The sequence below is a fragment of the Mirounga angustirostris genome, unplaced genomic scaffold, assembly GCF_029215605.1.
Source record: "Mirounga angustirostris isolate CCGP_5_RB_7025 unplaced genomic scaffold, mMirAng1.0.hap1 SCAF_3, whole genome shotgun sequence".
NCBI classification, from domain to species: domain Eukaryota; kingdom Metazoa; phylum Chordata; class Mammalia; order Carnivora; family Phocidae; genus Mirounga; species Mirounga angustirostris.
This window is the reverse complement of record NW_026991711.1, coordinates 8,996,780-9,121,958: the sequence shown is the minus strand read 5'-3', so window position 1 is coordinate 9,121,958 and position 125,179 is coordinate 8,996,780. Positions and strand designations below refer to the sequence as shown.

Below are 125,179 nucleotides of genomic sequence, written 5' to 3'. Positions count from 1 at the left end.
TGGGTATTCAACTGAGCTCATGTCAACTTACTTTAGCAATAATGAAAATTCATTGGTTTGACATGTATGCTGCTTTAGTTTTTTTAATTTAAAATTTTTAAATAATCCTTTATTAATTTCACAAAAAGAAAATAATTCTATAAACAATCCCTTGGATTATTACTACCCTGTAATTCAAAAAATGCAGAACAAATTTGAATTAGACATAACCCACCAGGAATACTGTATTTTATGCTTGTGATTAGGAAAATATGTAGTTTTGCCAGATTTAGTAAAAACAAAACAAAAAATGAAACTAAATGCCCCAGTTTAAATTTCAGGTAAATACCAAATGATGTTTTAGTATGTCTCATCGTCACTAGGTAGGACATGATAGCTTGTCTCTTATGGGCCTGCCTGATTTTTTTTTTTTAATAGGATGTCTTATTTTATTCTTTTAGCTAGAGGGGTCTGTTAGCAATGTTCCTTAGCAATCTACTGTTATGCTGAAAACCAAAGTTAGATTTTGGAATGGTCTCCTGGTGAATTCCTTTTCGCCCTGTCTCTGGTGATTCCAAGGAACAGTTACTGGGAGGCTTCCTGATGTCAGAATCAGCATGGAGTAGAGCCAGCTTTAAGTACTGCTCACTTTCCCTCAAAGTCTAGAGAGTAGGTGTATAAGTTTACAGTCCAAACACAAGACAGTCTAGATTATTAATGAAAAGTGTTAACACTACCTTGGATTTAGAGTATTTTCTCTTTAAAGATTAATTCTCTGTCTTCACTTATTCAAGGTGGGTTGAGGAAAGAAGTATATTCTTTTCAATGGAGTTAACTCTTCAGGTCTCTTCTGTCATATTAAGTATAACTGAGTGAAAGAAAGATTTATTGAGCTCTTATCTTCCTGGGGTATTGGAAATAATGAGCTCAGTGACACATCCTAAGCCTCAGAGTTTATAGTCTTTCAGTCTACCAGACTATAGCCTACAGGTATTTACAATCTTTACTTAGGTTTAACTATGATCTTGGGGTTTGTCTTTGCAAAGGATAGCCCTCCAGAATGCAGGGCAGGCATTCACTAGTTCTTGAAGAAACTTCAGCAATTCCTCCGGATTTTTCTTTCTTTCTTTTTTTTTTTTAAAGATTTTATTTATTTATTTGAGAGAGAGAATGAGAGAGAGAGAGCATGAGGGGGGGAGGGTCAGAGAGAGAAGCAGACTCCCCGCCGAGCCGGGAGCCCGATGTGGGACTCGATCCCGGGACTCCAGGATCATGACCTGAGCCGAAGGCAGTCGCCCAACCAACTGAGCCACCCAGGCGTCCCCCTCCGGATTTTTCTAGGATAAAGTATACCCTCCTCTCTGAGGCCCCATCCACATACACAATCAGGGTGATTTTATTCTGCTGGGTTTTTCTATAGAATTTAATGCAGCTGGCAAAATACTCAATTTATCTTGCCTGGTAGCAGGCATTCTCGAATACATTTAATGTTAACTACTGTATTCAATGTTTTAACGCTTCATAGCTCCTTAGATCTTTCAGAGCTTTATGGCACTGAATGCCTGATTTTGTACCACAGACCAGCTTTGTAAGAACTGAAAAGGACCTTCTGTGTACCACTCCTGCTGAAGGGGAAGAACGTAGAGGTAAAAAGTATCCCCCGTTAGGGCTTTGCCTGTTTGTTACCTATGTACTTGCCTATTAAAAAGGTACAATCACCTAGTTCTCAGTGTAGACACCTCTGTTCTTTACACAAGAAACCTCTTCCCATGTCAATCTCAAGTAAGCTGCATAAAAGTAAGTGCTAAGCTGGATTTATTTTTTAAAAATTATGAAGACAATAAAAAAATAATGAACACAAGAGAAACCCCATCACTAACAGTAATACAGACACTATAAGAGAACACTCCAAAACATTCTAAGTTTTCTTTTAAAGATTTTATTTATTTATTTATTTAAGAGAGAGAGAGAGAGAGAGAGAGAGAGAGAGAAGCAGGGGGAGCGGCAGGCAGAGGGAGAAGCAGGCTTTCCACTGAGCAGAGAGCCAGACGTGGGGCTCAATTCCAGGACCCCGGGATCATGACCTGAGCCGAAGGCAGACGTTTAACCGACTGAGCCACCCAGGCGCCCCCCAAAATTCTAAGTTTTTAAAAAATCTATTATGTCTATGAATGTTACATTCTTTACACTTTTTGGACATTGTGAACTAGGCTTTTTTTAATGTATCAGGAAAAAGTCCCAATAATAGGCGTATAAAATAGCAATATAAAACCAGAGATTGCTCATAATGGTTAAAAATTCTCCCTCTAAATATCTTAGTTCAATACAACAAATACTGAATAATGAACTGAACAACTAATTAAAAAGTGCTCTATGGATACAAAGATCAGTAAAAACCATTCCCTGACATGGGAGGATTTAATATATGATATGGCACAAATATGCCAATAATGTACTAAGAAGGCAGAGTGTGACTCACAACAAAGAGAGGAAAATACTATATGGGTTCCAAGGAGGGATACTTGGTTGCGGTAATTCAAAAAAAGCTGTAAAGAGGGAAAAATAATTTAAGGGTCTTAAAGGATGAGGTGGATTTGGTAACAAAGACCAACAAGAAAGTTTCAGGAAGAGGAGGCAGACTTTGTTCCAAAACTTCGTACAGTCCAGGTTAACCGGCGTACTGTGCTGTACACGTTCAGAGTATGGGGAGATGCGCTAAAAAGTTGATCCAGCCTATTGTGGACAGCCTTGACCTGAAGACTTAATATTAGCCACTTTTGGAGATCCGTCAGCGGTTTTTGAGTTGAGGGTGTCGAATTGGTTTGTGGAAGCAAGGAGACCACAAAATAGGAAAATCAGTTAGGTTACTGCAATTATGCAGATGAGAATTGATAAAGGCCTACATCAGAGTGATGGCAGTGTAAACAGAAGAGGGGATAAGATCAGACTTTGAGACTGAAAACCCAGGGCTTGGCAACGAAAGGAAGCAAATGGATTTGGAAGGCGGTAGAAAAGCTAATGGTGAGGGAGAAAGGATTTCAAGATGGTCCCACGGCTAAGGTTTGTCTAGGACAAGGTTCTCAACCTGGACGCTACTGACATTTTGCATCAGATACTTGTTATAACAGGCAGGCGGTCCCGTGCATTACAGACTGTTGGCGGCATCCCTGTCCTCTACCACCTATCAGATGCCAGTAGCACTGCCGCCCCCTGTGCCAACCAAGTTTCCAGAGGCTGTCAAATGTCCCTCAGGGGGCAAAATCACTAGCTGAGAACTACTGGTCTAGGTAGTGGTTGTGCCATTAATCAGGGGCGCCTACCAGAGATGCCAGGACAGCTCTTTGACCATAATCTCAAGCTCGAAGGGGATGCTCATTTTTCCTGCAATGGCAAATTTGTGAAAAGCTGGAACCTTTTCACCAATGTTCATTTCGGCCTTACACAGATCCCTGATCTCTCTCTGGGAGTTATGTGTTCCCCACCCCTGACTAGGTACACAGTTCTCAAAAGACAAGCCTTTTCATCAATCAGGAAGTTTCTTACAGGCCACTCAGGGAAAAAAATCAATTTTAAATGACCTACATTATCTCTATATTTGTTATAGTATCTTTGGTCATCTATATCATGCCTATACTTTAATTTGCAAACTTGAATATTATAACTATATAACCTGGCTAGTAACCTTTTAAATTTATTTCTTCATTGTACTTTTATATTATAGTCTGCTCTAAAATAAGTTTTCCTTTTCATTTTCCCATTAGTTTTACTTCTGATTTACAGTATTAATATTTCCCAATGGATTTATATTTGTTTATACACTATGATTGTATTTGTCAGCTCTGGATGTTTTTTACATGTTTATATTTTGACATCAGTAGTGTTTTAAAGTTATGAATGTTAACCAATGATTAAACATATACAATTTTTAAAAATTTAGGCCTTGAGAAATTTAGTCAAAAAGTAATTATTATACACTGATATAGAAAATTTGATTTCATAGTTTCATTCCATAATATAAAACAATTTGGACATTGTTATCTAGGCTTCTGTTCTTTATGCACTATTTAGAAAAATTAACAAATAATTAAAATCCATTGACTCCATCAGAGAAAGAAGAATGAGGGACCTCAAAAATCTATAAGCTGCTCAGGCCACCCTGAGGTTGTCTGAAGGGCCTAATATTAGAGTAGTAAAGAAGCCAGGAAAAAGAGTTAATATCTTACTATAGAAAACGACTCTTTACTACAAACTTATATATCAGCCCCATCACATTTTGTGCCCTTTGTAGGAAATACAGACACTATGTTTTTAATATATAACTCAATACTACTCAAGTCCAGTCCAGGTATTAACTGAACTTTCCAAGCCAAAAGTAAGTACCCTAACTCTGCCTAGATACAGCACAGATGTTAGTCCCACGGTTTAGTTCTTACTTCTTTCTCCCCTTAATCAGAGAGAAGTCTAGACATCAAGTTCCTCCATTATATTTAAGCTCTTAAGTATTTACTCATCTTCACAAACCTAATCAGGCTTTGCCTATAACAAGCCTTCAGGAAACATTTCTTGAATGAAAGCTACTTCATCCCAAAAACAATGTTCAGAGTCCCCATATTTGAAAATGTATCTTCCTATCCCGCAAGATTAAAAGATTCGGGGAATGAATGCATACATTCTATAAAACTGACTAAATTTACCACAGTAAACTGTTGTTTTCCTTTCTTAAAGACACTGCTCTGCAAAATTAAGAGTACTTTCTCAGTTGCATAGCAAATAAGACAAAAGTTCCATTGTAACAAAATTCAAATGTTTAATTTTTTTTCAAAACTTAACTATATTAATGAAAATAAATTATATTTAGACCACCTTCAATATTTGTACATCATCTTTATACAACTATAACAGTGCTTTCAAAAGATATTTTATAAAGGACCTTAATTTCCACAATTAAAACGTGTTTTAAAAACGGGGGAAACATTAAAGAACATTAAATTCATCTGAAATATCTCATAATGCTGAGAGGTATGCTGTTCTTTATCAAATGGACTGTAATCTGTATTCAAAATAACATAGCTTTTAGCTAAATACAATTATTTCTTGTCCATTTCAGTGATTTCCTGGATCCAAAACAAAATCTGTGTATTTATTTCTTTGAAAACATCATTTGTTGACCGTCCTTTCACTGCCATGGAATGATTTGCCTTCTCAATCCAGTGGATTTTATTGGGAGCTTGCATTTTCTGTGCCACTTTCTCCAACAAGTTCTAAAGGAAAAAAAGAAGAGGATGCTAGACTAATGCTCTTTTAGGGTTTAATAAAGATCCTCTCTCTCCCCTGCACCACCTCTACTGGCATCCATTCACTAAATATTCATTAAATACCTACTCTACAGACAACTTTCAAGGCAATGGAATACGCAAAGAAATGTCCACAGAAGTGGCAGTCCACATCTCTCAAATACAGCAATACCACAGAACAGATCAAGCATTCATTACTGACAATATATAGTAACATGTACAAGTTACTCTTTCTCGAGTCAATTTTTTAACAAACTGAAGAATCTGCTTAAATGTTGAAATGATAAATCAAATGTACAGTCTAGTATAAATCCCAAAATCACAGAATTCAGATATTAATCTTTTATTCCCAAATAAGAGTCAATCCATTTAGCAACTCTTTCCAGGGAGATGAATTCTATCAGTATGCTTCTATTTTTCAGTTCTCCAAAGCAACAGGTAACTAAGTCACAAAATTAGCATGAGTCCAATCAGGACCTTTTAAAGAGACTGAAAGTTGTAGATAACATCTTGTTCCCAAGACACTGTCTTTCATTCACTCTCTCATTTACGCAAACATCAAGTTATAATTCACCTTTTCACACATTTCATCTGCTGAGCCTGACACAAACAATACAGGATCTTTTATACGATAGAGATCTTCATCTCTAAGTTTATGTTGCTGCTTTGGATGGTGCAGTGGGTAAGAAATACAAATGAGACCTCGAACAAAATCATCAGCATCATCTGGCTCAATATGGCACATTACAGAAGCAGCTGCTCTTGAGCCCATTGAACGACCTAAAATCAATTAAAATTAATTTCAGTTTGAAATATAAACATTCATATATAGAAGTGATAATATGGCAAATTAGATTTCATTTACTGTTCATCCATCATAACTCTATCACTTAACTCCAAAAGGTGGCAATTATCAAGTTATAATACCCATAATGGACATCTATAGCTTCATGAAATGCTAAACATTGATCCCAAGTCAAAAAAAAAGTGGAATTTTTTTTTTCCCCTGAAGAATACTTGAGGTAAGGACAATCCTTATGAAGAATCATTTGAGAGACAGTGACTCAGGGATATAAATAAAAGAAAAGCTCTTTGGGTTACAATACATACTTATGAGATTTAAATTTGCTTTAAATATATAAAGTACTTTGATGTTATACAACAAAGTGACTTACCAAAACAAAAAAAAATTTTTTTTTTAAGATTTTATTTATTTATTTGACAAAGAGAGAGACAGCAAGAGAGGGAACACAAGCAGGGGGAGTGGGAGAGGGAGAAGCAGGCTTCCCGACAAGCAGGGAACCGGATGCGGGGCTCCATCCCAGGACCCTGGCACCATGACCTGAGCCAGAAGCAGATGCCTAACGACTGAGCCGCCCCAAAACAAAAAAAAAAATTTTTTTTTAAAGATTTTATTTATTTATTTGAAACAGAGAGAATGAGAGAGAGAGAGAGCACATGAGAGGGGGGAGGGTCAGAGGGAGAAGCAGACTCCCCGCCGAGCAGGGAGCTCGACGCGGGACTCGATCCCAGGACTCCAGGATCATGACCTGAGCCGAAGGCAGTCGCCTAACCAACTGAGCCACCCAGGCGCCCATAAAACAAAAAATTCTTAAATTAGCTTCCTATCATCAATTAATTTTAATTCCTGATCACCTGTTCCTATATTAATATGAATAGATTTAAAAGCAAGTATTGCAACTTACCACCAAGGAAAACACCTGCCAGTTTGTATTCTCCTGAGGTCTTCAGGTAATTCTAGAAAAACCAACCAAAAAATTATCAGTTCTTCTCCTATGAAATATTCCACTGGAAAACCAACAAGTATTTCTCATCATTAGTGAAATGTATAAAACTCTTTGCAAAGACAACCATAAAATCTCAAGGGATTCTTCTTGAAAGAGGTAACTAAACTAGTTCTTTGCTCTTCTGGTCATGCTGTCACTATCAAATCATAGCTGGGTAAATACAGGCAAATAAATGAGGAAAAAAAACTACTTGGCCTGTCTAAAAGAATTAAAGTACTAAAATGTTTTTAAAGAATTACATTAAAAAAAAACAGCCAGTAAAAGCTTCCAACCAATACAGAATAGTACTAAAATCTAATTTAAAGCCCTGAAAAACTTAGCAAGTTTGAAATAATCTGGATTTTAAAAATTTCAATTTGTGTTATCCAGGGATTTTACAGTTTCAAAACTGTGCTATATTTGTACATTCATAGTATAGTAGGCAAATATCCAGAACTATATTCTGAAGTTATATAATTCCATTAAGAAAATTACATCATAGTTTCCTTGGTAGTACCATGAAAGAACATTTATGATGTGAGCACTCATCTCCATGGAAACTGAGAGCAAAGAGAAATCTGACTACTATACAGCCCTCATGTACTGTTGAGTTTCTAAGAATATTCATTAGAAGTTTTTTAAGATAAACCAAATGACTGCTAATAGAATTTGTCTTAAATGTATTAAGAATTTTAAAACAAAATTCTGTTATAAGTAAATATAAAGAAATTTTCTTACCAAAACTGATTTATATGCCTTAATTCTATGTACAATATTAAGGCCTTTACAGGTAAATCTCAGGCAAAAAAAACCATGAGATGCAAGATGGGATGCCAGTGACATCAAATGAGGAAGGTTCATATCTCCTGACGCTCCATGTGTAAGAATTATTCCATATGTTAAGCTCTTGTTAGGTACCAAACAAACAGCATCTAGTAATTTATTTCCAAAAGGTATTTTTAATTTAACCTGGAATTCAAGAGAATAAAGGGATCAAAAATTACTTCCTTGCCTATTCAGACAACTAAATAACTATGTTTGTTCTGTGAAGCCCATGATTCACATGGCCTCCAAATAAAAAGCATTATTAACAACAGCTAATATTTAAGTACTTATTGTGTGTCAGGTACTATTATAAGTGCCTTATATGTATTAACTTATTTAACCTTCCTAATAATTCTATGAAGCAAGTACTTTTTATAGATGAGAAAACAGGCACAGCAGGTTAAGTAATGTGCCCAAGGTTATACAGCCACTAGCTATATAGGCTAGCGGCTAGGATTCAAACTCAGGCAGTTTGCTCCAAAAGTCCTTCCTTTAACCACTAATGCTATACTGTCTCTCACAGTACAAGTTAAAAATAAGAAAATTACTCTGGAGCCACATGACTTAAAAAAAAAAAAGGAACCCTGAAGATGCAGAACGTATGAAAATATGTATTACCTCTGTATGACTCATTTTCACTGTTGAATAACAAACTTAAAGTGCATTACATCTGAGAAGCAAAGGACATCTCCCTGAAAAGAAGATTCTGTTGTGAAAGGTCGGTTGGCAGACATGGATATGACATAAGAACTATTAATGAACACATTCAAGAGCTGAAATAAACAAATTTAGAACTACTTCTCTAAGAACTAGTGCCTTTACAGGTGCATTATTTCATTAATTATTTTCAAACTTCCTAAAACCATGGGCACTCAGAATTGGGTTACAGGGCCAGGTGTGGGGATGGCAGATGTTACATAAGAAAAGCCAATGTGATACCTTGACAAGGAAACCTTAAGAAAATTCACACCAAAGTAGAATGTTGCATCTTGGCATATATGCATATCTTTTTTTCTAAGCATCTTTATTCTCAGCCAACTATCTTCAATTTAATGTCAGAGTATTTTTCTATTAACCCATTTCTTTCATCATTATCTTTCCCAACTCCTCCTCCTACCCTGCAACAGAAGTATATATCCACACCCTTTGTTAGGTGCCTTTGCAGAGCCTCCCAGTAGGAAGAGTGTACATACATCTCTACCCTATTGACCTGGGGCTTGACTATATGACATTGCTTTAGCTAATGGAATATATGTAAAAGTTGCAATGTGTCACTTCTGAGCAGGAACAGGGCAAATTTCAAGAAGCCCCCCTTGAACTCCCACCCTCAGCCATCAGAAGAGCACGTTTCCAGGTATTTTTGCTTTTTCAGCCTGGGTCCCAGAACAAAGATACATGTTGCAGACATGAACCCAAAACCAAAGTTGGAGTCCAGCCTAATCCAGCCAAGATCTAAGCCACTGAAGAACCAAGAACATGAAATATAAGCCACTGAGATTCTGGGATTGTTATGCAGCATTCCTTCCTATTGTAAGAGATCTTTTATTGTTCAGGGTATTACCAACATCAGGATCTCCACTATTCATCTATTATTTCCTGATAACATTTATTTATTCATTCACTGGATAACAATAAGAGGGTTCAAAGTTCAAAGGTACCAAAAATACACAGTGAAAAGCCTCCCTTATTCCACTTTTGCCTTGTTATCCAGATCCCTTCTCCAAAGTCAGCTAATATTACCTGCTTCTTACATATCTTTCCAGATATTTTATACATATATACACACATACCTCTCCTTTTAAAAAAATAAACCCATGATATTTTTCTGAATCCCCCACCATTTAAAATCCACTTTGTGCTTACTCTTTTCTTTATACAATGAGCTTCTTTCATTTTATGGCTGCAGAATATTCCAAGGAAGGGTCGTACATAATTTATTTCACCAACCATTATCTATTAATGAACACTGAGATTGTTTCCAATCTTTTGCTAAAATATGGTGATGAATGCCATGTACTTCCATTATTTTCTCGTGTAGACAAACCAATATAATAAATTTGTGGGGGAGGAACTGCTGTATCAAACGGTATATTCATTTGAAATTATATTTTTTAAGGAATACATCTGATTTTTGAATAGGTAATATATGCATATGGTACAGAATTTTAAAAGAACAAAAATGTAAATAGTTAAGTCTCCTCACCTCCTTCTCCCCCAGCCACCGAGTTCCTTTCCTTTCCCAGAAGCAACCCCTGTGACCAACTTACCGTCTGTCTTTCCACAAATGTGTATGTGTGTGTAGAAAAATTCTTATTTGAGCCTGAGGGGAGTCAGTCTAGCTGAGCCTGAGTAGTCCTGAAGGTCACTCTTGAAGGCTCGCGATGTGGGGACACTGCAAAGTGCAGAGTGTCCCTGCTTTCATAAATGCAGCCCCATAATTAAGTGTGCCTGGGGTCCCCTGGTTCAAAGATCCTGTTTTATGTTCTCAAGGGAACAGCCTCCTGCCTTCTAATAGGAGAAAGGCAGTCACCCAAAAATGTGAAATAGGGAAGGCGATGTAGATACCTAATTGCTTCTCGAACAGATTTCACCTAAGTTTAAGCCTTATTCAAGCCCTCCACCCACGCCCCCAACGCCATTTCCTTCACGGGCAGTTCTCAAGGTGTCTGGTGCTGCCAGTTTCTGTGGTTTGCAGAGACTTGTGCCACACTATTCCTTGCTGCAGGTGCAGAATTAAGCTAAGCTCTGCGAACAACATTTGCCTTCCAGACCCCAGTATTTTACTGCTGTTGTTTCCTTTCCCATTCTCTCCATCATTTGGGTTTACGTCTTTTAAAAAACTTCTTCACTGTAATTCTGGTGAGATTTCAGGAGGGAGTAATGTCAGATACACGTATTCAACCCCCTATCTTAGCCTAGACCACTCCTCCTCAACAACTTCGTGTGTGTGTGTTTTTCCAGAAAAACTACTCCCTTCCAGATCTCCTGCTCACGGTCTACCTTCACGACCGGTGCACATGTTCCGGACTACCGCCACTAACAGTATGGCCCCACCGTAAGCTGGTCTCGGCCGTCTAGGCTACAGCCCCCGGTTCTGAGTTCGCACAGGGCAGGGCAAGTCTGGCTCTGCAAACGGGGAGCTACGGAGACACCGCGGCGAGGAGTCGGTAGTCTCCGCACTTCTTAGCCGTGTCCCCACATCGCGAGCCTTCGAGAGTGACCTGCAGGACTACTCGGGCTCCGCGCGCAATAAGCGATCGCATCTCACGCCGAAGGACCGAAACGCCCCAACCACCGTAACGTCCAGCCAGAAACAGCGTGGGCTTTATCTGTCGTATCTACAGCACTACGCGGCAAGTCGCGGGCAGACAAAAACGTCAAGAGTTCAAGTCTTCCGGGGCTGATCATCCGGCCGGGTCCACAACAGACACCGAAGGGTCCCAGCGCAGACATTCGGAGCGAGCTCCCCCAGGGGTTTGGGATTCGAAGGCACCTGAGGCTCCAATCCCTCACTCAACTGGCGCGCGTGCGCGGGGCTGCGCGGTGGCCGTCCCCAGGGCCCGGCGCGACCCCGCACGGCTCCCCGCGGCTCGCCTCTCCCCGCCCGCCCCGTTCCCTCACTCCGGCCTCGCCATCCGCCGGGCGGGCGAAACCCCGGCGGCCGGGCCCGCGAGCAGCGAGCTCACACCGACCGCCTCACGGAGGCGACCAACAGCCCCCGAGGGGCGACGGCCGCGAGCTCGAAATGTCTCACTCGGATGGGGCCACCAGGCGCGCCAGCACCCTCCTCTGGAGGCCGCCCCCGCCGCCGCACTTACCGGGGAAGGGAAGGTGGCCAAGAGCACCCAACCGTCCTCACTCCCCTTCACGGAACAAACTACCGCGCTCGAAGTGACCGCCTCGCCGCACCCGCCAGCCCGTTCCGCCTCGGCGCACGCGCGCTCAGGCCCCGCCCCCCGGGCGCGCGGGCCGGCGCGCGCGGCACGCTGGGAGCGGGAGTTTTCCAGCCCTTCCCTTGGGGGCGGGGCAGCAGGTACTCACCAGCCCCCGGGTGGCTCAGGAGCCGCTTCCAGTCGCTGCCTCCCCCCCGCCCCCGGCTCACTCCGCGCTGGACCCTTCCCTGTCCCAGCAGCTCCGTTCCAACAGTTGCGCAGGTCCACGAACGTGAGGTCAACTCTCATTATTCTTTTTTTCACACCCACAGTCTGTCCATCCTGTTGACTCTGTTTGCAAATACAAACAAAAGCCAGCTGCCTCTCCTGCTGCTACCGGACTGGTTGCAGTGCCCCCATTCAACTCTGCCTGGATTATTGAAATAATCTACTAAACGCTCTCTTGTCCCCATCTCTGCCTCCACCTCTTTGCTACCTGATCATCACAGCAACCAGCTGGACCTGGTTGAAATGTAAACACCTCCTGTCAAAGCCTTCCAGAGGCTTCCCATCGCTCTCATAAGGAAAGCCAAAGCCCTTACAATGACCACCAAGGTTTTATATTATTTTTTTGGTTTTGTTTGTTTCAAGTTTTCATTTAAATTCCAGTAATATTAGTTTCAGGAGTAGAATTTAGTGATTCAACACTTGTGCATAACATCCAGTGCTCATCTCAAGTGCCCCCATGAATATCCTTCACTCATTTAACCCACCCCCCCTTGCCCACCTCCCCTCCAGCAACCCTCAGTTTGTTCTCTATAGTTAAGAATCTGTTTTATTATTTGCCTCTCTCCTTTTTTGTCCCTATGTTTATCTGTTTTATTTCTTAAATTCCACATATGAGTGAAATCATATGGCATTTGTCTTTCTCTGACTGACTTATTTTCCTTAGCATAGTACACTCTAGTTCCATCCATGTCGTTGCAAATGACAAGATTTCATTCTTTTTATGGCTGAGTAATATTCCATTGTATATATACACCACATCTTCTTTATCCATTCATCAGTGGATGGATATTCGGGATCTTTCCATAATTTGGCTATTGTTGATAATGCTGCTATAAACATCAGGGTGCGTGTGTCCCTTCGAATCAGTATTTTTGTATCCTTTGGGTAAATACCTAGTAGTGCAATTGCTGGATCTAGGGTAGTGCTATTTTTAACTTTTTGAAGAACTTCCAGACTGTTTGCCACATTGGCGGCACCAGTTTGCATTCCCACCAATATTTTAAGAGGGTTCTCCTTTCCCCGCATCCTCACCAACATCTGTTGTTTCCTGAGTTGTTAATTTTAGCCATTCTGACAGGTGTGAGGTGAATCTCATTGTAGTTTTGGTATGTATTTCCCTGATGAGTGATGTTGAGCGTCTGTTTATGTGTTTGTTAGCCATCTGGATGCCTTCTTTGGAAAAATGTCTATTCATGTCTTCTGACCATTTCTTAACTGGATTATTTGGGTTTTGGGTGTTGACTTTAATAAGTTCTTTATAGATTTTGGATACTAACCCTTTATCAGATATGTCATTTGCAAATATCTTCTCCCATTCTAAAGGTTACCTTTTAGTTTTGCTGATTGTTTCCTTCACTGTGCAGAAACTTTTTATCTTGATGACATCCCAATAGTTCATTTTTGCTTTTGTTTCCCTTGCCTCCAGAGACCTAATAAGAAATTGCTATAGCCGATGTCAAAGAGGTTGCTATCTGTGTTCTCCTCCAGGATTTTGATGGTTTCATGTCTCACATTTAGGTCTTTCATCCATTTTGAATTTATTTTTGTGTAACTTGTGAGAAAGTGGTCCAGTTTCATTCTTCTGCATGTTGCTGTCCACTTTCCCCAACACCATTTGTTTAAGGGGCTGTCTTTTTTTCCATTGGATATTCTTTCTTGCTTTGTTGAAGATTAGTTGACCCAGAAATGGGTCCATTTCTGGGTTTTCTGTTCTGTTCCACTGATCTTTCTCTTTTTGTGCCAGTACAATACTGTCTTGATCACTGCAGCTTTGTAGGTATACCTTGAAGTCCATGATTGTAATGACCACAGCTTTGCTTTTCTTTTTCAAGATTCTTTGGCTATTTGGGGTCTTGGTGGTTCCATAAAAATTTTAGGATTCTAGCTCTGTGAAAAATGCTAGTGGTTTTTTGATAGGCATCACATTGAATGTGTAGATTGCTTTGGGTAGTATAGACATTTTAATAATATTTGTTCTTCTAACCCATGAGCGTGGACTGTCTTTTCATTTCTTTGTGTCATCTTCAATTTCTTTCATAAGCGCTCTATGATTTTCAAAGTACAGATCTTTTAGCTCTTTGGTTAGGTTTATTCCTAGGTATCTTATGGGTTTTGGTGCAGTTGTAAATGGGATCAATTCCTTGATTTCTCTTTCTGCTGTTTCATTATTGGTGTGTAGAAATGCAACAGATTTTTGCATGTTGATTTTGTATCCTGCAACTTTACTGAATTTGTGTATTGGTTCTAGCAATTTTTTGGTGGAGCCTTTCAGGTCATCTACATAGAGTATCATGTCATCTGCAAATAGTGAAAGTTTGACTTCTTCCTTGCTGATTTGGGTGCCTTTTATTTCTTTTTGTTGCCTGACAGCTAAGGCTAGGACTTCTAGTACCATGTTAAATAACAGTGGTGAGATGGACATCCCTGTCTTGTTCCTGACCGTGGAGGAAAAGTTCTCAGCTTTTCCCCATCTAGGATAATATTAGCTGTGGGTCTTTCATAGATGGCCTTTATGATATTGAGATATGTTCCCTCTATCCCTGCTTTGTTGAGTGTTTTTATCAAGAATGGATGCTGTACTTTGTCAAGTGTTTTTTTCTGCATCTACTGAGATCATATGGTTCATATCCTTTCTTTTATTAATGTGATGTACAAGTTGATAGATTTGCAAATATTGAACCACCTTTGCAGCCCAGGAATAAATCCCACTTGATTGTGGTGAATAATTCTTTTTATGTACTATTAGATTCAATTTGCTAGTATTTTGTTGATAATTTTTGCATCCATGTTCAACAGGGATATTGGCCTATAATTCTCTTTTTTTAATGGAATCTTTGTCTGGTTTTGGAATCAAGGTAATGCTGGCCTCATAGAATGAGTTTGGAATTTTTCCTTCCATTTCTATTTTTCTGGAACAGATTGAGAAGAATAGGTATTAACTCTTCTTTAAATATTTGGTAGAGGGGCGCCTGGGTGGCTCAGTTGGTTAAGCGTCTGCCTTCGGCTCAGGTCATGATCCCAGGGTCCTGGGATTGAGCCCTCCATCAGGCTCCCTGCTCAGCGGGGAGTCTGCTTCTCCCTCTGCCTCTGCCCCTCCCCCTGCTTGTGCTCTCTCTGGCTTTCTCTCTACCTCTCTCTCAAAAAAAATAAAATCTTAAAAAATAAATAAATAAATAAAAATAAATATTTGGTAGAATTCTTCTGAGAAGCCATCTGGCCCTGGACTTTTATTTGTTGGGTGATTTTTTATTACTGACTCAATTACTTTGCTGGTTATCAGTCTGTTCAAGTTTTCTATTTCTTCCTGTTTCAATTTTGGTAGTTTATGTGTTTCTAGGAATTTATCCACTTCTTCCAGATTGCCCAATTTGTTGGCATATAATTTTTCATAATACTCTCTTTTAATTGTTTATCTTTCTATGGTGTTGGTTGTGATCTCTCCTTTCTCATTCATTATTTTATTTTTTGGTCCTTTCTCTTTTTGATAAGTCTGGCTAGTTTTATTAATTCTTTCAAAGAACCAGCTCCTGGTTTCATTGGCCTGTTCTACTGGGTTTTTTATTTCTAGATCATTGATTTCTGTTCTAATCTTTATTATTTCTCTTCTTCTCCTGGCTTTAGGCTTCACTTGTTGTTCTTTTCCTAGCTCCTTTAGGTGTAAGGTTAGGTTGCGTATTTGAGATTTTTCTTGCTTCTTGAGGTAGGCCTGTGTTGCTATATACTTCCCTCTTATGATTGCTTTTGCTGCATCCCAAAGGTTTTGGACCACTGTGTTTTCATTTTCATTTTATTCCATACATTTTTTTAAATTTCTTCTTTAATTTCCTGGTTGATCCATTCATTCTTTACTAGGATATTCTTTAACCTCCATGTACTTATGGTCTTTCTAATTTTTTTCTTGTGGTTGACTTCAAGTTTCATAGCATTGTAGTCAGAAAGTATGCATGGTATGATCTCATTTTGGTGTGACAAGTTTTTTTACTTGCTGAGGCCTGATTTGTTACCTAGTATGTGGTCTATTCTAGAGAATATCCCACATACACTCAAAAAGAATGTGTATTCTGGTGCTTTAGGATGAAATGTTCTGAATATATCTGTTAAGTCCATCTGGTCCAGTGTGTCATTCCAAGCCATTGTTTCCTTCTTGATTTTCTGCTTAGATGATCTGCCCATTGATGTAAGTGGGGTATTAAAGTACCCTACTATTATATTATTATCAATGAGTTCCTTTATGTTTATTATTAATTGTTTTATATATTTGGGTGCTCCTATGTTGGGGGCATAATTATTTACAATTGTTAGATATTCTCATTGGATAGACCCTTTTATTATGATTTGGTAATCTTCATCTCTTGTTACAGTTTTTGGTTTAAAATGTAGTTTGTCTGGGGGTGCCTGGGTGGCTCAATTGGTTAAGCGTCTGCCTTCTGCTCAGGTCATGATCCCAGGGTCCTGGGATTGAACCCCGCATCTGGCTCCTTGCTCAGCGGGGAACCTGCTTCTCCCTTTCCCTCTGCCTCCCCCTTCCTCCCCCTCTGCTCTCTCTCTGTCTCTCTGTCTGTCTGTCTGTCTCTCTGTCAAATAAATAAATAAAATCTTTTTAAAAATAAAATAAATAAAATCTAGTTTGTTTGGTATAAGTGTTGCTACTCCAGCTTTCTTTTGATGTCCATTTGCATGAAAGATGGTTCTCCATCCCCTCACTTTCAATCTGCAGGTGTCTTTAGGTCTAAAATGAGTCTCTTGTAGGCAGCATATAGACGGGTCTTGTTTTTTTTTATCCATTCTGACACCCTATGTCTTTTAATTGAAGCATTTAGTCCATTATGGATAGATATGAGTTTAATGCCATATTATTACTTGTTTTGTTGTTTCTGGTGATTTTCTGTTTCTTTCTAGTCTTTGTCATTTTTGGTCTTTCCCACTCAGTATTTCCCTTTAAAATTTCTTACTGGGCTGGTTAGGTCACAAACTCCTTTAGTTTTGTTTGTCTGGGAAACTCTTTCTCTCTCCTTCTGTTCTGAATGCTAGCCTTACTAGTCAAGAGTATTCTTGGCTGTATATTTTTCCTGTTCAGCATGTTGAATATATCATGCCACTGTCTTCTTACCTGTCAAGTTTCTGTGGAAAGATCTGCTGCTAACCTTATTTGTCTTCCCTTGTAAGTTAGGGACTTCTTTTGTCTTGGTTCTTGTAGGAGTTTTTCTTTATATTTTGTAAATTTGACTATGATATGTCTTGGTGTAGTCTCGCTTTTGATGATTTTGAAGGGAGTTCTCTGTGCCTCCTGGATCTAGATGTCTATTTCCTTACAGTTTTCAGCTATAATTTCCTCAAGTAAACCTTCTGTCCCCTTTTCCCTCCCTTCTTCTGGGACTCCTATGATATAAATGTTATTATGCTTTAAGGAGTCACTGACGACCCTAAGTCTACATTTGTGAATATTTTTCTTTCCCTCTTCTTTTCAGCTTCATTATTTTCCAGAATTTTAGCTTCTATATCACTTTTCATTCCTCTACTACAATCCTCGTGGTCATTACATTCAGCTGGGTTCAAATCTTGGTTATTGCATTTTTCATTTTGGTGTGACTAGTTTTTAGGTCTTTTATCTCTGCAGTAAGGGACTCCCTGTGTCTTCTATACTTTTCTCAAGCCCAGCCAGTATCCTTATGATTGTTGCTTTAAATTCTGGATCAGGCATATTACGTATATCTGTTTCAATTGGATCCCTGGCAGTAACCTTTTCTTTTTCTTTCTTTTGGAGTGAATTCCTCCATCTTGGCATTTTGTCTAGGTCTCTGTCTTCTTCTGTGTGTTAGGAAAGCCTGTTATATTTCCTGCTACTGAGAGTAATGGCTTTATAAAGAAGACGTCATATACTGTCTAGGGCCTGGTGCTTTAGGAAGTGTCTCTGGTGTGTGCTGTGTGCATTCTGCTGAGCGTTTTGGCTACTGGTTCCCTTATGTCAGTCTTCTGCAGCATTTCTCCTTGCCTGTAGTGGGGAGTGTTAGGACCTTGGCCAGACTATGACAAGTTTTAACTAGGTGGGCCCTGGTCTGTTTGTTGAAAGAGACCTGATGCTATTTCTACTAGAGCTGAAGCTTTGCAGAACTCTGGTCAATAGACATGGTGCGTGTGGGCCCTGTCTATGTCCGGGCCACTTGCCCACCTGGCTGTGCAGTGAACCTGTGTTCTATCCCTGGCAGACCAGCTGAGTTTTAAAACTCCAAGCTTTAGGGACCAGTGCAGCGTGGACCCACGCTGATCCTCTGGGGGAAGTTCTTCCATGCTGGGGCCAGTACCGGTTTGTCCCAGAAGGGCAGTTGCACCAAAGCGCAAGGAAAAGAGCCAGTGTCCGGTTAGCAGCCCTCAGCAGGCGTCTCTGTGCTTATGCTGAGGGGCAGGGGTGGGTAATGGCACCCTCCAGCTCTTTTGTCTCAGAGAGGCAATGCCACCTCTCCCAGATGCACTCCAAGAAGGGGGAACCATCTCTCCCAGTGCATCCCAGTGGATCCTCAGATTGCTGCCGTCTGCTCCCGGGCTACCTGCCCTCCTTCTCCAGGAGCACTGCTTCACCCTCAGGGCTTCACACCAGCCTGCCATGGACCTCTAAAACTCCAGGCTTTGAGCACTGCCGGTTGTAAAAACTCACAAAAACCAGCCCCTCTCGTTTTCCCAGTCAGTGGCTTTGGAGGAGTGTTTTCCTTGTGCGGTCCCCCATGTGTTCCTCTGTCCCTCTAGGCTCTCTCCATGACAGGGCTCCCTCCCCTCTACAGCACCTGTGATCCGTTTCTCCCCCAATTCATGTCTCCGCACCTCCTACGTTCCATAATGTAGCCTCTTCTCTCCCTCTAGTTATGCAGTTCATCCTGTCAGTCCTCAGATCGATTTCTCGGGTATTCAGAATGATTTGGTATTTATTTAGCTGTGTTCCAGGGAGGAGGCAAGCCTAAGGTCCTCCTACTGCTCTGCCATCTTAGCTCCTCGGTTTTATATTGTTAAACAATAAAAACTCAACTGACTAATTTAACAGATTGAAGGGAAGAAAAAATTCTCTGTCTTTCGAGATCGTCCAGGTGGACTAAGAATTAAATTTACATGAGACAGATTAACAGGAGAAAAAAACCCCAAAGTTTTATTACATGTGCACAGAAGCCCAATTATGAAATTGAGATCTAAAGAAATGATCAAGACAGGCACTTTTTATACTTTTTAATTGACAGAACAAAGAAAACTCTGGGGACTTCAATCAGTAAGGAATTCTAAACAGAATTTGGGTCGGTGAAGCAAATTAGTAAAAAGTAACAAAGGTTGCTTATACAGCTTCCTCAGCTCTAAAATTTCCATCTCTGGTGATAAGGATGACTCTTTACCTACTGGTACAGGGAGAGTACTTTTCGCAGGGGAGATTCATTTCCTGCTTCCAGGGGGACAGAACATGGTCTGAGTGTCCTTGCATGGGCTGTCTCATAAGTAACTTTTATTTAAAATAATCAATTTCCAAAGTGGCACATTTTAAGGCAGCCTGCCCTTGGCCCCTACAAGATCAAATTGGCTTTACTGAATGATTCATGAATTGGGCAGCTTCCTATCTAGCAAATAAAAGGGAGCTCCATCAAGCTGTGGAAGAAGAAAGGTTTCTTTTTTTTTTTTTTTAAGATTTTATTTATTTATCCGACAGAGAGAGACACAGTGAGAGAGGGAACACAAGCAGGGGGAGTGGGAGAGGGAGAAGCAGGCTTCCTGCCGCCGAGCAGGGAGCCCGATGCGGGGCTCGATCCCAGGACCCTGCGATCATGACCTGAGCTGAAGGCAGACGCTCAACGACTGAGCCACCCAGGCGCCCCAAGAAGAAAGGTTTCTAAAGGCGGGGGGGGGGGGGGGGGGGGCGGGGGGGAATGTTGGGGGAAAGGAAATTGTTAGCAAGTTTTAGGCAAGGTCCTCCTCCTAAGGGGAACAGAAGGGGTCTATCAGTAAATTTCCTAGTGCTGTAGTGCCGACCAGGACATTCCATGTTGCCTGGTTAAAGGTTACATTGGCGGTGGGGGTGGGGATCGAAACTGCAGTTAAGTTAGTATTAAGTCTTGGTTTGCTGACATGGGGTCTTACTCTAAGGGACTCCATTTGGGGCCTGTGGTTTCCTTTTTAACAATGTGATCAGTCCTGTCACCTCTTACCTTTCTATTTCCTACTGGTCATCTTCCCTGGCTCCTTCAGCTCTAGGCACCCAGGCCTCTTTGCTATCCTCACGGTCGAACCCACCAGACATGCCCCCAGTACAGGATCTTTGCCTGGCTGTTCTTCCTCTAGTGGTTAACCCTGCATCTCCTTGCCTTACGTGGCATTTTCTCAGTGTGGCCTTACCTAATCACCTCACCCGCTCTTCCTATCCTTCTGTCCTGGTCCCCTAATATCCTGTGAATGCGTCTGTCGCCTCACTGAACTGCAAACTCCATGAAGGCAGGGTGTTTTGTTGTGGTAGTTTTACCTTGAATCTCCTGTGTGTGGAATCATGCCTGGCAAATCAATATTTCTTGAATGAATAAATCTACCCCAAGCCCAGTGTAGGTGGTAACTGTCCTCTTCCTTGTCACTCATTTGTGTGTGTGTGTGTGCACATGTATGTGTAGTTCTATGTAGTTTTATCACGTGCTGTATTCTGCTAACTAGCACTATGATCAAGATATAGGGCTGATCCGTCACCACAAGTATCCCCCACGCTACCCTTTATAGCCACATCCTCTCTCCATATCCAAGATATTCTTTTTAAGAAAAATGTAAGACTATGGAAAGGTGGGGGGGGCAGGGGCACAAGAGTGCCTGGCTCCCAGGGTCCCAAACAGACCAGGTTCAACTGCTCCCACTGACAAAATCCAAAGGCAGAGAGAAGAGTGGTGGGGATACAAGAAAGTTCATTTCAGTGAAGCCAACACCCAGAAGACAGTGGACTAGTGTCTCAAAGACCATCTCCAAAGTGCCAAAAATACTTCCAGGTTTACACAAGGAAAACGCAGGGCAAAGATTAGTGGGTACATGCAGGTGGGCATTGAAAGTCAGATCGATCATTGTCTGGGAGTCAATCACATGGCGTCCTGTTGGCTCAGGGAAGTTCTTATTGCCTGGGGAGGGTAGTTTGGGTTCCATTTAGGGGATGCTTTGCCCCCCACAGTCTTTTTCCTAAGTTAAAAGAAAGCTGAAAAGAAGAACTTAATTAGGTTTGCATTCCAAATGGAGGTAGTGAAAGTCCTCTTTCAGGAACAGATTCATGATGTATTGTGGTTTTCTTATTTGGTTTTTGTTGTTGTTTTTCTTTTTTTGTGAGTCAACGGCAAGACTATTTTACTATGAACCTTTGATGGGCAGGGTAAATCTGGGGACATGCCAGACTTCTCCCTTCTTACGCGGCAAGAAGCATTACAACTGCAAGCATATCTTGCCATGATCCTTGAGGTATTGTTGAGTGAAAAAATTGCAGAAAAGAGATAAAGTTGCAGAAAATGTTTTTTTGGAGAGGGAAAAATTCATATACATTTATATGAGCATATGAAGCTTTCAATTCAATTTCTCATACCCTACCTCAAATGTTCAAACTGAAGTCTGGTTCTCTAAACCAGACTTTGGAAAGGACACTGACCCATGAGACTTGCCAAGGTTACCATCCATCCGCAGGTCACACATTCCGTGCTCAACAATCAAAGTCACCCCTCTTGAATTCCTTATTGGAATCTCAACTCTCCTCATTTACACTTAAACACAAGATTTATAAGACAGGCAGAGGTGTATTATGAATGCCATCCTGTCAGCACCTACTTTTCCCTTGTTTTTACAACTAGACACGGTGCTCAGAAGAGGAATTCCTGCTATGCTAGTGTTTCATCTGAGGCCCAGGGAACACACACAGGCCATCAGTCGCGGTGTCATTGTGATAGATTGAAATGGCACCTTCTCAGGCTGAGGGGGGAAAAGATTTGTGCAATGAGAAACAGATGTTCTGGAAACTTCTAGAGTTTTTGGTAAAAACTCCTAAGGCTTTATTGATCGGAGCCACAAAGTGAAGGAAGTAATAATTCTTCAGCCATTTCAGCTGCTAAAGTTTATACTACTAGCATAATGTAGAGACAGCCTCTTTGCTGATTAAAAATATTATGTTTTATGTTTTGTCACTAATCTTCCTGGAGCTGATCTTCGGATATAGTGTGTGCTAGGGATCGAATTACTTTTCTTCCATATAAGCGTACCTGTGATATTGTGATTTATAATAAGAAATATATAGATTTGGTCTTTGTCCCCATTTCTGGCACTCAGCTCCTAAAACCCTTGGAATTTTCTAAGAGAGTGATCAGTGTGTCTTTTGTTATGGCAATGAGGTGACTTTTGTAAAGTAGCTAGGGATGGGGGCTGGTTGCCAAGAGAACCAATCAGGTGATTAGTGGGTTGGAACTTTTAGCTCCAGTCCCCAATCTCCCTAGGAGGGAAGAGGGGTTTGAGGTTGAGTCAATCACTAATGGCCAATGATTTGATCAATCATGTCTCTGTAATAAAACCTCCATAAAACCCCAAAAGGATGAGGGTTAGAGAATTTTCAGGCTGGTGAGCCAGAACCGTGAGCCACTGGGCCCAAGAACATAAACTCCTTTGTTAAGGACCTCATCCTATGTATTTCTTTATCTGGCTGTTGATTCATATCCTTGATATCCTTTGTAACAAGCCAGGGTTCTAGTGAGTAACCTGGTTTCCTGATGTCTGTGAACCATTATAGCAAATCAATTGAAACCAAAGAAGGGTTCATGGTAATCTATGATTTATAGCAGTTGGTCAGAAGTACAGATAACAACCTGGATTTGAGATTGCAGTCTGAAGTGGAGGGCAGTCTTGTGGGACTGAGCTCTTAACTTGTGCAACCTGATCCCTCTCTAGGTAGACAGTGTCAGAATGGAGTTGAATTGCAGGATACCCAGCTGGTGTGTAAGAATTGCTTGGTAGTGTGGGGAATCCCCCACACATTGGAATTAGGACCAGAATCATTAAACCCAGGTGTCCCAGCTCCTCGCACTGCAATGTGCAACCGTTCTCCAACCTTCCTGCAGTTTTGATTGTAGATTGAGTTTCCACATACACACGGGTCTATGTCTGTTTATGCAGCACTTTTCTGTTATTCTATATTTTGTATCCCTGCACCAATATCACATGGTCTTAAATACTATAGCATTATAAAAAGTCTTGCTGCATCGTGGGGAAAGTTCTCACAATTCATCCTTCCTCAAGAGTGTTTAATTTTTCCTGTACTTCACAAGCCTGTACATTTTTAAAGAAAAAGTTCACAAAGTTCCACATAAAAAGGGGCAAGGCATATTTTGGTTGGGATTACATTGACTCTATATACCACGTGGGGGAGAAAGAACATCTTTTATATTGATTTTGCCAATCCATGAACATGTAATATTTTTTAATTTAATCAGTTTTTTTTTTTAAGTTCTCATGATTTTCTCTGTAAAGGTCTTGTCCATTTTTGTTAGAGTTAGTTCCTCAAATATGTACTTCGTAGTTTTCAAAGCTATTGTAAGTGCTATCTTAAACATTTTTATTTCGTTTTCTGTTATTAACTGGTATGTTGAAATGCAATTGAACTTTATATGTTGGTTTTGTATTTAGCAAATGCAAAATTCTCTTGTTAATTCCAACAATTTATCTGTAGATTCATTTGGGTTTTCTGTGTACTGAAGCTGGTTATCTGCTTTTAATGACATTTTTATTTATTATTTCTTCAATCCTACTTTCTACTTCTTTTTCTAGATTTACTGTGCTAGCTCAGATCTCCAGCAATACTTTGAACAGTAGTGTGTGATGGTGGGAATCCTCATGTTCCTAATTTCAAAAGGAATGTTTTTAGAAGATGTAGTGGGTAGAATAGTGGCCTGAAAAAGATATGTCCAAGTCCTAACATGCCTACCTATGAAATGTACTTACTTAGAAATAAAGTCTTTGCACATATAATTATAGCTTTCAACATGAGATCATCCTGGTTTTAGGGTGGGCCCTAAATGTGATGACTAGTGTCTTTATAAGAGACAGAGAAGGAGAAGATACAGAGACACACAGAGGGGAAGACCACTGTGAAGACCTAGGCAGAAACTGGAGTGATGTGTCTACCAGCCAATAAGCACCAAGAATTGCTAGAAGCCACCAGAAACTAGAAGAGAGGCATGAAGGGAGAGAGCTTCTGGAAGGAACCATCACTGCCAACCCCTTGATTTCAGACTTCAGGCCCCCAGAACTCTGAGAGAATACATTTCTGCTGTTTTAAGTCACCAATTTTGTAATAATTTGCCAAGGCAGCCCTAGGAAACTTACACCAAAGATAACGTAGGAAACTGCTCCATGACTCGGGGGATAAGGAAGGATTTCTTAAACAAGTTACAAAAAGCACTAGCCATAAAAGAAAAGATTGATGTATTCCTCCATGTTACAATCATCATCTTTGGGGGCAGGAGGAGTGGCAGTGGCCAGGCAGCCAGGCTTCGAGAAGGCTCTGTGCGCTGGCCCTGCCACCTGGATGCCCAAGAGGATGGTCAGCTCCGCCCCGGGCTGGGGGAGGTTGTTAGCCAAACCTGCTCCCTTAAAAATGGAAATGAAGCCAAAAAATGCAGCAGGAAAGGATAAATCTTCAGACAAAAAAGTGCAAACAAAGGGGAAAAGGAGAACAAAGGGAAACCAGGCTGAAGTGGCTAACCAAGAAATAAAACTTGCAGGAACTGGGGAAACTAAAAACAAGCAGAGTCCAGCCTCTGATGAAACGGGAGAGAAAGAAGCCAAGTCTGATTGACATCACATACCTTGCCTTATCAGCAGTCCCTGTCTCCCTCCTTGTACAATCCAGAGGAATATTTTTATCAACTGTTTTGTAAACACAAGTTTTTTAGTAGCTCTAGGAACAATTTTTTTTTAAGATTTTATTTATATGACAGAGAGAGACACAGTGAGAGAGGGAACACAAGCAGGGGGAGCAAGAGAGGGAGAAGCAGGCTTCCCGCTGAGCAGGGAGCCCGATGTGGGGCTCAATGTGGGGCTCGATCCCAGGACCCTGAGATCATGACCTGAGCTGAAGGCAGACGCTTAACGACTGAGCCACCCAGGCGCCCCTAGAAACAATTTTAAGAAGGAAGGATTCCCACCTCATCCCATTTTTTAAGTGTAAATGCTTTTTTTTTTAAAGAGGTGAAATCATTTGCTGGGGAGACCAGCAAATTGTTTATTTTTTGCTACAACCAGAAAATAGTGGGGTAGTGAATAGGGGATGCTTTGACTGTCGTGGGTGTCAGCTCAACACTTCATAGCTGGGGTAGTTTTTATATTTTATAATACAAAGCATATTAAATGGCAATTGGGAGTCAGTTGTGCATTTAATATGTCTTGGACTTTTTTTTTAAGATTTTATTTATTTATTTGAGAGAGAGGTAGAGATAGCGAGAGAGAGCACGAGGAAGAGGGAGAGGCAGGCTCCCCGCCGAGCAAGGAGCCCGACTCAGGGCTCGATCCAGGACCTGGGATCATGACCTGAGCCGAAGGCAGACACTTAACCGACTGAGCCACCCTGGCACGCCTGTCCTGGACATTTTAAATGACCTCTATATCCCTGTCATTTTTGGTAGGATTGTTTCCTAAAGAAAACCACTCCTTGATCTTGGCTCTTCCTGTCAGAATTTTGTGAATTCTGTAACATCTTGGTCTTGATCGTTGTTTTCATAGTAACTTTGTTAATGTGCCATGCAAGATTGAAAGGTCCGAGTATGTAGTGTACATGACATTAAATTGTGAATTAATGGGACTTAACAGTGTAATAGCGTATCAACATTTGAAGATATTGGTGCTTGATATACTGTTAAGGAAAATTCGCCTCCAAACTTTAAACTGGAAAGTCACTGGAGTCAGTTTTAGAAAAGAATCACAACTACATGATTTTTTAGATTTTTGGTATGTGCATTAAGAATTGGGTACAAACTGGGGCACCTGGGTGGCTCAGATGGTTGGGCATCTGCCTTTGCTTCAGGTCATCTCCAGGTCCTGGGATGGAGCCCCACGTCGGGCTCCCTGCTCCACTTCTCCTTCTCCCTCTGCCTCTCCCCCTGTTTGTGCTCTCTCTCTTTCTCTCAAATGAATAAATAAAATCCAAAAAAAAAAAAAGCATTGTGTACAAATTAAAATGTCTGTACTGATCCTCAGAATAACCAATAAAAACTCAATTATGAAAGAAAAAAATCATCATCTTTTGAACATTAAAAGATACTGCAATAAGAATCTAAGACGTGCCATAAAATAGGAGGCACATGGCAGATTCATTCAACAAAGTACTAGCTCTAAAATATACTTCTATGAATCTACCAGGAAGTCAAACAACTTAGTAGAGAAATGAACTAAACTAAATAAATAAACAAATAAAAATTGTATAGGAAATGTAACACAAATGGCTTAGGATCATATGAAAAGATGGTCAGCCTCATTGGTAATTAGACACATGACAATTAGAACATAATGAGTTACCATTTTACCCCAGATTAGCAAAACAAAATTAAAAAATCTGATAATATCAAGTGTTGGCAAGGAATTAAAACAACCAGAAATCCTCAACTCTGCTGGAGAATGTAAGCCGGCACAATCAATATCTAGTAAAATTGCAGACGTACATACTCTATAACCCAGTAATTTTATTCCTAAGCAAATGGAGTCAGGAAACATGAATAGGAATGCTCATAGTAGCTTTCATTGGAATTGCCAAAAAATGGGAACACCCCAAATGCCCATCTACAATAGAAGGGATAAAAGAGTGATCCTATTCATATGATGAAATTCTGTGTACATGTATAAATGAATGTAATGCCACTTTTTTTTTTTTTTAAGATTTTATTTATTTATTTGAGACAGAGGGAATGAGAGACAGAGAGCATGAGAGGGAGGAGGGTCAGAGGGAGAAGCAGACTCCCTGCTGAGCAGGGAGCCCGATGTGGTACTCGATCCCGGGACCCTGGGATCATGACCTGAGCCGAAGGCAGTCGCTTAACCAACTGAGCCACCCAGGCGCCCGAATGTAATGCCACTCTACGCATCAACAGGCAAGTAACAACAAAAGTATCTCCAGTATGATTCCATTTATATCAATTTAAAAAGAGGCAAGATTCAACTACATTTCTTAGGGAAGTATATGTAGGTGATAGCAAGGAAAAGATCACAACCATCACAGTAGTGGTTGCATGGGAGCAGGTGAGCAGGAGATAATAGGGTGGGAGACAGAGGTTACTTCTAAGGAACCAGCAGCGTTCCATTTCTGACCCTGAGTGGTAAGATCAAAGCAAAATCAGAGCTAGACAGTAAAGTGGTAAAAAAAAAAAAATGTTACTCAGGACCATTGCAATAGGGGAAAGGAGAGCTCAGTATAAAACCAGCTCAATTCCAAATACAGCATGGGCAAGTGGGAATTTACAGCCAAGGAGCAGGGTGGAGGTCATTGGATAGAAAATTACTAAGGAATCATCGTCAGGATTATGGGGGGGAATCTGACCCAACAGGGTTCTTGCTGAGAATACACCAGCATGATCAATCACCTGGGGGATGGGGGAGGACCAGGAACCCAATTAGGTAACAAGAGTGATGGGATATGGAGGATGGGGATTCTTTCTAAACCGACTTAGCAGAGTGCTTGCCCAAATGAAATTTTACTACAAAGTGCAGATGGCCCTTGAAGGTTCAGGAGCTTGAGTGAAGCTTGGTCAAGCAGAATCTGCCAGTAATTATATGGTGTTTTCTTATATTTTTAAGATGCAGATATGTTTTATATTTTTCTTGTATAGGATACGTCCCACAATTTATTCCTTTATTTACTTATTTATTTTTAAAGATTTTATTTATTTGACAGAGAGAGCCACAGCGAGAAAGGAAACACAAGCAGGGGGAGTGGGAGAGGGAGAAGCAGGCTTCCCGTGGAGCAGGGAGCCCAGTGCGGGGCTTGATCCCAGGACTCTGGGATCATGACCCGAGCCTAAGGCAGACACTTAACGACTGAGCCACCCAGGCGCCCCACATCCCACAATTTAAAAAATTTGCAATAGATTATTTAACCAGTGGTTAGATGGAAGGGAAAACTATTGAGTAAAGGAATTTGTAGGACATTATATTATGGTTTCAGTGTTAGGCTTTCTAGCTCCTTTTTAATTCTCTTAATCCATTTCAAAGTGATTTTCAATATCCACCCATTTGATATTGAGTCTTTCTAGTTGCAGGCACCCTATTGGGTTACATGGGAGATCATGGTCTCTGCAGTCAAGTTGCTTCAAATCTGGCGATGATGAGATCACTACCACACCATGGGGTAATGACAGCCATACAAGTATGCAGATGGGGAGATTCGGAAGAGGGATTCCTGAGATGTGCACTGGAGGGTATCCAAGCCAGGAGAAGACAGTCCTGGCATTCTAGACCAAGAGAACAAATAACCAAGGAAGGTAAGAAGCAAGGCCCCTACAGAACGGTAAGTTGGGGCTGATGTTGTTGGACCTCAGGGTACATGTTAGGAGGTGGTGAGAAACTGGATTACAGATGCAGGCAGAGGCCAGTTATGAAAGGTGTTGTAAGGTATAGGAGTTAGAATTATGTTTGGCCATGAGGCTGAATATCCAAAATCACAGTGGCATAAAGACCGCAGTTCACAGCTTTGTCATTTAAGCCTTGTGTCTGGGTGGGGAGTGGCTGCCACGACGCTCCACACCAAGGCCAGGGCCCAGACCCGCTCTTCGCGCCACTCCATGGCCCAAACACAGCTAATAATCAGCACAACACAGGCCTTTAAAATAAAATTGGTTTTATTATAAAATTTTAAAACCGTGCTTTAAAGGATCATCATGGGAATACTGCATCGTAAGAAACGTATGTTCATAATCCGGACAGTCACACAGTGGATTTTATACTGTCCATGGAATTAATATTTAAAAAACATTCTTCTTTTCAGTTAAGAGTCTTCAGAGCACCATTATTTGAAGGGAAGGTATTTTGCATATCAGAGTTCATCTTTGGTCTGCAATTAAGAAGCAAAATATTTAGTGCCATCAAGAAGTCTCAGATGAGTCAAGAAAACTTCCGTTAGTCTATTAATTATTTTCCCCTAAAGATGGGAGGAGGAAAAAAGGCAAGTTGGTGCTGGAGGCTTGTAGGGCCTAGGACTATGCTTGGAATCACCCCTGGAGAAAGTTACATTGGGGTTTATGGGATTACTGATGGCCAACACAAACATCTAAGCGTCTGCATTCCCGTAAAGAGTCTGGGCTGTGAATCATGTCAGTGAAGGGCTAGAGCAGACAATGAGAAGGAAATCAACAAAGCCCTTCAGTGCACCAGTCAGGGGAAGATACTGATTTGGCACTCCTCAAAATCACTTAGACAAAGAGGAAAAATAAAAAAAAGGGTGGGGGGGGGACTGGAGAAAAGAGCTGCCCAGTTTCATCTGGAGCCAACAAGTGTTATGTTACCAAATCACAAATCTCATGAGGGTACATTTCAAGTCTGGCGATTTTTCTCAAAGATTTAAGCATCTAAGCGTCTAACATCTAAGCGTCTGCATTCCCGTAAAGAGTCTGGGCTGTGAATCATGTCTTATGACCCCAAGATCGAGTCGCAGGCTCTACGGACTAAGCCAGCCAGGTGCCCCCGATTCTGGCAATTTTTCTTTGCTCAATGCCTTTAATTCATTTTATGAACTTCCAGCACTGACAGGGGTTAATACTGATCAATTACCACTTCTTGGGGGTTAGTTACTTAGTGGCAAGTGGGTACTCCCAAAGAACAAAATAAAAACAAAATAACCAAAACTCTGATTTGTAGCACCTGCTGTTGTCATGGTGATTCTCCCACCAGGTGGATTCCAAGCTACCCGAAATTAATGAATGTGCAAAATTCCTGAATATGTCACAATCAGCGAGCTCCTATCAACTGGTTCCATCACACCACTGGGGATAGTGATCACTTTATTCCTTTTAAATCTCCTTGTGAGACAGGCATGATAATTGCCAAATCTGCCTTCTCATCTTTGGTCACAATACCGCAGTTTTCAGTTTGTCCATTTAGAGACATGAGGATATTGCTTAGAATAATATCAAGCCTGTATATTATATATGTATATGTATATATATGTAATATATATGTATATGTAGATATATACATGTGATATATACTACAATTTTTATACAATATATGTTCATTCAAACAAAAAACAAGTACAATCAAAACAACCTTCCCCTGCCACACCATGTCTTTATACACAACCAGACACACAATCTGATGATGGAGACTAGTTTTTGGTCTTAGCTTTTCTATAATCTAGCTAGATGATTCTAAGCTAAATTCTTCTTCAAGCTCAGTTTTTTAACCGTAAAATGAAGGCATTACTGGGTGACCCCTAAGGTCATTTTTAGCCTTACAAGTCTATGTGAATCTGCCTTTTATAAATGAAATCAGTTTGCGCTGGTGTCAACAGAGATTGCTTCTTAAATGAATAATCTGATAACATGAATAATCATGGTTATATATTTTTTTCATCTCTAAATTGAGGTACTGAACTTTGCCGAACCTATCTCACATGATCCATGTGAAAATACTTTTCAAACTGTAAACATCTATTCAAATGCCACGTGATTTGAATTCTCACGTTAAAAAAAGGCTTTCGGGGGGGGCGGGGAGGGTGGGTTCCTGTGTCTTCTCTCTTATCTGCATGTCAGCGACCTTTCTTCAGCCTGGTTGTCCATGGCATCCGCCTGTCTGGTGGACTGAACTGCATGGAGGCCCCTGGAGGAGCTCAAATTCTTGCTGTCTGACTCAATGACTAAAGGAACGAATGAGGACTTGGAACAACACTAGTTCTTACTCTGACATTGGCCAGTTCTGGTTACCTTTTTCCTATGGCACGTGCAAGGAAAGAGGTCATCCTCAGCCTGTGGTTCTACCCTCTTCATGCCCTCTCGGATTTGGGGCTCACTCACTTGCAGACTGGCATATTCCTGTGTAAGCAACAATTCAAAAGCTTTCCTTAGGTAACTTAAAGTACATTCACCAAATTAGATACAGTACACTGTAATTTGCTAGAATATGGTCCTTTTAACTCATATGTGACAAGTTGTGATAAGCAAAATTCTTCATACTCCCCTTAAACACCCAACACCAGAGCTTCTGAGAGGGGGCTGTCCTTTGGACACTGGCTGCCTATTGCTAATGGACCTCTTCTTATTTTCTCCTTTATATATACGACTTGTAGGGTTTGGGTTTTACTACTGTCTGCCTTGAAGTGAAAATAACTGTGCACACGATCTCCCCTAGACTGGGAATTTGAGAATAGAGAGTATTCCCACCATGGCCTGCACAGCCTCAGACACCACCTTCGTCTATAATGTGCTTGCTCTGGGCTAGGTGGTGATGCTCTAGTAAATGCAATCTGAATGAATGAACACAACCCCATGGATCCTTAGGAATTTGGACAGTGAATCCCCTGATCTTCAGTTTACACACTTCACCCTCTCCATCCCTTCACCATCCCCCAGGAAGGTGAAAAAGGGGGAGGGGCCAGTGCAGACCAGAAAACAGACTGACTTTGTTCTATAGCACAGTCTAAGATTTGGGGCTCAATACGTGCAATTCTGAGATTAAGACAAAAATCTTAATTTAGATCTAGTAGTATTATTAGCAAATTACTTGTTTACTAGCCTTTTAAATCATCAGACATACATTGATTATAATCCCTAAATGCTTAGGTCCATGAAAACACTTTCCAAGAGACATCATAGCTCATATGGGATCAGCATTATAGGTCTGAAGACACTGTGCGCTGTTTATCGACAAAGAACTGGTAAGGCAGCAGCAAGATTGTACAAAGATAAGATACAGATCCACGTACAGTAACTTTGCAGGATCAGAGGCCAATTTCCTAACCACACACACAGAGTGTGAACATAAATACTTTTCCCATTATGTTGTAGCATTCTCCTCTAGCTAATCTTTGGTTTTGTACTATTTTCATTACTATTTGATGTTGGTCCCTGTTTTTTGCCCACATAAGTATGTGTGTGTGTGTATATATATATATATATATATATTATATTAATATACTTTATTATATTATAATATGTTATAATTATATTAATATACTTTGTATTATATTATATTAATATACTTTTATATTATATTAATATACTTATATTATATTAATATACTTTAAGAAATTATTAAGTGAAATATTATTTGCTGTTAACATATCCAATTACAAATTGTATGTCTGTTCTCTTAGAAAATACTGACCTGGAAAAGTTTAAAATAGTAACAGAATATGTCATCACCCATGAGATTATTTCTTGCAAATTCCTGTCCTGCTTTTGCTATCTTCTTTGCCTATAGGAACAATGACAACAGAAGCCTTTAATGAGACATATTTTTTTCCATGCAGACAGACACAAACTGATCTTCAGAGTCCACATATAATGGGACAATGGCAGGAGGAATTTCTTTGAGGGTAGTCTTATGTGGTAAAGGGCATGTTTAAGAGGGTATGCTCAGATTAAAGGGAGGTTTTTTAAAGATTTTATTTGTTTATTTGATGGAGAGAGATATAGCAAGAGAGGGAACACAGCAGGGGGAGTGGGAGAGGGAGAAGCAGGCTTCCCGCAGAGCAGGGAGCCCGATGCGGGGCTCGATCCCAGGACCCCGGGATCATGACCTGAGCTTAACGACTGAGCCACCCAGGAGCCCAAAGGGAGGTTTTTTTAGACTTGAAGTTTGAGGAATCATACTGGACCTTTCAGAATTAAGCCTCTCTTGCAGAGAGAGGGCACACATTTAATGGAGTGACAATGACATTGTAAAGTAAATTCAAGACAAAGCTTAACGCACTGCCGTAACAGTTCTCAGCAGTTCGTCTTCAGTTTACTTGGTGCAGTCCGCCTTTTAATCTAGAGCAGTGAGTTTTCCTTCCTGCCAGTCTGGCCGTCTTAATTTTCACATTGCTAGCAGAGGTGACGCAGTGCTTGGGGCTCCGGTCAACCTGACCAAAAGACAAGGCATCCTCAAGGGCAACATTTTGCTTTTGGTTTCAAGTGCAGAGTGGACAGTGAATCCAAGCCTGGACGCCTGTGTTCACCCCGAGGGGGGCTGATGTGTTGCCATGGGGAGGTGGCGTTCCATTTACAGTAAGGGTCTAAATCTGAGCACCCTGAATGCTTTTCAGGGACAAGACATTTAAAATGAACCCCTGCTACTGGGGTAGAAGAGACTGACCTTACCTCTTCATCATGATCTTTTGCCCACTTGAGTTTTTCTAGGAGATCACTCAGGTTGCTTTTGACAGGAATGTAATGTTTCCAGGGCTGCAGCTCGTTGTAAAAGTGTTCATAGTAGATGGAGTCCTGCTTTAGCACAACACTGTCACCGACTAGGAGATATGGCAGGCGATACGCGGCGACAGTGCCATCGATGTTTATTTGATACTTATGCTGCAAGACAGTGGTAAAATAAAAGCCGTCATTAAATTGCCTTTCTCCACTCTTTTTTTTTTTTTTTTTAAAGATTTTATTTATTTATTTGAGACAGAGAGAATGAGAGACAGAGAGCATGAGAGGGAGGAGGGTCAGAGGGAGAAGCAGACTCCCCGCCGAGCAGGGAGCCCGATGCGGGACTCGATCCCGGGACTCCAGGATCATGACCTGAGCCGAAGGCAGTCGCCCAACCAACTGAGCCACCCAGGCGCCCCGCCTTTCTCCACTCTTGATTCTCCTCCTCTTTCCACGCTTGAAGCCTCAACATTGTCAGGTGCAAACTGGCCAGATTTTGCCCTCTGCCTCTGCCATGGAGTAAATGCTATTATAGAACACCTGACCTAGAGCTAAAGGCTTATGGCAGTGCCCTCCTGAATTTCACAAAGGGGCCACGAGTCCGACGCTAAAGCAGACAATAAAATAATAAGACTGCTGTCTTAAGAAAGATAGATTTATCGTGACTCTGTATTCCCTCTACTGCTTTCCTGATCACATGTGAGCACCTAAGGGGATGGCAGCCTACAGATGGCTACACGCAAGTTTTGAGGAAATTAGCAAGCTCTGGGGCAAGGGCATCTCTGAATAAAAATATTCAGAGCTGTGGTAACCAATCAGTCTTTAGTTGTAGCAAATTCAACAGGTAGGAATAAAGCAAAGGCATGACAGAACACCCTCTGATGAGGGGTGGCTGATAACAGCTCTCTTTGGTTTTATAACCATTTCTTTCAGAAGTCTTTGTGATATGCAGACGGAGGCAACACTGACAACTCAACTTACGGCATTGTGTAGGTCTACCTGCTTCCCATCAAAAGAAAACCTGGCTATCTACAGCACAGATAGAGTTTGCTAATCACTTGCCTTCCCACATACAGAGGACAGGTGACTACCTTTTGTCCACCATTCCTTCCATGACGTGGGTCTTTAGAAACCACTTAGTGGTTTGGAGAACAGGGCAGTGTCCCACTGCCTAGAAGAAAGAGTGAGAAAAAGGATCCCTCCCCAGGAAACATGAGCAATCCAGGTTTTAGATACAGAAAGCCCTCCCTAATTCCCAGAATTCCCAGGCAATCATTTGGTTGGGTTTCAAGACATTTTCCCATCAGAAAGTCTGATAAGAGACACCTGGTTTATATCTTCTTTAGTCTGTTGCGATGCTCTGGGAGAAGTATTTGTAAAATCACATACATACATTTAATAATAAGAAAGGATTTGGAGCTGAAATGTGCTTACCTTGAGGGCCAGCTGGGGAAAAAAAATTCTAGCTCTACCCAGGCCCCAAGCTCCCTTGATGCATATTTAAGGTCAGGTCTGGGTACTTTGTACAACCCACATTGCCACAGTGGTCCCTGGGGCCTCATGCCTTGATGTTCACCTCTCTCACCCCCTATCGTTTATAGGCCTCGGTTTCCCTCCCCCAAATGAAGACATTTGGAAAAACAAAAAGGATTGGAAACAACTGAGGTCATACCTTGAAGAAATCGAAAAATGAAATGTGTTTCACAATAGGACCATATAGGCTTTCATCGTGTTTAAAGAAGAAGAAGTTGGTGAAGGCAGCGTCTATGAGTTCCGGGTGTTTCCTGCTGAGCTTAACCAGCTCTAGCCTCTCTTTGCGGCTGTCTCGCCCTCTCCACATGGCGGTGGAGTTCTTGCTTTCCCAGGGAGGACCCGTGTTAGCTTGCACAGACATCATGTCCAGACTTACTCTGGAAGACAGAAAGGGCCACAGATTTTCCTCCCCAACCATCACAGCGCAAAGGTGGCTGAACGCAACAAGGAAAGAAAACCAAGGCTCTGGGTCATCTTGGACCCGTCTCTCACCGGCCCATGGTTTCTAGAACAGAGTCAGTCAAGTCGTAGGTAGGCATCACGATATCCTTGGAATCCGTGGAGCCACACCAGGAAAAGATCGGATGGATGTGTGAGCTGGATTTCTTTTTTTCCAAAGGCCAGTCTCCCAAGTTAACAAAAAACTCCACATCTGGCATCTTCACCTGGAAAAGGAGGGTAAAGAGCTTATCTACATTAGTGGCAGTGGCTAATCCCTTCTATGGATCAATGTGTGGGGAAAGGCAGCCTCGTGCATGCAGTCTTTCCACCCCTGCTTGGCCACGTAAGAACAGGTGTCAGGTCTGGAACACTTCTTTACCAAGAGATAGAGCCCTCGCAGTCTGGGCGGGGGCTCACCTCCTTGTGAGCGAATGTACTTCTTGTTCTGCTTAAGCACAGGTGTCCACGGCCCTCAGGCTGCCCGGCTTGCCGTATTCCAGACTCCACAGGGAGGGATCAGGGAGCTTCCACTGCAGCAAGAAGTGAGGTGCTTGCAGCGACAGTGTGCAGTGGGGGGGGGTGGTGGTGGTATGCGGGCGGGGGTGGTGGTGGGCAGATCTGCAGGCCCAGGGTAGGGCCACACAGCAAGGCACTGGATCTTGTTCCCTGTCCTCTGTTACAAGTAAGCGCTACAGCCCTTGAGGCTGGTATGCATGCTGTTTTCAGCAACCTCGAATCCCTCACAGGTTTCTTCCTTGGGTGGCATTTACCTGCCTTTTCACTTTGGCCGGATTCACGTAATATCCTATCCTGCAGCACAGCCAGACCACCCAGTGGTGACAAGAAAATTAGGAATTAGAAATTCTGGAAACAGGGGCGCCTGGGTGGCTCAGTCGTTAAGCGTCTGCCTTCGGCTCAGGTCATGATCTCGGGGTCCTGGGATCGAGCCCCGCATCGGGCTCCCTTATCCGCGGGAAGCCTGCTTCTCCCTCTCCTACTGCCCCTGCTTGTGTTCCCTCTCTCGCTGTGTCTCTGTCAAATAAATAAATCTTAAAAAAAAAAAAGAAATTCTGGAAACACAAGAAAATTTAGAAATTGTACCAAATGAAAGACCAACTTTACAAGCTTCAGGTGACGATAATTACCCCAATTTGAATAGTGGGTAATTTTTTAGAATACTGTCATATATATAAGCGTACTAGATATCCTTTCTGTGACGTGCAAATTGGCCAATAGACTGGCTTCCAAAAGAGATGAAATGGCAAAGATAATCTCAGTTCTATTGCTGCCAAGAGACTCTAGCATGATCAGAAAGAGAAAGGGAATTACTGCAAAACAATTACAGCTCAAAGCACTGGGACTCTAACCCTAGTTCCTGGTTAATGAGCCAGATGTGCCCATTTAAGAAATATACCCCCCACCGCAGATGGGGGGGGGACCAGAATCTGAACTCTGGAAGCCCAACACCAAAGCCAGCTCTAAGGATTTCCAAACTAGACCACCTCTACTGACGAGTGGTACAAACGTGTTCAAAGAACCTGTTTGGTTTTTCTTTTTTTTTTTTAATCAAGCCACAGGTAAATGTTTGGGGTTTTTGGTCAGTCTGAAAAGTATCTTGAGAAACTGGAGTCCTGAAGAACAGTCTTATCTTTCCACAGATTGACACAGATGAGCAAGGAAAACTTGCCAGCACCCTGAAGTCTTAGCTGAAAGAGACAGAATACAGATACTTTGTAGCTGCCTATGTTCAGAATAAACTCACTTTAAGTGCTCTGCAAGCTTGATAGGGTACTGTGATTTTCCATGAGTAATTCAATCAAGATATAGACACAGATTATCCAATAAATTGTTATTAAGCAACTGGTAACAATGTGGGTAGTTTTTCCTATCAGCCAGTTTACTATCACTGTGAGGTTCTCTACTAGAACCTCGCGAAAAGCTCTTTATACCAAGAAATGGGATTCAGCATACAGTAAGCCTTCTCTGGGCTCAAAGTAGGTTTAGTACTAAAACAATTTTATTCTAAGACATTTTCCCTTATAAGGTATTGCTGTGGGTTGAATTCTGTCCCCCCCAAAGATAGGCTGAAGTCCAAAACCTCATACCTCAGAATGTGACCTTATTTGGAACTAGGGTTGTTGCAGATACAATTAATTAGTTAAGCTGAGGTCCTACTGGAGTAGGGCGGGCCCTGATCCAATATGACTAGTGTCCTTACCAGAAGAGAAGAGAGAGACACACGGGGGAAGCGGATGGTAAGGGGCAGAAGCTGCAGTGAGGTGGCTGTAAGCCAAGGAGCCCCAAGATGGCCAGCCGGGCACCAGAAGCAGGGAGAGGAAGAAAGGGTTCTCCCCTACAGCTCTCGGGGGGGGGGGGGGGGGCGGAGGCCTGCTGACGCCTTGCTCTCAGACTTGTAGCCTCCAGAACTACGAGAGAACAAACATTTCTGCTGTTTTATGCCACCAAGTTTGCAGTACTTTGTGACAGCAACCCTAGGAAATTCATATAGGTACCCTATGTGACATAAAGCTTCAGAACAGTATTATAATAAGGTTCCAGAATAGAACACCACTGATGCTGTTATTTTTTTTAAAAAAATTATATAGTAAAACCTGGGCTGAAACTGTCTATTATACCTAAGAGAAAAGAAATACTTACTTTTCTAGTCAAAGAAAGTAGTATGGCATCCATGAAAATTCGAAAACCTACATGTTCACCATGAGTCTTGATATAAACCTACAAGAGAATTGAACATTTATTAAGTTAACCCAGAAATGGTTTATTTTCCGTCACCCTTATTTCCATTTTGTTTATTATGTTAATCTAAAAGTATTGGCAGATTTCATTGAGGTAAAGCTTATCACAATGATCCTCAGAATGATTTTTTTTTTTTTTTAAGATTTTATTTTTAAGTAATCCCCACACCCAACTTGGGGCTTGAGCCTACACCCTGAGATCAAGAGTCGCAGGCTGCACCGACTGAGCCAGCCAAGCATTCCACAGAATGATTTTTAATAAAACTCTGTAGCTACTTAGAGCCAAATGGACAGAACAAATAAAAAAATCACTACGGCAAACAAGCAAACCTTAATCACAAATCGTACCTTGTTATCCTTCAAGGTATAATGACATAAGCTTTGTCTTTGTCCAAATCTTTTTGGGATTTCTTCTGCAATCTTTTCTGGATCAACAGCAGGGAAATGTGCCAGATCTCTCTGAATCTGAGTAATGGTTTCCGGGCAGTTCATCTCCTGTGACCAGGCTGCACTATCTTCCAAAGGACAGTCACAGTTTTCATGGTAAACTGGCCCTAATTACACACAAGTAACAAAATATCACAGTAATAATTTCACTCAGCATTCAAAACAGCTAAGAAATATCCATTATGTGGCTTCATAAATCCTGTTGTTTTAAAATTATGTTACAAATTACCTTTTAAAATATATGGAGATTTGGCAACATGTTGACCTTGGAATTTAACTTCTATCTTCAGATTTTTGTAGCTTGCATACATTCTGTACCTTACTATGAAGGACCCATCCTTTCGGTCTAAAACCTGGACTCCAACTCTAGTGAACTGCTCTTCTGGTGCTGAGATTTTAATTTGGAACACCTTTTCACCTGGAGAAGATGTGAACCTGTCATGGGAAGAACAGCAAGATATAAAGATTATTTCAAGGCACAAATGCACAAAGATTATGCTCTCGTCTGTTAGCCTTACTGTTTTCCTCCATACTCTCTCCCTAACATATATGCTTACTGCTTCTCTCACATGCTTGTAGTATCAGAATGAATGTGATGGATCAGAGATTTAAAAAAAAAAAGCAGAGGAAGACAAATGTCCACAATAACATAAACATTTCATTAGAAAATTACAAGGGAATATATAAAGACTACATATTTATGTAAACATAGAACCCACTTACGCATTCTATATATAAAAATATTCTTATCAATCTATGCACCTGGTAATTTGCCTCTAAAGATAATGACCTTTTGAAAAATCTCTCTCAATGATTCTTTAAAAGAGCAGTATTATAAATCATGTTCAGCCATGGGCAAAAGCCAGTAGGTTGTGTATCATCTAAGTGACACTGTATAAAGTTTTGTTTTTTTTTTTTAATGTGAGTGCTCTTGCTATGAAGATTTTTAAGATGGTATTTAGTTCCCCAATTGTTATAGCCAAGTGACAAAACTGATAACTTTTTTCTCCCTCTGCTTTGGAAAACGTCTAGATAGTTTTTCTTAAAATACCCAAGTTTTTTTTTCCTACAAAATAGACACAGTCAGCATCCACCAATAAAAAAAAGACAATCATTTCGAGAGTATGTGAATTCTAAAACTAAGCTTTGAGTTATCAATTTAATTGCTGGAATTCAGTGGAATGAAATAATGTTCCTTACAAACACATAGATTCACACTTTGATATTTTCTGTATCAAATTCTGTATCAGATACTTTCTGATAAGTTTCTGTAACTTTAAAGTTTCAAAGAGTGCTTCATTTTTCTTTCTGAGTTTCAAAACCTGCTTACCTGCAGACGTCTCCCTGAAAACAGAGGGCAGCACCAGAGAAAGATGAACCAACCAAGTTTTTAACAACTGGGTTTACATTCCTTACAACAGCTTATGCCAAAGTAGGTGGAAAAGGTACTTCTAGCAAAGTCCAGGGGCTTTGTGTCTCCAGTCCTGTGTGAGTTCCTATCAAAACAGCCAGGAGAAGAGCTAATCCGGAATTATTTCTAAAGCTACAGAGAATAAAATTGATTGGGACGGGGAAGACTGTTACAACCAGATGTGGATAGCATCCAGATATCCTGGAATTTAGACTGCTGTGGAAAAACGGGATCTTGGGCGGGAGAAACAGTACATTTTAACTGCATTCCAAAAGAGTTAGGGAGCCGGTTCTCGACTTACTTATTTCCTGATGTATCCACCGCCTGAATGTAGAAATAGCGTGCGGGAAGGACGACGGCTGCCTTCAGCCCGGGTCCCCATACTTCGCTCTTCTCTGGACTCAGTCGCCTCTCTCTGCCGGTCTCGGCGAGTGCTGGCACTGTCCCCCCAAAGAAGCAGTAAAGCAGCAAAATGCTAAACATTTACGAGACCGACTCTCAAATGATCCACGGATGAATGAAGTGTAAGAGGTGATCGGGACCAGCCGCGCCTCGGGCAGGGGCACGTTGGCGATCACAGCAGCAAACACGACTCCAAAAGGTGCCCCTTGCTGTGCAGGGCAGGCGCGCGGGTCTCCACTTTCCCCGGGAAAATCACAGGCGGAGCGCTGGCTTGTCCAGCTGACGGATGCCAGTCGTTTTGCTCAGACGAGCAGGAACCACGCTAGTCCTCTTTCTTGGGACAAAGATAAACTTGCGTTGCTCCTGCAACTGGAGCATCGTTGGGGGCGAATCGCTCTCAGGTTCCAGCCCAAGGTGCAGGGCGAGGGGATTGGCCTGCGTGTCGGCTGGGCTGAGTAAGGCCTTCTCCAAGTGGATGGCTCAGTGGCGTCCGTGCTCAGAGGCTTCCTGGGACTTGTAGTTCGCGACAGGACTAGCGGAAATCTTGCCAGGTTTTACCACCTCTCACTCATTTATTCACTTTGCGGTCACCGCTTTCAGGGAACAGTTATAAACTAGATGCCCAATAGAGTGGCGTGCGGGGACACAACTAAGATTTTTTTAAAAGATTGTCACCGTATCCTCCGCACGTGCAGAGGGCAGGTATACAACGACGAAAGGAAGGTGTTGTCAATGATATCCGACAACCGGTCGCCGGGCACAGCCGTCCAGGGCGCTGTTCCCGCGCGCTCCAATGGGACGAGGGACGCCAGCCCCAGGGTAACCGGAGGCGCGTCGCGGGCCGCGCGCGGGAAGCTGTGATCTGAGTCCGGCGCCCGCTCTGCGGCGGCCGCAGCGACTCGACCCCGCCGCACAGGCCAGAGGTACCCCGGGCTGTGGGCTGGGCGGAGGTGGCGGCCCGCTTCTGTGCTCCCAGGGCGCGGGGCCCGCCAGCTGGCACCCGCGCGCCGCGAGCCCGGCCTGCTGTCGCCCGCGGCTCTGGGCGCCGCCTATGCTGCCTGGGTGGCCAGGGGCCACGGCCTCTCGGGAGCCCCGGGGCCGTCCGAGGGGAGGCCGCTGCATCCGTGCCCGTCCTCCCCCCGGGGAAAAGTGGGGCGAAGAGCTGGGCAGCAAGATGGGGGAGGTGTTAGGGGGACGAGGGACGAGTGCTCTCGGGAACAAAGCCTGATTTGGAGATGCCCGCGTGGATACCGATGGCTCCTGCCCGGCGCGGGTCTCCACGCCACGCAAGGCCGGGCCTGGCCCGGAGCGTGCGGTGCCCGTCCCTTCTTCCCCGTATGCCGGCTCTGCGGCCAGGCGGTCGCCGGGAGGGGTCACGGTCAGCTCCGGAATCGGACCCAGAGCCCCCTGCTCTCCCTCCCTCTTCCCTCTCTGGACCTTTGCCAGCTGCCCCGAAAACCCAGACGGGCCGGGGGGCTCCGCTGGCCAAAGCTGCCCTGGGTGGAGGCCCAGGCGAGGCTTTTATGTTTTCCTTTTTTTTTTGCAGTTGTCTTGAGTATTGATATCAACTGGTGCATTCAAAGCTCGAATCGGCTGCTACCCCTTGGCCCAGGGGCAGTAACTGCCCGCGTCCCACCGGCCCTGGAGCCTCGGGCGCCGGGAGCCTCCCCCGGCCCGGGGCTGGTTGGAGGCGGTCACTCCACCGGCCTCCGCCCGCTCCCTCTAGCGGCGAACTCTGGCTTCCGGCCGCGGAGGGAGGCAGACGGAGGGGTCCGCAGGCCTCGCTGCGGGCCCGGGGACTGGGGGACGCCCAGCCTGGGGGAGCGCTCGTGGGCCGGGAGGCCGCCGGAGAGGCGCAGGCAGAGAGCGCGGCCTCGCTCCTCCTTCGGTCGGCGCCGCCTCCGCACACATCGGCGCGGCGCGGCGGGGACCGCCTGCGAGACTGTCGCCTAGGTCCCGGCGGCTTCTGAGCCCGGCAGCGCCGCGAGCTTCGCAGAGTAGGGCGGTGGGAGCTCCGTTCGCCTGCCCCGGAGCCTGGGTGGGACGCTGCTGCGGCGCGCGGGAGGACCCGGCATCCTTGGTAGGCCGGCGGCCTCAGCCGGGGGAGGGGCTCGGGGCCGACCCGGCAGGGGGCCCGGAGCGTGTGGGGCTGACGCCCGGGAGTAGGACCGGGACCAGCCCGGGGGCGCGTATTTCACCATCAGGAAGTCACTTTCAGGCTCCTGCGTCTCCGTGGCCTTGCATACAGAATATAATAGATCGTAATAGTTGTCCTATGGGGGAGGCTTTGCTGAAGACCCTTCTGAAGATCGTCGTTCCCTAAGCAAACTTGATTATTTAAAAAATACGGATCGAAAATACAACGCGAAAAGAATGTAGCCTAGGCGATAAATATTGACCTTAAAAATGGAACGTTGATTTTACAGAACAGTTCGTTCTAGTGACTTTTAGAAATCGTTACTCTAGCGGTGCATTTTATAAAATTTTGTTCGGTTGCTTGTGCCGTGATCCTAAGAATACATCGTTAAATTGAGCCTTATGCAATCATTCCTTGTAAAATCTTAATGGAACATCACCTCTCTGGAAACTCAGATCTCACAGATGAGAACCAGGGAGGAGAAAAAGAGGCCTCTTGGCTAAAAGTCCAGCTCCTGATTCCTAAGGCCTCTCCTAGTAAATCCTCCTGGAATCTAGACTCCTAATCCGGAGCTTAAAATAATGCCCGGAATGATGTAGGCACTTAAACGTAACTCTTTGTTGATGAAACTTTCACCAATGCCCATCCCTAAGGATAACCCTGGCAAGCCTTGTGAGAGAAGGGTACTGAGTATGTACAGGGTGACAGAGCCTAGTTTGGGGAGCAAAGAAAGAATCCTCTGAAGTGACATTCAAGGATATGTGCAGTACAAATGGGAATTAACCGAATACAGGGAGGTCAATAGGAGGAGACCTCATCCAGAGAATGGAAAGTTGGAAGGAGGGAGGGGGAAGAGGAATGAGGTAGAGTTAAAGAAATAGATCATGGGGCCAGACAAGGAGTTGGCTTTTTTCTGAGAGCAGAAGGTTTTAGGAAGGGGAGTTATATGATCATATCTGTGTCCAAGCTTTATTTCCTAATACCTCTGCACAGGCCAGATTAGAAATGTCAACCCAGGAGGGGCTGGGGATGGTGCCAGTGCTAGGAGTGGGGATGGAATTGGGAATGGAACAAAAATAGAAACAAAAGGAGATACAAGATAGTACAAAACAGTGGGAGCTGCAGGCTATTTAGTGGAGGGACAAACTGCCCCCTCTGTATCTCAGTATTTCCTGAGGCTATAATTACAACATAATACAGTAATTGCTGTCTCTAATGATTCTGTTATCAGTAATAACTTGTGCTCAGTTCACTTGTAGGAAAGCCTGGGGACATGATAATGATAAGCACCCTTAGCACCCTTAGCCTCAAGGGCTCCCATTGACACAGGGAGAACAGACATGGATCTGACAGAGAATAAGGAAAGAAAATAAACTCCAGCAGTGTTTGGGTCATGGAATTTGGATAATTTTCCCTTTCTGTGTAATATCTTGGTACTTTGCAATATTTTTCTGTCATTTGTTTTACTTCTATGGTAAAAATCTAGAAATATCACACAGGTTTTCAAAGAGAAATTTCCATAAACAATGGTTCAAATGAGAAAGTGTTCAGACCACTGTTGGCTTTTATTGACAATCAATATAAAATATGTCCTTATGTTATGATCTTCACTTTTTTTTTTTTGGTAGAAGTACAACCAAAGAGATCATTCTTGCTTAGTGACCATTATTTTTTATTTATTTTTTTATTAATTTTATTTTATTATGTTAGTCACCATACATTACATCATTAGCCTTTGATGCAGTGTTCCATGATTCATTGTTTGTTTATAACACCTCGTGCTCCATGCAATACATGCCCTCCTTAATACCCATCACCGGGCTAACCCATCCCCCCACCCCCTTCCCCTCTAAAACCCTCAGTTTGTTTCTCAGAGTCCATAGTCTCTCATGGTTTGTCTTCCCCTCCAATTTCCCCCCTTCATTCTTCCCCTCCTGCTATCTTCTTCTTCTTCTTCTTTTTAAACATACAATGTATTATTTGTTTCAGGGGTACAGGTCTGTGATTCATCAGTCTTACACAATTCACAGGGCTCACCATAGCACATACCCTCCCCAATGTCCATCACCCAGCCACCTCATCCCTCCCACACCCCCCACTCCAGCAACCCTCAGTTTGTTTCCTGAGATTAAGAATTCCTCACATCAGTGAGATCATATGATATTTGTCTTTCTCTGATTGACTTATTTCGCTTAGCATAATACCCTCTAGTTCCCCAGTACCACAAATAATACCTACCTCTGCCCACCAAGCTGGCTTTTCGAGAAAGGCATGAGGGTAACAGATCAGTAGAAAATGCTCTGTGAGGTCATCTGCTAAGAATCAGAGAAACCAACTCCTCAGAAAAGCCCAGTTTGGTCTGTGTGACCTCAGGCACCGACCTTCTCTTTACATCTTCCTCCAACATGACCAGGACGCCAGGAGATGAGGAAGAAGGAGAAGGCATAAAAGCTTCCTGTCTAGAGATCTGCTCTAAGTGCTCCTAGGATTTCTTGAAAAAAGTTTCCAAAAGATACCGTTAGGGTTTCCATCTTTGGTGGTGAAGCTCCAGCCAAACTGACCTTTTTTTTTTTTTTTTTAAGATTTTATTTATTTAATTAGAGAGAGAGAATGAGAGAGAGAGAGCACATGAGAGGGGGGAGGGTCAGAGGGAGAAGCAGACTCCCTGCTGAGCAGGGAGCCCAATGCGGGACTCGATCCTGGGACTCAGTCCTGGGACTCCAGGATCATGACCTGAGCCGAAGGCAGTTCCTTAACCAACTGAACCACCCAGGCGCCCCCAAACTGACCTTCTTGCAAAGAACTATAAACTCTGCACCAATTACTAAAAAAACACCAAAAACTAAAACAAAACACTATCTGAAGATTTGAATAGAGGGAAAGCAGTCCTTAAAAATAAAGAAAATGGAATCTTTTCTAGTTATGTGGAGTCCTCCTTGTAATGAGCTCTGTTGCCTTAAATTACGTGAAGGACAGGCATTACCTTTATTGGTTTCTCCTCACAGACTTAGAGTGATCATTCTTCTGTTACTTCTTATTGCCTTAGAGGTTTTTGTCATTCAGTATTTGTATGATGGGTTTTATATAATCATTTTTCTGTAACCTATGAAAATTATTCTCATTTCTAATTTTTTAAATAAGTGAACGGGCAGAAATTTTAACTAGTAAACGTCAAAATGGTCACCCGGGGTGGGTTGTGTCTCTTGAGCGACATCGCTAGAGCCCTGTGAAGTGGGCATGCGCAGCCTGGCACTTGAATTGAGTATTCCTCTACCACCTGTAATGGTCTGACTTATCAAGGTCTTGCTTTCATATAAATCGTCAGCTTCCTCAAATGTGCTTGGTTGCTTTTTTTTTCTTTTAAGATTTTATTTATTTATTCATGAGAGACAGAGAGAGAGGCAGAGGGAGAAGCAGGCTCCCAAGGAGCAGGGAGCCCGATGCGGGGCTCGATCCCAGGACCCTGGGATCATGACCTGAGCCGAAGGCAGACGCTTAACCATCTGAGCCACCCAGGCGCCCTGCTTGGTTGCTTTTTGAACTGTTCTCTGTTTCTTCCCCAAAGGAATTGATGTAGACTTGAAAATCGGTTTTCCCTGAGACTGATCAGAAGTTAGTGACTACTAACTATAATTGATCGTGGTGATGAATGCACAGCTTTATTGAGATGAAATTCACACACCATACAGTTCCCCTGTTTAAAATGTCCAATGCAATAGCTTTGTATTCACAAAGTTGTGCGTTCATCACCTCAATCAATTATAGAATATTTTCATTACTCCAAAAAGAAACCCCATCATCCCCAACCTCCTCCTCCCTCCCAGCCCTAGGTAACCCACTAATCTAATTTCTCTCACTAGAGACTTGCCTATTTTACATTTCATATAAATGGAATCATACACTATTAGGCTCTTTCATGACGGGCTTCATTCATTTAGCATAATGCTTTCAAGGCTCATCCATGTTGTAGCATGGGTCAGAGCTTCATTTATTTTTATTGCCCCCAAAATATCCCACTGCATGGATATACTACATTTTATTTATTTTATTTATCCATTCATCAATTGATGGACCTTTGGGTTGTCTCTCCTTTTTGGCTATCATAAATAACGCTGCTATGAACATTTGTGTGGATGTATGTCTTCCTTCCTCTTAGACGTATACTTAAGAGTGAAATTGCTTGCTCATATGGTAACTCTAAATGTTTGAGGAGCTGTTTTCCAAAGTGACTGGACCATTTTGCATTTCCATCAGAAGGGTATGAGGGTTCCAGTTTCTCCACGTCCTCAACAATCCTTTTTATTATCTATATTTTTGATTAGAGCCATCCTGCTGGGTGTGACATAGTATCTTGTTGTGGTTTTGATTTGCATTTCCATGATGACTAATGATGCTGACATCTTTTCATGTGTTTATTGGCCGTTTCTACGCTGTCTTTGGAGAAGTGACTATTCAGATATTTTGCCCATTTTTTTATTGAGTTCTTTTTTGTTATTATAAAGCATTATTGTAAAATAATTTTTTAATAAGACACATGGCCAGCAATTGTGGCTGTAAGTGTATAGTAGTTGTAAAATAAATATTTATTGAATGAAGGCATGTGAAATACTTGATTCATTTTTTTAGTGCTTTTGTAGTGTCTAGTGGATTGTTGATGTTTCTTTCTCCTCCCTCTTTTCTTAGGAGCCCATCTTGCAGCTCTCAAGTTTCTGTAGAATGCTGTAAACAATTGTCACGGTTGGTTTTCAAGTCATAGAAAGAGTTGCAACTTCTCCTTCGTAACAGAACTTTCCTAGTTGCATTCAATGCCTAACATTGCAGAAGCAGAAAGGGCAAATGATTCTGGAAATGGTGAGCACAAATCTGAGAGAAAGTCTCCTGAAGAGAATCTACAAGGTGCTGTCCAGTCTTTCTGCACTCGTGCCTCGGGGGCACCCTTGGGTCCCAAAGGAGATGGTCATTACCCGTGGAGCTGTCCAGTGACCCACACTCGGGAGAAAATTTATGCCATCTGTTCAGACTATGCCTTTCTCAACCAGGCAACCTCAATCTATAAAACTCCAAATTCAACCCGCTCTTCTTGCCTCCCTGATAGTACCTCTTTATCTGCTGGAAAGAATCCATCAAGATACATTGGCATCCCAACGAGTACATCAGAAATCATCTACAATGAAGAAAATAGCTTGGAAAACTTATCCAATAGCCTGGGCAAGCTACCTCTCGCATGGGAAATCGATAAATCTGAATTTGATGGGGTGACCACAAATTTGAAACACAAATCAGGTAAGGAAGGAGGCTTAATTTCACATGTGAAAATAATCAGAAAACAATATATCTTGTTTAAGCTTGCCATTAAACACCGTTTCCTTTTATAATGCTGAACAAGGAACATTGCCGTGGTGTTGTCTGTCATTGTAGTTAAAATATAACTTTGGGCAGAGGACATTTAGTTCATTAATGGGTTACCACTGGAAACTTCACACACAACCTGGGCATTTTGAGAGCTTTGAAAAATCTAAGAATGCTGTAAAATACAGGTATTGCAGATAAGTATGTGGTAGCTTAGAAATGATTCATGAGGTCACTAGAATAACATACCACTATTTTGTAGTTTTGCAGAGACATGAATTCATCTTTCTCGATTAAATGCTTAGTTTTCTACCATATAACATTGTGGCTTTCTCTTGTTAAAATTTTATTTTATTTTATTTTATTTTATTTATTTATTTATTTTTTAAGATTTATTTATTTTGACAGAAAGAGACACAGCGAAAGAGGGAACACAAGCAGAGGGAGTGGGAGAGGGAGAAGCAGGCTTCCCGCAGATCAGGGAGCCCGATGCGGGGCTCGATCCCAGGACCCTGGGATCATGACCTGAGCCGAAGGCAGACGCTTAACGACTGAGCCACCCAGGCGCCCCCCTCTTGTTAAAATTTTAGAGCACCCAACAGGGTCTCCAGGTACCACTGAGTAGGTTGTGTCCTGCACAATTTAAGAGGGTGCTGTTCACCTAGAGTGCAATACACAGTTTTCGAAATTGCAGTGTGGTGGCCCTGTGACAGAAACTACAGCTTTTCATTTCTTTCTTTTGAACTCACAGTAATAAAGGATTTTTTTGTGGTAGGTACACTTATCCTTATTTTATAGGTAAAGAAATTGAGGCTCAGAGGGGATAGGTTGCTTGTGGAAAGTTGATAGCTAGTAAGAGGTAGAACTGGGATTATGTTCTAGGCTTCTTTGACCATTTTGTAAAACCTTACTTGTTCATCTGCCAAATCAACTTGTTTCGCAGAATATTATGTAAATTCGTAATTCTCGGTGTGTTGGGGGGTTTCACTTTGTGTCTATTTTTTATGGGTGATTGGCCTATAATTTTTTCATAATATCTTTTTCAGGTGTTGGCATTAGGGCTATGCAGGTCTCCTAAGACAAGTTGGGAAGTGATCTCTCCTGTTTTCTGAGGGGTATTAAAAATCTCTAGCAGTAGGGGTGCCTGGGTGGCTCAGTCGTTAAGCGTCTGCCTTTGGCTCAGGTCATGATCCCAGGGTCCTAGGATCGAGCCCCGCGTTGGGCTCCCTGCTCCACGGGAAGCCTGCTTCTCCCTCTCCCACTCCGCCTGCTTGTGTTCCCTCTCTCGTTGTGTCTCTCTCTGTCAAATAAATAAATAAAATCTTTAGAAAAAAAAAATCTCTTACGGTGATTATGGAGTTGTCTTGATTCCCTTTAATTCTGTCAAATTTTAGTTTGTCCGTTTTATCTAAGTTGTTGGTTTTGTTGGCATAAAGTTATTCCTAATAGTCCTCTTTATCCCTCTAATACCTACAGGGTCTTTAGTAATAATTCCTCTTTCATTTCTGATACTGGTCATGTATGTTCTCTCTTTTTTTTTCTGGCTAGGGCTTTATCAATTTTGTTCATCTTTTCAAATAATCAGCTTTTAGCTTTGTTAATTTTCTCGATCGTTTGTTTGCTATTCTGCTGATTTCTGCTTATTATTTTCTTCCTTCTACTTACTTTGGGTTTACTTTGTTCTTCAGCTTTTTGATTCAAGACTTTTCTCCTATAGCATTTAGTGCTTTAAATTGCTCTGTGAGTACTGTTTTAGCCACAGCCTGTTGACTGTTGATACACTTTATTTTTATTATCCTTTAATGTGAAGTATTTTCTAATTTCCCTTGTGATTTCTTCTTTGATATATGCATTACTCTTTAGAACTGTGCTGCTTAATTTCCAAATATTTTGAGGCTTTTGCTAAATGTTGATTTCAAATTTGATTCCATTGTCGACAGAGGACATATGATCTCCATCTTTTAGGATGGGTTGGGACTAGTTTTATGACCCAACATACTGTCCATGTTGGTGAATGTACCGTGTGCATTTGAAAAGAATGCCTGCCCATTGTGTAGTTGTTGGGCGTAGTGTTCTATAAATATTTATTGGGCCAAAGTGTTTGAGAGTGTTGTTCACATCTTCTGTGTTGCTACTTAATTTTTGTCTTGCTCTATCCATTGCTGAAAATGGGGTGTTAAAAATCAGCTGTGATTGTCATCTTTTCTGCATTTAATTCTGTTGATTTTTGCTTCTGTGCAATTTGAAACTTTATTATTAAGTGCACACACAATTATGATTTTTATTTCCTCTTGTTGCATTGACCTTTTTATCGTTATGAAACGTCCCTCATTATTCCTGGTAATATTTCTTATTCTGAAAGCGACTTAGATATTAATCTAGCTACTCCACCTTTCTTTTGACTGGTGTTTGCATGGTATATCCTTTTCCATCCATTTATTTTCAACTTGTATCTTTTTATATTTCAAGTCCATGTCTCCTACTCAACCATAAAAAACGATGAGATTTCGCCATTTGGCACAACATGGATGGACCTAGAGGGCATCATACTAAGTGAAATAAGTCAGACAGAGAAAATACTATATGATTTCACTTGTACATGGAATCTAAAACCCAAAACTAATGAATAAACAAACAAAAGGTAGAATCAGGCCTATAAATACAGGGAACAAATTGATGGTTGCCAGAGGGGAGGAGGGTGGAGGGGACAGGCAAAATGGGTGAAAGGGAGTGAAAGATACAGTTTCCAGTTATGGAATGAATACCTTATGGGAATAAAAGGTACAGCACAGGGAATATAGCCAGTGATTCTGTAATTGCATTATATAGTGACAGATGGTGGCTACTTTTGAGATGAGCATAATATCTAAAATTGTTGAATCACTGTGTTGTGTACCTGAAACTAATGTACCATTGTGTGTCAAATCCACTCAAAAAAGAAAAGACATGATTCATCTTCCTCTTGATAAAAATCTTATAACTGAAAGAAAGTAAAGTGCATCTCTTAAAGATTTTTTTTTTTATTATTATTCATTTGACAGAGAGAGAGCACAAGTAGGCAGAGGCAGGCAGAGGGAGAGGGAGAAGCAGGCTCCCCACCGAGTGGAGAGCCCGATGTGGGGCTCGATCCCAGGACCCTGGGATCATGACCTGAGCCAAAGGCAGATGCTTAACCAACTGAGCCACCCAGGCGCCCTAAAGTGCATCTCTTAAAGATAGCTTTTAAGTATAGTCAATGAATTACTTGTTTCAGGTATTGTTTCTTTTAGTTCTGGAATTTAGATTTTTAGAATAGTTTTTGTTTCCTATCTTGGATTTACTATCTTTTCTTTCATTACTGGAAGATTGTATCTATCTCATAAAGCGTAGTTATAATACCCACTTTAAAATCCTTATCTGGGGGCGCCTGGGTGGCTCAGTCGTTAAGCGTCTGCCTTCGGCTCAGGTCATGATCCCAGGGCCCTGGGATCGAGCCCCACATCGAGCCCCACATCGGGCTCCCTGCTCAGCGGGAAGCCTGCTTCTCCCTCTCCCGCTCCTCCTGCTTGTGTTCCCTCTCTCGCTTTCACTCTGTCAGATAAATAAATAAAAATCTTAAAAAAATAAAAAATAAAAAAAAAATCCTTATCTGCCAGTTTTAAGACCTGGGTCATCTCAGAGTTGGTCTTATCTTTTTTTTTTTTTTTCTTGAGACGGTATCACCTTTTTCAGTTTCCTTACATGTTCAATAATTTTGGATGGTATCCGAGGTATTGGAAATGTTGTGGTGATTTTGGATTCTGGTATATTCCTCCAAAGAGTGGATTTAAGTTTGTTCATTTGTTTGTTTGTTTTTAATTTTAGCAGCAATGAATTTGGTTTGACTAAAACTGTAGATTTTGTCTCTGGAGGACATTTCAAATCTCTGTCCAATTTTTTAAGCCTTAGCTGTGCTGTTTGGGATCTGCTTTATGCATGGTTCAGGGATTAGCCTAAGATTTGGGCCAAATGTATACACAAAATTTGAGTCTCCCCTTTTCTGGCTCTTTTATTTCTGGTCTCCCCACCTACCTTACTTTCCAGTGACGGTGATTGCCCAAAACTCTGTCCCATAGTTCCTCTAGTCAAAAGAATGGCAGATATTCTGCTTATATTTGCTATCCTCAGACCTTTCTCTTAAAGCCAGTGTGATGACTAGAGGTAGGTGTGTATGTATGTATGTTTCTTTGGTGTTGGGGCTAGGTGGGTGTGTTATTGGTAGGGTGAGGAATGGAAGAAGGAATATGACAATGACAAGGGAAGGTGGGCAAAGGTTCCTGGAGTTGATGAGATGGGGAGACAGAGTGTTGAGGTGTTGATATGTTATGTTCCCTTCTCAAACTTAGCTTCCACTTTGCCAGAGCTTCCCTCGAACTGCATGGAATTTTGTCTGTGGGACCAGCTCTCCTTGTGGCAATGTGAGGATTTCATGAAGGGTGCGCATTTGGAACCCACACTTACTTAGCCGAGGAGGCTCCTAGGAGTAAAGTAGAAGGGGACAGAGGGCAGGCTCAGGTAAGCCTTAGAGGAAATATGCGGGTCCAGACCACTCTGGAGGCTGCTGGGGTCGCAGATTACCACACTTCATTGGCCTCTAAGATTTTAAGTGGCTGGGAAAGCTATGAAGGGCATTAAGGCACTGTTGGGCAGTGAAGACATGGGAAAAAATGTTGGAAAGTTGTTTTTCCATCTTCTTACTCTCTAATATTTATTTTATTAGTGAAAAGAAACTTTCCAGAATGAGACTTAACTCATGTTTCCAGTGGTTGTTTAGCTCTGTAGAAATTTTGTGTTCTCCGTGAAGACTTAAAGAGAATAGCTAGAGGGAATGGGGAAAAACTTGTTTCTGGATATTATAGTGTTTGTCACTATGACATCTTACAAAAATCAGAGAAATCCGCTGTGTCACAAGAGTTTCTGAGTTCCAGCTCGTTTGGGTTTTATTGTAGAGCATCTTGAATGAATGAAACAAGCCCCTTTCCATGTCTGTTTCTAGGCGTATATCTATATAATCTATGTTTTATAATTATGCATAACTCATAAAAATAAAACATTAGCTTTTATTTGATTTTTATAGCAGATTTGATTATTTCATTGAAAATATAGTATGTGTGAAAATGATTAAATATTTGAGCATAGCTGTCTGAAATGTTAATGGTATTTTAGTGACATGAAACTTGAATGGTATTTATTAATATATATTTTAAAGTTTTTATTTAGATTCCAGTTAGTTAACAGACAGTGTTTTATTAGTTTCAGGTGTACAATATAGTAATTCAACACTTCCATGCATCACCCGGTGCTCACTACAAGTACGCTCTGTAATCCCCATCACCTAGCTCACCCATCCATTTTGGTCACCATCAGTTTGTTCTCTATGGTTAAGATTTTAAGTAAATAATTTTTGCCTGAGTAATCCATTAGCATTATTCAGAAATAAAAAGTGTAAAAATTAAACAGTGCAAAGTCTAATTTCATTTTTGTCTTTTTGTCTAGCTCCCAATTCCCCTCCTCCTTAGGTAACTACTATTATTTGCCTTATGTGTCTTTTGGAGAGATTGTGTGTATGTGCGCATGCATGTGCGTGTGTGTTCACGCATAAGCACATACACACACACACACACACACAGAAAGGAGACTTTGTTTTCCATTCTAGTTTCTGGTGCTAAAGTTGCATTTTAATAATATACATGTGAGTATCATTCTTAATTCATTTTGTGGTCTCTGCAAGGCCTGGAGATATTTTTAAATATCACTTCATTACATTATTGGATCTAGTGCTTTTACTTTCTTAACAGAGTTACATTAATGTGGTTTTATTGTTTTGTAGAAAGGATTCATTTTTGGAAAGTGGCCTAGTTAAATAGTTTACTGTTGGTAATTTGATTTTCTAAACCAAAAATTTTGTGATTGCACCTTTTACTAGCTAAGCAACCAGATCAGGAATTGGAATATAAGAATCTAATAGGAACTAACACTCGTGGTTGCTTAAACTTGTTTTTGTTCTCTCTCTTTAAGCCAGGGGAGTATTCTTGAAGATACATGTATTTCTTCAATATGTTCGCAAGTATTTTGAGAACTAGTGGCATTGCTTTTTAATTTTGTTACATAATTAATTGTATTGCCATGGTAGTTTATTTCATCTGGAGCATTTTGCTTATTTTGTATTCTTGTCTTCTAGGCAATGTAAAGAAACAAATTTCCAAGAAAAAAACTTCAGATAAAAAAGGAAGACATCAAAGGGAGTGGCCTCAGTATTCTCCTCTTGAAGATATTAAGCAGCGGAAAGTATTAGATCTCAGAAGATGGTAATCTCTAAAAATTGACTTTTTTCCTTAACCACACAATACCACTGTCATACTTAATAAAATTAACAATATTTCCATAGTATCTGATTCCCAGGCTAAAGTTAGATTTCCCGGATTTTTCTGAAGTAACTTCACGCTTGGTTGTTCATAGTGGGACCCAACCATGAGCCATACCTTGTGTTTGCTTGTTGTGGCCTATATGTCCCTCCTAATCTAGAATAGTCTCTACCTCACTTCTCTCACGGTTTTTGTTTCATTTTGTTTTTAATTCTAGGAGATTGACTTCTTAAAGAGACTTGGCCAGATATCTTGTAGAGTGTCCTACCTTCTGGATTTGTCTAATTTTTTTCCCTTGATGGTTGTCTAAATTATTTCTGTAACCTCAGTATTTCCTGAAAGCTGGAAATTAGACATAAAGACTTGGTTTAGATTCTGGTTGAACATTTTAGGCAAGAATACTGCCTAAGTGTGATCCTGTGTCCTCCGTATTGCATCACATCAGGAGGTACATAGTATCTGGTCACCCAGGATTAGATTCTAAGAGTGATCACTGGGTTTCAGTGGTGACAGCCTAGCCCACATTACCAAGGTTCTTTGTTCCCCTCTGCAGCCGTCATGTAATCAGTGGGGTGGCAGTGGCATCAGGCTAATATCCTGTCCCCATCAACTTTTCACCTAATGGTTTTAGCCAAACCCCATTGACAATTGTTGCCTGAATCCTTGTTGCAAAATGGTGATATTTCAAATTTCTGTCATTTCTTCTCCTTTTATTAGCTGATATTCTTCTAATAATAAGAACTTTCACTCATCAGCTGGGGCTATTTGGTTACCTTAGAATACAGTTCCTATTCTAAAGAAAAAAATGTTTAATTAACGATAGCTTTTAAATATTACTAGTCTATGATTTGAGGTTTTAAAAATTATTTGTATGAGGTTTAAAAATGCTAGATATTATCAGTTATTTATTTATTTATTTAAAGATTTTATTTATTTGAGAGAGAGACAGAATGAGAGACAGAGAGCATGAGAGGGAGGAGGGTCAGAGGGAGAAGCAGACTCCTTGCCAAGCAGGGAGCCCGATGCGGGACTCGATCCCGGGACTCCAGGATCATGACCTGAGCCGAAGGCAGTCGCTTAACTAACTGAGCCACCCAGGCGCCCGATATTATCAGTTATTTAATAAATATTAGACTCTTTACTGTGGGTTGAGAATAGAGATGCACAAAACATGGCCCTTGTTTTCTCAAGGTTTAAAATGTAGGTGAGAAATGGGAACTAAGCAGAAAAAATATAAAATATCTCAGGCAATCTGTCAGATGATGAGTATGAATAAACTACCATTAGCAGAGGAGGTAATGAGGAGCTTGGTCGTAAGAGAGGCTTCACTGAAGAGCTAGGTCTTAAGAGAGGAAATCTGAGGGGATGGAGGGTCCAAAGGTCTTTGAATGGATGGTAGGAAAGTGTCTTGCTTGTTGGTAATGAAGATTAGACAAGCTTGTTTGGAGTGAAGCTCAGAGAAGCCTAGAAACTTGCCCAACATCACATGGTGAATAAGTAGATCTTTATTGAAACTGAAGAGAGCCAGACTCCAAAGTTCATATTCTTTCTTTGTAACACCTGTCATGATCTATATCTTGGACACCAGGCTAAGGATTTAGTTTTTTTCTTATGATGTAGAGAGAAACCACTGATGATTTCTTTTCTCTCTCTCTTTTTTTTTTTTTTAAAAGATTTTATTTATTTATTTGACAGAGAGAGAAACGGCCAGAGAGGAAACACAAGCAGGGGGAGTGGGAGAGGGAGAAGCAGGCTTCCTGCTGAGCAGGAAGCCCGATGTGGGACTCCATCCCAGGACCCTGGGATCATGACCTGAGCTGAAGGCAGGTCTTCAGGCACCCAGGCACCCCATTGATGATTTCTTAACAAAAGAGCATTTTACAAAGATAAACTGGTAGTAATAAGTATGTAGAGTGTGTTGGAGAAAGACACTATAATCCAAAACAGTAATGTTAGTTTCTTTGGAGAAAGACCTTGCCCATTTTTGCTTCTAATCCCTTAGGTTTAAGATATGTTTTAAAAACAAATTTGGATAATTGTGTTTTAATAGTACAACATGTAAAGCCATAAAGGCTTGGATGAAGAGGATAGATGGGAGAAATAACCTGAGGGGAAAAATTACCAGGATGACAAGCTCATTTCCCACTGAGAATATTACAAGATTAGGGTTGCAGTGGAAACACCCATAGGAAATAGTAGAAAGTCAATTAAAGTTGTAGGCCAGTCACGAGCAAGACCAGTAAAACAAGTTTGGATGGATGAAGAAATAGGGAAAATCTTAAGGGTGCCTAGGATTGATCCTAAGGCTTTGTGAAGAAGTGTTCAAGATGGAAGGGAGAGATTTAAATATGACAGAATAAGTCTTTTTAGTCCATTCCTTCTCTCTGTTGGAGAGGTAGACCTTCCTCTGCCCTTCAAGGTTCTTCTAGCTGGACTTAGAATCAAATTGACATGAGACAGATTAACAGGAGAAAATCAAATTTAATAATGTATGTATAGGGAATCCACACAGGCATGGAAATTCCAAAGACAATGAGGTAACATGAAGCTTAGTGAGCTAAGGAGAGGGGTAGGAGTCTGAGGATACAAAGGGGAGGAAGGCCATTAGCAGGAAGGTGAAAGGAGATGTTTTGAAAAACAAAGTTTGCCCTATTATGCAGATCAGTTTCTTAGGTAAAGGGGAGTCTCTGTCAAGAACTCTCTTCCTCTTAAAAAGCAGGCAGTTGGAGGGGGCGAGTAGAGAGCTTTTTCTGAATCTGCTGGGTTTGGGTTGCTTTTAACTCAAAATAATGTTCGTGCCAAAGCTGTCCATCTTGGGGTGACCTGCCCTTGGCACCTACACCTCAAACCCATGGAAACAATAGCAAAATTTAAAAAAAAAAAAAAAGGGGGAAAAACTCTATCTTCCCTGAAACAAAGAAATAGCAACATCCCCAAGCCATAGGTTTTAATTCAAGTTTATCAAATCCTGTGCACTCTGGACCAACAGAGAGAGGACACTAAGGGCTACACAGACTATGGTGGGCCTCAAACAGCGCAGGTTTCCCTAATGTTCGTGTGGCAGTCCTAAAACCATCTGGTGACCCTCTGGTTAGATCCAGGGGTGTGGAGCAGCTGCATCAGTGGAGAAACATTGGAGTTCTTGGTGGAGATCCAGTTCAGGGCTACAGAAATGCAGGTAGGGGCTGTGGAAGGAGACCTCCCGCTGATCTGATTGCCACTCGATTATCTTACCCCTTCATTTCCAGCCAAGGACAGTGCCTCTAGTGAATTGCTGGGAAAGTTGGTGATGGCAAGAATGAAACACAGGCCTCACATTTCCTGATTTCAAAACATTACAGAGCCACATAATCAAAACAGTGTGGTCCTGGCATTAAGACAGATTTGTAGACAAAGCGGTCAGAATAGAAAGCCCAGAAATAAACACTCATGTAAATAGGCAAACAATCTTCAGTATGGGTGCCAAGACCACAGAACAGAGGAAGGACAGTGTCTTCAGCAAATGGTGCTGGGAAAAGTGGCTATCCTCCTGCAAAAGCATGAACTTGACCCTTACTTTTCACCATACACAAAAATGAACTCAAAATAGATTAAAGACATAAATATAAAGATCTAAAACTATGAAGCTCCTAGAAGAGAACATAGGGGGAAATTTCATGACATTGGATTTGACAACGACATCTGAGATATAACACCAAAAACACAGGTAATAAAAGTAAAAATAGACAAATGGAATTATGCCAAGCCTTAAAACTTCTGTGCATCAAAGGAAACAATCAACACAATGAAAAGGCATCCTCCAGAATGGGAGAAAATATTTGCAGATCATATATCTGATAAGGGATTAATATCCAGAATCTGTAAAAACTCCTACAATTCAGCAACAACAAAAAATATCAAAGAACCTGATTAAAAAATGGGCAAAGGACTTGAATTGACATTTCTCCGAAGAATATGCAAATGGCCAACAAGCATACAAAAAGATGTTCAACATCATTAATCATCAGAGAAATGCAAATCAAAATTGCAGTGTGATATTACCTCACACCCATTAGGATGGCCACTATCAAAAATGCAGAAAATAATAATTATTGGCAAGGATGTGGAGAAATTGGAACTTTTATGCACTGTTGGTAGGAATATAAAATTATAAAATGGTACAGCACCTATGGAAAAGTATGGCAGTTTCTCAAAAAATTAAGAATAGTATGTATGTTATGGGCCGAATGTTTGTGTCTCCCCTCAATTCATATATTGAAATCCTAACCCCCCCAAGGTGATGGAATTAGGAGGTGGGGCCTTTGGGAGGTAATTAGGTCATGAGGGTGGAGCCCCCGTGAATGGGATTAGTGCCTTATAAGAAGAGACAGAAGGAGGGAGCTTGCTTCCTCCTCTCTATCTCTGCTCCATGATGTGAGGATATAAGGAGAGGGTGGTCATATGCTAAACAGGAGGCAGCTTCTCACCAGACATTGGATTTGCTGGCATCTCGATCTTGGACTTCTCAGCCTCCAGAACTGTGAGAAATAAATGTTGTCGAAGCTACCAGGTCCATTGCAATTTGTTATAGCTGCCTGAGCTAAGGCACCATATGGTCCAGTAATCCCAATTCTGGGTATATATCCAAAAGAATTGAAAGCAGGATCGTGAAGAGATATTTGCATACTACGTTCATTGCAGCATTATTCACAATAGCTGAGAGGGGGAAGCAGCCCAAGTGTTCATTGATAAAGGAATAAAGAAAATGTGCTATGTACCTAGAATGGAATATTATTCTGCCTTAAAATAGAAGGAATTCTGACGCATGCTACAACATAGATGAACTTTGAGGAAGGACATTATGCTTGATGAAATAAGCTGACACAAAAAGACCAATAATATGTGATTCACTTGATACTTAAGAGTGGTCAAAGTCATAGAGACAGAACATAGAATGGTGGTTGCCAGTGACGAAAAGATAAATACTGTAGATTCCATTTATATGATGTGTAAAGTAGTCAAACTCATAAAAATAGAAAGTAGAGTGGTGGTTGTCAGAGGCTGAGGGGAGGGGGGAAAAGGGTGTTGTCCAGTGGGTGTAGAGTTTCAGTCTTGCAAGATGAAAAAGTTCTAGAGATCTCTTTCACAACAATATGAATATAGCTAACATTACTCAACTGTACCCTTAAAAATGGTTAAGATGGTAAATTTTATGTTGTGTTTCTACCAAAATTATAAAAAAAAAAATGGGGGCAGATTTGACAGTGGAGAGTCGAAGATAGCAGACAACTCTTCAGTGATAATCGGCTCTATTCAAGGATGAGTAAAATCATAGAGGAAGCAACTTGATACATGTATATAAAAGTTGCAAATAAGCAAAAACAGGGACAACTGCAGGAGGTATATACATCTTTGGGAGAGTTAGTCTAGGAGGTAAAGTAATTCAGAATAAGCCCTCCTTATCAAAAAAGTTGTAATTTACACATTTCTCAAAATGAAGTCAAAGAAGAGATTGTATGACAACAGAAGGAAATAATTGACAGGCCCTTGGAAAGAAGTGGAGAAAATAAAAAGTCATTGTAGAGGTGAAAACCACATTTGAAGCAAGGAAAAAAAAAACCCAACCCAATGAAAAACATAATCAAGTCAATGGTGAGCCAGTGTGCGGCAATTGCACAAAACTCACATGGAAAATAGCAAAGACATAAAAATGATGAAAGAACAGATAAATATTGGGGCTCCTGGCTGGCTCAGTTGGTGGAGTGTGTGACCCTTGATCCTGAGGTTTTGAGTTTGAGTTTATTTAAAAATAAGATCTTAAAAAAAAAAAAAAAGAACAGATAAATACGGATAACAGACAGAGCCTCCAAATAGTACTAACTGGTATTCTTGAGGAAGAGATGAGAGCAAATAGAAAAAAAAAAAAATTTGAAGACACAACTGGAAGGAATATTCCCCCAATGAGGAAAGGCTAGAGTCTGCAGATTTGAAAGGGTAAATTGTGTCCCAGGAAAGGAAAGTCAGTACAGATTGATGAGCACCAAGGCATGTTCTAGCGGAGTTACTGAAATTCAAGCATAAGGAGTCCTGGGCGCCCAGGTGCAAAAACAGTTATACAAAGGGAAATTATCCCTTTGGTCTTGGTCTTCACCATGGCAGCACTGGCTGCCAGGCTACAGGGGAGTCATGTTTCTCAGGAGAGAAAAAGTCACCCAGATGTCACATTCACATTGTCATTCAAGTGTGGAAGCAACAGACTCCAAATCATGTGAGAATTCAGTGCCAACAAAACCCATGAGCTCTTAGCCTTTCAACAAGGAATGTAAACCACCCAAGATATTGGGGGTAAAGAAAGGAAAGGAAAGCAGTAGGAAACAAGTCATGTTGACCGCTAAGTCCATTTATAGGAAATTTAGTCGCAGAACAGAATGTTGGTGGAGTTATGAATCCCTGAGCTTAGGGAAGTTAGCTTCTGAGTTTGAAATGAGAGCTCTATAATGCCAACACTCTCAGGCCAGGATCATTTCTGTGGGTAGGAGTTCGTTTTTAAACAGCCTTGCAAATACATCTAAACAAAATCATTCTTAATGTGTTCTTTGGTTTTTTCTTTTGTGGATGTAAACCAGTTTGTAGTCTTTCCTGGAGGATGATTAGTGTGTGAGCTTCCTAGGGCTACCATAACAAAGTGCCATAAACCGGGTGGCTTAAAACAACAGAAACCGTCTCATAGTTCTGGAGGTTGGAAGTCTGAAGTCAAGGTGTTGGCAAGGCCACATTCCCTTTGAAAGCCGTGGGATAGAATTTTTTGCTTCATTCTAACTCCCAGTGCTTTGTTGGCAGCCCTTGGCATTCCTAGGCTTGCTGCTTCGACGCTTCTGCCTCCATCTGTGTTTCCCCCCACCATGTGTCTGGGTCTTCGTCTGGCAGGCATTCTCCTCTCTGTGTGTCCTTCTTCTCTTTTTATAAGGACACTGGTCATCTTGGATTAAGGGCCCACCCCTACTCCAGTGTGACCTCCTCTTAACGCAATTCCATCTGCAAAGACCCTGTTTCCAAGTAAGGTTGTATTCATAGGCACCTGTGGTTAGGACTTCAACTCTTTTTAGGGAGGTGTAGTTCAGTCCATAACAATTCGTGTATTATGTGGCTACATAATAACCATATAGTTAAGCGACCATAAGCATCTTTTGTATCTTCGTCTTAAAGGTTCTAGTTCAGCCTGTTGATTTGTAGAGGCGCCATTATGCATATTATATGGACATATACGAATATACATACATGTATCTGTAATTTCTCTTTTTGTAATTAATTTTAAGGTAAGACTAAAACTGTGTTTAGTGCTAAGTCTTATTTCTCCTTTTTGTTTTGGCCACTGTGAGCACCTTCATTAGAAAGCAGTTGGGAGGTGCACCTGGCTGGCTTAGTCCATAGAGTGTGTGTCTCTTCATCTTGGGGTTGTGAGTTTGAGCCCCGCATTTGGTGTAGAGATTCCTTAAAAAAAAAAAAATCTAAAAAAAAAAAAGAAAGCAGTTGGGAAAAGGTAATTTGAAAGCCAATACTATTTCTTTTTTTCTGATTGAATAGTCTGCTTCTTTTCTCCTCTGTTCACATTAGCTGCAGTCACTTCTCTTGACACGTGACAATTTGGAAAATTGTCTTGATTACTCAGTGCAATGAAATTGTGCCATGGAAGGATTTTGTGTTACACTTTAAAATTCTCTGGGACAATGGAACCATTGCTTCTCACCCAAGGGTTTTTAGTTGGACATAGTCGCTGATAAATTGTTTTTTAGTCTGAGTTGAAGAATCTGAAAAACTGATACATGGGGACAGTGCTTTGTTTCGTTTCTCCAGTATTTTTGAAGTTGCAAATAATCATGTATGCAGCTCAGTTAGGAGCTTACACTGAAATTTTAGTAGTTGGTGCCTACATTTATATATTATTATTTCTTTTCCATTGATTTAGATAACATCTGTGGTTAGTTAAACTTAGCTAACTTTATTAAACTGGATGGTTTATTGTTGTTACGCATTTACAATATACTTAATAAATATAAAAATATTTTGAGTAAAGATTTTACACTGGCTTTTATGAGTAAAGTTTTCATTATGCTAACACATTTAGTTGCCATGAATATTATATTTCTGTATCCACATTTTGTATTCATTCAAGTGAAAAAAACAGTCTTTTGTTTTCTTAGGTACTGCATAAGCCGACCACAATATAAGACTTCTTGTGGTATCTCCTCATTAATTTCGTGTTGGAATTTTTTATATAGCACAATGGGAGCTGGAAAGTAAGTATTTATTAATTTATTGGTATCCCTAAATTCCAAATTCAGAAGTTTTTTAGTAAAAAGCAATACACTTTTTCTGTAATTGAAGAGTTTTAAGAATAAGTTTTTCATACATCAAGAAAAAAATTGCTGCATTTTGTTATAAGCCTTTAGCTAAAAATAATAAGCATGTATTATTTGTGACAAAATAACTATTAAGAATATAGTTGACCCTTGAAAAACACAGGGGTTAGGGCAGTCTCAAATCCACATATAACTTTTGACTCCCCCAAAACTTAATGACTCATGGCCTACTGTTGACCACAAGCCTTACCAATAACATAAACAGTAGATGAATACATACCTTGTGTGTTGTATGTATTATATACTGTATTCTTACAATAAAGTAAGCTAGAGAAAAAACGTTAAGAGTGTCATAAGGAAGAGAATGCATTTAAAGTACTGCATTGTATTTATAAAAAAAAATTATCTGTGTATAAGTGGACCTGTGTGGTTTAAACCCATGTTGTTCAAGGGTCAACTGTATTACTAAAATTGTTTGCAAATCAGACGGACATATGAACATTGAGGCAGGTTATATTTGCATATGATTGGAATGGTAAAATGAAAGGTAATGTTTCTTTTGTAGTCTTCCACCTATTACCCAAGAAGAAGCTTTACGTATTTTGGGCTTTCAACCCCCATTTGAAGATATTAGGTTCGGTCCTTTCACTGGAAATACAACACTTATGAGGTATGAAGTCCTCGCTTACAGACAATACTTTATTTCTAGTTCTGCGAAATAACAGTGCTGTAGATGTGTGTTGATAGTAAAACCATGTTTCCAGCTGCTGGGCCCCAGCCTTTGGTAGATACACCAAACTTGGGTGCTGCCTGAATTTTGCTGGAATGGGAATAGTGCTGTCTGTGTTATGGAACTGTTGCTATGAGCAAACTTTCTTGTCATTTTCAGATGGTTTAGACAAATTAATGACCACTTCCACGTCAAAGGATGCTCATATGTTCTATATAAGCCTCACGGGAAGAACAAAACAGCTGGAGAAACTGGTGAGTAAGCATATAGAAGATTTTTACACCCACACGCCTTAGGATCTGTCTCAAAGATTGGCTGATTTGGTTCATGGGACATTATGCAAATCTTAAACACAGTCTATTATTTTTACATGTCTTTATCCAAGGGGGAAATCTTAATAGAAATCTGTAAGGTACTTCTCATAACATGGGTGAATATTTTTAGCTCTTCTCATCTTTGCATGTAGAACTTTTAGAATTTTAAAGTATGTCCTAAACACTACTTTAATGCATTGCTTGTATTGTTTGGGCCTATGGTGTGTGTGTGTGTGTGTGTGTGTGTGTGTGCTGGTAAAACTCTTTCAGGAAGCAACATGGAATTTGCAGTTCCTCTTCCTAAAAAGGAATGCCAGGATTTTAGAATATCTGATGGTAGGTCTGCATAGTAACATCTAACAACAGGACAATGGTCTTTGAAAGTGACAGAGTTCTATTACAGAATAGTCTTGGCTGTAACAGAGAGTAATGGAATTGATCTTCAGGACTGTTTTCGTTATATGCTTGTTATATTTGACAATTTCTATCTTTCACATTTCATCATAGCCTTTGACTTTACTGATTAGAAAATTATAATATAGTTAAGGAAAAAAATTATTTGACACTTGTTAAAATGGTAATGGAGGCCTTATTCAAGACTATTGTAGTGGATTATTATAATGGGAGCAGAGATGGGATTCAACCCTGAGTACAACAAAGACTACTGGGATTTATAGCCAATTAGCAAAGTGAGTGGATGGGAGGTTACTATAAGGGGGCATGAAGGGGGGGTTAGGGCGATCCTTGCTAACTGGTCTGAGAGGATTCTTTTTTTTTTTTTTTTTAAAGATTTTATTTATTTATTTGACAGAGAGAGACACAGCGAGAGAGGGAACACAAGCAGGGGGAGTGGGAGAGGGAGAAGCAGGCTTCCCGCCGAGCAGGGAGCCCGATGCGGGGCTCGATCCCAGGACCCTGGGATCACGACCTGAGCCGAAGGCAGACACTTAACGACTGAGCCACCCAGGCGCCCCTGGTCTGAGAGGATTCTTATGGTAGGCAGGCCAATGGCAGGCTACAGGCTTAGACATCAAGAGTGGGGCATGAGGAAACTGATCAGGTATTAAGGGTGACAGAGTCTCCTTAAACTGGCTTAGCAGGATTCTTGCTAAAACTGGACTAACCAAGGATGGACACAGAAGCCTGAGGTGGAGGCCTAGTAGAGAAGAGGGCTCTGAGGAACTTAACCAGTCTGGTTAAAGAGGGTACATGGTTTACCAAGGTGAAGGACTGAACAGAGAGTAGGATATAGCCTGTTGACCTGTAGCAGGAATATCAAGTTGGTTATGAGTCAGGCACACTTGGGAGTTGACAGGTGTTGGTTTCTATACATGCTGGTTCTGTGACCTTGAACAAGGCATTTAGGACCACTTACTGAGTCCAGTGTAGACCTTTGTCTTTCCGTATTTGTACCAATCCCATAGGGTCACTGTGAAGATAAAAAGAGACATATTTGTTATATGCCTCGCCCCTTGTCTGACACAGAGTAAGGACTCAGTAAATGTTAGCTTTTATTCTTACTCCCTGAATTCTGTGCATTTGCAGAGAGCCTATCCCTGTGGAAAAAAACAGCTTTAAATGAATGGTGTGTGTGTGTGTTTTTTTTTTTTTCTTTTTTGTTCCTGGTGAGACTCAACACACTTCCTCAGGAATTGGTCAGACAGTTAAAAACTAACAAAGGGGGCGCCTGGGTGGCTCAGTTGGTTAAGCGACTACCTTCGGCTCAGGTCATGATCCTGGAGTCCCGGGATCGAGTCCCGCATCGGGCTCCCTGCTTGGCAGGGAGTCTGCTTCTCCCTCTGACCCTCCTCCCTCTCATGTTCTCTCTATCTCATTCTCTCTCTCAAATAAATAAATAAAATCTTAAAAAAAAAAAAAAACTAACAAAGGATATACTTTCCAGGTTGTTAATTTTCTCTTCCACTGTGTTTAGTTTGCTTTTTTTTTTTTTTAAAGAAAATTGTCCACTGAATTTCAGTTTTAAAAAAAAATTCAGTCATGTTTTTCATTCCAAAAATACCTAGTTCTTTTTCAAATCTTAAAATTTTTTTTTAAACTTGAGGTATGGTTGGCACATAACATGACATTAGTTTCAGATACGTAACATAATAATGATTTGCTGTTGTTTACATTGCAAAATGACCACAATGGGTGTAGCTCACACCTGTCACCACATGTAGTTACAGATTTTTTTTCTTGTGATGAGGACTGTCAAGCTTTACTTACTTTACAACTTTCAACTATAAAATACAGCATTATTAGCCATAGTCTCCATGTTGTACATTATATCCCCATATCTGGCTTATTTTATAACTGGAAGTTTGTGCCTTTAACCACCTTCACACATTTCACCTTCCCTATTTTATTTTATTTTATTTTTTAATCTTTTTTTAAAAAGATTTAATTTATTTATTTGACAGAGAGAGAGAGACAGAGAGAGGGAACACAAGCAGGGGGAGTGGGGGAGGGAGAATCAGGCTGTCCGCTGAGCAGGAAGCCCGATGCGGGGCTCGATCCCAGGACCCTGGGATCGTGACATGGGCCATCCAGACGCTTAATGACTGAGCCACCCAGGCGCCCCTCCCCATTTTATTTTTTAAAGTCTCTTGTTTCTTATAATTTCAAGCCCCCTTTATTATTTTTTTTCAAATACAATAAACCTTTTTTTCCCTGTATTTGATCTAATATCTAAAATTTGTCTGATTCTACTTTCTCTTGTTTCTTTTGGATTTCACTTGAGATGTTGTGTTTCTTTTTGTGTTTCATTTTTTAAAACTGTAATCTGTTTATTTGGATCTACTTTTGTGGCAGGGTTTGGGGCTTGGTTTGAATTTAAGAATCTTGAGAGAAGATTTGCATTTAGTTTTGCCCATTTCCTGGAGAACTGGGACAATTTTTATTTAAACTCTCTAATTGAAGATTTTTTTTGATGATACAGATAGCATCATTCTGAACTGGTTTATGATTTTGAATTCTTGGAGGGAATCTTGGCTGCACCATCAATCCAAACTTTAGACCGGCACATTTCTCTGGTCTCTGTTCCATGTGGTCACTTTATTTCTGGTTCCCCTCTTTACTGCCTCTGTTGTTCTAGCTTTGCATGGGTTCTCTCCTCTTGTCCTCTTGCAAGGGAAGGCAAAACTTTACCTCTACCCATCTTAGATTTTCAGCTGGGACATGTAGCAAAAAGACAGATGAGCAAGTTTATTAACTCGTACGGCGCACTTCATGTGGGAGAAACCTCAGTGAAAAGTAACTCAGCCTGGTGGCTTAGAATGGCTTACTTAGCATCTGCAGCAAAGAACAATACATTTGTAGAGAAGTGACGGGACAAAAGGAGGCTATTTGGGGAGCCCAGGGCATCCCAGGGAAGGTTACTTATGTGGGAGGGAACTAATGGAGTAAGGTTTGTTTGCAGATTCCTCTGGTGCCATCTCTGGGCTAAGAGTCTGTCTCCGGTAAAAGGAGAATTTACATCCTGCCTTTAGGTAGGGAGGGGGAGGGTTGAGCGAGCTTTTCCTGCATTTGCGGCTTCTTAATTGCCTTCAGCTCAAAATAATTTTTATGTCAGAGAGGCATATTTTGGGTGACAGGCATATTTTGGTTTCCTTCCCGCTCCATTCTGCCCCCCCGCCCGCCCCCCAGCCTTATTTCCTGCAGACCTCCTGCAGCCATCAGAGTAGAACTTTACCTTTTATGGGGTTTAGCAGAAACCCTCAGGACAAAGGCCTTCATAGGACCTCTACTTTTATTTATTTTTTAGTCTCTGGAAATTCTTCAGTTATGTATTTTAACAGATCTTTTTAATATTTTATCCAGTATGTTTGTTATGTCATTGGCAGGGCTATTTAGGGTCTCTGTATCCCCAGGAAGAAAAACTGACGGATCAGTTAAAAAACTTTATGTTTATGTATTTGTGTTTATTTTCACATTTATGTTCTGTTGAATGGAACAATCCTAAACTCAGAATTCTTTAGACAACAATATACTGTGAATGCTGTGAATCTTTCTGTGATTAAACTTATGTATTATGATCAACGTCTATCTCTTTAAAACAGATTTATTTGTAGATATGCATATAGGAACTAAACCAAGCACAATTTAATTAGCAGTGGTACTGTTGCAGGATCGCAGGGTTCTTGTCTCACGGAGTCGAAGAATGAATCTTGTGACACAAAAGGGTGAAGTCAAGTGAAAGTTTATTAAGTGAAGGTGAGAGCAGAAAGGAAAGAAAAAAACTCTCCAGAGTGAGAGGGGTCCTGAATGGGTTGTCACCATGGGCTTTTACTGGCAGTCTTCTATTGAGAACTGACTGGAAAGCTTGTGGCCTTGAGATTCTTCTGCAACCTTGGTTTGTTCCCTTATCTCTTGTTCTTCTCTGTCTCAGCGTCTCCTGCCAGGAATAGTTCCGGAGCCTAGTCAGGGGCCTCCTGTCTCTCCTGCCTAGACCTTCACGCCTTCCCTATTCGTGGGACGGGACCTGTGGGCAGAGAGAGCTATATTGGGATTGTGAGGAGTGACTGATTGTATACTTTTTAATTAATGGGGGTTAGGGATAGCGCCAATCTCCAAGGAATCTAGAAGCAAGGCTTTCAGGACCGTGAGGGACAGATGCTGCCAAGATAAGGTTCCTTTTAAACTTGAAGGCACTAAGGCGGCCACGGGTTCCTTGAGGAAGGTCACGCTCTGCATGTTTCAGGTGTCTATCAATGGGCTGCAAGCTGTAAGGAGATTTTAGTTTAAGCTACATTTCTTTTGCCTTTGTTTTCCATATCAGTACCAGTTATGGATATATATAGAGTTTTCCGTAAACTGTATCATTCAGATTAGTGGCTTGACTTTCATTTGGTATATTAATTATTCCTGCTTTAATACTGAATGTTTTATACAGTTTTGGGGTTTTAAGGTCTTTGGTCTGTTTTTTTTTTGTTGTTTGTTTGTTTTTTTTTAATCAGCATTGAAAGTAAAGAGCATCTTTGGTAACCCTGGTGATTCCTTAATGTACTTTTTACTAATATTTAATAATTTCTGCCTGTTAGCCCCATGACACATTTCCTAAGAATGTATATATGTTTTGTTCTAGGAAAGAGACATCTTATACTTTATTTCTTCAAATTAAAGGAAAATAATATTAATTATGTTGGTTCTAGATTTTTATCCTAGCCAGGTCTGTATTTTAGTTTATGGTGATGCTAGCTTATGACATTAGTCTGTAAAACAAGATACTCATCATTACCATGATCATATTATATATCATATTGACCACTGTCATCTTGTTCATATGATATTAACTTTTGAGGGTAATTTCATTTTTTTTTAAAGATTATTTATTTCTTTATTTATTTGAGAGAGAGAGAGAAAGAGAGAGTGCGTGAGCTTGTGAGTGGGGGGAGTAGCAGGGGAAGAGGGTCTAGCAGACTCCTTGCTGAGCATGGAGCCAGCTGCTGAGCTTGATTTCGAGGACCCTGAGATTGTGACCTGAGCTGAAATAGAGTTGGAGGCTTAACTGACTGAGCCACCCAGGTGCCCCAGGTAATTTCATTTAAATGTAAGGGCATTTTCATACATTTTACTATACATTCCTACTTCTCAGTTTTAAAAAATTAATTTTATAGTAGTAAAACCATCTTTTAGCAGGTGTATAGTGTGCTAGGCACTGTGCAGACTTCCTTGCTTTAATTTTGTAGCAATCCTGTACAGATGTATCATTCCCCCTTCCCTGATGGGGAAACAGACATGGAAAGTTCAGTAAGCTGAACAGGGTTGCACCTCTAGTGAGTGGTAGATTCAGGCCTCAGACCTAGTCTGCCTGATTTCAGATTTCAAACCTAACCACTTGTTGTTCTGTGGGTCCCAGTGTTGTGTTCTTTTAATGCTCCTAGTACATTTTAGAGCTATTATATGGTTAATATTTTTTATAATTAATGTACATCATTTTCAGCAACAAAATTATATACTGATAGAAACATTACTAAACATTTTTTTCCCCCAAATGCTCCATGTCTCCTTAGCACAAGGGTTTTGTTTGATTTCAGATTTTTTTTTAAGATTTTATTTATTTATTTATTAGAGAGAGAGACAGAGATAGCAACAGAGATAATGAGAGAGGGCGAGAAGCAGGGAGCCTGACGGGGCTCGATCCCAGGACCCCAAGATCATGACCTGAGCTGAAGGCAGATGCTCAACTGAGTGAGCCACCCAGGTGTCTCACATATTTTTCTTACTAAAAAAGTATCTGGGGCGCCTGGGTGGCTCAGTCAGTTAAGCGACTGCCTTCAGCTCAGGTCATGATCCTGGAGTCCCGGGATCGAGTCCCGCATCGGGCTCCCCGCTCAGCAGGGGGTCTGCTTTGCCCTCTGACCCTATCCCCTCTCATGTGTTCTCTCTCATTCTCTCTCTCTCAAATAAATAAATAAAATCTTAAAAAAAAAAAAAAAGTATCTGCCAGGATGACTGTTATTGGTATCAGTGTTACTGGAATGTCATTATTTAGTCAATGGATTTGGGACATTTTTATGAAAGAAAATGGATAATTTTAGAAGACCTTTATTTTATTTTTATTTATTTTTTAAAGATTTTATTTATTTATTTGAGAGACAGAGGAATAGCATGAGCAGGGGGAGGGGCAGAAGGAGATGGAGAGGGACCAGCAGACTCCCTACTGAGTGGGGAGCCCAATGCGCGGCTTGATTGCAGGACCCTGAGATCATGATCGGAGCTGAAGGCAGGTGCCTAACTGACTGAGCCACCCAGGCGCCCCAGACCTTGATTTTATCATAACATTTTCACAAGATAAGTAGAATGTTTTTCTGGCCGCAAAGATTTAACGGTTCTCCAGTTGTTACAAAGTATAATAATGATTCTCTTCATTAAAGGTCTTATAAAATTTACACTGAAGATGGAAGTTTGCTGGAAGCAAGTGGATGAGCAAGGGTGTCTTGGCACAGTAATTAGTGATGTGAGCCCCCCACCCCGTGGGACTCACCCCCCGCCCCGCCCCGTGGGACTCCCACCCTTCTCTGACGACTGTGCGTGTGTGACATGTGACCTTTTGTGACATGCATGCTCAATCCATAGAATAAATATTAGTAAAACTTAATTGGTTTTTTAGTGTGACAATAAAGAAAAGTAAATATTCTAATATTTTGTGTCTGTGCCCCAAGGGGTCTTGTGTAACCACTTGGATGTGTCCATGCTGAGAATCATTAACCTACAGCAGCGATTGGCAGACCTTTTCTATAAATAATGCAATAATCGATGGAGAGAATGTCACACGTATGTGTCCGAGACGTGGAAAAGTACTGTGATACAGTTCTCGGGCTGCTGTCCCAAGACTGCGTTGTGAGTGGGGCCCTGGAGACACGAGCCTAAGACTCATGAGTCCGTTACTTGCTTGTCCTATTGCTTACCAGTCTGAAGAGGATTTCATCAGAGAAGTTCATGGATTTTTGTTGTATTACTATCAGCAGCATCTGGATAGAGGGGCAGGACCTATGCAGAGAAGGGTCACTAAAATCAAAGGAAATCAGGGGAATCACCAAGACCCTGAAATTATAATATGAAAGGAAATATGGTATCAGAAAGAATATGGTATCAAAGAAAATCTGGCATAGCAGAAGCATCAGTTATGTAAATTTAAACGAATTCCCAAAGTAAGAGAATGTAGTTACTTATTAATGGAATGTGGGAAAATACTAATAGGGCCCTGGAGACAGTTGATTTAGGAACTGCTGTTCTGGAATTTTAAATTCGTTTTGTCCAAATGTCCCGTCCAACTTTAAGATTTTATTCCCTACTTTTATTAGAAACTCTCTCATTTGCAGATCTTTTCAGGGTTTGTATTTTTTTTATTTCCTAATAGCCTAGTAGTCCTTCATGACTTTTTTTAAGGTTTTATGTATTTATTTGACAGAGGGAGACACAGCGAGAAAGGGAACACAAGCAGGGGGAGTGGGGGAGGGAGAAGATCCCAGGAGATCCTAGGAGAAGATCCCAGGACCCTGGGATCATGACCTGAGCTGAAGGCAGACACTTAACGACAGAGCCACCTGGGCGCCCCACCTTCATAACTTTTTTAACTTAATGATTTGATGTGTAGATTCACCAGTGTCCCTAATAATCTAGGCTCTGTGGCCCTAGGCCCTATGGACTTTTTTATCCATATGTTCACATTTCCTCCAATATCCGCCAGGTCTTTTTCACTGAGGAATGGAATAAACTACTCATTCACCTGTTCCCCTGCCCCAACCCCCTTTCCTTGGCAGGGGGGCGGGGTTGCTGCCATTTCTTCAAATGAATTTTAATAATATATTTTCCCAGTTTTCTTTCTGTTTTCATTTTCCCTGTTACAATACTTGACTCCTGACTTTGTCTTTTTCTGTGCGTATTTCCTGAAGGATGATTGCTTCCCACGTTGGCATTTTCTTGTCTTCCTCCTCAGTAATCAGTTGTCCTGTGTAAACCCTGCTCTATCACTGAAGCTCCCCCTACCGCTTCCCGTGCCACTTCCTCTTCATACAAGACTGATCATTTGCATCTGTTGTTTGGCATTTGGCCTCTGCAGCCTTATGTTTCATCTTTTCAGTGTGTGCACCCAGCTCCTTGACCATAGGGACATCTTTAAATAGCCCTGAGCCCGTATATGGCGACCCATGACCTTGCAGGGGCTGCCCTTGAACTTCTGACCGTGTTCAGAGGGAGGAGTGGTACAGTGTCAAGCAAAAGACCTTCCTGTTCTCCTTCTGTGGAAGAAAGAGTTGAGAAATAGGCTTTTCTCATTTGTTTCTGGGATGTTCGGTAGTGAAAACCTGTCCCTTGTTGCTATTCACTTGAAAAACACTTTGAGATGCATATTCTTTTTGTTTCAATTATTTTTAAAGAATTATTAGGCCTGTTTTCCTGGGTACTAGGCTTCTTCGACTTTGTAACTCCCCAGTGCTTGCTGACATGCTCATTTCCAGGGGGCCCTCAGTGAATGGAAACCGAGCTCACTCAGGAATAAAAGCAAAATGCAGGGGTTTTGGTGAAATTAACAGATTAACTGTTAATATGAGTAGAAGTATTTTATTCAGAGTTGTAATTATTCATAATAAAAGTTTGTGTGGTAAGTGGTCAACAACTAGTTCAAACTATTGGTTCACTTAATAAAATATAATATAACATAACATAATATAATTATTGCTATTATTATTATTCAGGTAACTTAAAACTGTTGGTTCAGGGGCACCTGGGTGGCTCAGTCGTTAAGCGTCTGCCTTCAGCTCAGGTCATGATCCCAGGGTCCTGGGATCGAGCCCCACGTCAGGCTCCCTGCTCGGCAGGGTGTCTGCTTCTCCCTCTCCCACTCCCCCTGAGGTGTTCCCTCTCTCTCTGTGTCTCTCTCTGTCAAATAGATAAATAAAATCTTAAAAAAGAAAAACACAAAAAACTGTTGGTTCACTTAGCCACCAACATTTGTGCCAGGAAAGTCTAATTTTTTTTATTTTTTAAAAGATTTTATTTATTTCTCTGAGAGAGTTCACCAGTGGGGGCGGGGGAGGGGCAAAGGGAGAGGGACAAGCAGACTCTCCAGGGAACCAGACATGGGGCTCAATCCCAGGACCCTGGGATCCTGACCTAAGCCAAAGGCAGATGCTTAACTGACTGAGTGATTCTGGAGCCCCTAGATTAATTTTTTTTTAATCAGCTAGCTTAACAATTACACTAATGTTCATGTATTTCATTTTTATTCTGGTATGTATTATAACTTCTTAGTTTTGCTTAACCGAGAACAGCTACCTCTACCCTTTCCCGATGTGACTCATATATACTCTCACTGTGGCCACTGTTAGGAGCTTACCACTGTGCCTTAGCACGTCTCAGGTGGACTAGGCATTAATGTTCTGTTTTCCTCATCCGCTGCTTTCTCCCAATTCTTATTAGACACCACGGCACTTTTCAGCGGGAGGTGTTAATAGACCCATCTACTTTAGGAGCGCTCCAGTGCTTGTTTAAAGCATAAAATCCTTAGCATCGTTCAAAGCCAATGCAGACTGGCCTTCCACTGCTGTCCTCCATGGACCAGCTGCATTTAAAAGATGTCAAGGGAGGAAGAACCTTGCAGGATAATGTTATGTTTCTGGATTAAAGAATCTGGTTCTTGTCTTTGAAGGTATAAAATAATTGTGATGAATTCTTCCAGAATTCTCTATAGTTTTCCTATAGATGATCAGGCTCTATAGAACAAACTTGCACTAAACAGACTCAGAGAATACCAGAAAGTTTATATATTAACTTAGAGTGAGAAATATATAACCAAAGGGACCAGAATTCTCTCGTTGGCTGCTCGGGAAGTATGTTCTTCCTCACTGTATAGCAGTCCAGCTGGTTCTAGTAGTTCTTTTCTCCTTCTTGTGTGCCATACAGATCAGGCCCTGGAGTTGGAAGTGGTTGCTTTGTCATGTAGGTTTTGGATTTTTTAGAAATACTCTGGTTTAGGCTGAACATCATGCTGAATTTCATTTCTATCAGTAACACATTTTTGTGTCTTCTCCTGCCTAGAAGTATTTCCTTGGATGACCACCTTAATGTATTAAATATTGTATTTACTGTCTTTTATTTCAGAGGGTGATCTTTTTCTGACCTTGTCCTGAAATTCTGGGGGTGCCCTATGGTAGGATTAGCTATGCTGTCATACCTTGTATTCTAAACTAGATTACCTGCTGTTCCCTGATTACATCCCTCCCCTGCAATGATTTTGTTTTCTCCTCCTGGCCTTTCCTCTGTCTGGATTGTTGAAATCCTACCACTTCATTAAGTTCTGTCTTGAATGGCACCCTTCTTGATTCTTTAAACCTGATGTGCTCTTCCTCCTTTGAATTATATCCCTTTTCTGTGGCACTGTCTTATTCCACTCTATAGTAAATAATAATGTAATAATACTTGTTTTATCTTCCCTAGGAGGGCAGGTCGAGGTACTATGCATTACTTGCCTCTTGTTTTCCTACAGTTCCTGGTATATATAGTTAGTAGGTGCTCACAAATTGTTTACTGTATTGAGTTAAATGGAATTTTCCATTAACTCTAGACCAAGTCCCAGAATGTGATCCTTGGACCAATAGCAGCATCACCTGCTAACTTGTTAGACATGCAAGTTCTTGTTAGACATGCAAGTTCTTGGTCCCCACTCCAGACCTACTGGGTCACACACTCTGGGGGTGGGTACCAGCAATCAGTTGTTTAACAAGCCCTGTGTGTCGAGCTTGAGAACTATTGCTGTAGTCTTTCTATCAAGAGCTGGGTCTTCCATTGATAGGAAATTCAGTGATTTTCAAATTGCGCTCAGTTGAGCCATGGGAATTCTATGGCAGTACTTTGGTGCTGAGAGGGGAGAGGACTGGGCATCCAGATTCCCTACCTCCTTTTTGGCCATGGCAACTCTGCTTTTAGCCTTTAAATGCACTAGCCTGCCATGTCAACTTTCCTTACAGAAGGGTTCCATGGGGGCGCCTGGGGGGCTCAGTCATTAAGCGTCTGCCTTCGGCTCAGGTCATAATCCCAGGGTCCTGGGATCGAGCCCCACATTGGGGAGCCTGCTTCTCCCTCTCCCACTCCCCCTGCTTGTGTTCCTTCTCTCACTGTGTCTCTCTGTGTCAAATAAATGAATAAAATCTTTTTTTTTTTAAAAGAAGGGTTCCATGTCCAAAAAAGTTTGAAAATTATTATTAAATTAGAGGTCATCAAATTACAGTCCTTTTTGTAAACAAAGTTTGATTGGAACACAGTCATAACCATTTGCTTACACATTGCCTATGGTTGCTTCATGCTACAAAGGCAGAGGTGACGAGTGTGAGGAGTGCTCATGACCCACAAACCTCAAATATTTACTCTCTGGCCCTTGAAGAAAAGGTTTGCTAATCCCTAATCTGAATCAACCAGAACCTTGAAGTAAGGAGCAGGAACATCCCTGACTAGCACTAAGCCCACAATTGTTACTCTATAGAAAACCCCCCCCCACCTCATGTCTTCTAGAAAAAAGGACATGGTCAAATAGTGTTTGCAGCAGACGAAAAAATGTGAAGGATAATGAGGATAATGAGAGCAAATTTTCTTACCTATCACATTTGCTCCTGAAATCTTGAGTATAGTCCAGGACATTAGAGTCATCATTCTTCACAGTCACACTAACGAAGTCAGGTGTTTTGCATTACATTTGACTTTAAAGAAGGAAAACATGAAATACTTAAAGATATCCATTAAAAAGCTATAATAAAAATCCCTTTTATTATAAGTTTTAGTTATTTTTAAAGTTTTAGTTATTTGGGAAAACTTTCTATTTGACATTTTCACAATTTCAAAAAAGATTTTAAGAGTTTTTTCTAAACCAGTTATGTGTATAACCATCTTTTGTAATTATTGAATTTGTTAGGAGTCCAAATGCATACATTTACATTTGCTCATGATCCTGGAACCTATCTATAATGACGTTCAACTATGGTAATGACATAAGACCCTCGTCTGAATTTTAGTTCTGTTGAGCATTCATTAGAACTGCCCTTGATGTTTGTTTTTTTTTTTTAAGATTTTCTTTATTTATTCATGAGAGACAGAAAGAGGGAGAGAGGGGTAGAGGCAGACGGAGAAGCAGGCTCCCCGCAGAGCAGGAAGCCTGATGCGGGACTTGATCCCAGGACCCCGGAATCACAACCCAAACTGAAGGCAGACACCCAATCAACTGAGCCACCCAGGTACCCTGGATGTTAGTTTTTAAATTGCCAAGGGAAGTCAACCAAAAGCTGCAGAAAGATTTATCACTTGTCATTTTGAAATAGAAATTTTAGTGGAAAAGTTCACCGTGCCATGCAGATATGCCCTGGTGGTAGGCCATGAAGTAGAAATCTATGGGAAAGACCTAGATGAAGCCTTGGAGAACGGATTGAAGCTAGAAATGTTATTGTCCCCGTGCAGCTCACAAATTGTGTCTACAGGGGTGCAGTGGCGTCCTGCTGCATTAGCTTTGACCTGCTCTTCTTAGAGGTCTTCAGCTATGTCAGTGGCCAGAAAGTCAATCAGGGAAACCATAAATTGCCACCTTTCATCGACTTCACCTATTTTTAGGATTTCCAGTTTTAACGGGCTATTTGTTCATTAATAATTTAGTTTCTTCCAGGAGATGCAAGTTAACGAAACCTCAGTTAATGGCTTTAAGTATTGAGCGCTGGTAAAAACTTATTGCTTATGGTAAGACTTTTGAAATGACTTCACAACTAATAGAGCTGTAGGAAATATAAAAGGAAGAATGGTTATAAGAGGATTCTGTGGTATGACCAGCCTGAGAGATGTTCTTATCACTGGCTTATGAAAGCTGTCCCTCTAGTCTGGGTAGCTTTTGTAGAAAGACTAAAGTGTGTGTTGTGGGGAAAAGTTTGCATTTTGGAGGTTTGTGTCTTATCTGGAGTTTACATTTACCCATCAGCATCAGTGTACCTATCACCGGAGCTGTGCAAGATGACCGCTGTGGAATGGGAAGAACATACTAGAATGCCAGTATTTTAATTTAATTAAAAAATTCTTACCTTTTGTGTATCTTTTACAAAGTCATATTAGTACAGTAGTCTATATAGTCTGTAAACAAAAATGCTTCTAATGGGCATGTCTAATGAGAAATTTCCGGTGACAGATGTGCACAACTAGGAAAGTTGAAACCATTGTTGTTTACACGAGGTATTGGGTTTTATGTGGTAATTAAATTTTGTAGATGAGGATGTGCTATTAGAAGGTGTTTTTTTTTTTTTAAGATTTTATTTATTTATTTGACAGAGAGAGAAACAGTGAGAGAAGGAGTGGGAGAGGGAGAAGCAGGCTTCCCGCAGAGCGGGGAGCCCGATGCGGGGCTCCATCCCAGGACCCTGGGATCATGACCTGAGCTGAAGGCAGACGCTTAACGACTGAGCCACCCAGGTGCCCCTAGAAGGTTTTGATAAGCAAGGGCACCGTTCAGGTCTTTAGTTTGCGGTTCAGTTTATCTGAATTTCAGTCAAAAGGGTAAAACTGAAAGTAAATGTATTAATAGTTTTGTATCTGTCAGTAGTTTCTCACTTTTCCTCAGCAGTGTCGGTGCGTTCCAAGTAATGTCTTTTGGTCCTTAACTAGTTGTTTGTGTAAAGCATCTACAGTGCTTTATGGTCCCTCAGTTTGTTTGCTTTTCTTTTATGTAGCTTCAGGGGCCTTGTCAAAGTTAACTCATGGATTGAAAGATGAATCGCTGGCTTATATCTATCATTGCCAAAATCATTATTTTTGTCCAATTGGCTTTGAAGCAACCCCTGTTAAAGCTAATAAAGCATTCAGGTAAGCATTTACATATTTTATGTGGATAATTCACCAAGAAAATGTGTGTTATTTTTTTTCAAGTTAGACTATTCTTTAATATTTTAGCTAATTCTTTTGCAGAATTGCATTTGGTTAGTTGTGCTTTTACATTATCCACTTAGATACTGTTGTTCAGACTCATGAAGGGAAACACGTTTGAAAAATCACTCTTACGTTTATTATAAAATGGTTGCATAGGACGTCCCATCTTATGTCATGGTGTTTTCATCCACTGTCCCACATGGAAAAATGAATTATGGAGTCTAATATCAAAAAATTGTCCCAACTGAGTACATTAAACAGCATCTTCTTTTCTCATGGTGAAAAATGTGGAATTTATCAGTGTTCCCCCTTTGTCCCGGGTGAGTGGCCTTGGTACTTGAGGAGAAGGAAGGGGTAGCAATTGCTCTTTCAGTAAAACCTGAGGGTCAGGCAGGGAGAGCATGGCTCAGGCATCTGGGGGTGGGATGGGTTCTTTGAGGCTGGAGGCCATACAGCGTGAGTCCCTCTCAAGGTGCTGTGGGGTAGCGGGGTCCTGGGACAGGATCCTGAGACCTGGGAGAACCAGGAAGCTGGACATTGTATTTTTGTGAATGAGGAGCAAGGGGGAAACTACTTGATCTCTCCAAATCCTGAAATGTTTTATTCTTTGCTCTGGAGGTGAGGTATGTTGTTTCTTCTGTGGTTTCATTCTGCAACTTCACCTTACTCCAGACATCTATCCAATATAAAACGTGACACAGTAGGTCCTCCTACTTTGTACCCATTAGGGGAGAGTTCTCTACCCCCGCCTGTACCTAACAATAGCCTGAGATTCCTTTACAGCTGGGCTAATCCCTCCCCTCGCTCTACTCAAGATTTACTTGAATTAGTTTCCAGAGGTGGGATTAGGGCATCGGTATACTTTAGGGTTTTATTTTTAGGATGTGTTTTGAAACTTTTTAAATGCACAGTGAAAGGAGAGGATTAGCTGGAGAATGCTGGTAGCATGCTAGGATGTTTTTCTTCTTTTTAGATGCTGAGAGAGGTGGTATATTTCATTTTTTTTTTAGTCCTATATTCTATAATAGGGCTTAAGAACTAAGTGTGATTTATGCTTTCTCTTTAATGGCCTTAAGAAATTTGTTCAAGCCTATACTCCAGTATCTATTCTAGCATTAATGAATGTCATATTTGAATAAACTTTAGTATATCTTTTATTAACATAGTTGAGGCAGTATTTTCAAAGGAGTGAATGGCCTTTATTAAGCTTACTATGAATGTATTTTATATTTAGCAGGGGCCCCCTCTCACCACAAGAAGTAGAATATTGGATCTTAATTGGAGAATCAAGTAGAAAACATCCTGCTATTCACTGTAAAAAGTATGTTAATTTCCCCTTTTCTCTTTAATTAGGTAAGATTTACACATAGTGAAATGCACAGATCTTGATTGTATAATTAGGTGGATTTTGGAAACTGAATACACCTGTGTAATCACCACCCCAATCAAGATATGGAAGATTTTCATTGCATTGAAAGTACCCTCATTCTCTTTTCCTGTCAGTCCCCAGAGACAGTCTCTGTTCTATCACTATGGAATTGCTTTGCATGTCCTTGAAAGTCATGTCAGTGAAGTCGTACAATATTCTTTCTTGTCTGGCCTTGTGAGATTCATCCACTTTGTCATGCATGTCATGCTTCTTTTTTTATTGCCGAGTGGTATTAGGTACTGTAAGTATACTACAATTTGTTATCTGTTTTCCTGTTGATGACCATTTGGATTGTTTTGAGTGTGGTCTATTGTGGGTAAAGCTGTTGGGAACATTAATGTACATGTCTTTAAAAAAATTTTGAGTAACGGCTTCATTGAAATAAAATTCACATATCATAAAGTACACCCTTTAAAAATGTAAAAAATGCTCAGTGGATTTTAGTGTATTTAGAGTTGAACATCAGTCCCCATGACCTAATTCCAGGACATTTTCATCACCCCCAAAAGAAACCTCATACCAATTAGCAGTCACTCCCAAGCCCCGTCCCCCCAGCCCCTGATCTACTTTCTTTGTCTGTGCATTTGCCTAATATGGACATTTCATATAAATGGAATCATAAAACTTGTGGCGTTTTGTGTCTGTTTTCTTTTTTCACTTAGAATAATGTTTTCAACGTTCACGTGTGTTGTAGCATGGACCAAATTACATTCCTTTATATGGCCAAATAATTTTCTGCCGTATGGATATGCCACATTTTCTTGTGCAAGTTTTTTGAGGACATGTTTATATGTTTTGTTTCTCTTGGGTAAATACCTAGGAGTGGAATTGCTGATCATAGGATGGATGTGTATTTAAGAAACTGGGAGAACGTTCTCCTGTGGGTTTGTACCATTTTTTTACACTCCCACCAGCATTGTATGGAGAGTCCAGTTGTTCTTCATATCTTCACCAATATTTGATATTGTTATTCCTTTTTTTACTTAAATTTTTTTTATTTTCCCAGCTTTATTGAGGTATAATGCACATATACAACTGTATATATTTAAAGCGTACCATGTACTGATTTGACATATATTTTGTGAAATGATTACCACAATCAAGTGTTAATAAACATATCCATCAGCTCACATAGATACCTTTTGTGTGTGTGTGGTGAGAACACTTAAGATCTACTCTTTCAGCAAATTTCAAGTATACAATACAATGTTATTAACTATAGTCACCATGCTGTACAGATCCCGAAGTGTTTTAATGGTATTGTAAATTGGTTTTTAAAAAAATTTGTTTTAAAAAATTTGTCTATTTTCTAGTTTTATTGAGAAATAACTGGCACATATCATTATATAAGTTTACGGTGTACAGCATGATGGTTTGATTTACATATATTGTGAAATGATGACCACAATAGGTTTAGTTAACCAAAAATCCTCCTTGTGATGAGAACTCTTAGGATCTACTCTCTTACCAACTTCCCTATATATCATAGAGCAGTGTTTGCTACAGTCACCCTGTTGTACATCATATCCCTAGTACTTATAACTGGAAGTTTGCATCTTTTGGCACTTTCCTTTAAAAAATTTCACTTCCTAATTATTTTCTAGTAGTGTACAAAAATAAAATATAATTTATATATATATATAGGCCTTGAATACTGCATCTTTATCAAACACATTAATTTTAGTAGTAGTTTTATAATCCAAAGTAATTTGTAATTGCTTTGGATTTTCTATACAATCAATCATGTTGTCTGTGAATAAATGCACATTAACTTTTTTTAAAAAAAGATTTATTTATTTCAGAGAGGGAGGGAGAGAGAGAGAGAGAGAGAAAGCATGAGCGTGTGGGAGTAGAAGGGAAGGGTGGAGGGAGAGGGACTCCCCACTAAGCTGAATGTGGAGCTGGAGGCGGGGCTCCGTCTCCCAACCAGGAGATCATGACCTGAGCCGAAACTAAGAGTCAACACCCAATCGACTGAGCCACCCAGGCGCCCTCACGTAACTTTTAAATCTTTTGAAAACTTGACTTTAATTAAAAAGGAAATATGGACTGTTTCTACTCTAGCCTGTAGGATGGCATGTAACAGGTTGATACATATGTATTTCTTTGTGAAAGTAACCCTTTTAAAACTGAGAATGTTGGCCATAGTTGGTTATACAGAAATGTCATAAAAAAAGAATTAAAGCTTAGTAGGTGGAACAATCTTGATATAAGAGAATTATTGTCATGGTAATATTGTAGCAAATTGCTCATGCGAAAAGTTCCATTACAGGGGCGCCTGGGTGTCTCAGTGGGTTGAGCGTCCAACTCTTGATTTTAGCTCAGGCTGTGATCTTGGGGTTGTGAGATCTAGCCCTACATTGGGCTCAGCGCAGAGTCTGCTTGTCTCTCCCCCCACTCGTGTGCTCTCTCTCTCTAATAAATAAATAAATAGATTAATAAATAACATCTTTTAAAAACATTCCATTACAATGGTATTTTGTACTTAAAGAAAAGTGTGCTTTATTCTTTCTCTTTCACTATAGATGGGCAGATATTGTTACTGATCTCAACACTCAAAATCCAGAATATCTAGATATCCGACACTTGGAGAGGGGGCTGCAGTACCGAAAAACAAAGAAGGTAAGAACACAATAGTATTTGAAGATATTTCCCAACCAGCCAAAATACAGTATTCTACTCAGCACTCTTTAGGTTGTAAATAATAGAAATCCACTTTAGATTATCTTAGATAGAAAAGTGAAAATTACTTTCAGGACACAAGGGTATCTTTAGAATGAAAAGGCAAAGACTATAGCCTGGATTCATAAGGGACTGGTATCAACTAAAAGAATGTTAGCAGGGGCCAAGTAGTTAATCTGTCTCATTCTTTTTTTTTTTTTTTTTTTAAGATTTTATTTATTTTTTGACAGAGAGAGACACAGCAAGAGAGGGAACACAAGCGGGGGGAGTGGGAGAGGGAGAAGCAGGCTTCCTGCTGAGCAGGGGGCCCAATGCAGGGCTTGATCTCAGGACCCTGAGATCATATGACCTGAGCCGAAGGCAGATGCTTAATGACTGAGCCACCTAGGCGCCCCTAATCTGTCTCATTCTTTTGGGAGTTGTATGCTATTCTTATCTGATTATTTACTTCCTAAAGATCAGGAACTGCAACTTACATCTCCCTTTCAGATGAGCAGTCTAGACTGAGACTCACCTGCTTCTGGCCCAGTTCCATAGTTTTGGCCCAGCTTGGGTCAGGTGTTCACTCCTGAGCACAATGAACTGTGGCCATGAAGCAGAGCCATGTGTGCACAAGGTGGCTGGGGGAAGTTCTTAGGGAAAGGTAGGTTCTGTGGATTGACATCCCACTGATATGATCCTACTAACAGCAAGAACGTATGGGAGATAGGAAGAGGAATTATCTTGGTGTTTAAAGATATTTATTTATTTATTTATTTATTTGAAAGTGAGCAAGTGTGAGAGTGAGTGGGGGAGGAGGCAGAGGGACAGAGGGGGAGAGAATCCCAAGTAGACTGCACTGAGTACAGAGCCAGACGTGGGGCTCGATCTCACAACCGAGATCATGACCTGAGCTGAAATCAAGAGTTGACACTTAACTGACTGAGCCATCTAGGCACCCCAAATCTTGGAGTTTGAATTAGGCAAATGGGGAGGTTACAGTGTGTGTGACTGGTGGAGAGGCATATGGGGGGAAGGTGTTTTGGCTCCTGTGGGCATTGTTATATTTTTGTAAAGGCAGCTGGTCAAGAAAGATACAGGGTAAGGCAATCTGATGATGTCTGTTTTGAGGCAGGTGAAGGAGGGAAAATAAAGGAATTTATAGGAACCCACATTATTTTTTTTTAAAGATTTTATTTATTTATTTGACAGAGAGAGACACAGCGAGAGAGGGAACACAAGCAGGGGGAGTGGGAGAGGGAGAAGCGGGCTTCCCGCTGAGCAGGGGGCCCGATGCGGGGCTCGATCCCAGGACCCTGGGATCCTGACCTGAGCCGAAGGCAGATGCTTAACGACTGAGCCACCCAGGCGCCCCATGGAACCCACATTATTATAGTGAAATGTTTTAGCATAATTCCTTTTCTTTTCTTTTTTTTTTAAAGATTTTATTTATTTATTTGAGAGACAGAGAATGAGAGAGAGCACATGAGGGAGGGGAGGGTCAGAGGGAGAAGCAGACTCCCTGCCGAACAGGAAGCCCGATGCAGGACTCGATCCAGGGACTCCAGGATCATGACCTGAGCCGAAGGCAGTCGCTTAACCAACAGCCACCCAGGTGCCCTCCTTTTATTTTCTTAATCCAACTTTTTTTTCTTCTCAGGTTGGGGGAAATTTGCATTGCATCATAGCATTCCAGAGACTTAATTGGCAGAGATTTGGCCTTTGGAACTTTACATTTGGAACCATGAGACAAGAATCACAACCTCCAACACATGCCCAGGGAATTGCTAAATCGGAGAGTGAAGATAATATCTCCAAGAAGCATCATGGGCGCCTGGGCCGGTCTTTCAGTGCTAGTTTCCATCAGGACTTGGCATGGAAAAAGATGTCCAGTATCCATGAGAGAAGGAACAGTGGCTACCAGGGTTATAGTGATTATGACGGGAATGACTGACCATGCTGGGCACTGAACATCTTGTGTTACACACATGACTGGTCTATACAATACTGCATTAAGACAGTAGAAGTTTTATTAAGTCTACCCTAAATAGGAACAGATTTTGTGGTACAAGATACATATGGTACAACATAACCTTGTAGTTCTCCAGTAAATAAGCTTGTATATGATTATGATGGGTGATTTCAGATATATAAGCGGATAAGCACAGATTACTGTCCTTTTAAAGTTAAGAGTATGAAAACATTTCACAAGATCCAATAAATTGCATATAAGCAGATCAAACACAAATTCACTTAATAGCATCATGATTTGCAATACTTAAGCATGAAATTATTTCTTATGACTTAATCACCAGACATTTGCTGCAGATAGTTTTATTCCTAAACTCAAGATGTAAGGCACCATTTGCCCTTTTAAACACAATTGGGGCTGTTGATTTCTAGTTTCCTCTCACGGTTAAAGCTCATTTAAAATTATTTAGTGAATCTAGAATTCTTTTATTTGTAAGCAGTATCTGCCTGCCTCATTTGTTTCCTGACTAACTTTCTCAGGATCCTCAATAAAGAGGCAAAAGAGAAGACTCAAGAAACTCATCTTTTCTACTGGTGCATTGATTCAGGATATTCTTGACTTTTTTGACTTGGTATCTTACTATCCAATGAACCTTGTTTTGGGATAGAATAAAAGAACAAGTGGGATCCAAAGTTTCTACATCTGAGGTAATCTGTGAAATGAGATCTTCTGATATTTGATTAGCTTCTCAGCGTGGAGTCCTATGTTGTTAACAGCATTAAAGATGCATCAGGGAAATATCCATATTCCCAATTCTGAGCTGCTTTTTAAAATCTGTACAATTAGCTGTTTGAAGTGAGTGTTAAATAGTTCAGAAAGAGTGGATTTCATATATTTGAGCTCCTCTCTAGTTGATGTCAATTTTTCTTCTGCTTCCAACCTATGACTTGTTCTTTCTTTTCAGGGGCTGTTCCATGACTCAAATCAGTAACTTGATTATTACAAGGTGCTGAATATGTTGGTAACCACATTGCAATACACCTCAAGGAAAGGGTTCAGATTTTTATTTTTAAAATATTTTCATTTTCTTCTCTTTTGAATTTTATATCCATTTATCCATTCAGACACGCCTAGCCTACAGAGAGGGATATTTATTATGAAATGGTCATTTTTCTGAAGAGAATATTTTGCGTGAAATGCAAAGGACTGAAAGAGATTTGTAGGTTGTTGATTTTGTTACTTCACACTGAAACTTTTAAGAAGTTTTCATCAAATAAAGTTTTGTTTTCTACTTTTAATAATGTGAATGTTTTGAACCTTTGTTTTAGGTAGGGAGCACCCTTGGAATTCTGTTTGAAGTCTGTGACAATTGCGCCTAAGTAGTGTATTATAAGAAATTGTCTTGTATCAGACTTTTATAATCAATGAAAACAATATACATTATGACTATAATTTTAGATTCCTATAAGACTTTATAATAGGAAATAGAAAATTTAGTTATATTAGCTCGAACCAAACGAAGTTGTCATTTTTGTAGGTCAAATATAGTTGAATATCAGCAATTTCATAGAGTTCAATGAAACATTTCAGAGAAGAGGTGGATAGGAAGAACGAAGAGGAAAGGAGACAAATGCAACATAAAGAAAAAGTGACACCTAAGGATGAGTTTATAGAGATTGCCTATTGGCCATAAATAATTTTTTTAAGGTTTTATTTATTCATTTGAGAGAGAGATAGAGAGAGAGAGCATGAGCAGGGGGAGAGAGAGAAGCAGGTTCCCCGCCGAGCCAGGAGCCCAATGTGGGGCTCGATCCCAGGACCCTGGGATCACTACCTGAGCCGAAGGCAGATGCCCAGCCATCTGAGCCACCCAGGCGCCCGCCATAAACAATTTTTACAGAAGTCTTGATATATATGATTACTGAATAACTTGATATGTAAGTTTGGCGGTTATTAAGAGCACATTGAGGTTTATAGAGACTAATTTTCCAAAAACTATGTGCAAATTACTGCACGCTTCTCTTTCAAGATTAGTAACATTCCTGTCATATTTGATTTCTTGGTCAACTCTTAAGAGTCTCTATAGAAGCACTGAAGGTTCAAATACTGGCTCTACTCGCTAGCTGTATCACCTTGGGCAAGTTAAGATTAATGTTTCTGTGCTTATTTCCTCATTGGTAAGGTGGAAATAATAGCATATATTTTATAAATTGTTTTGAAGAATAAATAAGTTAATGCATGTACAGTGTTTAGAACAGTGCTTTCCAGGCAGTGCTTGCTATTATTACTCCAAAAGATGTGTATTACTGTTCAGAATCTTGACAGCTCTTTAAGCAGCATCTAAAGGATGCTATAAATCCAACATACACCCTAGTTACTGTTCCTTCAAAAGAATATTTTGTATTCAAGAAATGTTCTGGTCTTAAAAGCACTTATAATACTCAAAGGCCTACATTGGCTATTTGTTTTTACCCAGCTCGTAGGCATAACAAAATATTTAGATCAAATCCTGAAACTGTTCCTTTCCCCACTACTATGTTGGCCCATCATTAGGCCAGGCTGGTGCAGCAGCTAAAGCACATCCAAACTTGCCTTCTCCCCACACACTCAAGGGGCTCAGGCAAGGTGCTCTAGGATCCATCAGTTCGTATATCAGCTTTTCCCATAGCATTTTCTCCCTCAGTCATTCGCTCAGCAAACTAATTTGAACACCATTACCCACTAGGTGTTTCATATTAAATCACTGATCTCAGAACAATCCCAAGAAGAAGGTCGCATCTTCATTTTTTTCAGACTCTCACTGGTGAAGAAACTTGCTTAGGATCATAGGGTGTCTTAGCCAAAACAAAATACCACAGACTGGGGGGCTTAAATAACAGAAATTTATTTTCTCACAGTTCTGGAGGCTGCAAGTCTGGGGCTGTTGACAGGTTTGGTTTTTCCTGAGCCTTTCTCCTTGGCTTATAGATGGCCACCTTCTAGCTCTGTCCTCTCGGGGTCTTTCCTCTGTGCACACATCCCTGGGGTCTCTCTGTGTGCCCACATTTCCTCTTATAAGGACAACAGTCAGTTTGGGTTAGGTTCACCCTCACAGCCTCATTTTAACTTAATCACCTTTAAAAGGCCCTATCTCCAAATACAGTCGCGTTCTGAGGTGGTGGGGTTTAGGGCTTTAACGTAAATGTTAGAGCTGAACACAACTGAACCCACTAACAAAGGGTTATTATGTGGCTCAGACAGGATTTGGACCAAAGGCTGCCTGACTTGAGGGGAAATTCTTTCAGGATGGTGCAAGATACACCTGACAGCTTTAGACTAGAGGCTGAAAGAGGTCATTTGGGCAATATTTATGGAATACCTGCTAAACGTCTGGAGTGTGTGGGAGGGGAGGAAAAAATTGAATAGGCAATTACATTAATCTCTGTAAAATACAACCAGGCACTCTTTCTGGGAATTACTCCACAGATGGAGGAAATGCAAAAAAAAGCACTTTGTGCAATGGTTTTGCTAAAAATTCCTTTTTGATAGTTCTGTCATCAAGGGTTCCTTTAACAAAATCACCTCATTTAAATCAACCTTTCCACTGAGCTTGAATTTCCTTTCAATACTTTAAATCAGAACCAGTATGTATGATAAAGGCTATCGTTTATTGAATAGCAATGGTAAGTAGTCTATATACATCACCTCTGATCCTAGCTCAAACAGTCTGCTAAAGGGCGCCTGGGTGGCTCAGTCGGTTAAGCGTCTGCCTTCGGCTCAGGTCATGATCCCAGGGTCCTGGGATCGGGCCCCACATCCGGCTCCCTGCTCCGCGGGGAGCCTGCTTCTCCCCCTGACCCTCTCCCCTGCTTCTCTCTCTCTCTCTCTCAAATAAATAAACAAATAAAATCTTAAATAAAAAACCAAAAACAGTCTGCAAAGATCGGTTTTATGCCCAGTTTGCAGAGGAAGAAGCAAGTTCTGAACAAACGTTACTTGAACAACGCTGAACACTAAGGCGAGGTGGTGTGTTGGGGATCCGACTCTGGGCCTGCGGATTCTAGTGCGCTTCTCCGAGAGCTACTCGTGATAATTAAGTTTCTCGTCATTTCTGGCCTACAAGCCGTGGAATCCTAAATTAGACGCCAGAGAAAACCAAACGTAATTTCAAGGGTTAAGGCTCTTAAAAGGTGCTTAGCTTAAAATGATGGCCTGTTATTATCTAGCTACTACGAGTTATCAGACAAAACGCTTATTAATTTAAAAACACCAGCAAAGCATCCATCCACCTTCCTATTGTCGCCTCTCGTATAAAACAATACTTGGTATTGGGCGCCTGGGTGGCTCGGTCGTTAAGCGTCTGCCTTCGGCTCAGGTCGTGATCCTGGAGTCCCGGGATCGAGACCCGCATCGGGCTCCCTGCTCGGCGGGGGGTCTGCTTCTCCCTCTGACCCTCCCCCCTCTCATGTGCTCTCTCTCATTCTCTCTCTCTCAAATAAATAAATAAAATCTTTAAAAACAAAACAAAACCAAAAAACAATACTTGGTATTGAGAGTGCACAAGTGGCGGCTGGTGGGCAGAAACTGATACGCAGAAGAGACGTAGAAAACTGTCACCTCAACAAGTAGACACTCTGCGAAGAGCTGTAGCGTCCGGCGGCGACTGAAGGCCAACGTGGAGAAAGCACGGGAAGAACACGAACGCAGAGACTGAAACGCCCCCTCGCTCCGGGAATGAAAAGGCGCAGCAAATATACGTAATACCGTGAGGCGGGACTTCCGCGCGGAGCGTCGCATTAGACGGAAGCCGAGAGGCCCCATTTCGCGTGGGTTTACGCACTAACTCAAGAAGACAGGCTGTGTCGGGGGACCACCTTCTGGCTGTTTATCTCGCCTGCGCTGTGCTCTCGCCCTGCTCTTCCGTCGAGAGAGCTTACATTTGGGCCAAACCTTGGGTGAGAGGAGGACCTGCTCCTTCCCGACGCCGGCCATTCGCTGGGCCCGCCTTTCTTCCGTGAGGCCGTGTCAGCCGCCAGGAAGTACCGTTCTCGCCCGCGCAGGTGTTCCCTGGAAAACCGCATGCTCTGAATTGTTTTCCATCTTCCCCGGGTGCGAGCAAGGGGAGCTCTGCCCGCGCTCCGGCGGTGGTGCAGGCTGTGGTAGAATTGGAATAGAAGGCGTCCCGCGAGCCCGCCCCCGACTGTCGGCGGGGCCTCATGGGCGTCCACGGGCTCTGGAAGCTGCTGGAGTGCTCCGGGCGGCAGGTCAGCCCCGAGGCGCTGGAGGGGAAGATCCTCGCCGTGGGTATCCTTAACGTGTTCTCGGGCGCAGGGATTCGCGCAGGGTTTTGCTCCCTCGGGCCTTCGCTCTGAGCGCAGAAGGGTGTTGGGAGGATGACAGTCCCTCTCAGGGTAGCGACAGCATCTCCGGCACGACGTTTTCTTTCTCTGAGTGTCCGCTTGTCCCCGCTTTGCAGTCCCGCCACGTCGGATGGGAGTCGTCAGGTTTTATCACTTGGGGGCAGTGTTTTACTTCTCTCCTCTGGAGAGTGGAGGTGGTCATAGTATGTATCTACACACGGGGTTGGTATAAGGAATCAAGGGGTGATGTAAGTGAAAGGAGCTTGTAAAGCGCAAGAATATTATCCCTGCTGGGAGGTCAGCATGGAGAAAATGAAGTGGACTCCCCACCCGCAGTTTATCTGCTGTCCTGGTCCCGCTCCACTCAGGTTTGTTAGGATAGTGTGGACAGGTGTTCGACCTTTTTTCTTTTTTTTAAAAAATTTTATTCTTATGTTAATCCCCATACATTACATCATTAGTTCTAGATGAAGTGTTCCATGATTCATTGTTTGTGCGTAACACCCAGTGCTCCATGCAGAACGGGCCCTCCTCAATACCCACCACCAGGCTAACCCATCCTCCCACCTCCCTCCCCTCCAGAACCCTGTTTGTTTTTCAGAGTCCATCGTCTCTCATGGTTCGTCTACCCCTCCAATTCCCCCCCCTTCATTCTTCCCCTCCCGCTACCTTCTTCTTCTTCTTCTTTTTTTTTTCTTAACATATATTGCATTATTTGTTTCAGAGGTACAGATCTGAGATTCAACAGTCTTGCACAATTCACAGCGCTTACCAGAGCACATACCCTCCCCAGTGTCTATCACCCAGTCACCCCATCCCTCCCACCCCACCCCCACTCCAGCAACCCTCAGTTTGTTTCCTGAGATCAAGAATTCCTCATATCAGTGAGATGACCTTTTTTCTTTTTTAAAAGTAACTCTCATTATTTTTTATTATGTGTTTTGGAATAGGAAACTGATGTGGTTGGTACAACACTGGAAAGGTATCTAAAGGTACACAGTGTTTGGTTTTGTTTCCTCCCAGCCTCTGTGATGGACTTTTAAAGGACTGCCGTTTGTGTATATGTTGGCTGGTTTGGTGTTTCTGTAACTAAATGTTTTTCTCCTTTATCAAAACATATGAATACTGTTTCTGAAATTTTGGTCTTTTTATTCGTTAAGCATCCTCCTCCTCCTCCTCCTCTCTGAGTGGCTATTCTGTTCTGGAAGCTGGTGGTACCTTGCGCCAATTCCCTGTGTGGGAACCTGTGAGCCTGGGAGTTCATAAGCGAGGTGGAGAAGAGAGTCACGTAAATAATTGCTGTCGGTGGTAAATGCAGTTTAAGAACTGGTGGGAATTATGCGGAAGGAGCCACTGAGAGAGGAGCCATTATTTACTATGGAGACAACTTATACATAATGGGACACTGGTAATTTTTCAAATAACGTTAAGAAGATGATGATATTTTCTTCAGTGTGAATAATCTTGAAATACATCCGTGATGAGTTTTGCTTGCTTAAACGTTTTTATGCAGGATACCTTGTGTAGGGGAGAGGGTGTGTGTGCGCGCGCGCGCGCGTGTGTGTTATTGCTGCCCTCTAGTGGTTCGTCGAATCACTGCTTTCTGAAGATTTTCTTCCTAGAACTGTATGTGAAGGAAAGCAGAGTTTTCAGTAACAGGAACCCTTCAGACTTCAGCAAAGACTTAGGTATTGTGTGTTGTAGCCCCTGTGAAGAATTAATAACTTGTAAAATCATTAAGATGACGCATGAAGTTCAGCATTCTAATTTTTTAGGAAGTTGCCCAAAGTAAGGAGGTTAAAGCATTTAATTTAGAATTTAGATTATCTATTTTTAGGGGCGCCTGGGTGGCTCCGTCGGTTGAGCGACTGCCTTCGGCTCAGGTCATGATCCTGGAGTCCCGGGATCGAGTCCCGCATCGGGCTCCCTGCTCGGCGGGGAGTCTGCTTCTCTCTCTGACCCTCACCCCTCTCATGTGCTTGCTCTCTCTCATTCTCTCTCTCTCAAATAAATAAATAAATAAATCTTTAAAAAAAATAGATTATCTATTTTTAGATGACTCGAGCTCTTTTGGGACATGAAGTAATTTTCATGAGGTTATCTTTTTCAGAAGGAACAAATCATATAAAGAGGACTGTCAAAGATCTTCCAGTTATAATTACAATCTCTATATGTGTATAAATATGTATGTAAAAGAATATTTCATTGCTGTTTTATAATTGATTTTGCTTTGTTTCATTTTCATGGGAATTCAAATTCAAATATCTGACCTATATTCCATTTTTTGTCTTATTTGTTAAGAAATTATCCATGACATACTAGGTTCATAATTTACTCTTGGACCCCTAAAATATATTTTTTTAACCATCTATAGGTGAGTGCCTTGTTTATTTATACAATCTAAATGTATCCAAAAACAGTTTAACTTTAATCTCTTATGGGCCTTAACATTTGTGAAATGCATTTAAGTCTATTAGCAAAATATTACACTTTTTTTAGATTTAGATTATGCATACTAACGGATATTAAATTGTAAGTCACCTAACAATAGAACTAAAGTAATTTATCTTTCATTTCAAAATGTTATTGATCCTTTGGGTCTTATCTATAAGACCCAAACCCTCTGGCTTTGCTGTGGATTTAACTTTTTTTCAGCCCTGGGACAAATTTAATGTTCCCTTTTTTTTTTTATAAACTTACTGAAATTAGACAAGTCAAATTATGCACATATTTTCAGAATGCCTAGTTTTATGTATATTTTAAAAAATAATTTCAAGCTGGAACTTTTAACCCTAGTTGAGACTACCTATGATTAATAATAATAAAGAGCCATCATAGTTTCTAGGATTTAGAATTTTAAGCATATGTATGTTAGTAATCTATGTTTTAAAAGCTTTATATACAGTTCGAAAGGATAGCAGAAGTTGAGAGCCACTGATCTGAAATTAGATTTTCTCATTGATTATAACATTTAAAGTAATGGTTTAAGTGGAAACTTAATCCTGTAGAACAGTGTAGCAACCAGAAAAAAGCCAAGCAGAAATGTTTATCCACTATAGTACAGAGCTAAGTCCTTTAGGAAACTAGTTTTTTTTTTTGAAACTAGTTTTAAGGCTAGTTATAATAGCCCTAGTAAAAGGTGAGACAGTGAGAAGTGGTAGGATAAAGGATCTACCCTGGAAGTAGGATTTGGTGTTGACTTAGCTCTGCACTGACCCCCAGTCTTGTCCTTTTACTCTGCTCTATTTACTTTTTTGTATTACATAACTATATGTAATACAGTATATCTATAATATATAGTTGTATTATATATCTATTACTTCATTTTTTTTTCTTTTTTATTGTCCATATTCCCCATTAGAGTGCAAGTTTCTTGGAGGTAGACACCCTATCTGTTTTGTTCAGGGCTGTGTTGTTTGCTGCCTATCCCAAGACCTTGGGATCTTGGATATGCTGGCACAGAGTAGCACTCAAATACTGGAATGAATATAATAATAGCTTGCTTTCCACTAGTTATTTTGTTAGTGTTTATTGAGTTAATTATTGATGGGCCCAATTTGTTTTATGGTTATAAATTAGGTAATGTATGTTCATTTAAATACTTAACTGTTCAGCTCATTAATAGCAAGTATTTGTTGCCTCCTATATGCCCTGTGAAAGGGAGAGCAGTGCACGGAAGTGTGGTCTAGACAAGGCATGGAGCTCATGGTTTGGTGTTTCCCTCCATTAGACTGTAAACTCCACAAGGGCAAACCCTTTGTTTTGTTCAGGCCTGTATCTCCAGTGGGATTTCTGCCACATAAGCAGCATACATTTTTGAGTAGGAACGTATGAGTGGAGGTCTTTATCTGGGCTGAGGAAGTGACCCATAGACTGAGACTTATGAGTCAGAAAACTAAGCTAAGAGAGGGAGAAACTCAGGCAGAGGAAGGAGCATGTGATAAGACCCTGGAGGCAGAAAGGGTCTACCTTCAAGATAGATTAAAAGATGGAATTGATAGAATCTGGTAGTGTTTGGATGAGGGGAGCGTAGGGGATGGCATTGAGCCTTCTGGCTTTGGTGACTGGGGTAACATTCACTGCAATGGGGGCATAGGCAGCCTGGTAGAAAAGACATGGGGAAGAGGACAAGCCGTAAGAGACTCTTAACTCCAGGGAACAAAGTGAGGGTTGCTGGAGGGGAGAGGGGTGGGGGGATTGGGTAACTGGGTGATGGGCATTGAGGAGGGCACGTGATGTAATGAGCACTGGGTGTTATATGCAACTGATGAATCACTACATCCAACCCTGAAACTGATAATACACTGTATGTTGACTAAATTGAATTTAAATTAAAAAATAAGAAAAGATCTGGAGTTCAGTTTTGATCATGTCAAGTTGGGAATGTCTGCAAGGCCATCTAGTCTGGGGCCCTGGGGCAGCCTGCACCCACGAAGGGGGTGTGGTGTGGGGGTGCTAAGGTAGCCTGGGGAGCCAGGACAGCAGGGGGAGGGGAGGGGCCCGCGGGAGAGCTCTGCTGAAGTCCTGCTTGAGTGGCGAGTTAGAGGAGCTGGGGAAGAGGCTGAGAGCAGGAAAATCAGCGGTGCCACGTCCCTCTGTCTTATGGACAAATAGGAAATAATTTGGTAAGAAGCAGTTTTTACAAAAGTTAAACATAAAACTCCAAGAAAACATTAATTACTTAAAATTACAGAAGAGGTAACTATTGTTAATATTTTGGCACTTCTAGTTTTTTGTATTTAACATATCACATGTTATAAAATGTAATGCATTCCATAGTTTTGTAACCTGTTTTGTGTCCTTTAATATTTTGTGCCTGTCTTTCTTATCACTATAGATGCTTCTGTAGCTTCCTTTTTTGAGGGCTGTTTGATATTCCAACAATTCGGTATATAACAATTTAGTTTAAGTAAAGACCTGTTGGAAAACTTTTACATTGTTTAACATATTTTCTTTCTTTCTTTTTTTTTTTTTAAAGATTTCAGTCATCTATTTGACAAAGAGAGACATAGCGAGAGAGGGAACACAAGCAGGGGGAGTGGGAGAGGGAGAAGCAGGCTTCCTGCTGAGCAGGAAGCCCGATGTGGGGCTCGATCCCAGGACCCTGGGATTACGACCTGAGCCGAAGGCAGACGCTTAACAACTGAGCCACCCAGGAGCCCTGTTTATCATATTTTCATCACTGCAGACATTCTTAGAAGTAACTCTTACTGTAAATCTATGATGATTTTCTGAGAATAAGTGTCTGGAGATAGAAGTAGTAAAACAGAATGCCAGTTTTTACATTTTTTGCTATGAATTGCCAAATTATTCTCCACAAGAGTTGTGCTAATTTATTAAAATTCTATAGAGTATCAGTTTTTTTAAAGAAGCAAGTGTTTGCAATTAGATTTTTTTAAAGGACACATCTGTCGATGTAACGTTTTAAAATTCAGTCTGCAAACAGTAGTAACAAGGGTTCAAATAAAGTTAATGGATTTCAGGCAGATTCCATCAGGGCTAAACATTTTTCAGTTTCACATGAACTGTGATAAGGGCTTAGTTTTAGTGTCTAGATGATATCAGTTATTGGGAAATTGAAATTGTGGGGATGAGGGAAGAAATTCCAAAACACTTTCCTTTAACAGTTCCTCCAGATATCAGTATTTGGTTAAACCAGGCACTAAGAGGAGTCCGGGATCGCCATGGGAACTCAATAGAAAATGCTCATCTTCTCACTTTGTTTCATCGGCTCTGCAAACTCTTATTTTTTCGAATTCGTCCTATTTTTGTGTTTGATGGGGATGCTCCACTATTGAAGAAACAAACTTTGGTAAGAGTCATCTTTTTTTTTTTCTTCTTGAATTATTAGAAAGGAAGAAAAGTTCATGTAGAATTTTGATTTTCTCTTTAGAATTTTGGAAGCCAAGACTTATTTTGACATATATCCCACTTAATTTCAACTTTTTTTTTAGTTTATCTTGAACAGTCAACACTTTTTCCTTTAAAAAAGGATTATTTGTGAGACTATGTCCTGTGTGCCATGATAAAATTCAACTTTTAATAGAACTACTAAAATTCTCTCTCTCAAATAAATAAAATCTTAAAAAAAAGGGGAGGGCATCTGGGTGGCTCAGTCAGTTAGGTTCAGGTTATGATCCCAGGATCCTGGGATCGAGCCCCAAGTAGGGCTCCCCATGCTCGCTCTCTCAAATAAATAAATCTTAAAAAAAAAAAAACAACTACTAAAATTCTTATAATTGAGAGTTTTCCTTTTAGAGTATCTTCTTAGGTGTCCCATGTGTGTTTTAGCTATGCTGCTGAGCATGATAGAGATTGGGGAAAATGCCTCCCTGAATCTGAGATCAGAGTAATTGGAGTAAAGAGTAATTGGATTCTATGTGGTGCCAGGTGTGACTGAGGTGGATTATTGAGGAAGGAAATTGGCCAGGATATGAAAGAATGACATTGAGTTTCTTTATTCTGAAGATAGTTTAAAACAATGTTGGAACAAAGTTGTGAACTTTGGAGTAATTATATTAACCCCCCCCCCCCGAATGACAGCACCCATTTGGACATAGGACTTTTATGTGTTGAAAATGCCAGCTCGTCACTTCATGCTCACAGCAGACAGACATTGTCTAATTAAGTGAGGATGTAGGATAAAAGTAAGGATCGGTAAATGCTTGGGGACATTTATTCCCTTAGGAAAAGGTCTAGACTTGCATGTTGCAGTTTTAAATTATCCAAGGCACATTCTATCAGGTACACCTTGGAAGGATTAGACAGGAAAAAAGAAGTCCAGAATTTATTTATCTACTAGTAAATAGCGTCTCCCCAATTCCCCAGCCCCATGATAAAGGTATTAGTTAACACTACTCTAGTAATCATTTTGTAATATATAAACGTACCAAATCAACATGTTGTACACCTTAAACTTCCACAGTGTTATAGGTCAGTTATATCTTAATTAAAAAAGGAAAAGAATGTTTTGGTATTTCCTCCTTATATTCCACCATAAGCATGCAGAGTATTCCATTTTTTCCTACATGGACATTTTTTTACAAGATAACTTCTATACATTTTAGGATTTCTTATGATATAAACTTGAATGTTGAGGGACAGAGTGGCATGTAAGTAACATATTTTTAATTTTATTTTATGTTTTTTGAGAGGGAGCTAGACAAAGAGCAGGGGAGGGGCAGAGGCAGAGGGAAAGAGAATCTCAAGCCCTAAGAATGGAGCTCGACATAGGGCTTGATCCCATGACCCATGAGATCATGACCTGAGCTGAAGTCCAGAGTCAGACGCTTAACCGACTGAGCCACCCAGGTGTCCCAAGTAATGTATTTTTAGAGAGACCAATGCCAGAAATTGGTTTGGCGTAATAGTGACATTTTAAAGAATACATTAATATAATCCCTTTTGAGAAATGTTTACTTAATTATATATTATTAAGTTGTACGCTTCTTGGGGACATTAAGGGCCATTTAAAAGAAACTGAAAGTAAATTAATAGTTTGCCAAATACTGTATCCTAGCCAGTCCATTTAGTAGTAGGTAGATGGATACTCAGTGTTCTTTATGTAGCAGAAACCTGAATATACCCACTGATATGACAGTTTGGAGGAAATACTAAAGCAGTCATAATCTGAAACTCAGACAAACCAAATTCTATGGAAAAAAGTCACAGAAATGTTTTTAATATACTCATACCCTGAAACAGAATCCTATGTCCTTTGTTTTCACAGGCTAAGAGAAGGCACAGAAAGGATTTGGCAACCACTGATTCCAGAAAAACTACAGAGAAGCTTTTGAAAACATTTTTGAAAAGACAAGCTATCAAAACTGCCTTAAAAAGCAAAAGGCAAGAGGCAAATTACATTAATTTTAAAGACTAAGGGCTTTTAACTTTCCCCTTGAATTCCTCTGGTTCCCTTTCCTTGATTTTAACTTGGCAGATCACAGACGGTGAGATCAGAGGGATAAGTGGGCCAGATCAGAGGGATAAGTGGGCCCGTTTGACCCAGTAATTGGAAGTTGTGAAAATTCTCTGTTAAGTGAGAGTCAGCTTGGATACGGAGCTGACTTCCATAAGGCGCGTCTCCGCGCCTGCAGTTGAGGCTGTGGCCGGGGTGCCGGGAGCCGCAGTGAGCTTCCCCTTTCTCTCGAGGCCACGCTTGCTTCCTATAGCAGCAGCCTGGGCAGTCTGGGCAGCAGGGAGAAACCTGTTCCAGCCCCGTGGTTTTCCCCTTCTCACCCCCTCAGCAGGGCTTGTGTAATCAGCGGGGGAGTCTTCCTGACTCAATGTCCTATTTCCTGTCACCTCTGCCTACGTCTGTGTGTGCTTTTCAGAGATGAAGCACTGCCCAGTCTTACTCAAGTTCAAAGAGAAGATGACATCTATGTTTTGCCACCTTTACAGAAGGAAGAAAAAAACAGGTAAATGGTCAACTATTTAAAAATAGTAATTGTCTATGTATTCAGACAGATACAGACCTTTGTGTTTTTATCTACATGATAAGGCATGTGGGAATTAATGCATCTGCAAATGCATTCTCGACACCTTTTAGAATGTTTTTCAAAGACTGAATTTTTTAGTGACTAACTTGCCTTGTGTTTTGGTAGTTTGTGCTGGTTTGTCTCTTCATTCTGCAGATCGTGTGTTAGCACTGTTCGTGTGTAGTTCCTGAACATGTGGATTTTCATGTTTCCTACCCTTTGCTTTTACGTACTATCTCTACCTGTTTCTCAGCCTGTGTCTTCGGACTCTCAGCACCACGCCAAGAGACCACACACAACGTCCTCCTTGCTAAGTCCAGTAGAAGCTCTGCAGGTGTCAGCCCACTGTACTGTTTAGCTGCACGTGACTTGGCACCTTTGCTCTCCTGCTATCTGGGAACCTCTCTGGCCACTCTTTCTCAGGCTCCTCTGTGGACTCTTCTCTGGCTCTCTGTTCACTGTCAGCTGCTTCTGTGGCTGAAGTGCAGGCGGAGGGCCTGGCAGTGTGTCTCTGCCCCCACCTGCCTGCATTCCTTTCCCGGAGTCTTCTGAGACACCAAGTGGCTTTTGAATCAGGCCAGTTCTGTTTCTCTTCATCGCTGCCACCATCAAGTACCATAAAGGCTTCCACACTTCTTTCTCTGTCTTTGTCTTTGATCTTCCCTTTCGCTGGAACCCCTACCAGTCAAATTCAATCTCTGCTTTGTGGTGTAGAATCTGTTAAAACCCAAACCTGATAATGTTATTTTGGAGCTTGAAACAGTTCCTAGCTTCTCATTTCTTTAGGATAAAACTTCAGCCTCTTAATCACATGCTTCCCCAACCTCACCAGGCCCTCTTTACCGTCTCCAGGCAGGCTTTCTTCCCCTTGTTTCCAGATGTTTATAGAACGTAGTGTTTCTGCCTGGAACACTTGTCTCCATGAACGTTCTGCAGACCCTACAACTAGACCCCTCTCTTATTTGTGGCTAAGTCCAAGCAGTGCAGTTGCGAGAGATTCCAGGAAACTTTAGGGACCGCCCACCCCCCCAATTGGAGAGAGGTGACTCCCCTTATTGCACCTTTAGCAACCTGCTCCTCCCTTGTGATGGACATTGTCAGATCATACTGTAATTGCTCCCTGGCATGTGTCCCCTCCCGACTGTGGGAACAATGACGGTGAGTTTCGTGCCAACCTATTCACCATCGTAGCCCCTAGAACTAGTGGCCCCTTGCCTCCAGAGGTATTTTTATAAGTTGTCATTAAATCATAGATACTGTAAATGTATGCTTGACTTTCAGTTCAGAAGAAGAAGACGAAAGAGAATGGCAAGAAAGAATGAGTCAAAAACAAGCATTACAGGTACTTACGTAATTTGTGAATTCGGAATATATTCTGTTATTTGAAATGAATGACATGAAAATGAATAATGAGGTCGTATGAATTTATGGAAGTTCCTGATAAAAATAGACACATGCCTTCTTCATTGTGTGTGTGTGTATATTCGTGTGTGCGTGTGTACGTATGTACAAACACACAGGCAGCTGTGCACATTTGTATGGCATTTATCATCATGCATGTCTGGGTATCCAAAATAGGCCATCTTTCTTTTACAACCAATCAACTAAACAATAAACGGGTATAAATAGTAATACGTACTTCTATAAAAATATAGAAAACATACCACCCATAAATAACTTCAAGTAACATTTTGATATATATTAGCCCATTCTCCTGCCCCTCTCCTTATGGTTGAATGTCCGTGTGCGTATTTGGGTATGTGTGTGCATGTCAGGTGTACATGTGTGCATATATATGTAAATGTATGTCTGTGCTGATGTTCCAGTTCTCCATTGCTGTGTAACTTGGAGGCGTGAATTCAGTTGTTTGTTATCATCTTCTTGCTGTTCTGGGGGTTGCTGAGCTCAGTGAGGCAGTCCTGTCTGCACGGCTTCCGTGTAAATGCAGGCTGACCATAGCTGGGGCTGGAGTCCCCTCCAAGGCTTCCTTACTCACATGTCTGGTGGTTGACACTGGCTGTCAGTCAGGACACCTGCCTGTGGCTCCTCCGTGTGGCCTGGGCTCGCTCACAGCATGGCCCTGTGTTTCAGGGGCAGGCATCCTGAGAGCAGATGCCTGCCGGGACCTGTGGCCTTTTCTCGTCAGCTTCGGACATAGCGCGGCCTCCCTTGCTACGCATTCTGTCTGTGAGAAGCTGGTCAGTGAGGCCAGCCCTTAGTTAAGGGGCGGGAATTAGATGAAAAGAGGTGTCAGAGAACCTGTGGTCATGTTTTAAAACCACCACCACACTTATTTTAATGAATGACATTTTTACAAATTGAGGTTGTACTGTAATATACAAGTTTTTGGAGTTTTTTTTCAAGTTTCTTGAATAGTGGATAACATTCTTTGATTCCCAAGTTAACTGGTTTTTGTATGTTCCTATTATTTTGGTGCATCTGGAGAAAGACTTTTGAGCTACAACCTCAGGCTCCTTCAACTTGTGGAGGTTCTGCATTATTAATACAGCAAATGAGAGCAGTCTTGGTGAAGACCATGAATATTGTGGTCAGAAAGACCTGCATTTAAGTCCAGGCTCTCCTGTGCACTAGCTATGTGATCTTAGACAAATTAACTTCTCCAGGGCTTTATTTCCCATCCCCCCCCTTTTTTCTGTGAAACAAAAATGATAATGATGCCTTCCTCAGAGGGCTGATGGGAACATTAAGGTGTTCCCTCCGTATGGGGAAAGCAAGGGGTGTTCTGAGCATGACTGGCCTGTCCTAAGTGCTGGCTGGTTGGCACATGCACAAACAACATACCGACCTACAGGAAAGCAAATTCTGTTATTTTATTTTCTTTACTAATGAAGAGTCTTAAAGTACTTTTGGTAATCAGTTAAATTTAGAAAAGTTTTATACTTTTTCATGCCTGTGAATTTCTCACTTGTCTTCACTTCTGATTATAGGTTAAGAGCAAAACAAAATTAATCTAATTAAGGGAATTACAGATATTGTTCAAATTCATAAGGCTCATCCCTGCCTTAGGGCCCTTGTCCTTGCTGTTCCTGCCGCCTGGGATGTCCTGATCAGTCTCGTTGGTGTCTTTCAAGTCCCTGCTCACACGTCATTTTTTAATGAGGTCTTCTCTGTCTATCAAATAAATGTTTTCTCTCTTCCTGTTCTAATCAACTCTCTTATCAGATTAACCAGCTTTATTTTCTTGTTCATTTATTTATTTATTTGGTTATTCTGTCTTACTCTACCCCTAAGAGTAGGGACCTTGTCTGGCATGATCTGCACAGTACCCTAGCACCTAGAACAGTGCCTGGCACATTAGGGGGGGTCTGGTAAGTATTTTTTCTTCAGAGTGAATCAGTGAGTGAACGGCTACATTCCCCAATCTGCCTATTCACTGATACCTATTGCAGAGTTATGTACAACTGTGTTTAGTCTGTTGCAGATTTTGTAGAACTATTTATCATAAGTGCAATCATAAGTGCAATAAATATCAGGGTAAATAGAATTAAGTGTACAAAATGTAAACTTCATGTAAAAAATGAACTTTTACTCTTTACAGGAAGAGTTCTTTCATAATCCTCATGCCATAGATATTGAATCTGAAGAGTTCAGCAGCCTGCCTCTTGAAATAAAGCATGAAATCCTGACTGATATGAAAGAATTTACCAAGCGAAGACGAACCTTATTTGAAGCAATGCCAGAGGTGAAATATACAACAGCATATTAATGCTTAGAATGCTTAGAGCGTCAGCAAAATTTTTTATTAGAAAAAAGAGGAAATTGATAAGTATTACTTATATAGTATCTGTTTCCAGTAAACAGCATTTGTGTCTCAGAGAGTCTGTGAAGCATCATGTATTTACAAGTTTGAACTTACACATATTTCTTCAAAGAAACCTTTTGACTTTCCACTTAAGACCGGGTGTTGGGATGCCTGGGTGGCTCATTTAGTTAAGGTTCTGACGCTTGATTTCAGCTCGGGTCATGATCTCGGGGTCATGGGATCGAGCCCCTGCATCGGGCTCCATGCTCAGCACGGAATCTGCTTGAGATTCTTTCTCTCCCTCTCACTCTCCCCTTATGTGTGCTCTCTCTCTCTCTAAAATAAATAAGTCTATAAAAAATGAAATAAAAAACACCAGGTCTTATCTCCTGGTTCTCTCCTGTGTTCTCATAACACCCTATAATGTCTCTTTATGGTTCTTAGCATCCAAATGTGCCTGTTTTGTCACTTCTGTATTTTCAGCCCCTAGGTCAGTATCTTTCACATAGTAAGTGCTCAGCGTATGCTTAGTGGTTCAATTCTTAGGTTAGTTCATAAAAGTTATTTTAACCCATAATATGCATTGTCTGTAGAATACTAATAGTAATACAGAATCTAATCTAACTTGATATCCCAGGTGTCTCTTCTTTGGCTGCAGGCCTAGAAATGCACTTGGACCTTCCCCTTCCCTCTTCCTCTTTCTAGACAGTGGTAATAGGAAATTCAGTGGTGAATTCTTCAACTTGGAGCATCTTCTGGTGGTTCTACAGCCACAGACCCTTGGAGCAGGTGGTGCGCGGAGTTGGGGTCAGGCTTGTCTCCCGACCCTGGCACACCATTAATCACTCCTGCTTTTAGTGGGCGAATGAACTTTGTCTTCCTTTCTGCTGCTACCGCCTATTATTCCTCACATCATTCTCTAACTCACTGTTAGGACAGAGGATACATTTTGCAGTAGCATTGTTCCTAATGAGTGGATGTAGTGGTTTTTTTTCTATAAACTTTTGGACATTTCTTAAATTGATACCAAAATATGAAAGAGGCAGGCAGGCAGGTCCTATTTCTTTCTCTGTCAGTCCTTTGGTTTTTCCACAAACAGTGTGAACATAGGAAAATGCTAAGGTACACTGAAATGATATACGAAGGACAGAAGTAAATTTGTTTTCATTTCAGGGGAAAAAATCCAGGCTTAGCCTGTGTATCAAGCACTTTATTTCTTGCGTGTGAAAGGATCTCTGGCTGGCTTTTGAGGAAATGGAATTTGGGTTATGTAAACAACATTGGGAAGGCATGGGAAGAAGGGAGATGGTCCCTAATGATTTGTTCCCTTTTGTTCTTTCCCCATCACCGTGGAGCCTGGGATCGGTAGATGGTAGGGTAGAGGGTAGTGTGGCTCAGCAGCCCATGGGACCTGTAATTCTGATAGGGAAGAGAGGGTCTGAGTCATCCAGGGTGGACCTCTGTATCATCTGTACATTGGGCAAATGCAATATTGAGAATAGTAATGATGGTAAGTAATAACATAATAGCAATAGAAGCAGTGTAGCGTTGGCAACCTGTTTTTGATCCCACATCTAACACTCACTAGCCTTGCAACTCTAGGGAGGTTACTGAACCTGTTTGTCTCAGCTTCTTCATTTGTAGACTGGAGATAATGACCTAGGTCTCATGGGGTGGTTGATAATAAAATGGGATGATACACATGAAAGCTCCTAGAAGAATGCCTTCACAGAAAATGCTTTATAAATGTTAACTATTATCATTAATAACTGTGATTGCCATGAATTATTAGGTGTCTTTTATGGGTCAGGGACTGTGCTAGGCACTTTACTTGCATATTTTTTTAAAGATTTATTTATTTATTAGAGAGCATGCACGAGAGAGCATGAGTAGGGTAAGGGGCAGAGGGAGAGAATCCTCAAGTAGACTCCCCCTCCCTGCCGAGTGTGGAGCCTGTCTAGATTTCACAAACCATGAGATTATGACCTGAGCCGAAACCAAGAGTTGGACGCTCAGCCGACTAAGCCGCCAGGTGCCCCACTTTACTTGCATATTTACTTGCATTCCAGAAGGTTATCTATTTATTAAGCCATAATCAAAATGTCACAGTGCTTGGCATGCATTACTGCTTAATAAATGTTTTTTGAATAAACGATTAAGGCATAAACGGTATCCATGATTTCTTTTGCCTAAATCTTTTTGTTTTAAAGATTATTTTTTAATAAGGCAGTTACAGTTTTTTTCCTAGTATTCAAATTTTACTGTTATAATATGAAAATGTCACCAATGGAAAAAATCAGTTGCTCTTTGTCCCTTTGTGGGGAAAAGGATGGAAGTGTGGGAATATTATCTGTATTTAATACAAAAAAATAATTTTATTTATTTTATTTTAGGAGTCTAATGACTTTTCACAGTATCAGCTCAAAGGCTTGCTTAAAAAAAACTACCTAAACCAACACATAGAAAATGTCCAAAAGGAAATGAATCAGCAACAGTCAGGACAAATCCAAAGGCAATATGAAGATGAAGGGGGCTTTTTGAAGGAGGTAGAGTCAAGGAGAGTGGTCTCTGAAGATACTTCACATTACATCTTAATAAGAGGTATTCGGTACCATCACTTACCTGATGATTAAAAACCAAAAATATGTTATGTCTCTGAATTCTAGGAACTACCACCCTACTTATGTAATAATAAATATATGTAGCTATTAATGAATACCTTCTATTGTACCAACCCTCTTTGTTTTTATTTATTTAAAATTTATTTATTTATTTACTCAGTATAATTAACATACAGTGTTATATATTAGTTTCAGGTTTACAATATAATGATTCAACAGTTCTGTACGTTACTCAGTGCTCATGTACAAACCCACTTTAAAATTAAATAACAAATTAACTCTTAGTGCTGTTTAAATGAAAATTTATAACTTCATTCATGAGAACCAGTATTCTTTTATTCATCTTACTAGAAGCATATTGTCTCACTGTACAACTATATAATGAGAAATGTTTTAATTTTTCTTAAGGTATTCAAGCTAAGAAAGTTGCAGAGGTGGGTTTAGAGGCTCTTCCTTCTTCCAGCGAAATGCACAGCAGGTCTTTTGACATGAAGTCATCTCCGTGTGAGAAACTGAAGCCAGAGAAAGAGCCTGCTGCTGCCCCTCCTTCTCCAAGAACTTCCCTGGCCATGCAGGCTGCCATGCTGGGAAGCAGCTCAGAAGAGGGGTGGGAGAGCGAGACTCAAAAGCAGTCTGATGTGAAGAATGCACCTGTGTCACCGCTTACTCTCTTAGCCATTCAGAAGGTTCTTGATGATGATGAAGACATGGAAGCACATGCTGGAAATGACGTGCAGGCAGGAGGGTCAGGAGTGAAAACACTGCTTGAGAACAGTTGCCATGAAGAAGTTGTTGGAGGCCTGACAGAAGGAGACGGAGAAGGAATGCTGTTGCCATCAGGACCCCATCTAACTCGTGTGAACTCTGCACATGAAACCAGCCCTGACAGTGACAGGAGGCTGGCAGACTCTGCTCATTTGTCCCGTCCCGTCTTCTGTCCAGGCAGCGAATCTGGTGTTTCAAAAGAAGAAATGTCACTTATGCATGTGGTGAGTGAAGCCTTTCAGACAAACGATGAGTCTACGGTTGAGGGTAGAAAAGACCCAGTTCCTTCAGAAAGCACAGTGGTGATGCACAGCGATGCACCTGGACTCCAGAGTGGGACACAACGGACACTAGTACCTTCGATGAGTTCACGCTCTGTATCAAGAAATGAAATATACACCAAAGAGCCTGGGCTGCAAGACCTTTGTCCATCAGGCCCCAAATATGATTCCTCTGTTCTTTCAAGTGATGATGAAGCAGAAGGTGAAAAAAATCCCGTTTCTGAAATCATGGACACTGTCAGTTGGCAAGAAATGAGTAATACACAAAGTGTCCCTGCAGAGGCAATAAGTAACTTGGAAAATGCAGTATCCTTTAATTCTAAAGAGCACGAGAATTTCCTGAAAACCATCCAAGAACATGAGACAGTGGAATCTGCAGACCAGGACTTAATTTCAGTTCCAAAGGCCATGGAGCCAATGGAAGTGGACTCTGAAGAAAGTGAATCTGATGGTAGGTGCTTGTGCTCTTCCAGATATACACAACTGTAGGGTTTTACATCTCCAGGAACGGAGAGATCCTGCAGTGTAGTCTAGTTCCCACTTTTGTTCCGATGATGAACGAGGACCCCAAAAAGGTGAAATGACTCTCCCAAGGACACACAGCTGGTTCTTTTTTGTTGTTGTTTTTAAAAGGAGGGAGTACCAGTTGGAAGAGGTAGAAGTGAGTCTTTTAGGTTTTTTTAACTTTTTGTTTTGAAATAATTATAAACTTAATAAAGTTGAAAGAATATTACAGAACATTCTGGTTCCTTCACCCAGTACCTCAATGGCTAGCATTTAACCACATTTGCTTTATCATATCTCTTTATATATGTTTATATACATATACATGTTTACTATATATCTACATCTATACAGACTTCTATGTGGTCGATCCTCATTATTCACAGATTTCTTATTTGTGACATTGCCTGCTTACTAAAATTTATTTGTAACCCCAGAATCAATACTCAGCGGTAATATCTTTGTGGTCACTCATGGACCTGAGTAAAGTGGCTAGAAGTTTGAATTGCCATACCACTCCCAGCTGAGGTTGAACAAGGTGTCACTCCGCCTTCATGTTGCAGCTCTCCCACAGAGGTGACCAGAAGGTGAATATGGGAGAGAGCAGCACAGCTGTAGATCAAGAAGCTCTGGTTCGGGTTAGTTGGATGGGGTTTGAATCCCAATTCCAGCACCTGTTAGTGGGGCAGCCTCAGGCAAGTCCCTTAACACTCCCAAACCTCATTTTCTCTTTCGTAAGATAAAGAAATTAGAATTTGCCAAGATGGGTTGTTTTTAGGATTTACGATTTTAAATATATTTACTCTATGAACAAGGATGTATTCGTGGATTAAGTGTTTACGGTGACTTTATAGAACATACTGTTGTGAATAACAAGAATTGATTGTACACACACACAAGCTAACTTTTCCTGGTGTCTGCTGAGTTTCTCCATTCCTTTTTTTTTTTTTAATTTTATTTTATTATGTTATGTTAATCACCATACATTACATGATTAGTTTTTGCTGTAGTGTTCCATGATTCATTGTTTGCGTATAACACCCAGTGCTCCATGCAATACGTGCCCTCTTTAATGCCCATCACCGGGCTAACCCATCCCCCCACCCCCTGTTTCTCCATTCTAAAGTTAACTGTTTCTCCTTTGTAATTAGTATTTTATGGAAAGGCTGTGTAAAGTAATTTTTTGGAAAGGCTGTCTATGTAAAGGCTGTTGTTCCTGAACAAATCTTTGCTCACTTATTTCAGCATTCATTGATGATTTTTACCTAAATAAATGGTTACTATGATGGCTGCCAAATGGCAGTTTTCTAGTTCTAGTTTACATCCTTTTCTAAGGAAGATCTTTCCCTCTTCCCCATTTACTGTTTTTTTAATATCCGTGTGGACTCAAGAGTTTATCTGCTTTATTTAGTGATTTATGATGCTGTTGTACTTTATGGTTGGAGTCGTCCTGGCTTTGGCCAGTGGGGGCCCCCTTCAGGCTGGCTTCTGTGACTTTTGACACTTCCCTCTTATAGTTTGAGCATTTCTTTACTTTCTGATCAAGACATTCCAGATTTATCTTATACTTTCCCTGCCCTGCCCTGTCCCTGGATCCAGCCAGTTCACAGAGAGTCCTCGGTCTCTCTGGTAATAGAGCATGATGTTTAGAAACCAAGATCTGGACCCTGAGTGTGCTCACTGGTACTGGAGTGGGCATTGCTTCAGGCCCCCTCAGGGACAGAGCCAGGGAGTATATTTATGTATACACACACAAGCATGTGCACACACGCATCTGTATTTATTTCTCTACAAATAAATACATATTTCTATATAAATGTATATTTTCATGTATAAAAATCTGAGTTCATTCTGATACCTGCATTCCAATCCAACATCACAGATTTCATTTTAGCTTCCACTTTTGTTGTAATTTCCCTTTCTAAGAGTGATAAACCTTACTCCCATTGTCCTTAATATATTGACTTATTCTCTCTTAATTTGTTTTTTTGTTTTTTGTTTTTTTTAAAGATTTTATTTATTTATTTGACAGAGAGAGAGACGGCAAGAGAGGGAACACAAGCAAGGGGAGTGGGAGAGGGAGAAGCAGGCTTCCCACCGAGCAGGGAGCCTGATGCAGGGCTCGATCCCAGGACCCTGGGATCATGACCTGAGCTGAAGGCCGACGCTTAATGACTGAGCCACCCAGGCGCCCCTGCTTATTCTCTCTTAATTTGTAACCATCTCCTGGTCCCATTGGTGTTTTCCTTGGTCCTGGCTGTCTCCTTGGCCCCAGTCCCCACTCTGAGGTCTCCAGCCCACTCTGTCCTGATTGCATCCTGAAATCCATCCCCCTCCACCTGAAGCAAAAGAAGGGAATCACATTTCTTTTTAAAGAAAAGAAAAGACACAGGAGAGGAGGGAAGGAAGGTGGAAGAGAAGAGCTATTTCTCCTGAGTACTTTTCCAGGATTCTTTCCACTAATTCACAGCTTTATTCTTTGCTATGTCCATAGTGAAATGAGAACATATAACAACCTACATGATATTTGACATCCTCTGATAATTCTCCTTTAACTTAGCATATTTGTATAAAGCTTATATACAAATCTTTGAAAGCCTGGTTCCTAATTTCAAAGGTAGTGCCAGTTTATCTAATGGAAAAGGCTTATTTTGAAGTTAGGCATTTTTTATTATTAAATTTATTTAATAGTAATATGTTAGCCTTACATGTTTTCTAGTAAATTCAGATCATTTCAGGGTAAAACATTTTTCAGGATACTTTGGAATGCTCTCGATGACTTTGGGATAATTCTAATGTTTCACTTGTAAATAAAGTGACCTTGTTATTTTGGTACAGGAAGTTTCATCGAAGTACAGAGTATAAATAGTAATGATGAACTTCAGGCTGAGTTACATGAAGCTTCTAAATCTCCCTCCAGACAAGATGAAGAAGAACTGATAGGAACTAAGAAGGAAGAAGCCACTGGTGACTCTGAGGGCCTCCTAAGACCCAACTCTGGAAGTGAGGCTTCAGACACTGAGCCACATGAAGAAGCTGAAAAAGATGCAGACCGTTCACTCAATGAATGGCAAGATATTAATTTGGTAATAATATGACATCGAGTTTTAACTTACGGCTAAGAAAGAGCCAAGTTAAATTGCTTTTGAGCTTTAAGGAGTTACTGGATGAACATTTATCAGCTATTTGCATGCTTTTTTTTTTTCTTAACTATTTTTTTGTAGTTCTGGGGATTGGGAAATCTAAGATCAAGGTGCAGGCTAATTTGGTTCCTGGTGAGAGCTCTCAGGCTTGCAGATGGCTGCCTTCTTGCCATGTACTCATGTGGTGGGGAGAGAGGGGGGTGGGGTGGGGTGGGGGAGGGAGAGGGTAGGGAGGGAAGGAGATATCTTTCTTTTATAAGGCTACAGTCCTATCAAATTAGGGCCCCACCCTTATGACCTCATTTAACCTTAATTACCTCCTTTTTTTTTTTTTTAAAGATTTTGTTTATTTATTTGACAGAGACATAGTGAGAGAGGGAACACAAGCAGGGGGAGTGGGAGAGGGAGAAGCAGGTTTCCCACGGAGCAGGGAGCCCGATGCGGGGCTCGATCCCAGGACCCTGGGATCATGACCTGAGCCAAAGGCAGACGCTAAACGACTGAGCCACCCAGGCGCCAGCAACCTTAATTACCTCCTAAAGACACCATCTCCAGATGCAATCACATTTGGGGTTAGGACTTTAACAATGAATTTTGGGGGAACACAATTCAGTCCACAGCAAGAACCACATACAATAACACCTAAAAGCATAAAACACTTACATGTAGAGCTTACAACGTATGTGAAAGATAGGTATTTCAAACTACAAAACACTGATGACAGAAATCAGGGAAGACCTAAATAGATGTGGTTTTGGATGGGAAGACCCAATATTATTAAGATACCAGTTCTCCCCAAGCTGATCCATAGATTCATAGAATTCCAATAAAAACCCAATGATGGATATTAACAAGCTGATTCTAAGATTTATATGGAAAAGCAAGGAAGCTAGAGTAGTCAAAACAATTTCGAAAAAGAAAAAATTTGGAGGACTTTTACTACCTGATATCAAGATTTACTATGAAGCTATAGTAATCAGGAGAGTATGATATGGGCTAAAGGATAGATACATAGATCACTAGAACAAAATAGAGTCCTGCAACAGAAGCAAACAACAGTAATCAAGACAGGTTGCTCTTGGCATAAAGATATACAAATAGATCAATAGAACATAATATAGAAAGTACAGAAATGGATCCATGCATATATGGAGAACAAGTTTTCAACAATGCTACAAAGGCAGTTGGATGGAGAAAGAGTCTTTGCACTGGTGCTAGGAAAAAAAAAAACAACTTTGGTGCCGTGTGTGATACACCAAAATCAACTCAAAACATCACAAATTGTAGTTTTATAGTAACCCTTGAAAGAAGGCGGTGCGAGTGTGAATCTTCCAGCTTTGTTTTTTTCAAAGTTGTTTCACTTTTATAAATACTGTGCTTTTCCATATGAATTTTAGAATTAGCCTCTCAATTTACATGAAAAATGCCTAAGGTTTTGATGAGATCGTATTGAATATACAGATCGATTTTGGGGGGAATTAAATCTTAGCAACATTCTATCTTCTGATCTGTGGTTAAAGGATATATCTTGATTTATTCAGATATGTCTGAATTTTTAAAATGTTCTCAGCAGTGTTTTGCAGTTTTCAGTGTACAAATCTTACACATCCTTTGTCAGATTTATCTCCAATTATTTCATATTTTTGAGGGTATAGTAATTGACATTTTATTTTTTACAATTCATAGCTTTTAGTGTAATTCACAGTTATATAACTATCACAATTTTAGAACATTTCCATCACCCCAAAAAGAAGCCCTGTACCCATTAGCTGTCACTCCCTGTCCCTTCCTCTCCACCTCTGGGACCACTCATCTACTTCCTGTCTCTATGGAGTTGTCTTTTCTGGACATTGCATATAAATGGGATCATACAACCTGTGGTCTTTTGTTTCTGGCTCCTTTCATTTAGCAGAATGTTTTCAAGGTCCGTCCATGTTGTAGCATGTGTTAGTACTCTTTATTGCCAAATAGTATTCCATCGTATGGATATGAACCACATTTTATTCATTTATCATTTGATGGACATTTGGGTTGTTTACACTTTTTGGATATTATGAATAATGCTGCTGTTAACATCTATGTACAGGTTTTTGTGGGGATGGACATATATCTTCATTTCTCTCAGGTGTACACCTAGGAATAGAACTGCTTGGTCACAGGTAGCTGTGTTTAACCTTTTGAGGCCCCATCAGACTGTTTTCCAAAGTGGCTGCACCATTCCCACCAAGAGTGTATAAGGATTCCAGGTTTTCCACATTCTCATTAACACTTACTAATACTGTCCTTTTGATTCTAGTCACCCTAGTGGGTGGGAAGTGGTTTCTCACACTGTGGGTTTTTTTTTTTTAAGATTTTATTTATGAGAGAGAGTGAGAGAGCGAGCACAAGCAGGAGGAGTGGGAGAGGGAGAAGCAGACTCCCGGCTGAGCAGGGAGCCTGATGCGGGGCTTGATCCCAGGACCCTGGGATCATGACCTGAGCTGAAGGCAGACGCTTAATGGACTGTGGCACCCAGGTGCCCCTCACTCTGTGTTTTTTAAAAATTCAATTTGTTTAAACTAAAACATGGGTGATTTAGTGAGGGAACTCTAAAGATATTACAGACCTGCTCAGAAATCCAAGTGGGAAACTTCATAAGGAGGAATGCTTATTTGGAAATTTAGTCAGACTAAATGCAGTCTTTTTGTAACAAATGAGCTTAATTGGATCATTAATATAATTATCTACAGATGGAATTATTTTGCAGGAGGAACTGGAAACTCTGGAGAGCAGCCTGTTAGCACAGCAGAATTCGTTGAAAGCACAAAAACAGCAGCAAGAACGGATTGCTGCTACCGTGACGGGGCAGATGTTCCTGGAAAGCCAGGTAGGTGTACAAGCCAGGCCTCCTTTAGCAATTCCTACTGCTGGTTTCACTTAATCCGATTCCCCAGGCGGATGCCTTCAGTGAAATGTGTGCGCACTGCTCGCATTTCTGGTCAAGGCCGGGGCCCGCATTCCCCGGGGGTCACGGCGTGTCTCTCGCTCTCCAGGAACTTCTTCGCCTGTTTGGCATTCCCTACATTGAGGCTCCCATGGAAGCAGAGGCGCAGTGCGCCATCCTGGATCTGACTGATCAGACTTCTGGAACAATCACTGATGATAGTGATATTTGGCTCTTTGGGGCACGACATGTCTATAAAAACTTCTTTAATAAGAACAAGTTTGTAGAGTATTACCAGTATGTGGACTTTCACAACCAACTTGGTAAGACTTCAGAGTGTGAGTACTCTTTGAGATTTACCTTTAGAATTCGTATTATGAATTTTTTCCTTTCCAAGGAACTAGTTTGATGTATTAACTAGGAAATGGTAGGTCTCTTCAAGTTTTCATGTAAGTGATCTTTTGCTTCTAGAGAGGAATAGGAGTTTTAAACTAGAGTTAAGAAATTAAAACCCTAGTAATGTTTAGGCATTTTCTGCAGTTTTAATTACCTGACCTGCTTACACTTTGACCGGTTATCCGAGATCTCTGGAGTAAACCAAAGGTGGCAGAGAAGGGAGGCAGTGAGCTCCATGGCCCTGCGTTAGTGTTTCTGGCAGTGATTCTTCATTTTTCCATTCATCTAACAAATACACATCGAGTGATTCCTGTATGCCAATTTTTGTTCTTGGCGGTGGGGAAACTGGAGAATACAAGTCTAGTAGGAGAAACGATAATAAACATAATCCATGTAGAAAAACAAAGCTGTGGAAGAGGAGAGGGTGACCTGCAGTCACAGGAAGAGCATGTGCTGTTGTATATGGAGCTGTGGTCAGGAAAGGCTTTACTAATAGGTCACTTTTGGGCTAGGGCCTAAAGAAAAGGGGTAGTGAGTTGTGGTACATACCTTAGGGATGAGCACGTCAGACAAAGGGCCTAGAGAGTGTAAAGGCCCGGAGGCAGAATCTTGCTTGGTGTGTTCTAATAAAAATTTAAAAAATATAAAATGTTTTTACTTTTATAGGATTAGACCGGAACAAATTAATAAATTTGGCCTATTTGCTTGGAAGTGATTATACAGAAGGAATACCAACTGTAGGTTGTGTTACAGCCATGGAAATTCTCAATGAATTCCCTGGACATGGCCTGGAACCTCTCCTAAAATTCTCGTAAGTTCTTTCTTAATTTCTTTAATTAAAACGTTTATGTAAATGTCTGATTTAGGGTGCCTGGGTGGCCCAGTTGGTTAAGCATCTGACTCTTGGTTTTGGCTCAGGTCATGGCCTCGGGTTTGTGGGATCAAGTCCACGTTGGGCTTTGCGCTCAGCGCTCAGTGCTCAGCATGGAGTCTGCTTGGGATTCTCTTCTCCCTCTGCTCCTCTACCCTGCACAGGCATGCACATGCTCTCTATTGCTCTCTCTCTTTCTCTTGCTCTCTTTCTCTCAAATAAATAAGTCTTAAAAAAAAAAAACCCAGTTTAACAAACAAAACTATTATTTGCATCATGAACTGTCACAAATCACCGGAATTGACTGGGTTACCAAATTTGTTTTGCCTTTCTAGACTTCAATGAAATCAGAGACAATTTTTTTAGAGGTACCAGGCTTATCCTAGATCAAGGTGCTACATAGCCAGGTCTGTGGGATTCCATAGGCAAGTAGAAATTCCCATTTCATTCATTCAGATATGATTGAGTGGTTGCTCTTGTGTCAGACGCCCTGCTAGGCTGGGGTAGGAAAGTTGACTAAGCTGTAGGCTGCGCTCTCAAGGAGCTCCACACTCTTGGGGGGGACAGAAGCAAACATGTCCCTGTACTTCCTTGTGTTAAGTGTTCTGAAAGAGGAGCCAGAGTGACATGGACATACAATGTTGAGAACTGTACCTCGGGCCCTGCTGCCCCGTTTCTTGCTGTGTGTATTCTGATGTGTTTAGTGATGGTGGTGCATTCCCCCCAGAACCCACCATTGTGCTGCCCATGGGGTACACTTCCATTATGGAGTTTCTGGGACAGTAGTATTTAGGAGGATGTCCATGAAAGGAGTTCTTTCTTTTTTTCTTTTTTTTTTTTTTAAAGATTTTATTTATTTATTTGAGACAGAGAGAATGAGAGAGAGCGCATGAGAGAGGGGAGGGTCAGAGGGAGAAGCAGACTCCCTGCCGAGCAGGAAGCCCGATGCGGGACTCGATCCAGGGACTCCAGGATCATGACCTGAGCCGAAGGCAGTCGCTTAACCGACTGAGCCACCCAGGCGCCCGAAAGGAGTTCTTTCTTAAGGTTGGTCCTCGATGGCATTTAAAAAAGTTGGACTATAAGTCACATACCATAAATTTCACAGTTCAGCCGTTTTTAATCTATTCACAAGGTTGTGATGGCATTTTCTAACCACCAACTTGTCATGAGATACTATTTGGTAGGAGTTGATTTAATGGTTCTTTGGAGTTCTTTCCAGTTGTATCTCCTGGTGTCTGAAAAATTCTCAGATGTTCTGGTCTAAGAATCAGTGATTCTTAATCAGTGATTAAAATTAAAACTTAAATGCAGAAGTCGGTTTTTTTTTTTTTTTAAAGATTTTATTTATTTATTTGACAGAGAGAGACACAGTGAGAGAGGGAACACAAGCAGGGGGAGTGGGAGAGGGAGAAGCAGGCTTCCCGCGGAGCAGGGAGCCTGATGTGGGGCTCGATCCCAGGACCCTGGGACCATGACCTGAGCCGAAGGCAGACGCTTAACGACTGAGCCACCCAGGCGCCCCCAGAAGTCGTTTTAATGTTTGCCCTTCTCTAGCTGTAGCATATGTACCAGTGTATTTATTTTATGCTTTCTTGGTATCTCTCCTCATGATTTTCATATTATTGAGGAAATAATATACTGGCAATAAGTTACTGGGTAGCTCGTAGATCATGGTATTTAAATAACTTGAAAAACTACAAACAACTTTACTGTACAAATAGTAATAGAAAAATTATGAAATATGAATTAAAAAGATGGTTATAGTTAACATTTTGGTTTATATAATTTTAGACTTTGTGCAGTATACTCAGACATTATGTATATATATATACACATCTGTACTCATACAAGTGTGTGTTGTTTCTTTTTATGTTACCTATAACTCATTTGGTGATAGAACAAGGCATTCTGTCAACAATGTATAGATGAGTAACAGTTTTTAATGACTCCATAGTAGTCTTCTGATGTATTGTGATTAATCACATGCTTATTGTTATTTCTTTTTTTTAAAAGTCTGATCAAACATGATTGAATGCCTTCAGAGACGTATTGTTGGGTTCTTATCTGATTATTATAGGATAAGTAAAAATGGTATTTAGATTTTTAATTTGGTATCCTGAAATTTTTTGTTTGTTGAAAATTTGCATTTCTGATAGAGTGAATGCCTATTTATGCCTTATTTATTTTCTCTCGTTAGTTGAGTGGTTTACATTTTAGCCATTTCTGTCTGGTTGTCCAGCTGGTGGCTGGCAGAGAGGAGCAGCCAGAGCTGTGCCTGGCTCGGGAACATGAAGACAGATGCAGTTAGAGAGCCAGGGGAGAGGTGGAAGGCAGTGAAATTGAGTGTTGCCTTGCTTTCTTTTCCGCTTTCCCTTCCCCTAACCAGACTCCGGCTCGTCACCCCCCTTTAAGGTGGAGCTACTCCGGGCCTGCCCACTGAATTCAGCCCAGCTGTGTTTGGTTAGGCCTGCACAGTACCCTCTTCTGTGGAGCCTTCATTGTGAATTGGCTACCAACATTTAAATTAGGGGAGATTTCACAGAACGTTTTGGGTTCTCTTGCGGGGAAATGAGATCTGAACACACTGGGCCCAAATGCCCAGATGTCCCTGGAAGAGCAGGGACAGAGAATGGCAGTCACCCCCACCGACCTGGCCCGGGCACAGATCCTTCCGTCCTAGCACGGTCACTCCCACTCCCTGCCGTGTCCTCCACAGCTCAGCTGACTGGCAGATGCCATCTTTCATCTTTATGGCAGTGCCCGGCCCTCCTGCTCTAAGGAGGGGGAAATTCTCTCAGTGGGATGAATGCTCGCTCGGTATGTTGTGCTGATCATCCTCGCTGACAATCCTGATTGCTTATCTCAAAGATGGAAATTCAAAAGAGAGTAGACGAGAATTATAGGTGTTCTCTTAGTGCACTCCTGGAAACGGTATTGTAAAACTGATGAAGACAGATCTTAGTTCCTTTTTGCCTTTTGATGCTGTAGTGAAGACTGCAGTTAGTCTTTTGTAGTGCTAGGAGGCACTCCTGCGTTGGTGAAATGAGGCACTGGCTGAGAGCAGATCTGAGTCCGTGTCCTACCCGGCAAGGATGGGAAGCAGTGCAACACGACAGAGTGTGTGTGTGTTTTTTTTTTTAACGTTTCATTGAATGTGTAGATTGGTGAGGGTTTTCTTTGCTTTTAACTTTATGCTATTCATTCTTCCTAACTGTATAAATTTTTCCGGTTGTCTCTTGCCGCGTTGTAAAATACTTTAAACCTCAGTGGCTTCCAGCAGTCATTGATTTTTGCCCATGGATCTGCAGTTTGGTGAGGCTGCGTGGGTATGTCTGTTGGGCTCCATGTGTGTCAGGGGGCAACTCAGCTGGGCTAGAGTATCCGCTGGTGAGGGAGCCACGTGTCTGGCCAGTGGTGCTGACGTCAGCCAGGAGCTCAGCCAGAACTGTGGGCTGGGGCCTTGGACCCCCTCCATCTGGACTCCCTCCATCTGGACCCCCTCCATGTGGATCCCCTCCATCTGGAGCTCCCTCACACAGCATGTCAGCTGCTTCCGAGGCAGATATTTTAAGGGTCCACATGTGGAAACAGCAGGCTCTGAAGACCTAGTACAGCATCCCTTCCTCCGTCACAGAGCCCACCCGGCTCCAGGGAGGGGACATAGGCCCCACTTCTGGATGGGAGGAGAAGCAAAGAATGTGGGGCTGTCTTTAACTTGCCATAGTAATTTCCGATCACAATGGAAAAACTGAAAAAGGAATAAAATATAAAGAAGAAAATGAACATCTGTATCCTTGCTTAGAACATTGCCTAACACAGTAAAATAATAGTTGTCATTGCTTTTATTATTTTAAATTGCCTTGTATATGTTTTCTTTCTTCACATATATGCATTTTCTCCAAAATTGAGGTTCTACTTTCTGTAGAGTCCTGTTCTGCATTTTTAAGATGTAACATGTTCTTGGCATTTTTACATATTATTAAATATTCTTGGGTCTATTATTGTAGTTGATTTGAAGTAAATGATACAGATATATGACCTCCTTTCTTGCTGAGAAAGAGTCCCAGAGAAGTTGTGGGCCCCGACGGGCGATTCTCGGTTCTGACCGCACCAGTGCCCCCTGTGCAGTTTTGAGTGCTTGGGGTCGGTTTCTTCCTCTGTGGGGTGATGACAGTGGTAGGTAGGATTGTGCTCGGGTGATGATCGGCGTGTATGACAGCTGACACGGTGTGCCAGGCGCAGAGTAAGCTTGCAGTCAGTGTTTGCCATGGTTACTCTGTGGCTCATGGAATTTGTTCTGGGGCTTGAGTTTACATCTTCTAAGCATAGCCCTTTATCTGCAGTGCATCCACTATAATGTCATGAAATCTTGTCTCCTTTGCCTTGTAGAGAGTGGTGGCATGAAGCTCAAAAAAATAAGAAGATAAGACCTAACCCATATGATACCAAAGTGAAAAAAAAATTGCGCAAGCTGCAGCTCACACCTGGCTTTCCCAACCCAGCTGTTGCAGACGCTTACCTCAAACCTGTGGTGGATGACTCCAGGGGGTCGTTTCTGTGGGGGAAGCCGGATCTGGACAAAATTAGAGAGTATCCTTTTACTCCTTCAAACCTAAAGGAGCACTGAGCCAAATATATGTTTTCATTTGAATTGTAGGGAACACTTGGATCAGCTTTTTCTTAATACTTTAAGATGCTCCTTTTTCTCTCTCCTTAGGTTTTTTTGTTTTTGTTTTTTTGGTGGTAAAATATACATAACAAAATTTATCATCTTAACACTTGAAGTGTACCATTCAGTGGCATTAAATACATTCATATTGTTGGGCAACAATCACCAGTCACCACATCCATCCCCATTCTTTTCATCTGAAAAGAACTGAAGCTCTAGACCCATTAACAACAACTCCCCATCTCCTCCCTTCGGGCCCTGGCGACCACAAGTCTACTTTTTGTCTCCAGGGTTTTGAGGACTTGAGTACCTCATACAAGTGGAATCATTCAGTATTGGTCCTTTTGTGTCTGGCTTATTTCACTGAGCACAGTATCCTCAAGGCTCATCCATGCTGTACCACGTGTCAGAATGTCCTTTCTTTTTAAGGCTGAATAATATTCCGTTGTGTAGATATGCCCCATTTTGCTTATCCATTCATCTGTTGGTGGATACTTGGGTTGCTTACATGTTTTAGCTATTATGAATAATCTCTTTAGAGTGAAGAGGATCTTTATTTGAAATAGGTAGTGATAAACATGCATAGGTACAACCACATAATTATTATTTATTCTGAAAGAATAGAAAAGATGATTAGTTTTATTATTTATATGTTCCTTTTTACATATTTAAGTCATCATTTGGATAGATGCTTAAATATTTGCAATAGTATTAGTCTAACTACAGTTTTTTTCTCTCAAAGAAATATGTATGATATCTGAAACTTGTTTTTATTCTAGGTTAACCTTTTCTCAGAGTAACGAGTCTTTGATGTCCTAAAATGAGAGTTGGGTATGTTTTATCTTAGAGGACTTTGAACAGGAGACATGCCACATGATTATGTTGTAGTAGTTTGTTTTGTCATTCTGTTCTCCTACCACTTTATTCTTTATAAATATGAAAATCTTTAGAGATACGGGGAATGGAATTACAGGTGAGTTCTTTGCACCTTTTTATTTATCATTTGTTTAAATATCTTTAAAAACATGTAGAAGCCTTAACTGCCTGCATATTTTGTCAGCGTTATTTTGGGTGGAACAGGATGAAGACGGATGAGTCTCTGTTTCCAGTATTAAAGCAACTGAACGCCCAGCAGGTAATCAGCGCAGCTCTTTTCCTAACTTCAGGGTGAGGAGTGAACTAAGAAAGGCTGCCAGTCGCAGCTATTAAAGACCCATTACTCTTTTATTTTAGAGCATGTAACATACATTTTAAAAATATTACACTTTAGATAAGAGAACAGAAGAAAACAGAAAAAGGGAAAACTGCACTTTGTCTTCATTTCTCAATTTCACTCTTAGGGCTGGACTTCCGTGTCAGTGCGTGTTCATTCTGACTTTGAAAAAACCAGGCTAATAATGGATTGCGTACTGAGATGTTTATGCTTGAATATTTTAGTTTTTCAGAGCTATTTTCATTTAAAAAAAGTCTGGGAAGTGTCCAGTCCAAAGCAAATCCTGATCATTGAATTCTCTTCGAGTACGAGTGCTCCTTCATTCTGTAAATGAGTCATCATCACTATGGCATGTTGGCAGGAGAGATTTTTGAGATGAGGACTTTGTATGGCTCTCAGTTCTCCCGTGGGGTGGGTGTAGGTAATCGGGTCTCGCTGTATCTGTGAGTATATTCCCACCCATACCGAAGATTGTTCCACCCCAGGAACAGCCTCCAAAATATATGTACAGGTAAACCACTTAGTAGAAGTGAGACTATATCCTAGAAAGTACACATATTTAAATCTATTGTCATTAGGTTTGGTTAATTTAGAAAAACATAAACTGAGGTGGATGGCCTTTCTGAAAAACGTCTCCTTTGCTTATGTGATGACTTTCTGTAATGGAGCCATTGTATGCCGACAGCCAAGGAAAGTGTGTCGGCTTTGTGATGATTACTCCTTAATTTCAGGTACATTGTGTTGTAATATGTTTCTTCCTTTACATTATAGAAGTTAATATAAATTTATTTCCCCCAAATTAGAAAAAAGTGGATTAAAATGATCCATTATTTACTTTCTCTGACACAGATATTAACATACAGGTTTATTTTCTTTTATTCTCCCCCCCTCCTTTGCACATATATTTATCATACATAAATGCAATTTGATCTATATAACTCCCCCTCGTACTTACTAACATAAGATTTTTTTCTGTATATTGCATGGTTTTCATAATGTCAAACGACCAGATTACATTGCATCAAAGAGATTTCACTTAACGGGTTCAGCGCACTTAGTGGAACCTTGATTTTCAGGTTTTCATAAATAATGCTGTGTTGAACATTAGGCATAAAACTTTCTCCACATGCAACTATTATTTTAAAAATGTCTTGCTAAATGTGGATTTGCTAAACAAAGAGCATGACCATTTCCCAGTATGCAGTGTGGTTGCCCCTCAACGAACCGCACAATGACCATGTTTTGAAGAGAAGGGAGGAGTGGAATTTAGACACAGACCCCACGAAACTGTGCTTCTCCAAAAGAAGTTGGCGTATTTGGCTACTGAAAAACACCTGACTCTCTTTGAGTGCCTGGGAAGGGGGTTCTTATTGGAGATGCGGACGGAGGGCTTGGGTGACAGGTGGTGAGTAATGCTTGTTCAAGTGTGATCTAGAAAATCAAATTTACTCTCAGTAAATCCTGGGGTAGAGATTGGGCTTTTGAGAGGTAAGGAAGGCACCTTCCCTGAAAGAGTCATTCAAAGCCAGTGACCAAGGTGGAGCTCTTTTCTTTTTTTTTTTTAAAGATTTTATTTATTAATTTGACAGAGAGAGAGTGAGCGAGAGCAGGAACACAAGCAGGGGGAGTGGGAGAGGGAGAAGCAGGCTTCCGGCCGAGCAGGGAGCCCGATGCGGGGCTCGATCCCAGGACCCTGGGGTCATGACCTGAGCCGAAGGCAGATGCTTAACGACTGAGCCACCCAGGCACCCAAGGTGGAGCTCTTTGATTTGCTTCAGAAAGTTGACTGACTCGCCTGATTTTTTTTTTTTTTATCATTTCATTTCATTTTTTTAGACGCAGCTCCGAATTGATTCTTTCTTTAGATTAGCTCAACAGGAGAGACAAGATGCTAAGGGTATTAGGAGCCAGAGACTGAACAGAGCTGTGACTTGTATGCTGAGAAAAGAGAGAGAAGCCACAGCCAGCGAAATAGAAGCAGTGTCGGTTGCCATGGAGAACGACTTTGAGTTCCCTGATAAGGCAGAAGGAAACACCCAGAAGAGAAGCCTAGCAAGTAAATGGAAAGAGTCATCAAGCCTGAAAAGAAAGAGGCTTTCTGATTCTAAGCGAGAGAGTAACTGTGGCGGGTTTTTTGGGGGGGCCTGCCTCTCGCCGTCATCTGGGACCTCTTCGGGTGAGGACGCCGAGTGTGTGTCTTCAGTGACGGCGCAGCAGGAGAGAGCAGCCCCGGAGTCACCCGCCAGCCGCCCGGCTTTGCAGAGCGCAGGGACCCCAGCTCCCGCCAGCGAGCAGGGCGCGACCAGCAGCAGCTCTAGTGATGATGAGGGACGGGGGCCTACGCCGGTGCTGGTGACCGCCGGATCTGTGTTTGGGAGGAGAAGGGGGAAACGGGGCGGTCCAAGAGGAAGGAGGAGAAAAACCCAATTAATTTAAGCGCGTTTGTTCTCCCTCATCAGGCACAACTTAACATTTCGTAATGAATTTGTTGTGAGGAAATAATACAATTAAAAGTATTTGCACAATTTTTGTATTGTGTTTTTTTTTAATATGGATGCTGACATTTATTTTTCTGACATGTTACACTTCTCTAGTGTTTTACACGTCATTGACTATTTCCTTGCATTTGCAGTCTTTGCTCATGTTTCTATTATCATACATCTGATGCTTTCCTACAGCATTACAAAAGGGAGAAAGGATTTTTTTTTTTTTAAAGATTTTATTTATTTATTTGACAGAGAGACACAGCGAGAGAGGGAACACAGTCAGGGGGAGTGGGAGAGGGAGAAGCAGGCTTCCCGTGGAGCATGGAGCCCGATGTGGGGGCTCGATCCCAGGACCCTGAGATCATGACCTGAGCCAAAGGCAGACGCGTAACGACTGAGCCACCCAGGCGCCTGGGAGGAAGGATTTCTGTTGATCAGTAGTCACTGTCAATCAGCATTCTCTTTGACTTTCCGACCCAGATGAGAAGGAATATATCTGTATTTCTTAATTCCATAATAGCGGCCGTTTCCCACACCTATGTGAAGTCCTGTCCCCCCACCCCCAACTGCTTCCCATTTTTCCTCAGGGTCCACTTAAAGCAAGAGGGAACCTCACTGCTACAACATACTTTGAAGAGTATGTCTGCTGCAATTATAGCAAGATAATTAGGAAACCTAGATGGGGTGCGTGATTTCCCCTGTGAGCATTAACCAAATATGGAACCTCTGTACTGTGATGTTTGTCTTTTAAAATACTTTGGTTGTCACGAGCTGTTCTGTGTAAATGGCTGTGGGGGCTCAGGGCTGTGGTTGAACCGGTGTAGGCGGGCCTCCGTTAAGAGCGGCTTCCAGGGGTTGGTTATCGTTAACAGAGACGTTCCTTCTGAGTGGCCTAGCCTAGGTTAGTTTATTATTGCTCGGCCGCTGCTCTCACAACAGCGGCTCCCTGAGTTCTGATTGCTTACAGTTGTGAACAGTCTGAGGCGGGCATCGTCCATTACCTGGAGCCTGGGTTCTTTGGCCTTCAGAGGTACTGTCTACCCAAGTCTGTCTCTTTTCTGACATTTTGGTATTTCTGTCTTTACTGATTTTCTTCCCTCCGCCTTCAAATAATTGAAAATCTTTACCCCAATGAATACTAAATACAGATAACTTTCAACAGCCTTGTACTGACTACTGGACGCTTTTTTTAAGGCTTTCATTTATATTTACTTTTCTGCCCTACTTCTCAGATAGTTGGTCTACAGCTGCGCTTTTCCTTGCTTTTTATTTATTCTTTCCTAATTGGATATATCTCCTCTGATTCTTCCACTCTTCTCCAGCAGCTTTCTTCTAGAGTCGACAATGACTTCCATGTAAATAAACTCAGATCTTTGTTTAATGCGTCTTCTCTCTGGAGGTATTTGAAGCAGAACACTTTTCTTGAGAGGATGGAGTAGGGAGACATTAACTTTTTCACATTATTCTCATTTCTCAAAGCTACTTATAATTGGGAGTTTTCTGCATATTTTCATATTCTCATTTCTCAAAGCTACTTATAATTGGGAGTTTTCTGCATATATGTAAGTAGTACTTTTGTTAAAATTTAATTTTGTTGCCTTTCATAGATAATTTACGTTTGTTTTGCACTACACTAGTTGGGGTGAAGGCTAAGCTGCTGTAGCAAAGAGATCTTCATATACAATGGCCTACACAAGCTGGATCATTATTTATCTCCTCCTCAACAGGCTGGCCAATCTGAGCTGGTTAGGTGGCTGTCCACCGTGAGGTCATTCAGGGTCCCAGGTTCAGCCATCTCCTAGGCTGCTGTCTTGCTTGAATGGTCTTGGTCACTGCTATATCTGCATTTCAACCTGCTGGAAGAGGAAAGAACCAAAGCCCTGGCAAAAAAAAAAAATGACTTTTTTTTTTTTTTTTAAGATTTTATTTATTTATTTGACAGAGACAGAGACAGCGAGAGCAGGAACACAGCAGGGGGAGTGGGAGAGGGAGAAGCAGGCTTCCTGTTGAGCCGGGAGCCCGATGTGGGGCTCGATCCCAGGACTCTGGGATCATGACCTGAGCTGAAGGCAGACGCTTAACGACTGAGCCACCCAGGCGCCCCCACAATGTCATTTGTTAAAAATCACTTATTCTGTTGAATTGAATCGACTATCCAGTATTCTTCAGAAATACTCAGAAATGTAATCTCTACCTGGACTATGTACCCAGGAAAAGGAAAAATGGATATACAGCTTATGCTGCAAATATGATATTTATAGAACATTTTGGTATTTATCCTTTTTTTCTGTAAATCCTCTGACCAAGGCATATCCTTTTACAAGTGAAGAAACAAGCTTGGAGATACTTACCATCTTTACCAAATTCACCCATCCAGTAGGAAAGTGTGACCTGAACCCAAATCTTTCTTTTTCCCCCAAATTTAATTTGAAATTCAGGGTGCAATTTTACCTATAAAATAGGTTGCCTGTTTAAAACCAGCAGCAGCAAAGCAAATTTATCACTATTCAAAGTGAGTTGGTATACATGAGTGTAATGTAGGATGATGACCATCATATATACACTTTTTCTATAAAATTATCTTTCAGCTTACTAATCTTTTCGTCAGCTTTCTCTACTGTTGCTGTTAAACTCATCTGTTGAGTTCTTTATTTCATGTATTGTACTTTCAGTTCTATTTTCTTGACTAATTTTTATAGATTCTAGTTCTTTGGTGTAATTCTTGTCATCTATTCTTTGAATATCTTCATCACAGTTACTTTAAAGTCTGTGTTAAACAATTCCAATATCTGGGTTACCTGTGGGCTTGTTTCTGTTGTCTGTTTCTTGGTATGATTAGTAAACTCAGAGTGAATGCTGGACATTGTGTATAAAGAATTGTAGATGTTGTGGATCTTCCTCTGCAGAGGATTCCGGAAGGTACTCTGGCAGGCAGCAGAGGGAAGATCACCTGACTATAAGCAGGACCGAGTGGATTCAAGCCTGGCTTGCAGTCTTTATAAGACTCCATCTTCCAGTTTCTCCCCATTACTAAAAAAGTAGTTTTTCGGGGGTACCAACTGACACCGGGGGTGTTTCTTATTGTGCGATTTACTCTGCTTTCAGCTACTCTTTGCTTGGAAAATTAGCCTTTTGCCCTAACATCTTATTGAGTAAGTGCCTTGAGTGAAGAGTCAGTGCTGAGTGTGGGGTTTATTTCTCTTGCTTCCTGGGATCTTGGGCTCCCAATTCCTGGCTGCCTTGTCAGCTCCAAACACTATTCTTTGTCTTCCCAATTCTGTGCGATCACGTGAAGCTCTCCTGGCATCCTTCCTTGCCTTCCCTTTGGCTTCTCAGCCTCTTTATTATCAATAATCAGCAAAAACATGGAATTCTTGGCTACCTTGGCAGCTCTCTCCTGACCACGTGTGTGTGTGTGTGTGTGTGTGTAATCTGCTTTTCTAGTTCTCGGAAGCAGAGGTGTGCTATAAGCTACTTACAGGTGGAGGCAGAGGTCTCTATGTACTTTTCAAACAGTTCAGTGTAACTGAAATAATCATTGTCATCATGTCAGTTTAAATGATCTATTTAGGGATTCTGCCTCTTAAGAAATCTGGCACTGAGGTTTCATGATCTTTTAAATAACTCCT

General features: G+C 41.1%; 3 protein-coding genes and 1 long non-coding RNA gene across 12 annotated transcripts; 1 reads left to right on the top strand and 3 right to left on the bottom strand.

Annotated features, from left to right (window-relative positions):
• Window positions 1-4,766: 4,766 nt before the first annotated feature.
• Window positions 4,767-11,846, bottom strand: TEX30 (testis expressed 30). Of its 4 annotated transcripts, XM_045869683.1 has the most exons (6): window positions 11,704-11,846; window positions 8,504-8,577; window positions 7,799-8,029; window positions 6,980-7,031; window positions 5,848-6,053; window positions 4,767-5,240 (listed from the first exon to the last, which is right to left on the bottom strand). In XM_045869683.1, exons 2-6 carry the CDS (start codon window positions 8,516-8,518, stop codon window positions 5,067-5,069), a joined length of 678 nt encoding a protein of 225 aa, XP_045725639.1. In that variant the 5' UTR covers window positions 8,519-8,577; window positions 11,704-11,846; the 3' UTR covers window positions 4,767-5,066. The 4 variants fall into 4 exon arrangements, with proteins under 4 accessions (XP_045725639.1, XP_064441988.1, XP_064441987.1 ...); XM_064585918.1 differs by lacking the exon at window positions 5,848-6,053; XM_064585917.1 differs by lacking the exon at window positions 7,799-8,029.
• A 17,031-nt stretch (window positions 11,847-28,877) lies between these two features.
• POGLUT2 (protein O-glucosyltransferase 2) lies at window positions 28,878-40,839 on the bottom strand. The gene is made up of 10 exons (XM_045869687.3): window positions 40,288-40,839; window positions 38,805-39,010; window positions 38,477-38,682; window positions 38,031-38,108; window positions 35,424-35,596; window positions 35,071-35,308; window positions 33,351-33,560; window positions 32,374-32,463; window positions 30,975-31,082; window positions 28,878-29,107 (listed from the first exon to the last, which is right to left on the bottom strand). The coding sequence occupies exons 1-10, from the start codon at window positions 40,467-40,469 to the stop codon at window positions 29,090-29,092; spliced, it is 1,509 nt and encodes a 502-aa protein (XP_045725643.1). The 5' UTR covers window positions 40,470-40,839; the 3' UTR covers window positions 28,878-29,089.
• Window positions 40,840-40,923: 84 nt separating this feature from the next.
• BIVM (basic, immunoglobulin-like variable motif containing) lies at window positions 40,924-121,589 on the top strand. 5 transcript variants are annotated; one of them, XM_045869686.3, is made up of 24 exons: window positions 40,924-41,311; window positions 47,209-47,808; window positions 54,074-54,200; window positions 62,438-62,533; window positions 63,162-63,266; window positions 63,486-63,580; window positions 77,836-77,968; window positions 79,266-79,352; window positions 81,986-82,082; window positions 83,782-84,013; window positions 95,069-95,244; window positions 97,162-97,277; window positions 97,766-97,852; window positions 99,194-99,254; window positions 101,472-101,615; window positions 104,069-104,276; window positions 104,705-105,793; window positions 108,685-108,932; window positions 111,736-111,855; window positions 112,022-112,235; window positions 112,975-113,119; window positions 117,572-117,772; window positions 118,902-118,986; window positions 120,901-121,589. In XM_045869686.3, the coding sequence occupies exons 2-24, from the start codon at window positions 47,331-47,333 to the stop codon at window positions 121,498-121,500; spliced, it is 4,944 nt and encodes a 1,647-aa protein (XP_045725642.1). In that variant the 5' UTR covers window positions 40,924-41,311; window positions 47,209-47,330; the 3' UTR covers window positions 121,501-121,589. The 5 variants fall into 5 exon arrangements, with proteins under 5 accessions (XP_045725642.1, XP_045725641.1, XP_064441980.1 ...); XM_045869684.2 differs by lacking the exons at window positions 40,924-41,311; window positions 47,209-47,808; window positions 54,074-54,200; ... (5 more) ...; window positions 81,986-82,082; window positions 83,782-84,013 and adding an exon at window positions 89,236-89,376; XM_045869685.2 differs by lacking the exons at window positions 40,924-41,311; window positions 95,069-95,244; window positions 97,162-97,277; ... (10 more) ...; window positions 118,902-118,986; window positions 120,901-121,589 and adding an exon at window positions 42,128-42,468 and having other exon boundaries at window positions 83,782-85,394.
• Window positions 67,300-88,821, bottom strand: LOC123839883 (uncharacterized). Of its 2 annotated transcripts, none has more exons than XR_010409918.1 (4): window positions 88,690-88,821; window positions 75,733-75,834; window positions 71,050-71,185; window positions 67,300-68,361 (listed from the first exon to the last, which is right to left on the bottom strand). It is a non-coding gene; the product is annotated as an uncharacterized LOC123839883 (long non-coding RNA). The 2 variants fall into 2 exon arrangements; XR_006789777.3 differs by having other exon boundaries at window positions 67,300-68,120.
• Window positions 121,590-125,179: the final 3,590 nt, after the last annotated feature.

Excerpts from the sequence above, each read along its gene's own strand:
- TEX30 (XM_045869683.1), bottom strand. Across the intron at positions 7,032-7,798 it reads AGGCATATAAATCAGTTTTG|AATTACCTGAAGACCTCAGG; the intron begins GTAAGAAAATTT and ends TGGTTTTTCTAG. Across the intron at positions 5,241-5,847 it reads CAGATGAAATGTGTGAAAAG|AACTTGTTGGAGAAAGTGGC; the intron begins GTGAATTATAAC and ends TTTTTCCTTTAG.
- POGLUT2 (XM_045869687.3), bottom strand. The coding sequence starts at position 40,469 with ATGTTTAGCATTTTGCTGCTTTACTGCTTCTTTGGGGGGACAGTGCCA. Across the intron at positions 38,683-38,804 it reads ATCTCCATATATTTTAAAAG|GGCCAGTTTACCATGAAAAC; the intron begins GTAATTTGTAAC and ends GTGTGTAATTAG. Across the intron at positions 35,597-38,030 it reads TACTTTCTTTGACTAGAAAA|GTGAAGATGCCAGATGTGGA; the intron begins GTAAGTATTTCT and ends CTCCTTTTCCAG.
- BIVM (XM_045869686.3), top strand. The coding sequence starts at position 47,331 with ATGCCTAACATTGCAGAAGCAGAAAGGGCAAATGATTCTGGAAATGGT. Across the intron at positions 84,014-95,068 it reads GGCATGGAAAAAGATGTCCA|ATATCAGTATTTGGTTAAAC; the intron begins GTATCCATGAGA and ends CAGTTCCTCCAG. Across the intron at positions 112,236-112,974 it reads GGACTTTCACAACCAACTTG|GATTAGACCGGAACAAATTA; the intron begins GTAAGACTTCAG and ends TTACTTTTATAG.